The sequence below is a fragment of the Caenorhabditis remanei genome, chromosome III (genome assembly GCF_010183535.1).
Source record: "Caenorhabditis remanei strain PX506 chromosome III, whole genome shotgun sequence".
NCBI lineage: Eukaryota > Metazoa > Nematoda > Chromadorea > Rhabditida > Rhabditidae > Caenorhabditis > Caenorhabditis remanei.
This window is the reverse complement of record NC_071330.1, coordinates 14,317,887-14,423,096: the sequence shown is the minus strand read 5'-3', so window position 1 is coordinate 14,423,096 and position 105,210 is coordinate 14,317,887. Positions and strand designations below refer to the sequence as shown.

General features: G+C 38.8%; 32 protein-coding genes across 32 annotated transcripts; 12 read left to right on the top strand and 20 right to left on the bottom strand.

The window, feature by feature from the left end:
- Positions 1-2,750: 2,750 nt before the first annotated feature.
- GCK72_011347 (uncharacterized protein) lies at positions 2,751-4,518 on the bottom strand (the record flags this gene model as incomplete). Its single annotated transcript, XM_053728385.1, has 4 exons — positions 2,751-2,756; positions 2,806-2,866; positions 2,910-3,251; positions 4,349-4,518. 4 exons carry the CDS (start codon positions 4,516-4,518, stop codon positions 2,751-2,753), a joined length of 579 nt encoding a protein of 192 aa, XP_053587962.1.
- Positions 4,519-5,964: 1,446 nt separating this feature from the next.
- On the bottom strand, positions 5,965-6,499 carry GCK72_011346 (uncharacterized protein; the record flags this gene model as incomplete). Its single annotated transcript, XM_053728384.1, has 4 exons — positions 5,965-6,023; positions 6,074-6,246; positions 6,293-6,419; positions 6,481-6,499. The coding sequence occupies 4 exons, from the start codon at positions 6,497-6,499 to the stop codon at positions 5,965-5,967; spliced, it is 378 nt and encodes a 125-aa protein (XP_053587961.1).
- A 3,518-nt stretch (positions 6,500-10,017) lies between these two features.
- GCK72_011345 (uncharacterized protein) lies at positions 10,018-10,909 on the top strand (the record flags this gene model as incomplete). Its single annotated transcript, XM_053728383.1, has 6 exons — positions 10,018-10,088; positions 10,134-10,288; positions 10,343-10,453; positions 10,501-10,588; positions 10,632-10,804; positions 10,851-10,909. 6 exons carry the CDS (start codon positions 10,018-10,020, stop codon positions 10,907-10,909), a joined length of 657 nt encoding a protein of 218 aa, XP_053587960.1.
- A 4,538-nt stretch (positions 10,910-15,447) lies between these two features.
- Positions 15,448-16,253, bottom strand: GCK72_011344 (uncharacterized protein; the record flags this gene model as incomplete). The annotated part of the gene is made up of 3 exons (XM_003092554.2): positions 15,448-15,520; positions 15,564-15,853; positions 15,969-16,253. Coding segments are annotated over 3 exons (648 nt in total), but the record flags the coding sequence as incomplete, so codon positions are not given.
- Positions 16,254-16,741: 488 nt separating this feature from the next.
- On the bottom strand, positions 16,742-24,009 carry GCK72_011343 (uncharacterized protein; the record flags this gene model as incomplete). The annotated part of the gene is made up of 12 exons (XM_003092550.2): positions 16,742-16,809; positions 16,859-17,031; positions 17,075-17,162; positions 17,209-17,366; positions 17,411-17,485; positions 17,534-17,859; positions 20,746-20,814; positions 20,864-20,980; positions 21,035-21,199; positions 21,245-21,303; positions 22,694-23,079; positions 23,918-24,009. 12 exons carry the CDS (start codon positions 24,007-24,009, stop codon positions 16,742-16,744), a joined length of 1,776 nt encoding a protein of 591 aa, XP_003092598.2.
- Positions 24,010-27,225: 3,216 nt separating this feature from the next.
- GCK72_011342 (uncharacterized protein) lies at positions 27,226-27,586 on the bottom strand (the record flags this gene model as incomplete). The annotated part of the gene is made up of 3 exons (XM_003092568.2): positions 27,226-27,293; positions 27,339-27,514; positions 27,573-27,586. The coding sequence occupies 3 exons, from the start codon at positions 27,584-27,586 to the stop codon at positions 27,226-27,228; spliced, it is 258 nt and encodes an 85-aa protein (XP_003092616.2).
- Positions 27,587-27,673: 87 nt separating this feature from the next.
- Positions 27,674-28,958, bottom strand: GCK72_011341 (uncharacterized protein; the record flags this gene model as incomplete). The annotated part of the gene is made up of 2 exons (XM_053728382.1): positions 27,674-27,886; positions 28,626-28,958. 2 exons carry the CDS (start codon positions 28,956-28,958, stop codon positions 27,674-27,676), a joined length of 546 nt encoding a protein of 181 aa, XP_053587959.1.
- Positions 28,959-29,825: 867 nt separating this feature from the next.
- GCK72_011340 (uncharacterized protein) lies at positions 29,826-32,457 on the bottom strand (the record flags this gene model as incomplete). Its single annotated transcript, XM_003092560.2, has 4 exons — positions 29,826-29,979; positions 31,022-31,525; positions 32,110-32,328; positions 32,384-32,457. The coding sequence occupies 4 exons, from the start codon at positions 32,455-32,457 to the stop codon at positions 29,826-29,828; spliced, it is 951 nt and encodes a 316-aa protein (XP_003092608.2).
- Positions 32,458-35,060: 2,603 nt separating this feature from the next.
- GCK72_011339 (uncharacterized protein) lies at positions 35,061-35,910 on the bottom strand (the record flags this gene model as incomplete). Its single annotated transcript, XM_053728381.1, has 3 exons — positions 35,061-35,121; positions 35,173-35,552; positions 35,797-35,910. 3 exons carry the CDS (start codon positions 35,908-35,910, stop codon positions 35,061-35,063), a joined length of 555 nt encoding a protein of 184 aa, XP_053587958.1.
- A 3,869-nt stretch (positions 35,911-39,779) lies between these two features.
- Positions 39,780-40,845, bottom strand: GCK72_011338 (uncharacterized protein; the record flags this gene model as incomplete). The annotated part of the gene is made up of 4 exons (XM_053728380.1): positions 39,780-39,841; positions 39,889-40,055; positions 40,102-40,478; positions 40,555-40,845. The coding sequence occupies 4 exons, from the start codon at positions 40,843-40,845 to the stop codon at positions 39,780-39,782; spliced, it is 897 nt and encodes a 298-aa protein (XP_053587957.1).
- An 848-nt stretch (positions 40,846-41,693) lies between these two features.
- Positions 41,694-48,627, top strand: GCK72_011337 (uncharacterized protein; the record flags this gene model as incomplete). The annotated part of the gene is made up of 6 exons (XM_053728379.1): positions 41,694-42,023; positions 43,161-43,609; positions 46,203-46,551; positions 47,384-47,757; positions 48,336-48,505; positions 48,551-48,627. 6 exons carry the CDS (start codon positions 41,694-41,696, stop codon positions 48,625-48,627), a joined length of 1,749 nt encoding a protein of 582 aa, XP_053587956.1.
- A 1,681-nt stretch (positions 48,628-50,308) lies between these two features.
- GCK72_011336 (uncharacterized protein) lies at positions 50,309-51,315 on the bottom strand (the record flags this gene model as incomplete). Its single annotated transcript, XM_003094146.2, has 3 exons — positions 50,309-50,432; positions 50,489-51,187; positions 51,236-51,315. The coding sequence occupies 3 exons, from the start codon at positions 51,313-51,315 to the stop codon at positions 50,309-50,311; spliced, it is 903 nt and encodes a 300-aa protein (XP_003094194.2).
- Positions 51,316-52,777: 1,462 nt separating this feature from the next.
- On the bottom strand, positions 52,778-54,897 carry GCK72_011335 (uncharacterized protein; the record flags this gene model as incomplete). The annotated part of the gene is made up of 3 exons (XM_003094145.2): positions 52,778-52,860; positions 53,342-53,963; positions 54,559-54,897. 3 exons carry the CDS (start codon positions 54,895-54,897, stop codon positions 52,778-52,780), a joined length of 1,044 nt encoding a protein of 347 aa, XP_003094193.2.
- A 2,393-nt stretch (positions 54,898-57,290) lies between these two features.
- Positions 57,291-57,930, bottom strand: GCK72_011334 (uncharacterized protein; the record flags this gene model as incomplete). Its single annotated transcript, XM_003094172.2, has 2 exons — positions 57,291-57,516; positions 57,563-57,930. 2 exons carry the CDS (start codon positions 57,928-57,930, stop codon positions 57,291-57,293), a joined length of 594 nt encoding a protein of 197 aa, XP_003094220.2.
- A 4,400-nt stretch (positions 57,931-62,330) lies between these two features.
- Positions 62,331-63,445, top strand: GCK72_011333 (uncharacterized protein; the record flags this gene model as incomplete). Its single annotated transcript, XM_003094147.2, has 3 exons — positions 62,331-62,642; positions 62,694-63,178; positions 63,223-63,445. 3 exons carry the CDS (start codon positions 62,331-62,333, stop codon positions 63,443-63,445), a joined length of 1,020 nt encoding a protein of 339 aa, XP_003094195.2.
- Positions 63,446-67,111: 3,666 nt separating this feature from the next.
- Positions 67,112-67,969, bottom strand: GCK72_011332 (uncharacterized protein; the record flags this gene model as incomplete). The annotated part of the gene is made up of 3 exons (XM_003094186.2): positions 67,112-67,196; positions 67,243-67,547; positions 67,598-67,969. The coding sequence occupies 3 exons, from the start codon at positions 67,967-67,969 to the stop codon at positions 67,112-67,114; spliced, it is 762 nt and encodes a 253-aa protein (XP_003094234.2).
- Positions 67,970-68,540: 571 nt separating this feature from the next.
- On the bottom strand, positions 68,541-72,132 carry GCK72_011331 (uncharacterized protein; the record flags this gene model as incomplete). Its single annotated transcript, XM_053728378.1, has 3 exons — positions 68,541-68,719; positions 70,797-71,805; positions 71,851-72,132. 3 exons carry the CDS (start codon positions 72,130-72,132, stop codon positions 68,541-68,543), a joined length of 1,470 nt encoding a protein of 489 aa, XP_053587955.1.
- Positions 72,133-73,339: 1,207 nt separating this feature from the next.
- On the top strand, positions 73,340-74,259 carry GCK72_011330 (uncharacterized protein; the record flags this gene model as incomplete). The annotated part of the gene is made up of 3 exons (XM_003094168.2): positions 73,340-73,444; positions 73,496-73,992; positions 74,040-74,259. The coding sequence occupies 3 exons, from the start codon at positions 73,340-73,342 to the stop codon at positions 74,257-74,259; spliced, it is 822 nt and encodes a 273-aa protein (XP_003094216.2).
- Positions 74,260-75,183: 924 nt separating this feature from the next.
- On the top strand, positions 75,184-75,740 carry GCK72_011329 (uncharacterized protein; the record flags this gene model as incomplete). Its single annotated transcript, XM_003094170.2, has 2 exons — positions 75,184-75,443; positions 75,491-75,740. 2 exons carry the CDS (start codon positions 75,184-75,186, stop codon positions 75,738-75,740), a joined length of 510 nt encoding a protein of 169 aa, XP_003094218.2.
- A 1,793-nt stretch (positions 75,741-77,533) lies between these two features.
- On the top strand, positions 77,534-78,495 carry GCK72_011328 (uncharacterized protein; the record flags this gene model as incomplete). Its single annotated transcript, XM_053728377.1, has 3 exons — positions 77,534-77,683; positions 77,753-78,195; positions 78,243-78,495. The coding sequence occupies 3 exons, from the start codon at positions 77,534-77,536 to the stop codon at positions 78,493-78,495; spliced, it is 846 nt and encodes a 281-aa protein (XP_053587954.1).
- Positions 78,496-81,438: 2,943 nt separating this feature from the next.
- GCK72_011327 (uncharacterized protein) lies at positions 81,439-82,007 on the top strand (the record flags this gene model as incomplete). The annotated part of the gene is made up of 2 exons (XM_053728376.1): positions 81,439-81,704; positions 81,752-82,007. The coding sequence occupies 2 exons, from the start codon at positions 81,439-81,441 to the stop codon at positions 82,005-82,007; spliced, it is 522 nt and encodes a 173-aa protein (XP_053587953.1).
- Positions 82,008-82,658: 651 nt separating this feature from the next.
- Positions 82,659-84,097, bottom strand: GCK72_011326 (uncharacterized protein; the record flags this gene model as incomplete). Its single annotated transcript, XM_053728375.1, has 3 exons — positions 82,659-82,756; positions 82,805-83,876; positions 83,927-84,097. 3 exons carry the CDS (start codon positions 84,095-84,097, stop codon positions 82,659-82,661), a joined length of 1,341 nt encoding a protein of 446 aa, XP_053587952.1.
- A 1,177-nt stretch (positions 84,098-85,274) lies between these two features.
- On the bottom strand, positions 85,275-87,410 carry GCK72_011325 (uncharacterized protein; the record flags this gene model as incomplete). Its single annotated transcript, XM_053728374.1, has 2 exons — positions 85,275-85,880; positions 87,129-87,410. The coding sequence occupies 2 exons, from the start codon at positions 87,408-87,410 to the stop codon at positions 85,275-85,277; spliced, it is 888 nt and encodes a 295-aa protein (XP_053587951.1).
- A 988-nt stretch (positions 87,411-88,398) lies between these two features.
- On the top strand, positions 88,399-89,072 carry GCK72_011324 (uncharacterized protein; the record flags this gene model as incomplete). The annotated part of the gene is made up of 2 exons (XM_053728373.1): positions 88,399-88,769; positions 88,817-89,072. The coding sequence occupies 2 exons, from the start codon at positions 88,399-88,401 to the stop codon at positions 89,070-89,072; spliced, it is 627 nt and encodes a 208-aa protein (XP_053587950.1).
- A 600-nt stretch (positions 89,073-89,672) lies between these two features.
- On the bottom strand, positions 89,673-90,272 carry GCK72_011323 (uncharacterized protein; the record flags this gene model as incomplete). Its single annotated transcript, XM_053728372.1, has 1 exon — positions 89,673-90,272. One exon carries the CDS (start codon positions 90,270-90,272, stop codon positions 89,673-89,675), a length of 600 nt encoding a protein of 199 aa, XP_053587949.1.
- Positions 90,273-90,344: 72 nt separating this feature from the next.
- On the bottom strand, positions 90,345-90,967 carry GCK72_011322 (uncharacterized protein; the record flags this gene model as incomplete). The annotated part of the gene is made up of 2 exons (XM_053728371.1): positions 90,345-90,734; positions 90,785-90,967. The coding sequence occupies 2 exons, from the start codon at positions 90,965-90,967 to the stop codon at positions 90,345-90,347; spliced, it is 573 nt and encodes a 190-aa protein (XP_053587948.1).
- Positions 90,968-91,453: 486 nt separating this feature from the next.
- On the top strand, positions 91,454-95,897 carry GCK72_011320 (uncharacterized protein; the record flags this gene model as incomplete). The annotated part of the gene is made up of 7 exons (XM_053728369.1): positions 91,454-91,636; positions 92,406-92,433; positions 92,815-92,932; positions 92,980-93,161; positions 94,923-95,080; positions 95,131-95,624; positions 95,669-95,897. The coding sequence occupies 7 exons, from the start codon at positions 91,454-91,456 to the stop codon at positions 95,895-95,897; spliced, it is 1,392 nt and encodes a 463-aa protein (XP_053587946.1).
- GCK72_011321 (uncharacterized protein) lies at positions 93,671-94,843 on the bottom strand (the record flags this gene model as incomplete). Its single annotated transcript, XM_053728370.1, has 4 exons — positions 93,671-93,854; positions 93,934-94,091; positions 94,139-94,552; positions 94,784-94,843. The coding sequence occupies 4 exons, from the start codon at positions 94,841-94,843 to the stop codon at positions 93,671-93,673; spliced, it is 816 nt and encodes a 271-aa protein (XP_053587947.1).
- A 538-nt stretch (positions 95,898-96,435) lies between the features above and the next one.
- Positions 96,436-96,941, bottom strand: GCK72_011319 (uncharacterized protein; the record flags this gene model as incomplete). Its single annotated transcript, XM_053728368.1, has 2 exons — positions 96,436-96,649; positions 96,697-96,941. 2 exons carry the CDS (start codon positions 96,939-96,941, stop codon positions 96,436-96,438), a joined length of 459 nt encoding a protein of 152 aa, XP_053587945.1.
- A 1,569-nt stretch (positions 96,942-98,510) lies between these two features.
- GCK72_011318 (uncharacterized protein) lies at positions 98,511-100,128 on the top strand (the record flags this gene model as incomplete). Its single annotated transcript, XM_003094156.2, has 4 exons — positions 98,511-98,786; positions 98,832-99,491; positions 99,552-99,826; positions 99,873-100,128. The coding sequence occupies 4 exons, from the start codon at positions 98,511-98,513 to the stop codon at positions 100,126-100,128; spliced, it is 1,467 nt and encodes a 488-aa protein (XP_003094204.2).
- Positions 100,129-102,071: 1,943 nt separating this feature from the next.
- On the top strand, positions 102,072-103,328 carry GCK72_011317 (uncharacterized protein; the record flags this gene model as incomplete). The annotated part of the gene is made up of 3 exons (XM_053728367.1): positions 102,072-102,242; positions 102,289-103,018; positions 103,252-103,328. The coding sequence occupies 3 exons, from the start codon at positions 102,072-102,074 to the stop codon at positions 103,326-103,328; spliced, it is 978 nt and encodes a 325-aa protein (XP_053587944.1).
- Positions 103,329-103,881: 553 nt separating this feature from the next.
- GCK72_011316 (uncharacterized protein) lies at positions 103,882-104,915 on the top strand (the record flags this gene model as incomplete). The annotated part of the gene is made up of 2 exons (XM_053728366.1): positions 103,882-104,052; positions 104,277-104,915. The coding sequence occupies 2 exons, from the start codon at positions 103,882-103,884 to the stop codon at positions 104,913-104,915; spliced, it is 810 nt and encodes a 269-aa protein (XP_053587943.1).
- Positions 104,916-105,210: the final 295 nt, after the last annotated feature.

The following is a 105,210-nucleotide window of genomic DNA, read 5'->3' as shown; positions in this document are numbered from 1 at the left end:
TTTGGAAAAATTAAAGATCTTCGAAAAAATTCTATTTTTTATTTTTTCAGAAAAAAAAAAGTTTGCTTGATTTTAGCACTTAATTATCAATTCACTAATTATATTTTATTTAATCTAATTATTTAATTCGTGGCGTTCATTTGAAGCCAAAAAACTCAGAAATCCGTCAAAAACTCACCGAGTTACAGATTTTCGAAGATATACAAAAAATCTGAATTCTGACTTTTCAGAATTCACCATAACTTCCTGAATTTTCAACCTAATTCACAAAAACTTGAATTTTTGTTTTCAACTCGCCAAGGCGTTTCGAATGAGTATAATCATGCCTATGTTTGAACCAAGTAGGGTCTCACCGCAAAAGCTACAGTACCTTTTTCCCAATTTAAAGGCGCAAACCAAAGTTTTCGTGGTGGTACCCAACTTTATTCATGATTATACTCATTTGAAAGCGCTTGATGTGTTAATTCTGAAAAAAATTAAGTCACATAGAAATTGGTTGAAAACTGGCGGATAATGACGGATAGTTTGAATAATTTTCAGAAATGTTTCGAAAATCTGTAAATTTTTAATTTCCGGTCCGTTTTTGGTGGTTTTGTGCTCAACATAGATAATAGCCTCATCTATTTGAGAATATTATTACCGATTAATTAAAACCAATTCCAAAACAAGATGCGGTACCGGTCAAAAGAATTGTTGACATCCATGAAGAAAAATGACTTACAAAGTGTCAATCGATGTGACTTATAATCCCACATAACCAATTTTCGTACAAATTGTAGATGAATCCAGATCGTCATTTTTGTAGTTGACAACATTTTTGTACAATACCTCCCCGGAGAATTACAGTCGGTCAAACGTCACCACTCGGCCAAAAACGTTTTTGAAAATAGCGATTTCTGAGGTTAAAAAACAACAAAAATCTCCGGATTTATAAGTTATTTGACATGCTGAACCCGAAAAAAACGAAGCAAAAAAATATTCCCAATGTTTTGACCACCACGGGGATCGAACCCCCGACCGTTTGAGCGGTAGGAATCGTTACCTTAACCACTCGGCAAGAACAGAAATTTTTCGAAAAATCCCGATTTTGGGTGAAAAAACTCGAAAATTCTGAATTTTGAGGTTATTTGGCAATCAAATTTGTTCCAGAAACTGCTCCTCTGCATCTGCGTCTGCAACCTCTCCCCATTCTTCTTCATCGTCTTATTCTTCCTCGAACACTCTTCATTCTACGAAGTGAACACCTCCAAAAAGGCATTTTTCCTAAAACTATGCATCGTTTTCCTTCATTTGGTCTTCATGACATCCTGCTGGGCGTATTCTATCAAATTCCCGAATGAGAGGGATCAGTTGGCGGTTGCCATTGTCACAACTTATTACGCTGTCATGTTCTCCTTGTATACCGCTGAGTTTTTTGTGGTCTTGAATTTCGCAGTGACTATTGTGGAGCATCGAGCAAGTTTTTGGAATCCTAATGAGTGAGTTAACCCGGAAATTCATGATTTTCGAGTTTTTTTACCCCAAAAATTGCAATTTTTCGAAAACATTTTGATTCGGGGTTAAGGTCACGATGACTATCACTCAAAGGGTCGGGGGTTCGATTCCCGTGGTAGTCAAAACTTTTGGAATATTTTTTTGATTGTTTTGTTTGGGTTCCACATACCAATTAACCTATAAATCTGAAAATTTTGAGTTTTTTCACCCAAAAATCACTATTTTTCGAAAATTTTTGATTCTGGCCGAGTGGTTAAGGTAACAATGACTACCACTCAAACAGTCGGGGGTTCAATCCCCGCAGTGGTCAAAACTAATCGAATCTTTTTTTGCTTGTTTTTATTGTTCTACATGCCAAATAATCTATAAATCTGAAGTTTTTGAGTTTTTTGCACCCAAAAATCGCGATTTTTCGAAAATTTTTGGTTCTGGCCGAGTGGTTAAGGTAACGATGCCTATCACTCAAAGGGTCGGGGATTCGATCCCCGTGGTGGTCAAAACTTTAGGAATCTTTTTTGCTTGTTTTTTTTGGGTTCTTCATGCCAAATAACCTATAAATCTGAAATTTTTGAATTTTTTCACCTCGAAAATCGCTAAAATTAGGATGTTTTCAGCTCACCCGCCGATTCTGAAAATGAAAACCAGATTCCTCCCAACACGGCTCTTCTTGCTCCCCAAGAAATCCCAACGGAAGAGATCCCTATTATACCATCCGACTACAGTAACCTACAGTAACCACATCAACCCCAGCTACAGTACCCCCATCCCATTTCCAGGACCTCCCCCACCGGTCTCGAGTGCAACATCTGTATGCTTGCCTACACCGAAACCGTAACCCCGCGAGTGCTTATCGGTTGTGGACATACAGTATGCCAGGATTGTATCGTAAGCCTTCCGAAACCGGAAAACCGATTGGTTTGTCCGTTTTGTAGGAAGCAGACTAAGGTCCCAGGTGAGGGTTACTGTAGTTTTGATAAATATATTAACATATGTAATAAAATATGTAATTTAGGTGGCTCCGCTGCACAGCTACCAAAGAATTATACGATAATGGATTTGGTGCGCAGCAGAATAATTTGAATATTGTTTAAAATACTATAAATCATTTTTTAAGACTGGTTACTGTAGTTTATGTGGTTGGAAGCTCTCGATGTATTGATCTTGAGAAAAGTTTCATAAAAGTCATGCAGTCTTGAAAAATATTTTATTTTTACGAAACCGCCATAATCAAAACCATTTGTATAACACTTTCAACTTTACCCCTGAAAAAATATTTGTTAAGAAAACTTGAATTCCTGTCATTTAGTTTACCTGCAAAGCAGCCTGATAATCCATAACATCTGCTACAGTAAACCACGAGGGAATATTAAATCTGAAATTGTCAGTTTCTATATGCCTATTGAAATAAAATTTACCTTAAATGCACTGGTTCACGTACTACTACTATAGGTGAACTTGACTCCAATTCAGTTTCATTCACATAATCCTCTATTTCTCCCACGCATGCCGCAAAAAAGTCGACAGCACTCAGGGTGAACATTGTGTAGTAGACTTGAAAAATAAGTATCCAAAACCAGGATTCATGCTCGAATGCCTTGGAAATTCCATAAGCTAGTGTGATTATATGAGTGATTGCTCCGAAAAGTATTAGACAATGATGTTTATGGTAGATCAGCTGGAATTTCCTAATTGAAAAATGAACAGGGATGTAGAAGCAGAGAGATTGTGTTGAATATGGTAGCGTTATAGTAGAGACTCTAAAATTTTTATTTTTAAAGAATAGCATACTTGCAAACCGGACCGAAAGGGGCCGACACGGGATGGCCCGTAACTCGCTTCAAACTCAATATTATGAGCTCAAAAATATACCAAAATGTAGATCTCAGCGAGTTCTATGTCCATGACCTACTACCGGCCGGATGGCTATTTGTTAATGTGCCGCGGGCCGGGCTTGAATGGCTTTTTTGGCAATTTTCGCGTTTTTTGGCACTTTTTCCCGGCCCACGGCACATTAAAAAATAGCCATCCGGCCCGTAGTAGGTCACGGACATAGAACTCGTCGAGATCTACATTTTGGTATATTTTTGGGCTCTGTTCCAAAATCGGAGGCCCATAAAAAAATCGGAGGCCCATCAAAAAATAAGAGGCCCGTAGCAGAATCGGAGGCCCATGGCAGAATCGGAGGCCCATGGTAGATAGAGAATGTCATCGTTTATAAATGATAAAAAACTCTGAAGTAGTGCAGAAGTCTGAAAACCATGTTGTAACTACATGATGCGCATAGCTGATTTTTTTTTCATTCATTGCTAATTATAACAGATCTTTTTAAACACATTTATTTAATCAATAACATATATACAATTATTTACATGAAAAGAAATAATTCATATTATACAAGTAAAAATACAATTATATACATGAAGTTATTCAGGTGTTAAAAAAAAGAGTACTCGGTTACATCTACAAGCCCTTTTACACGAAATTGAGTACCTAATTTGAAGTCCATGCGATGAGAATAAAATTTGTTCCAGTAATCAGCTAGACGACACGCCCGAGAAAATCCACTGTTCCATCTGCCGGCACATCTCCCACCACTACGGCCACTGCGTCTACATTTACTGTCCCTCTGTCATCCACTGCAACGTCAAAAGTTACACCAACAGCCACGACACCTTCCCAAACAGCTACAATCAAACGAGGTGGACGCAGAACATCTAAAATGTCTTCTACTACCCCCTTCTCTTCTTCAACTTTGACTAAAACTACGAGAGTTAAACCTACTAAAACTCCTAGTTATACAACTAAAAAACCACAAAGTAAACTCACTACTACAACTAAGAATAGCCCTACTAACCCGCCCACAAGATCAAGACATGTTACAACAAGTCGCCCCACAACGACAAAGAAAACGAAAACATCCTCATCGGGTTTCGAATCCCCTACAACTCCGAAGTTTCCAAAACTTCCAAAGATGCCCAAGGCACCTAAAGTACAAACTGGCAAAGGCGGATAGTTGCTTCCCATTTTTTTCCTTTAACAATTATTCACATAAATATGCCACTTTCTTGGGGTAAATAAATGTGTTAAAAAAGATCTGTAATAATTAGCAATGAATGAAAAAAAAATAAAAATCAGCTATGCGCATCATGTAGTTACAACATGGTTTTCAGACTTCTGCACTACTTCAGATGCTTATAAGGGAGTTTTTCATCATTTATAAACGATGACATTCTCTATCTACCATGGGCCTCCGATTCTGCCATGGGCCTCCGATTCTGCTACGGGCCTCTTATTTTTTGATGGGCCTCCGATTCTGCCATGGGCCTCCGATTTTTTTACGGGCCTCCGATTCTGCCATGGGCCTCCGATTTTTTTATGGGCCTCCGATTTTGGAACAGAGCCTATTTTTGAGCTCATAACATTGAGTTTGAAGCGAGTTACGCGCCGGCCCGTGTCGGCCCGGTTTGCAAGTATGAAGAATAGAGCTTAAGATGTTTAGACTCACCAACCAATCCGAATTCCATATGTAGAATATCCGAATTTTTGCAACAACTCCACAAATAGTTATTGCTAGGAATCTTAAATACAAAGATTCCCTACCAACATTATCCCGTGAAGTGCATGTACAAAATATAGAAAATACCAAAATATTAGCAACAATAAACACATTGAAATAAAAGAAATTGTCACGGGAATAGTCAATTAGAATGAGGACATAGCTGGCGATAGTTGTGGTTACTGTAGTGAATAGGTTGAGGAGTTGAAGATAGTTGGTTAGAAATGGGAGAGAAAACATGTATGTATGAAGTAGCAAATAAAAAAATGAAATAAACAGGGAGCTGCAGGTGAGCAAATTATTTGTAAAATGCGCATGCCATAGATGTTTTTTGACTTGTGAGTAATGTTTGTTCAGCAGATTTCCCCCTTTTTTTGAATTTATGATCTTTACATGTACAGTAGCGCTCAGAAGGTTATCAACCTTGTCTGTTTTCCGTGGAAAATGACTAATTTTGATGGACACATTTTATTTTGTATGGGTTGAACAGAGGAAAAATAGCACATTATTTTTGTTCCTTGAAAGTTACTGTCAAAGTGAAATTGGTCAATTTCAGGAACGAATTACTTTGATGACCTATAACTTTCAAGATAGTGTCCCTACAAAAAATAATCAACTACAAAAATAATGTGAAATTTTTGCTCTGTCCAACCCATACAAAATAAAATTTGTCGGACAATCACGTGACATCGGAAAACCCAGGACTGCAGCTTTTTACTGCTTACCAATGGTTTGCTGTAAATTGGACATGACGTCATTCTAAACTTATTGCTCACTTCTAAATTTATTGCTTCGTCATCATTCTCTCTAACTGTCAATCACTTTGGTGATAAAATTTTTAATTTTTATCTATGATGTGCTAACAATTTCTAAAAACACATTCAAAAAATACATTCAAAATTCTACATAAAAATTTAATTTCCACGCGCCATTTCAATCACTGCGAAGTTCTTTGCCAAGTTTTCCACTGTCCCTGAAAGCAAACAGTTATTTTGTTAAATTTAAGTTCAAATAGTCTCTTACCATCAACACTGGTGACTTTTCTGCAGACCGGGCACGTAATATCCACTTGGTGTCCTAACAACTTCCGGGCACACTTCTCACATACAGTATGACCACATTGAGTCAAAATTCGAGGGATTACTGTATCACTGTATTCATCTGTGCAAATTGGGCATTCGGAGAGCGTAGGAAATCTGAAATTTATGGGTTATGAAGGTTATACATGGGTTTATGGCTCACTGGTTCACAGGTCGATTTTCGTTTTGTTTTTTTCGTTGTGCATCTCTAGGAACCGTATCTTCTAGCTCTTCTACCGGTGCACTAGGTTCCACATCTCTAGATACTGGAACATCGATTTTTTTAGTCTCTGAAAACTTACTTATTTACTCAGTTACAATTATGTGTCTTTTACCATCAACTACAGTCACTTGTCTGCAGACTGGACATCTAATCTTACAAGTTTTCGCCAATATTTTCCTGGCACACCCTTCGCATACAGTATGCCCACATTGCGTTAAAATTCTTGCGCTTACTGTATAAAATGAACAAATCGGACACTTTGATACTTTAGGTATTTTCGGTACTTCCGGTTCTTTTGGTTCTTTCGATACGTTAGTTAAATTCGCTCCAGTAATAAGTATTCTGAAAAAAATTTACATTGTACAGTACCGTGCAGTAAGATATGCAATTTGGCATTTTTCAGTTGAAAGTGACCAGAAGGTGTTACGGTATCTCTGACCTAGTCCCAAGAAGTAAATTATGTATAACTACGGAGCGGTGGCCTAGAATTCGACAATTTGGCCATCACACTAGCCAACCGATTACAGTGACAAACTACACTGACCATCTTACACTGACCAAATTACTCTTTTCTGGAAATTGGGTGTAACAAGACAGTCGCTGGTTTAAAATACATGAACTCGGTCGTTGTGAGATCCCATTAATTTTGAATTTTATCAAATCGACTTATTTCAGTTTAGAGCTGTCCCCTTAAAATGACCATAACTCTCTAGGGAGTGCTTGCACAAAAAAGTTGTCAACTACAAAATGAAGCACTACTTCTGTTCTCTATGGTTTATACATAATTAACTTTGTGGGACTATGTCAGTAATACCGTAAGATCATTTTCAACGGAAATAGTTAAAGCTTTAAGGCTCACTGGTTTTCTGGTTGACAATCTTTTGATTTGTCTGCTTTTGTATAGCTGGCCACCGGAACAACATCATAATGCTCTTTGCATCCTTTCCATCCAACAAGAAAGTCGATAGCACTTAGTGTAAATAGTGAATAATAGATTTGAAAAAAGATACACCCAAATGTATTTTCAAATCCTGAAGAGTGAACGATTCCAATTACCAGGAGCAAGACATGAATGATTGCTACGACAGGGTATATTATACAGTTGTTACGATAACTCATTTGGAATTTTCCAAAGGATGAGTGTATTGGGATGTAGAGGCATATCGAGATGACGTTGAAAATTGCGAAGCAGTAGTAGAATTCCTCAAAATGAACTATAATTGTGCTCAAAATGTCAACAACAGGTTTGAAATTATTCTTTTCAAATACTCCACAAAATTCTGGGTGTATCGAGTCTCAAAAAACCGAAAAACCAAACATTTTGGGATTATTGGGATTTTTGTTTGGAAAAACACAAAAACTCCGGATTTTTAGGTTTATTGACATGTAGAACCCGGAAAAAAGAAGCAAAAAAGATTCCAAAAGCTTTGACCACCACGGGGATCGAACTCCTGACCCTTCGAGCAGTAGTCGTCGTTACCTTAACCACTCGGCCAGAATCAAAAATGTTTGAAAAATCACGATTTTTGGATGAAAAAAACTCGAAAATTATGAATTTATGGGTTATTTAACACGTAGAAACAACAAAAAATGAGATAAATTACAAAATGACTCACCAACAAAACGCTATCCCATATCAAAAACACAAAAACTTTCGGCGCGATTCCACAAAATGCAATTAGTACAAATAGACACAAAACGCTATTCCTGCTTATATCTCTCCCAAACCACCATGAAGTTAGGCATAGGCACAAACTGATAAGAATAAAAACGTTCAGAACAATAAAATCTATCTGTTCATGGCGAACTGCTGTCAGGATATAGCAGACAATGGTGGTTATAATGGTGGTGAGTAGATTTATGAGTTGGAGGTAATTGGTTAGGAATGGAGGGAAGGGGCGCATTTCGAAATATGGAAAAAAGTGAAGGAAGTGACGATGAGACTCTTATCATGGAGTGTATGAAAAGCAAACATTAAGGCGGAGTGTACTTAATCAATCGGATTATAAATGTTTGAGTGCTTACACTTTTGGAAGTGGGACGTTCCGAAACTATAAGTCAGTTTTTTTTTCTGCAAAAAATTGCTTATGTTTCTATTCGCGTCTAAAAATGTCTGGTGTTGAAATGCCTCGGTTTCCAAACGTCCCAGTTTTCAAATGTCAGGTTTTTACGCATAATACTCTCTCTGCTGGTGCTTCTTTGCCGCACAAAAATTAATCCAGATTTTCAAATTTTCTTTTCAGAAATTCTTAATTCAGTAAAAATGTTCTAAATTTGACTACAATTTATCATTTTCGAAAAGTTTTGTTAAAATTAGTTTTCGACCGTTCTGTCGTATCTCTGGCGCCATTCAGTAGTAGATGTTTAAAACTAAAATCAATAAAAACCAACTGAAAACCCTGTAAACCAATTGTTATCGAGAAGAAATTTTGATAATTGAAAAACGCGTCAAAAATGTACCAGACAACAATTTTCAGTAAATTTGATTTGATTTTTGACGCTATTTGCCTCATTTCAGAGCATGGCACACCTTCAATGGTATTGATTTATCAGTGGTCCAAAGTTTGGCCTTGTTTTTCTCGAATACCAGACCTCGATGACAACAACTGAATACAGATTTGAATTCAGCGTGATTTCAGCTGTCCAATGAGATAGGTCACACCCCATAACTCTTCGGTCACTCGGTATCTTATTATAATAAGACACACGGAACATGCTCAAAATGGCTCAAAATGCTGATACTCATCTATGATGTCACAGACAAGGTCTTATCAATCCGACTAAATTTACACCACTCTGTCCACAATAAATGTTTGCTGTCCATACTCCACCACTACCACCTCTACTGATAAGAAAAACTGCTCACTTCTTCTCCACATTTTCCCTTTTTTCGAAAATGCGTTTCCCATTCCTAACCAGCTACCTCCAACTAATAAATCTATTCACCACCGTATTCACCACCACCATTGTCTTCTGTATCCTGGTAGCAAATTATTATGAAAAGGAACTGATCTTTATTATTGTTATTGGTTTATGCCTGTGCCTGATTTCTTGGCGGTTTGGTAGAGACATAAGCAAGAATAGCGTCTTTTGGAGATTCGTACTAATTTCATTATGTGGAGTTGTGGCGAAAATTTCTGTGTTTGGGATGAGGGATAGAAATTTTCTTGTAAGATTTCTAACCTGCCTTATTTTATTTATACATTTGCTTTTTTTCCAGCAATTCTACTACTGCTTTATCATTTTCAACGTCACCTCGCTATTCCTCTATATACCAACACATTCGTTCGATGGAAATGTTCCTTATCATTCCAAATGGATTAACAACTTGATTATAGTCGCCGTTTTAGTAGCTAATTGCCTGGTCCTGGTAATTCTAATTGTTCAATCGTCAGGATTAAAACATTCAGAAGGGTGTTTTTTCTTTCAAATTTATTATTCACTCTTCACATTCAGTGCTCTAGACTGTACGGATGGATGGAAAAGATTCATCAAATCTTATAAAGACCAGTAAGCCTTAAAGCATCTTTACAATGCAGGTTTTTTTTTCAAAAAACTTGTTTTTAGAACTAGGGAAAGAAGGATCAATGTCCCGGATCGACAACCAGGAAACCAGTATGCCTTAAAGCTATTTATAATTTTTACAGTGTAGATTTTTTTTCAGAATGCTTGTTACTGCAGCTAGGAGATTGATCAAGGACTATGCTCCGGTACCTAAAGATGCACCGAAAAACCAGTAATCTACACTTCTATGCATATTTTTACACTCTTTACATTTTAGAACACCTAAGTTGTCAAAATGTCCGATTTGCTCATCAGATGTAGCAACCCTCAGAATATTAACGGAATGTGGGCATACTGTATGCGAAGAGTGTGCCAGGAAAATAGTGGATAAAACGTGTAACGATAAATGTCCGGTCTGCAGACAAGTTGATGGTAAGAGACTATTTTAACTATTTGTTATGTAGATATAATAGTTTCTGTTTACAGATATCGATGAGCCAGCATCTAGAGATGTGGGGCCTAGTGCACCGGTTGAAGAACTAGAAGATAATCGACCTGAAAATCGCCCGGTCTGCAAACAAGAGACTATAGTTGATGGTAAGAGACTATTTAAAGTTTTAGTTCAACATAATAGTTGTTTTAAGAGACTGAGAAAGTTGATATCCCAGCATCTAGTGATGTGGGGCCTAGTGCACCGGTAGAAGAGCTAGAAGATCATCGACCAGAAAATCGGTAAGCCAAGCCATGCACAACCTTTATAACCAATGCATTTCAGAACACCTTTGCACTGCGAATGTCCAATTTGCACAGAAGAATACAGTGATACAGTAATCCCCAGAATTCTAACACAATGTGGACATACTGTATGTGAGGAGTGTGCAAGGAAATTGTTAGGACACCAAGGGAATATTACGTGTCCGGTCTGCAGGGAAGAAACCAATGTTGATGGTAAGAGACTATTTGAATTAGAAACAAATCAAGTGTTGGGTTTCAGGGAGAGTGGAGAACTTGCCAAAGAACTTTGCAGTGATTGAAATGGCACGAGGGAATTAAATTTTAATGCATAAATTTGAATGTATTTTTTGAATTTGTTCTTCGATATTGTTAGCATCATCATACATGAAAGTTGAAAAATCTAAATGATGACAAAAGAAATGATGACTATAAATTTAGCAATGAGCAATAATGATGGAACTTGGTACATGTGTATTTCATGAGCAGTTTGGTTTTCACACTGAACGAAAGTTCCGGTAAAATTTATGGCCAAAAATAATGATTCTTAATAATAATTTCACAGAAGAGGTTTCATCAATCCGACTGAAATTACACTTCGTCAACAATAATGTTTGCTTTCCACACTCCATCATAAACATCTCGACTGATAAGAAAAATTGTTTCTTCTAAAAGTGTAAGCAATGATTAAATAATTAAATATGCACATATCAGACAGTTTCTGTAGAATTTCAATTTCTTAAATCGCAAAAAATGCGAAATTTCAGCTGGAATTAGTCAAAAATTTAAATCCTGCGGAGTCTGGCACACCTCCGGCGCGTTTGTTCTCAATTTGACTGAAATTTCTCATTTTCGAGTAGTTTTGCAAAACTTTGTTTGGTGTACCTTTGACGCGATTCATTAGTAAAAGTTTTGTACCAAAATAGTAAAAGTCGTGAGAAGCCAGCTGAAAACCAATTTTCAATATTTCTGAGGAGGTTTTCTGCTGTTTTGGGCTCATTTTAGAGCATGGTGCACCTTGTTAGAGGTCCAAACTTTTATCTTTTTTCTCGAATACCAGACCTTGTGGGGCGAAAACTGAATATATTTTTGAATTCAGCGTGATTTCGGCTTTCCAATGAGATAGATCACATCCCGTATCTTCACACTAACTCCGCGACATTCCGTAGTAAGAACATGGGTGTCTAATTATAATGAGACACACTGAACATGCTCAAAAGGAAAATGGCTTCTAATTAAGATGTCACGGAAAGAAAAAGGTTTTATCAATATTTACAACTAAAATTACACTCTGTCTCCGGAAATGCTTGCCCTCCACACTCCATCACTACCACCTCTACTGATAAGAAAAACTGCTTACTTCCTTCACTTCTTCCATATTTCAAAATGTTGCTCTCCTTTCCATTTCTAACCAATTACATACAAATTGTGAATGCCATAGCCACCGTAATAGCTACCATTGTCTGTTACGCACAGGTATTAACTGGACATATTCACGCTAATATTAATGTGCTAGGCATTTTTATTCTAATCAGCTTGAGCTTCTTTTTAATCTCCTTTTTAATATTCAATAAGAAGGGGGACACAAGCAAGAAGTGGGTGTTGAGGAGTTTGTTAGCAATTGCATCATGTGGATTTGTGGCAAAAATTGTCATGTTTTTATTACGAGATTGTGATTTGGTGGTGAGTATTTCATTTTACAAGGCTGTTACAAGGCTAAACAAAATTTTGCAGAACCTCTATTACTGCTTCACCATTTTTAACGTCATCTCAATATGCTTCTATATCCCAGTACACTCTTCCATTGGAAAAATCCGATTCAATGAACAGCACAGTTATATATACAATTGCCGGGGAATGGTTTCTGGCACTTGAATTTTTTTTCTTGTGGGGATTTGAAAAGAATAATGCAACATTTATTTTTTAACTCTATTATTCACTCTTCTTACAAAGTGCTTTCGAGTTTTTAGCTGGAAGGAAGGGAGGCTTACAAGAAGATCATCAGTCAGAAAATCGGTAAGCCAAAGCATGCATTCGCTTCCTATAAATTAACCTATAAATTTCAGAACACCTGTGCTCTCAAAAAGCCAAATTTCCGCAGATGAATATAGTGATACTGAGACATCTCAACATCAATTCTAGATATGAAAGATATACTGAAACATGATTAATTTTTTGTGATTCTTTTTTTTGAATTTGAAGATAAACTGCTTTACGGTTTCGAAATGTCTCCGGATTTACATCTAAAAAAATAATTGTTTCTTCTAAAAGTATAAGAATAATTCAAACCGATGGATTGAGTACACTCTTTCCACACTCCATGATAAGCAACTCGTCCCTTCCTCCACTTATTTCCATATTTCGGAATGATGTGGAGAATTTGCAGAAAAACTTCACAGTAATTGAATTGCGGTCGCCTTATTGTTACATGGTATTATTTGCAGCTGTACACATAAAATTAAGAAAAAAGAGTTTCTTATCAATGGAGGAGCAGACAGGTAAAGAAAATGATGATTAATCAAACAAGAGTAAGCAATGACCATTATCAAACTGTATGCAACCCGGACATGTAACCAACCTTAAAGGGGGACTGCGGTATTCAAAAACATTGATTTTTTTTTATATAGATCGACTCAGAATTTTATAGAAAAGAGAAAAGTCTCTTGGGGCTAGGTCTGAAAATCAGTCTAAAACGAGCTATGAGCCCTCAAAGTGTCAAAAAAGGGCCCCTCGCCGTGAAAATTTACCTTATATTTCAAGGTAGAATTTTCTCGCCGTGAACGTGAAAAAATGAATATTGAGAGAATAACGCCGTGAACTCTCTTTTATCAGTATATTCTACTGTTCAAATAAGCATACTTGTCAACCGGGCCGAAACGGGCCGGCACGGGCCGGATCGTAACTCGCGTCAAAAATGAATATTATGAGCTGAAAAATATACCAAAATGTAGATCTCGACGAGTTCTATCTCCGTGGCCGACTACGGGCCGGATGGCTAGTCGTTAATGTGCCGCGGGCCGGGAAAATGTGCCAAAAAACGCGAAAATGGTCAAAAAAGCCATTCTAGCCCGGCCCGTGGCATATTAACAAATAGCCATCCGGCCCGTAGTAGGTCACGGACATAGAACTCGTCGAGATCTACATTTTGGTATATTTTTCAGCTCATAATATTCATTTTGACGCGAGTTACGCGCCGGCCCGTGTCGGCCCGTTTCGGCCCGGTTGACAAGTATGCAAATAAGGAAGTATCTCCATGATCAAGAAGTTTTTGGCTGGAATTGGCCTAAATAATCCGAGAAAACCAGATTTCTCTTTCCGAATCATTTTGGTCACTGCCACCATGTTCGATCTTCGTCTTGAACGTTTGCAGAATATACAACATTTTTTGAAATAGTTTTTCTTGAAACTCGCAACCATTAATTGACTGAAATTCTCCACATCATTCCGAAATATGGAAGAATTGGAGTGTGGAAAAAGTGTACTCAATCCATCGGTTTGAATTATTATTATACTTTTAGAAAAAAACAATTATTTTTGAGATGTACAGGGTGCGCCATAAATAGTGATATACGCAAAAAACGCTATAACTTTTTTCAAAAACATCAAAACATCTTTTCCTTTTAACAAAAATGTATTCATTCGGTACAGAACAGATTTTCAATGATGATTTTCGATCAAAAATCGATGCTAGTCGTGCACTTTTTCAGTACATTTCAATAGAAATTCTCCTCGTCGTACACCTGAAAGCAATATTTTCAAAAATTCTCAAGAAAAAATTCGAAAAATGAACATTTATGAATGCATTTCACGTTCAGACGAGGAGAATTTCTATTGAAATGTACTGAAAAAATGACGATGGGGAGCGATTTTTGGAATTTTGAGGTCTTATAACTCGCTTAAAACTGATTTTTTATATTCTTGAGAAAAAATTTGGAAAATTTTCAGACAAGAAAATTATTGAAAAAAAATTCCAGTGAAAAAAATTCCAAAATTCAAATCCGGGCCGACCGGGCCGGGCCAGCCTGGAATTTTGCAAGTAAAACAGGGACTGAAGGTGGATCTCAAGTCTCATCGAGAAATTTTCTGTTCTAACAGAATGTCCACGACTGTTTTGCAGCATTTGCTTTGGTTTTAATGTTCTGGTCGATTTTTATGGTTAGCTACTTTCATGAGTAAACACGGGGATCGGATGAGCGATTTTGTGCGTGCCTAGGAGGAACTCACGAGCTATCAACGTTCATAAAGTCCTGAGTTTTTGAACTAGAACAGTGATTTTTTGATAACACAATAAGAAAATATTTAGCTTTAATTTCATATCTCACTCAACTATTTTGGTTGAAACTTCAAAGCTATAGAGTACTTTTATCACGGTCCGGTCCAAATCAGACCTGATCCTCTATTTGCCGGAATTTGTCCAGGGCGGAGCCGAAACAAATACTATAAATATATTTTTCAAGAAGGTCTTGAATATGACAATACAATCCGTACATTTTATTTTTCAAAAGACCTGCATTTGCAGCACTCTCACCATCTTGAAACTCCCATAAAAGCTTTCCGCACTCACTGATACAGTCAATGGTAGAGGTGGCTGAAGAAAAAGTGTTGCCACCATCGTAAAAATGAAAATTACAATCTGTTACTTTGAGAACTTAAAAAACACATAAAAACTAATAACAAAACTTATATTTGGATGCGGTGGGAGTTCTGTGCAGAAACCAGAGCATACCCAAAAATACATATCACTATTTATGGCGCACCCTGTAAATCCAGATACATTTCAAAACGGTAAAGCAGTTTATCTTCGAATTCAAAAAAATAATCGCCAAAAAATTAATTATATTTCAGTTTATTTTTCATTTTCAATGTTGAAATGTCTCAGTCTGACTATATTCATCTGTAGTGGAAATTGGGCACTCTGAGAGCACAGGTGTTCTGAAATTTATAGGTGATGAAGGTTATGCATGCTTTGGTTTACCGATTTTCTGATTCATTATCTTCTAGTATGTCTCCGTTCCACTCGAAAAAACGGCTAGCACTTAGTGCAAAGATTTGGTAGTAGACTTGAAAAAATATAAGTGCAAATCTCTCTTCATATTTCCACGCCATATAAAGTTCGAGTACCAGAATTGAAAAATTACCGACTGCGATAAAAGAATATGAAATTATGTTGTTACGATAATTCATTTGGAATTTTCTACTGGAGGAGTGTATTGGGATGTAGAGGCATAACAAAAAGTGGAAAATGGCGAAGCAGTAGTAGAAAATCTGCAAAATATAGAGGAAAAAATGGAAAAAACTTCCGAAATTTTTTTTTCGAAAACCACCGAAAAAACCGAAAAAAAAAGTTTCACACAGCCCTGATCCCTATAAAATGACTCACCACCAAATCATAATCTCGTAGGAAAAACACAACAATTTTTACCGCAATTCCACATAATGCAATTAGTGCGAACGTCCACACCACGTCTTTACCAAACCACAAAAATAAGAGGCTCAAACACAGACTGATTAGAATAAAAATGTTCAGAATACTATGTATCCGTCCTGGATGGTATGAATCTAAAAGATAGCAAAAAATGGTTGTTGAAATTATGGTGAGAAGATTTAGGAATTGGAGGTAATTGGGTAGAAATGGAGGGAAACGCATTTCGAAATATGGAAGAAGTGGAAGAAGTAAGCAGTTCTTCTTATCAGTAGAGATGTTTATGATGGAGTGTGGAAAGCAAACATTTATTGTTGACGAAGTGTAATTTCAATCGAATTGATAAAACCTCTTCTGTGACATTATTATTAAAAATCATTATTTTGAGACATAAAGTTTACAGGAACTTTTGTTCAGTGTGAAAACCAAACTGCTCATGGAATCCACATGTACCACGTTCCAGAGTGAAATAATTTTGAAGGCTTCGCTGCACAGATACCCAAGAATTGTGCGATAATGAAGTTGGAAATGCTAATGAGGTTGTTCGTAAAAAAGGAAAATAGAAACATAAAGAATCCGTAAATAAAACAAAAACTATAAAACATAAGGTTAAAATCATTATTGCTCATTGCTAAAATTATAGTCATCATTTCTTTTGTCCTCATTTGTATTTTCCAACTTTCATGTATGATGTGCTAACAATATCGAAAAACGAAAAAAACAATATAAAATTACGCATTCAAATTTCCACGTGTCATTTCAATCACTGCAAAGTTCTTCGGTAAGTTCTCCACTCTTCCTGAAAGCAAACGGTTATTTTCTAAATTTAAGTTCAAATAGTCTCTTACCATCAACATTGGTTTCTTCCCTGCATACCGGACACGTAATATTCCCTTGGTGTCCTAACAACTTCCTGGCACACTCCTCACATACAGTATGTCCACATTGTGATAGAATTCTGGGGATTATTGCATCACTGTATTCTTCTGTGCAAATTTGACATTCGCAGTGCGAAGCTGTTCTGAAATTTATTGGTTATAAAGGTTGTGCATGGTTTGGCTTACCGATTTTCAGGTCTACGATCTTCTAGCTCTTCTACCGGTGCACTATGTCCCACATCCATAGATACTGGTACATAGATTCTCTTTGTCTCTGAAAACAAAACAAAAACTATTTTGTCTAACAAGTAGTCTTTTACCATCAACTATCGTGACTTTTCTGCAGACCGGACATTTAATCTTACAAGTTCTCTCTAATATTTTCCTGGCACACCCTTCGCATACAGTATGTCCACATTCCGTTAATATTCTGACTGTATCTGATGAGCAAATCGGACACTTTGACGGTTTAGCTGTCCTAAAATGTATAGAGTGTACATATAAGATGGACGAATGGCTTACCGATGATTTTCCGATGCATCTTTAGGTACCGGGACATAATCTTTGATCAATCTCCTAGCTCCAGTAACAAGCATTCTGAAAAAAATCTATACTGTAAAAGTTATGTATAAGTTTAAGGCTTACTGGTTTCCTTTGTCTGCTTGTCTATATCTGCGTACCGGAACAACATCATAATGCTCTTTGCATCCTTTCCATCCAACAAGAAAGTCGATAGCACTGAGTGTAAATAGTGAATAATAGACTTGAAAGAAAATACACCCGAATGTATTTTCAAATCCTGTAGAGTGAACGATTCCAATTACCAGAATTAGGCTATGAATAATTGCTACGACGGTATATATTATATAGTTGTTACGGTAACTCATTCGGAATTTTCCACTGGATGAGTGTAGTGGGATGTAGAGGCATAACGAGATGACGTTGAAGATGGCGAAGCAATAGTAGAATTCCTGGAACATATAAGGAAAATTAGTACTCTGAAAATGACTCACCAACAAAACGCTATCCCATATCAAAAACACAAAAACTTTAGCCGCAATTCCGCATAATGGAATTAATACAAATATGCATATCACGCTCTTCTTGCCAATGTCTCTCCAAAACCACCAAGAAACAAAGCACAAACACAGACTGATTAGAATAAAAAATTCAGAACAATAAAATCAATCTGTTCATGACGACATGCTACCAGGATATAGCAGACAATGGTGGTGATAATGGTGGTGAGTAAATTTAGGAGTTGGAGGTAATTGGTTAGGAATGGAGGGAAGGGGGTCATTTCGAAAAACGGAAAAAGTGGAGAGGAAGTGACGATGAGACTCTTATCATGGAATGTGGAAAGCAAATATTGAGGCGGAGTGTACTTAATCAATACTTTTACAAGTAAATAAAAAAGGTCTCCGGGATGTCTTGAAATCATAATGGGTTTATTCTTTATATGTAAATGTGTATTTTAATACATTTTTTCATTATTTCACGAGCGTCGAAAAACTATTATTTTTTTACAAATCTCATTTGAGCGTAATATGTATTAAAGTACATTTTTACATGATCTCATAAAGTAGTTTCTGTTGGAATGCAATTTTTGGAAAGAATCACAAAAAATTGCTCATGTTTCAGATGTCCAACGAATGTCGAAATCTCTGGTATTAAAATGCAGAAGTTCATTTTTACAATCAAAATTGACCTACAAACACAATAAAACCCATAAAAATGAAAAATCCCTAAAAACAACCTACATCATTGAAACTTAAATTTTTTGATTTTTTAAAAATTTTCAAAAAAAAATTTTGAAATGACAAAAACGATGGGAGATCATGGTTTTAGGTACAGAAACACCCAAAAAATTTATTTTCACAGTCAAAAATTCATGAAAATCTGTAATTTTTGACGTATGGAACTCTGCTCTCAGGTTTTTTGCTTGTTATCGCAATAAATCGCAATATCGCTGAATCAAACTGTACAAACTAATTTTTCAATCCAGATGTCTATACTATAGTCTGTGTTCATAACGTTTACCTCGTTTTTCACGAATACCAGGCTTCGATGGCAAAAACTAAATACAGATCTGAAGTCAACGTGTTTTCAGCTTTCTAATGATATAGGTCACGCCCCATAACTCTACGGGAACTAGGTGAGCCTCCCCCGTAAGAACATTGGTATCTAATTATAATGAGACACATTGAGCATAAGTTTCCCTAAAAAGAGGTTTTATCAATCCGACTAAATTTACACTCTGTCCACCGGAAATGTTTGCTTTCCACACTCCATCACAACTACCTCTCCTGATAAGAGGAACTGCTCACTTCTTCCATTTTCCATGTCGCCCTCTCCTCTATGTTTAACCAACAGCATACAAACTTTGAATGTCATAGTCACCGTAATTTTTACCACTTTCTGTTACGGACTGGTATATATTCATTATGCTACCGGCTATTTTTGTCTACTAAACATTATTATATTTTTGAGTTTTGTCTTGTGCTCCCTTTCTTGGTGGTTCAGTAGAGGCATATGCAAGAATATCGGTCGGTGGATATTTTTAGCAATTGCATTATGCGGAATTGTAGCTAAATGTGTTCTGTTTTCAATACGAGATAAGGATTTGGTGGTGAGTCATTTCACAAGGGGCTCACATGAAATATATTTTATGTATCAGAAAAGGGGATTTTTGTGAAAAATATGAAACATACGAAAAGAAGTTATTGGTCCTGAAAAAGTGAAAATGTGACGCCCTATAAAAAATTTAAAATCTAAAGATTTTTTTAACAAAAAAAGTTCATTGCTGTGGACTTCTTTTTTTCAGGACCAAAAAATTTGTTTTTCGTATATTTCATATATTTCCCAAAAACTACATAAAATTTGCTACAATTATGTGCATTGATGAAATTTTTTTTCGGAAAACCCCATTTTTTCAAAAATCCATGTCAGGGCTCCCTATGTTTTGCAGATTCTCTAACCTATTTTATATATTTATATATTTTTGCAGATCCTCTACTACTGTTTCACCATTTTCAACGTCATCTCGTTTTGCATGTATATCCCATATAAAATACACATTGGAAAATGCCGAACAATTTACACAACTATATATTGCTTTGGCGCAATCATTCATTTTTCGATTCTGGTACTTGGAGTTTATTTCGTGTGTGGATGGGAAAGGAATATTGTAACTACATGTTTTCAAGTCTACTACTCGTTCTTCATACTCAGTGCCATCGACTTTTTTGTGGCGTTGGTAGAAGGAAAAGGGACCAAAGATTATGACTCTGTATCTAGTCGGTCGGAGCCAAGGGATTCAACAGGAGATTGTTCACTAGAAACTCAGTGAGCCATTTATGCACAACCTTCATAACCAATTTGATTCTGAAAACTCGAACAAAATGCCACGAGATCTGAAAATGAAGATCAAGATGAAGACAGCGACCACCGATCGGAAATAAATACTCCAAGAATGTGGAGTCCTTGGATAAATAGTGATTGAAATGAAATACGGTCACCCAAATTGTTATATATTATTATTAGCAGATGTTAACATAAAATTTAAAAAAAAAGAGTTTCTTATCAATGGAGGAGCAGACAGGTAGAGAAAATGATGTTAAAGCAAAGCATTTTCTGTAACACTAACAATTAAAAAGCTATTTGCAATCCGTGCATGTAATCTTAAGTAGCCTTAAACCACCAATTACCGTAACAATCTTTTTACTAAGTGTATACAGTATACACAATAAATACTGGAAATGGAAATTAAAATTTCAGAGAAAAAACTTTATAACTAAAAAACGTTATGATATCATTGATCTCTGACAAATATAACCTCTCTGCTGTTCGTTTATTACATTATTCCATTGGAGACCATTCGGATTGTAATTTGGTCTGAGGTTATCGGTGTGGGCATCCGGCATGTACTGAAATTCATGTATTATGATTTTTTGATAAAATATTCCTTAGACTTACCGTAGTCCAGAATTCTCTATTCATGTTATTCGGCTCTCCAGATGCCCAGGAAGAATAGTCAAATGATGTTCCATCTGTCCATCGCCAATATCCATTGTAAATTAGACCGATATAGATCTTAATTACTTTTAATTAAATTAAGTCTTGTAAAACAATAAAAATAATGCTTACATCATTTGTCTGGTCCTCATTGGTGTCGTACCAAACGTCATGTCCAGTTTGTGAAATATCATGGATAAATGAATTCTCCGTGTAAGAATGAATCGATACTAATTCAGCACCGTCATTCAGACATCCACTACGGGCATTGTCGTAATTTCCTCTATCAATCACAACCTGAACATGAAAAAAAATAAACGAATCGAGTTGCAATTTGTGTACCTTGTAACATTTTTGAGTTTCCTCCAAATAGTAGTATTCCGATGGGCATGATTTTATAACTGAAATTATTACTATACTTAAAGGCGTATTGTGGTCTGTTGTGATGTTTTCATATTATAATGTATGAGTTTCGGCGAGTTCATTTTCATAGTTCAAGAATTTTTTAATTCGGTCCACAACCCGCTGAGAGCGAGCGCCGGAAAGTTTGGTAATTGAAAGGGTCGCAGAAAATTGGGGGCCGTGGCCTAGAAATTCGACTTCGAAAAAGTTGACTTTTTGAATTTTGACGGTATTTTCGATTATTTCCATATAAAACTGCAAATAATTTCCATATAAAACGGCAAATATTGATAGAGAAACACTAAAAACTATCGAAAATAACGCCAGAAATAGCAGAATACTGAAAAACAACTTTACAGAAGTAAAATTTCTAGAAAATTCTCGCTGACCAAACTTTCCGTTGGTTTTTTGAAAATTCTGCTATTTCTGGCGTTATTTTCGATAGTTTTTAGTGTTTTTCTAACAATATTTGCCGTTTTCTATCGAAATTATTGAAGAAATACAGCAAAAAATAACGAAAATACCGTCAAAATTCAAAAAATCAACTTTTTTGAAGTCGAATTTCTAGGCCACGGCCCCCAATTTTCTGCGACCCTTTCAATTACCAAACTTTCAGACGCTCGCTCTCAGCGGGTTGTGGACCGAATTAAAAAATTCTTGAACTATGAAAATGAACTCGCCAATTATTTGATTTATGACGTTTCTTTTAAGCCAAAAAACCCAGAAATCCGTCGAAAACTCACCGAGTTACAGATTTTCAAAAGAATACAAAAAAACTAATATCCCAAAAAAAATTCTGAAAAAAAATGTAGTGAACGCTATTAATTGAGCTATGTAGGCTATGCGCCTTTAAAATCTCTGTGAGACTCTGAAAAGTAGAGAAACCTGGTAAATGGTCGGATCCTAATCATGATTATACTCATTCAAACCGTCTTGACACGCTGATTTCAAAAAATTTAAGTTTGGCTCATTAACGACAAAGGGCGATTCTGGAAAGTAGTCATGGTTGAATTCATAGTTGTACGGAATGAGATTTTTAATTTTCCGAAATCAGGAACCCGGAACTGGAATAAAAATTTTTTTATCCGGAACCCGGAATGCGGAATGAATAGAAAACTCACAATTCCGGATTTCCTGAATCCGGAATTTCGAAGGATTTGCTAAATTTGCAAGACAAAATCAATTTTCCTAGTGTTTTTAATGATAAATATAGAACTCGCCAAGATCTACAGTTTGGTATATTTTTCAGATCATAATATTGCGATTTCAACGATTTATCTATAATTTTTGGTCAAAAAATACCGTTTTTTTTTCAATTTTTTCGTCAGTTTCATCTACTTCAAACTTAAAAACCTGTTATTTTTGCACTTTTTCTCGAAAAATACTCACTCGACGGAGGACAAGTAACTGCAACCTCGCCAGGTGGATATTCACAGATGAATGGTGCATAATTGATACAACTTGCAGTTCTCCATTTAGAAGTTGCAGCTGAGAACTGCATGCAAGCAGTTGTCTCAAGAGAACTTGGTTCACCAGATTGCCAGTATTGCCAATCAAATGGAGTACCATCAGACCAGTTCCAATCAGTAACATTTTGAGAAGTAGACTTGGCACCAAGCCAGATGATTCCGTTCGGTGATATATACTGTTGCGCTTGTTTTGCAAGGTAGTTGTTGTCGATAATATTGTGAACTGATGCTAAGTGACCATTCGACACGGTGCAAATCGACTCAGCGGTTTGGAAATCAACGGAAGCATTGTAGAAGGTGAAACATCTGTAGGAAATGCATAAAAATTATAAACCGATAAAATCATACCCGATTTATCAGTAAAACAACAAATTTTTGAGCTGAAAAATCAAAAAATGTAAAGTTTCGTTAGTTTTTAATAATAATTCTGTGAAGACCGTCAAAATATCGCTTTTGAGCTCAAAAAAGCAATGAAAACTCGTCGAAAATTGAGAAATTTAGCCGAAAAAAGTATCAGAGAAGCGGGGCTAGTTTTTCTCAGTTTTTGGGTTTCTAGGCCACCGATCACTCGTTTTTATCGAAATGTCTTGTCATAACTGTTAAAATCGGATTTAAAAGTTCTAAAACGTCAAAAAAAGTAAATAATTATCCTAAAAATGACAAAAATTCAATTTGGGACTAACTTTCCACCAGTTTTCGTGTTTCTAGGCCAGCAAATTTCAATTTTTTGGAAAATTATTGACATATTCAAATTCAGGACGTTGAGACGCTTCGAATGGCTATATTCATGCCTATATTTGAGTTAAATTGGGTCCCACCACGAAAACTACAGCACCTCCTCTCTGCATTTTCGTGGTGAGACCCAACTTTATCGAAATCTAGGCATGGTTATAGTCTTTGAAAGCTCTTAACGCGCTGAATTCAAAAATATGACTTTAATGGGATCTCACAGCAGAACAAACCAGGTTACGGTAGGTTAAGTAATTTTAAAATATTCGAAAAGTTTCGAAAATCTGTAACTTTTTCAATTTTCAAGCTTCAGACCCGATTGTTTGTGCAAAAACAGCAGATTTATCTGATCTAATCGGGAAAAAGGGCCAGTCATTTCCTTTATTGTATTTCAGTAAAAAGTAATCCAACTTACACATTTTTATCAGAATTATAAACTGATCCCAGTTCACATTGAGCGTTCACAATAACTGGTACAATAAGTATTAGAAGCAAAGAATAATGCATCTTTGATAAACATTAATTATTGTCACAAGGACGCATTTTATACACAAAACATCTTATCTATGTACACATTTCGAACCAGCGACCAAACTTTGATTAATTGCGTCAATTGAAACGGAACTAACATCCTCTCTAACTCGATTAAATGAGAATTAAATAATTCTATGATTTCGTCAGCAAATTCGTAGAAAAGGCTTAACATTTTTTAGAGACTTATAATTGTTTATTATTCGTTCCGTTGTTTATCAAAATTTCTTCCTTCTCACTCTTTCATTTTCAATAAATGTGGAGTCGGAGCAATTTATAACGACAAAAAGGAGAAAAAAAGAGTTTCTTATCAGTGAAGGAGCAGACAGGTAGAGAAAATAATGATAATGCAAACAAACTGTGAAGAATGAGCAATGATTATTTATTTCAGCACTTTCTGTAACACTTAAGGATTTGGTCCGGTCGAGACCGCCGACCGCCGACCGACCACCGACCGAGGCCCGCATCTATGCGTGAAGTGTTTGCGTATTTTTCGGCGGAAGTTCAACTTTTTTTTTCACGAATTTCAGAATTATTAGATGTCAAAACATGATTTACTATTGAAATGTCCCTATGTCTCTCCTGTAAATTAATTTTTCAAAATGACAAGTTTTACCGATTTGAATACAGAATTACTGTAGGTGGGAAATTTTCGAGATTTGAACCCTAAAAATGACAAAAAAATCCAACGAGGGATTTACTTTCCACCACTTTTCGTGTTTCTAGGCCACCGAATCTCAGTTTTCCGGAAAATTATTGATATATTCAAATTCAGGATGTTGAGACGCTTCGAATGACTATGATCATGCCTATATTTGGGTCAAATTGGGTCCCACCACGAAAACTACAGCACCTCCTCTCTGCATTTTCGTGGTGAGACCCAACTTTATCCAAATCTAGGCATGATTATACTCGTTTGAAAGGGTTCAACGCGTTAAATTCAAAAATATGACTTTCATGGGATCTCACTTCGGAACAGACCAGTTTACGGTAGGTTAAGTGATTTTCAGATATTCGAAAAGTTTCGAAAATCTGTAACTTTGTGAGTCGGTTGTTCTTGGTTTGGTGCTCAAAATGTGGAAAATAATTGGGAGAATCTTCAAAAAATATATAAATTTTGTTGATTTTCACAAGACTGGGTGAGAAAAAATCGCAAAAATAACTCGAATCCAGATAATATCTTTACTAATAATATTCAGCAGATCCGTTTGTCTGTCCGTTTGTCGCCGACTCTAGCGCCTTCTGTACTGAACCGTTTTCAATGAAATTTACACAGATCGATTGGAAATTTGTCCCGGATGATGCCCGTCTATTTTTTTAGTTAAAATAGTTCGAAAATAGGTCACTACGTGAAAAAACGTGGTTTTCAAGCCTTTCATTGCCTTTCATTTTCGAAATAGGGAAATAGGAGTTCACGGGAAAAATAGTTGAAGAAACTTTTCATTCTTCAAATGAATTCATTTCTTCAAATTTTCATAATGTTTTGAAAGGTTTGTACTACAAATCTTAGGTCAGATCTATTCTGCAAACGTTGACCTGTTTTTTGCTTGCTATAAACAGTTGGATGTGGACGAGACGAGTCAGATGTTGAAGTGCAGGTTAGATAATATTCAACCAATCTGTTGTTTATCTGCTAATAGTAAGGAATCTGACTACTTTCAGATGGTGTTTTTCATTCACTCGACATTTTGAGAAAATTCCAGAAAATTCCTTACGTACTTTTGTCAGCTTTTGTGAAACGGTTTTAGGTACAAATGGGGGGATCAAAAAATAGCACAAATAAGGTGGTTTTTTTAAACTTTTAAACTTAGAAATATAAGGAGCCATTACCGACGAACAGTCAAAAATTCAGGAAGCAGAACTTTTTGGATAAAACCATACTAAACAATCTTGAATCCGTCAAGAAGTGATGCGTGTTTGACCTCCTTTAACCTAAAATGTCGGGAAAACTGATTTTCTTTCTGAGTCTGTTGTCTTCCGACACAGAGGAAACTACATTTTACGAATCAATGAGCTTCAAAATTTTGCTACCTGAAGAGATGTCCAAAAAGAATATGTGAGAAAATAGATATGTTATTACAGAAAGTTTTTTGATGTGATGCCTCGCAGTTCAGATGGCTCCCAAAAAAATTCCACAACACGAAAATCGAATTTTCTCTCAAAACCTATTAGAGTATGTCCAGGACTATTAGAAACTGTCAAAAAATGATGCGTGTTCGACCTAGAACAAATTAAACGTGACATTTTTCTGAAAAAAGCAAAACGTTTTTTTTTTCAGTTTTTTGAGAAAACTACACAATTGGGTGAAAGGAAAGTGTGCTCATCGAATTCTACGTACTCGATTACATAGGGGTAAAAAGTTTTCATTTTGTTTTAGCGTTCTGAGATCCCAGGGCAGTCCACCAAACATTTCAATAACCTCCCCATGACGTCCCAAGAGAAGAAAATGAAAACTCCGCCCACGTTCATTGCGGTCCCTACTTGAAGTGCATTTTTTGAAGACGTGAATAGAATAGCGAAAAAACATAGTAGACCAAATTTCAGCAAAATGGTTTTGGTAAAGGTTTCATAGTCTCAAGCCAAAAAAGACAGTGAAAAACACCCAGAAGCCTACTAGGAGTATTCTGAATGAAAGAATACTACTCAACAAGTGATGGTGATTTGTGAATAAGGAAGTCGAAACTTAAAATGGATATTTGAAAGATCACTCGCATCTTGAAGAGAGAATTTAACTGTTCGCTACCGGAACAGGCTGCTTAGTTAACAGAGTTGAGCGGAATGTGGTTTTTGAAATGCCAGAATGCGGAAGGCAGAATATGAAGTCGATTTTGTTTTTATTTTGTTGTGAAAAGCTTTTTGGAAAAACCGATAGCTTCGGTGCAAAAAAACTCAGTAAATTCGAGTAAGCGAACTAATTTTTCAAGCTGATATTCTCTAAGCAGAGGAAAAAATTCTTAAAATGACGGAAAGCGAAAATAGGAAAATTGTTGGCGGAAAGAAGAAAGTGGAAGGCGGAAAGACCACGATGGACTAAAACATTTGTGAAGCGCCGCAGGCGCTGTAACACCCAGAAGGGTGGTGTAGAGAAGGAGGTTGAGCAGCCGTTAGGCTGCGTTAACCGACTGGTATTATAATATTCACATTTTTAATGTTCGTTTTATTTAACTCTTGAATTTCAAAAAAAAACACAAATTATGCTTCCTCATTGCCACGTGCCATCTGCAACACGGTGAAGTTTTTCGGAAGACTCTCCACTGTCCCTGAAACCATTCTTTTTTCAAAAAATACTCAAATTCTCGTCTCACCATTAACGACAGTCTCTTGTCTGCAAATCGGGCAAGTGATCTTGCTGTTCTCGTCATCCAGCAGGTTTCCAGCACACACCTCGCATACAGTATGCCCGCATTGAGTCAAAATCCGGGGGATTACGGTATCACTGTATTCCTGGGAGCAGATTTCGCATTCTGATGCGGAGAGTGGTCTGGAAATTCTTTATTTTTTCTGTCATTTTTATGTAAATTTTAAGAAATAAAAGTTACCGTAAGACTTCCATACTCTTTGGAATCTTCTGGAACCTCTTAACCCCTCCAATCAACACAACGAAGAAGTCGATGAGACTGAGAGTTGAGAATGATGAGTATTAGGCTTGGAAAAAGATGATCCCATAGTTGTATTTATAGTCCAATGCGATGGTTATAGCAAGTGCCAGAGTGAGCAAGTGGAAAATTGCTCCAAGGAAGAATATTCCGGTATGGGGACGGTAGGTGACTTGGAACTTTCCAATGGCTGTATGGGCGGACGTGTAGAAGCAGAGAATGATGATGTTGAATACGGTGAAATGGTAGTAGAGATTCTGGAAATGTTTGGGATTTAGGCAAACTCGCTCTATTGATAAAATTTTTTTTTTTTTTCATTTTTTTATTCATTTTTATACTCATTCGGAAACTCTTGTTGTGTTTATTTCAAAAAATAGTATTTAATAGAAATTGAATGAAAATTGGCAAAGATATATCAGTTTAAATACATTTCAGATATTCGAAAATTTTCGAAAATCTGTTACTTTTTGAATTATGAATCGTTTTAGGTGGTTTAGGGCCATCAAACTTAGATAATAGCTTTGTCTATTTGAAAAACAATACACACTCAATTTCCAGACAAAATCACAGCTGAAAAACGCAGAATTCTTGAAACACCCAAAAAAAATCAATTCACCTAATTAACCCGCTAAAAATACTACCGACAATTAGTTCTATTTCAAACAAGAAAATACAGTGTGCCTATCGATGTGACTTATTGTCCCATAATATCACATTTCTAGGATACTGTAGATTGAACCTAGAACTCCACTTTTGTAGTTGAACACTTTTCTGTGCGTCCGATCCCTAGATAGTTACAGATGTTTCAAGCGGAGTTATGGGAAAATTTATCATATTCTATCATGTGAAGTAGAAATGCGCCAAAGGTGAGCCAGACCCTTTTATTTTACAATTTTAGCCAATTTCAGACAATCTCAGACAATCTTAGCCAATCTAAAATGTAGCCTACCTAGGTTTATTATTTTAATTCTTACCCCAAAATAATAGACCACTCACCAACAAATCCTTCTCCTCCCCGATGAAAAACACCCAAACTTTTGCGACCACTCCGATTAAGGTAACCATCGCGAAGCATCCCATCAAACTACGTCTAGCCAATTTCAGGCATACCACATGTCTGTCGTTAGTGCCTGCTGATTTGACCAACTTCCCAATAATAAAGAAAGTGCCGAAGATAAATGAAATGACGAGAATAAAAATGTTGAGTCGGATGAAATAGTCACGTGGATAGTAAATCGGGACGAGGGTATAGCAGGTTACGGTAGTGGCTAGGGTGGTGATTAGGTTAAGGATTTGGAAGTAGTTGGTCAGGAATGGCGGCGTCGCCATTTTTTTTTGACAACTGAGTACAAAGGGAAAGGGAGGCAGCTGGAAGTGAAATGAAGGCCCCCGTGAAAGAGGAGAGTTTCTTATCAATGGAGATTTAGACAGTTTATTGAAAAAGCTAATGGAAAAATGTTTTGTTTTGTGGTTTTGAGATGAGCAATAGGAAAAAAAGAGATGATGGGAAAATGGGGAAAGATATGAAAGCTTTTTGGGAGAGAACAGTTTCGAAATAGAAAAAGGGGAAGGAGGAATTTCGGGAAATTGTGAATGTATTTTAAAATTGGTATGAAAATAAAGAAACTGCTATTTAATTACACAAAAATTCACGTCTTGTCACTAGGGCTGTTACTTGCGGCAATCGCCGGCAAGCCGGCGCCGCTTTTTTCACGTTAATTGCATGAAAAGCAAGTTCATTTCCAAAACTTGCTTCCATCGCCGGTTTTCATTTCTAAACCGGCGACAAACGCCGCTTTTTTGAGTAGAAAATATACTGAAAATGAATAAAAATGATAAAAACCGGCGTTACACGCCGGTTTTTAAAATTGTACTTGCCGCAATCGCCGGTTTCATTTCCGGCGATTGTCGCCCACGCCGGAAATAAAACCGGCGATTGTCGCCCACGCCGGAAATGAAACCGGCGATTGCCGCCGTAAAACGCCTGTTTTAACAGCCCTACTTGTCACAAAAAAAACCAACAATTTTCCGGTCAAAAAATGGTCGAGGCGAGCTAGCAGGCGGAGAAGACAAAGTCATATTTTTGAAATCAGCGAGACCTTTCAAACGAGTATAATCATGCTTAGATTTCTGGAGAAAATAGGAAAATTCCAGACAACAATTTATTCAAAAATTTGAATTTTAAATTATAAAAAATCAAACAATCTGTAACCCGGTTACATCAGGATGTCGATCATGCCAAACTACAAAAATTAACATTTTTTGTTTCTTCAGCACTGTCGCCAGTAGTCCGTCGTTTCGTACACAGTCCTTTCCGTTTTCGCAGTCTAAGGCTTCCGTCTCGTTGAATCTGAAATTAAAGTTAATAACGAAAACTACAGTAACCCGGGGGGTTAAAGGCGCATGGAGGGATAAAATATGTAAAATATCAGATTAGTTCAAAGCTAGTCATCAGAGTTGCGCGCAAGTGATTTTTTCTAAAACGGAAGTAGGAAGTCGGAAGTCGGAAGTAAAATTTTGAAAACGGAAATCGAAAGTCGGAAGCCGGAAGTCGGAAGTCGGAAGTCGATTTTTTCGCAAAGATTCAAAAACTACTAGAAAAAGTTCCTAAAATTCGCGAAAATCAGTGGAAAATTAGTTTTTGGCTGAAGAAAAGCCTATTTTCTGCCGGAAGTCGGAAGTGAAAAACAGCCCGGAAGTCGGAAGTAAAATTTTGAAAACGGAAGTCGGAAGCCGGAAGTCGGAAGTCGGAATTCCGCGCAACTCTGCTAGTCATGATTATACTCATTTGAAAGGCCTTGTCCTAGTGAATTCAAAATTCAAAAAGTTTCGAAAATCCATAATTTTTTTCATTTTTTGAGTTCCGAGCAGATGTTTGATAAAAATGTTCAAAATCACTCGAATTAACTCAGAAAAATATTTTCACCCAGTTCATGCACGAAAAACTACAGTAACCCGGAGGTTAAAGGCGCATGGAGGGGTAAAATATTAGATTAGTCCAAACCTAGTCATGATTAAACTCATTTGAAAGGTCTTGTCCTCCTGAGTTCAAAACTTAAGGTTTTATAAAAATCGGAGCAAAACAAAAATGGTTACTGTAGTTTAAAGATTTTTAAAGATTTTTTGAAAAGTTTCGAAAATCCATAACTTTTTTAATTTCTGGTTTTCTGAGCAGATTTTTGTTACAAAATGTTTAAAATCACTCGAATTAACTCAGAAGTATATATCCTCCCAGTTCATGCACAAAAAACTACAGTAATCTCGAAATAACTCAGAAAAATAGTTACCGGCAAATTTGAGCCAAACTCTCGCCCTTCGGTCACTATTTTTTATTGTTATTTCAAATTTTCAATTTATGTATTGTATTCTTTGAAAACTTTTGAAAAACTTACGGATAATATCTGCTCCTCATCTCGGGATCCCATTTCATCAGTTTCTGTCTCTTCAAATTAAATCGATTCCTTGGTAGATCAACAACCATAGCCAGTTGACGAAACTCCGTATCCGTCGAGTTAAACCATCTCCTTATAAACGCCTCGAAATCTTTCATTTGCAAAATGTGACAGTTTTTCAGAAAAATACAGGAACATTTCAGTCCGAATAGAATATCTCTTGTTATCCACTCCCCGCCCATCACTAATTCCTTTGATTGGAAAATTTCCGGGTCGCATTGGAAAGTAGAGTGCATTGGAGCATTTATTTCGAACCTCTCGGCAATTCGAAAATTCTCTATTAAAAATTTCAGTTTTCCGTTGTCGATTGTTGTGAGTCCTGTGATTGAGACTCTTAATGTCTTGCATTTGAATAGATACATCAAATAGGCGAGACCCAGATTTAATTCTTCGTGGATATGGGAGACGGTGGTGTAGGATTGGATAGAGTTGTTCGGGTTTCGCCTGGAAACTAATCTAGTATTTAAAACAATCAATTTTTGGGGAAAACTTAATAAAGTGATGGGCTCTCCGGGTCTTATTACTAGTGTTTTGATATTCGGGAGTAGTGTAGCAGGAGGGGGTACTGTAGAAGGGACGATATACTCTTTGCAGTTTGTCGTGTCCTACTGTAACTAAGTTACTCACCCAGTTAAGTGACTATTATTGTACCTTTCTTACTGTAACCATAATCCTCTATTTCTACCGTACTTCACAGCATCTTTCCGATCGGTTTCTGTCTTACTGTACGCTTCCTCCTACAGTACTCTTGAGTACTGTAACTAAGTCACTTATCACACAGTCAGTTGACTACTGTTCACACTGTAACCTCTTTCTTGCTACAGTACCCCCTTCTTACTTTGTAGCTCTTAATTATTGTGGTAAATGTATCTTATTTTCTGCAAACATCGTCATATATTAAGAACCCACAGGGAATCTTCTAGAATAGACTGACCGTGCCTCAGCCATATTTCCATTGAGATTCAAAAAAACAGGTTCTCAATAATTATAACCCATGTTTCAACTAAATTAATAATTATCCAACCCACCAAAACATGAATTCCCATCCTTTAATCCACTTCTTTATTCCTGGTACGGAAAACGGCAAATTGAACGTCCATTTTCCATTCTCCACACCTCCTCGGCGTACGATAGTCACAACGGTTCGATAGCCCGCAGAGTCACACTCCACACCGAATCGAATGACAGATGTACGCGTACGACGGATCAGGTTGAGCAGTTTTCGCGACGTAAACGATAGGAATAGTCTGGAAATTAATTAAATAAATGAATAAATAAATATATTTTGGGGACGTGACTCACAAATCCAACGAATCCATATTTTTCAGACAGCATTCTAGACATAGTATTGGTAGTTTGAACAGAGTGAAAACCATTGAGGAGGGGGGCGGATAGAGAGTGAGGGGCACCGATATTATTGAGTGGAGAGGGTGCGATGCGGTTGCGTAGCGGTCGGAGGGACGAAGGGGATTAGTGGGTGAAGGGGACGATAATTAGAGGAGGGGAGTGTCATTAGATATGGAAGGTGGGGAAGAGGATTAGAGGGGTACTGTAGATGGGGGGGGGGGGGATCTGGGATACCTACCACAGTTGCATGGAAATGAAAATTTCTTATCCGGAAGTCGAAATTTGAAAGTGGAAAGAAGGAATTTCTCACAGCGTTGCTACCCACTTAGAAGGCGTAGAACTTTATCAGTTTATCTCTGAGACCCAAACACTTTATATTTTTAGAATAAGCTCGTTGAGAGCTTTGAGTCAAGAAACACCGAAAAAATATGTACTAAAAACTCACAAAGTTACGGATTTTTGAAAACTTCCGTAAATCTTTTTTTTTGTTACGAAATTTTCTCTATCAGTTTTCATCAAAAATTAGAAATTTTGGCAGTTTTGAAATTTGAAAAACGTAGCCTTCAAACGTATAGAAGTATAATTAGGGACGGTCTGACAAAGTTAGTATGATAGAAATCTAGGCATCAGAGTTGCGCGGAAGTGATTTTTTCTAAAACGGAAGTCGGAAGTAAAATTTTGAAAACGGAAATCGGAAGTAGGAAGTCGGAAGTAAAATTTTGAAAACGGAAGACGGAAGTCGGAAGTCGGAAGTCGATTTTTTCGCAAAGATTCAAAAACTCCTAGAAAAAGTTCCTAAAATTTGCGAAAATCAGTGGAAAATTATTTTTGGCTGAAGAAAAGCCTATTTTCTGTCCTTTTACACAATTTTTCCTTGTATTTCTGCAAAATATACTTTTTGGAAATTCTACAATTATGGAATGACGGAAGTCGGAAGTAAACATCCGAAAACGGAAGACGGAAGTCGGAAGTCGAAAGTAAAAATTTTAAAACGGAAGTCGGAAGCCGGAAGTCGGAATTCCGCGCAACTCTGCTAGGCATGATTATACTCGTTCGATAGCTCTCAACGCTCTGAATTCAAAAATATGACATTCATGGGATCTTACAACGAAACAGACCAGGTTACGGCAGGTTAAGTGATTTTCAGATATTCGAATAGTTTCGAAAATCACTTTTTATTCTCCGCTCAAATTTGATTATTTTTTGGATTAAAATGTGCGGAATTTGTTGATTATTCTGAGAAAAACACCCAGGTATAACCACAGGGGTTTTCGTAGTGGGACCCAAAAATTGTAAAATTTCTGAAAATGTTCCAGATCTTGGCATGATTACACTTTTCTGAAAGCTCTCAACAAACTGATTTCAAAAATTCAAGTTATTTGGGTCTCTAAATAAGTTATACCCAAGTGAGAAGGTGTCAATTCCAGACCCCTCATCGACAGTACCCCTCTAATCCGAATTCCGTCCCTTTCTAATAATTACTAATTTCTAATCTTCCTAGACACTGCACTCCTCTAATATTTCAGATACAAAAATTAGGTAGTCAACGGGAAATACTCTTGGCTGCGATTTTCTACAAGTTCAAACTATATACACGTTGGATTCAAATTTGTCATTTTTCAATTCCAACATTAGTAATATTTTGCTATTTTCCAAGTTCGCGTGTTGTTGATGTACACCAAAGAACATTTTCAATAATTTGTTTACCAGTAAAATTTTCCTTAAATTTTGTCAAATTTTTGAAAGGCCGAGGGACTACTCAGAATCTTATTTCTCGGTGACACCAATAACCAGAGTCATGTATTTCGAAAAAACTGGAGAAATCTGAAGCCGAAATTTTAGAAATTTTAGGAAATAGAATTGTAAAGGATTTAGTTTTTGTAGGTCAAAATACATTATAAGTACAGATTAGGAAGATTTTCTGTTTTCTGCTCAGGGACGTTTTGCAACTTGACATTTCCATACCATGACATTTCGAAACCATAACATTTAATGAAAATTGAGGCATGCATAAATAATTAGTAGAATAAAATGGGTTTCCAGCAGATTCTTATCGTGATGATTGCAACCAGGGATGTGCGGAATTGAAAATTTCGGAAATTCCGTTTTAAGCCGATTTATGCCAGTTTTTCGCATTTTTTGTAGATTTTTGACTCGCGTCTTTTCGAAATCAATTTTACTAAAAAAAATGTTTACTATTTTAAGATAAATAATGAATTCTGAATTTCGCGCCAAAATTTTCGAGCGGAGCGCGGTTCGTTTTATTACTCACTCCCAGACCCCGTGGCGCACCCTAAACGTGATTTTCCTCTCTCCCCTCTCCAGACGGTGACAAAATCCTTGCACTTTTCCACTTTTCGAAATCCCAAAAGTTCAGAGTCTCTCGAATCTTCTATACACCAGGTTCATTAGCAGTGATCATTCACTTTCTCTCCCAATTATCATCTTCTGACCGGATGTTGAAACAAACTGTGAGAAAAACGCTGTTTGTTTATTTATTATGAGTTTATTTCAAAAATGAACAACAAATTATATAAGAAAAATAAGCTGATTTAACTTTTCCGGTAACAAATATCTATAGATAAACACAAAACTGACATCTGGAGTAAGAGAACCATAAACTGCTTCATATTTAGTATTCATATCCAAGATCAACTTCTTCGTTCAACGGACCTCCAGTCATGATATCGACTCTGTAAAACCATTCATTACTAATTATCTAATTATACATCCATAAAACATACCCATTCGACAAATTGGCAGCTCGATTGCTTACTGCTTCAGTATTGACATAATAGACTGAACTTCTTCCCGGATCCATTAAAGTTTGTCTGTCACCAATCAGGAATTGATATTTATAGAAAAGATAGAGATCCAAATTGACAAGGAATAGGTAAAATATGTTGACTTGGAAGAACGTCTTTTTTGCAGAATACACTTCTGGGGAAGTGGAGTCGAATAGGTAGGGTCCAACATAGAAAACAAAGATATGAAGGAAGATGCAGGAGAACACTTCTTTTAAATTTTTGAGGTAGAATATTTTGATGACGTTGGATTGGTTGATGAAGTAAAGAAGACAGATGAGGATGGCAAAGTTTGTGCAAGACAGGAAAGCAATTGTATGCTGGGAATAAAAGACATTTTAGAACCATTTCATAACTTACCTTCATAGTAGTTATAAAAATACATCCCCCGATAAAGAGAAAGACCAAGAAGATAAGCGTAAATTTATAGCAGTTGATCATGCAGGTCCTGTTCCTCTCGAACCGATTTTTGGAGCACTGTTTTGTTTTACACGCGGCCACAAAAAAAACTCCAGTCATAAAAAATACTAAAACCGTCCAGACTGCCATATGAAACCCAGTTACCTTCAATTCATGTTTTGAAGGATCTGATTCTTCTGCAGCGTAGAAGAAAATTGGGAATGAGAGACCGATTAGAAATAGTGGAAGAGCCGAGGAGTAGCAGGGAACGTGGAACATTCTCGAAAATTTCAAACTTTCAATGGATTGAGCCAACTGAGTCGAGTAAAAGTGGAAAAAGGGGGCGAGCCTGACCACCTCTAACACCCAGGAGGGTCAGACTAATGAATGTCAGGAGTGAGAGATATTTCACTCAAAAACAAGAAGAAGATGATGATAATTGGGAGAGAAAATGAATGATCACTGCTAATGAACCTGGTGTATAGAAGATTCGAGAGACTCTGAACTTTTGGGATTTCGAAAAGTGGAAAAGTGCAAGGATTTTGTCACCGTCTGGAGGTGGAGAAAGGAAATTGAATTGAAATGCAAAAGTTTTTAGAAAGCGGGGGTAACCTGGCAAAGGAAAGGGGAGAACTAGAAAATTAGAAAAGTTAGAAAATAAAGATGCGCTAAAAATGCACAAATTTGTCAAACTTGAAAAAAATGGAAGTGGGGGGGGGGGGGGAGTTTAGGGGTTATTAGGGCTAAATATGCCCAGAAAATCGCGAAAAATGGCCCAAAAAATAAAACAGCAGTCAACCTTTGAATCTGAGGACATCCGGAAACACAGATCGACACAATTTGGTCAAACTGGACATCCGGACACGCAGACAAACATTCGGACATCCGACACTTCAAAAAGGTCTATCTGTGTGTCTGTCCGGATGTCCGGATGTCCGTTTCACTCATTTCACGTCATTTTTTCAGGTTTTTTGTTGCAAACATCAAAATTTTGCAGACATCCGGACACGTCTGTCTATCAGTGGGGGCCCCTGAGATGAGAGATTGAAAAAAGTGCATATATTTTGATTGGAGAAGCTTAGAAGTACATTTTTGAAGACGGGAACAAAACGTATTGAGTTTGATCCAAGAGAATTAGAAGACATTAGTTGAAATCAGTCCGAGACGCGTTTTACGTGACCTCCGGATAACGATCTGCCCTATATTTTATGTGCATATTACAAAAAAAATATTTAGTTTAATAGTTTTAATTCGTCTCAATTCCACTTCGGACAGTTCTGATCAGGGTGGATCCTATTTGGGTTCTTATTCGCCCATTATCACCTTGTTAAGATCAAACTTTCTGTTCCAAAAAGCAATTGAAAAATGTACTTTCAAGTTTTCTCATCAAAAATATATGCACTTTTTCATATTCTCTCATCCCCCGATACCCCAAAAGATGTGTGCTGATTAGTGTCATGCAAAAGTAATCAGATGTCTGGAAAAGCGGCAACAAAAGTGCAAAATGTGTACTTTTAACCTAAATTTGAGTTAAAAGTGCAGGTTTTCTAGGGGCATAAGATAGATAGTGAATTTTTTACTAATGGCTGGAAATAAAGAGTTTCCTAGAAGTTTCCATTTGCCTGAGTCAAAAAGTTTTTTGAACATATTTTGAACACATTCCCCGTTTCGTTTTCATTCCCCGTTTCGTTTTCATTCCCCGTTTCGTTTTCATTCATGGGAGGTCGTTCGAGCATTTGTTAGCAAAACGTAAGGAATCAAACGGGCAACGAAATGGGACTGGATGATTGGAATATAGAATAGTTGGTCGATGAAGCCGCTAGACGTATCGCAGAAGGAATGGTGAAAGCTATGGAAAAGGCGTGTCGTGAAAACCCCCGATTTCGCGAACAAGTCCTACAACACGAACGGATGAGAATAGCTGAACTAAGAGAGCAAGTCAAGGATAATGTGAGTGAGCAGATAGAAGAATGGGTTGAAAAGCGGGCAAAGGCAGAACAGAAAAGAAAGCAGAAGCTAAAACAACGCAAACAACAACGGGAAATTCGGAAGAAGAAAACTAAGAGACATAGACGCAGGACATGGATAATTTTCCGAGAGTTCGTTATGATATTTCCCTGTCAAATGGTAGCTCTTGAACTGTTGGGGATCAAGTTTAAGAGTTACGAAGATGCTAATTTATCTCCAATCATCCTCGAAGAAGCATTTGTTCCAAGAAATAAGAAAAAGAAAAAGTTGAATTAGTCCTACGAATACAAGAAACTGGAACACGGACAAATTGAACTCATGCATATTGGTATCAATCACGTACCCTTGCGGACGTAATAAATTATTATTATTAATTATTATTTATTGGATAGTGTGTTATTTAACCAAGGATTGTAACATTGATTTATAATAGGATATATCGATATTTAATATTTAAACGACGATGTCATTTGACCAAGGTTCCCCATTTCATATATGATTTACATACGACCTAAAATATTGTATTAAAGATAAAAATACTCTAATTTCCATACCAGTCTGCGCCACTTCCGGTAACAACAGGGAAATCAGATATTGGTCTGAAAATGCTAGAAATCTTAGTCTCTTAAATTATTCCATAACCCTACGTTCTCACAATTCCATCTGTTGCGCCCTCATCATCTGACGAATCTCTCACAAACCAGACATCAATATGATCCTCGTAACTATATTCGTTGAGTTTCACTCTGAAATACCCCATCCAAACCATATATAAATCCAGATTAGATTGCCATAAAATAAAAAGGAATAGAGCCATGTGGAGTCGTTTGAATGATAGTAAATCACTAGTTGATATTTTATTAATGATAAGAAAGATCAGGAGATGAGAAATAAAAATAACCCTACACGCTTTCTGGTGTCTATTATAGTATACCATAGTGACATTTGTTCTTGGCATATTGAGCATGACAATGACTAAGATTGTGTTGATTCCGACAACGAGAACTGCTTAAATTGTCTGAATTCCTTATCATTAAAACGTTTTATTTAAATTTACTCACCTGATTATCCACAAGTCCACAGAGAACCAAATTAATAACAGTAATACCCGAAACCAACCCATAACAAAACTTCAACGTCCGCTTATTTTCCGCAAACCCTTGATCCTTTTCAATAACTTTGTAGTGAGCCCAAACACTGAGCAGTAACACGAAAATAATATAGAACAATAAGAACTTAACAAACTTCCACCACTCTTTCCATGTCTCGGGAGCTAGAAATGATCCAACAAGAAGAACCGAGGTAAACCAGATGGTTATTGGGATGTGCCAATGGCCGGAGAGGGTATATGTGAAAAACGGGAAGAGATTCATTTTCTGAATTTAGAAAAGTGAAGTGGTAATGAATCACATAAAGGAAAAGTGGGCGGAGCCTGCATGTCTCTGCTTGTCGATTCCTCTTTCAAGTCCAAAAGCACATTGTTAGACATCTCATTACTAATTACTTATGCGGGACACTAATCAGCGGACGCCTCCTGAGACCTCGGAGATGAAAGAATCAGAATAAGCTAAGACATTGCACGTAGGCTCATCCGTAAGATTTAGAAACGAGCATACTTGTCAACCGGGCCGGCTCGTAACTCGCGTCAAAATGAATATTATTAGCTCAAAAATATACCAAAACGTAGATCTCGACGAGTTCTATGTCCGTGACCTACTCCGGGCCGGATTTCTATTCGATAATGTGCCGCGGGCCGGGAAAAAGTGCCAAAAAACGCGAAAATGGCCAAAAAAGCCATTCTAGCCCGGCCCGCGGCATATTAACGAATAGAAATCCGGCCCGTAGTAGGTCACAGTTATAGAACTCGTTGAGATCTACATTTTGGTATATTTTTCAGCTCATAATATTCATTTTGACGCGAGTTACGAGCCGGCCTGTGTCGGCCCGGTTGACAAGTATGGAAACGAGGAAGTGGGAAATGATTTTGTCCGAGAGGAGTACACGGAGGATGCGCGGAAAAACTCTGAGTATATTTTGAGTCAGGAAAACTAGAGATTGAGCAATGTTTACAATATATTTATATGATCTTAACCGATATTCGCGAGTTTCAGCCGGTCTTAATCTGTAAGACACAAAAATTTATTCAAAATTAAAATAAGTAAGCTTCAAAAGTTAGTTTCTTAGTTTTCCATAGCCATCAAATCCGTGATCACATAATTTCTTGGTAACATCTTTCCGGTTCCTGAAAACATTTCAAGTTTTTCAGTTACAGATATTTTGTAGAACTACCATAAACCAGTGTAATTCTGTTACAAACTGGACAGCGTAGATGTCGTTGATTGTTCACCGCGAGCAATTCATCCGCACAATCCTCACAAATCGTATGCCCACATTCCTTCAAAACTCGTGGGATCAGGATGTCAGTATACTCCGATGTGCAGTCATCGCATTTGAATCTTTCAAAAAATACTGGATAACTCCCGTATTTTTAGAATAACTTACTTCGGAATCGGTCTAGGTGGTTGTCTTTGACGTGCAGGAGTTGGTTGGACTACTGTAGGTGCCGGGTTACGGTCTCCACTAGAATTCACCTGTTCCCAGTTGCCTATCAACAACATACCCACCGCTGCCGTTCCAACCAGGCTTAATGGTGTAAAACATAATTGAATAAAAGTGTTGACCGTCGCGTCGTAAAAATTCCAATTAGAAATTCCGTATCTGATCAGAAACGGCAGCGGGATCAGGTTGCAAATTAAAAATATATTGAAAAAATAGTTATCAACATCAACAAATTTGATATTGTAGTTGGATGACTCGATTATATGATCCAAGCCGCCAAGCAAGGCAAGTGGGTATACTATAGTGAGGTACCAGAGCATCTGAAATTAAGTTTAGCGGAATGTGGTTTTTGAAACTGCGGAATTCCGCTCAACTCTCCTGAATATTATCTCTTACCTGCGGAGGTATTTCCCAGATAAAAACTGCAATACGAGGAGTGAACCCAGTGACTGTTAAACCAACACATGCAAATATGAAACTCCAAAGTTTCAGTTTCGGAGTAGTGGCTCTCAGTGCAAGTGCCGAGCACATTCTTGGAATGAGCCACCAGGAAAAAAGAATAGCCAGTGCGGTGCCCCAATTGGCTATAGATATCGGAGCAAACAGGAGACAAATAGCGCCGGCGAAGAGGCCCCATGTGGCAAAAATTTTACAGGCTGAGAGTAACTCGTCGTCGTTTTCACCCATTTCTGAAAATGATGTAGGAATAATAATTTGAATTTGAACAAATCACAAAATGAGGCGGATAAAAATCAATATGGGGTACTGTCACACTCGTTTTGTGTATGTGTGTGTGTGTCGTCATCGTAACTGGACATCTCTAGTCCCCCGTCAAGGGTTTTACTGTCCTCCGGGAAGGACAAGGCGTCTGAGCAAATAGAGGAGTTGAGGAAGAAAGGCGTGATGAGACACAGGGTATTAGACAGGGTATCCATATGAAACATCCACGCTCTAGGAAAATATCGCGAAATGAAACTCCTTCTTTTTCTTCAAATTGAACGATTTTTAACCAGAATCATTGATATTAAACTAAAAATTACAAATTTTTGGTGATTTTTGACTAAAATTTCAGTGTTTTTCATCAAAAATCGGTCTGAATCCGTTTAGAATCAATGAAAAGCTCTTGAGGACTAGATTTTTCTAAAGTTGAGTTTCTAGACCACCAGAATGGGAACAAATCGTCTTTAGCTGTTTTAATGAGAAGATTTAGCATAAAACATCAAAAAATGAATAGTTTTAAACAGTTTTTTGATGGAAATGCCTAAATTTTAGGGAATACCTTTCAAAAAATCTTCAATCAATTCATATCATAAATCTCAATTGTCTTATCTATAGTCACCGCTTTTTATCTTCATCCTTTGCTAATTATCTCCTCAATTATCCTTTCTATTTGTTTCCCATCGTTCATCTCCCCCAGACCGCCCATCTGCCACGTCATCAATCAACGTCTTGTCACATTCTTACACCAGCTGCCACACAACGTCTTCATCTTTTTCTTGTCTCCAACACCCTCCACATCATTCATTTCTCCACCAATGCCAACCAACGAACCCCCAAAGTCATCCCTAGAAGTGATTATAAAAAGTACTATAAACCTGAATATCTATGGTTTATTCGGTGAATGTCTCGTGCTTATGGGATTCCTCAGTCTATTATTCATTCCAATCACGTTCTCCTATTGGATAACTATTATAGTGGGAGCTGGGGTCAGTGCTCTCATTGATACGCCAATCAAAAGTTTTTGGGTGCCTAGCTACCCACAGGAGCAGAAAATCAGAAATTATAAGATAGGATATGTCGTGTTGGCAGTGGTTGGCCTGATTCCACGTGTCGCCGTTTTGTATTGCGGAGGAGTTTGTCCACAGGTAAGTATCCTACATACAGTACAAAGACAAAAAGGTATCAACTTTGGCTGTTTTCAATGGAAAATAACCAACTTTGAGAGTGTGTCGTAGTAATTCTGAATGTCACACTATGAAAATGTTTATTGAATCATATAGATCAAAAGTAGAGTTCCATTTTTGTAGTTGACAACTTTTTAGTACGAGCATTCCCTAGAGAGTTATGGTCATTTTAAGACGACAGCTCAAAAATCGCACTAATTTGCACTGAAATTGGTCGATTTGAGGGATAAATTAGAGATATGTAACTTGCTAGGGAGCGTTTGTATAAAAAAGTTGTCAGCTACAAAAATGAAGATCTACTTTTGATCTGTATAATTCATTAAAAATCTACTTGATGGGTCAATCAAAATTACTATGACACACTGTCAAAGTTGGTCATTTTCTACTAAAAACAGCCAAAGTTGATACCTTTTTGTCCGGTACTGTATGTATCCTTGCGACCAGAGATATGTACCGAAAGGAAAATAGGAAATTTCCGAAACTTTTTGAAACTTTTCAGAACTTTGTTTCCGTCGGAAATATTTCAACTTTTCGTTTCGGAACATCTTTGCTTCCGAAATTTCCGAAACCCCAAATATTTCGTGCCGGTGGCTGACCGCTTGCTCAAAGTTCGGCCCGGGGACGAGGTGTGGGTCACGTTGCGACTACCGTACTTTTAAAACGTTTTTAAGGGTAAAGTACGGTAGAGAAAAAAGTTTCCGAAGTTTTTAGTTTCGGACATCCCTGGTTCCTGCCAAAAGTTTATAAATTTAGCTAGTTCCAGTAGAAAGTACCCAACTTTGAGACCCCTGATTGCCCTACAAAGAAAACTTTGCATTGACTATACAGATCAAGAGTAAAACTTCATTTTTGTAGTTGATCATTTTTTGTAGGGATATTGAAAGTTACAGGTTGTCAAAGTTAAATGTTCCAAAATTTTGTGTCGATTTCATGGTCAACTACAAAAATTATGTGCTATTTTTGCTCAAGCCATAAAAAAATAGTCGGGCAATCAGGTTACTACAAAACACGCTAGGCATTTTTCCACCAAAAAAAGCTTAAATTTGTAAATTTTTGACCATTTTTGAAATCCTGAAACTATCCACTATCTTATTCCAGATCCTTTGGTACACCCTCATTTTGTCTAGCTTCATTATTAAACAAGTTTTCGCCTACTTGATCTTCCCTGCATCACTCTTCTATAAACCGGATCTCAAGGAGTCTCATATTCTAATTTCCATATCTACCATTGCCCATTACATTCTTCTAATTCTAAGTATCCAATATGGAATGGTCAATTGGAGTTTGTACGACATGATTTCCAATATAATAATTCAATTGTTTTTGGCACCGGTCTGCTGGGAAGCCATGACAGCTTGCATTCTGTTGATGAGTGGAAAAATTAGGACACGGACCCAGACACAGAAAAAAGCTACAGTACCCCAAGCACCACCAGCACCACCAATAATCCCGCCGACACCAAGACGATCCCAACGAATTCTTAGTCGACAACAAGTCGGAACACCAGCGCCACCCCCGCCACCGCCACCTCCTCCAACTATTCCAACGTAAGTGGGTCAATTCAAATTCGACTGATTTTGATGATTTTTCGACCAAAAATTGGCAATCTTTTGCAGATTTTCACGTTGAACCCTATAAGAATTATGTTTTTACAAATCCCGTCAAAAACAACACTTTTTGAGCATTTTCGCAATTACTGGCGCGTCTTTGACGCATTTTTAATAATATGCAGACTTGTTCATATTTGGCCGGTTTTGATGGAATTTCTACCAAAAATTGAGGAATTTTACGTATTTTTACGTTGAATTTTAAAAAACAATGTCTTCTTAAAAAAAATTCCGTCAAAAACATCATTTTTGAACATTTTCGCAATTACTGGAGCGCCTTTGCCGTGTTTTTGGAAATAGGGAGACCTGTTCGAATTCGACCGATTTTGATGGTTTTTCGGCCAAAAATTAGCGATTTTTACAGGTTTTTAGGTTAACTTTTAGAAAATAAAGTTATTAATAAAAAAATCCCCACAAAAACATCGCTTTTAGTGTATTTTGCCAATTACTAGCGCGTTTTTGACGCGTTTTTGAAAATAAGCAAATTTTGTCAAATTTGACCAAACAGTTGCGATTTTTACATATTTTTAGGTTGAATCCTAAAAAACGATGTTTTCACAAAAGATTCCGTCAAAACCATCGCTTTCAGAGCATTTCTCCAATTCCTGGCGCGCCTTTGACGCGTTTTTGAAAATAGGCAGAACTGTTTGAATTCGGCCGATTTTGATGGTTTTTTGACCAAAAATTGACGAATTTTACTGATTTTTACATTAAATCTGTTGAAAACCAAGTTTTTAATATGAATCCCGTCAAAAACATAGTTTTAGTGCTGTTTGCCAAAAACTGGCGCGCCTTTGACGCAAAAATGACCAAAAATGTTCAAATTTGTCCAATTTTGATGGTTTTTTGACCAAAAAATAAGCAATTTTGACAGATTTTTACGCTGAACACTATAAAAATAAGTTTTTACTGAAAATTATCCTACTTTTTGCAGTTTCGATTGTCAAATCTGTGGTTTCGAGTACTCCAACACCTTGTTTCCTAGAATGATTAAAGAATGTGGACACACGATTTGTGAGAAATGTGCCAATCATTTTCTAAGGGCGACTAGATTTACTCATTTGTTCTGCCCGTTTTGTAAAAAGGCGACAGTGGTGAATGGTTGGTTTTTTTTGGTAGTGAAATATTACCTTGATTTTTCTATAATTTCCAGGGCGAGCTTCTTGGTTGCCGAAGAATTTGACAATTGTGAAGTTGATGAACAATTAAAAAAATGTGAGGAGTTAATTTGTTATTTTGTTTGTTGTATTATCACGGCACGCTTCTTACAACGGCGCTCTACCGAAGCCGAAGAAAATTGTGTGCGAAAGTGAGAGACTCAGAGAAAAAGAGGCATTTTTCAAGGCCATTTCGGTGAAGCGCAGTCGTAAGAACTGTGCACAGCTAATGATTTGTGTTTTTTGTAATCTTTTTGTTATAAACTAAAGTTTTTTGTTATGAAATAAGTTGCATGATTTCCTCCTCAAATTTTGTCCCCTATGTTTTTGAAATTATAAAATTTTTATAAAATTTTTTAGAAATGTTGTTTACCAATAAGCACGCACGAGTTCTGTCACTAATCCTATAATTAAGAGCACACTGCTCACCTTTCTCTTGAGAGAGGGGGATTGGAAGCTTCGACAATGATGATGTGGAGGTTTCTTAGTACTAGAGAAAGAAAATATAGGTTAAACACAATGATGATTCTGCAAATGACTCCTGTAACTGAAAATATGCGTAGAAATAACAAAAAAAAATCATATTTTCAACGCATAAACTCAAGAAATCTATTAAAATTATGAAAATAGCATTTTCAGCAACAAAAATAATCTCATGATGAAAATAAGATATTTTACAGCTGAACATTGCTTTAAATTCCTGAAAATGCTATCCAAACCGATTTTTTTCCGCTTTTAAACCAAACCCGGTGTTTTTTCTTTTCAAAACTTGCAAAAAATGACAAAAAACCCCAAACGACGGTTTAAAACCGAGACTTTTCGAAAATAAGACATTTCAGTACCAAAACATAGTGTGGAAGGAAACAACTAGCTAAAATTTCCAGCAATTTTTGTTAGGACTGGCTCCAGGACGTTTCAAAATTAGACGTTTTGAAACCAGACGTTTTGAAACCATGAAATTCCGACATTGATTTTGTCAGTGTACATTAATTTGGTCATTGTACCTTAATTTGGTCACTGTAACTATTCATTTTACAGTTTTTTCATGTTTAGTGTTTGAATGTGATGGTTTCGAAATTTTTTTAAACCAGACGTTTCGAAACCATGGCGACTTCTAATTTCCACCTGCAAACTCCGCCCTCTACCCAATCCTCAAAATCGAAACGCGCTGACGTCACCCCAGACTTCTCAACTCATCTAGAGCTCCTACTAGAGCTCAGAAGATAGTCGACAGAGAAAAAAAGTGGGCGGAGCCTATTTTCTCATGACAACACTTATAATTATCAGAGTGTGCATGTTAATCAACAAAGTTCGTTTTCACTTTTTTTCACTTTTTTGGCAATTTTTTCCATAATTTTTCACATTCTTATTTCCAGTGCCACCACCATGATGCTGCCCAACTACATCTCGTGCTTCACGACGCCCCTCCAACTTCTCAACGTCATCGTCACCACCGTCGTCTCCACAATTCTCACCGTGTTGCTCATCCTCAACTGGTACCCCGAGCACACTGGTATCGTGTCGTGCTCAATGGGCATCTACATTGGGTGTACTGTACTCGCAGGGATTGGCGTACGGTGTGTCAGCTGGTTTCTGGATTGGAAGTTCAAGGAGTCAGGGGAATTGGGAAAGTGCCGGAGGAGTTTGATGATTTGGACGGGCGGTGTGTCGTTGATTGGCTCGGGGAATTTGGTGGTGGTGTATCTGATGGATATGACTTTTTTGGTGAGTACGGGGACTTGTAGTACTGGTGGAATTTGTGAAATTCATATTTTGGAGGATTTGCAATATTTATGAAAGATCAACCTGTACCTAGGACCGTTTTAGGCAGGTTAACAGCATTTTTTGAGTTTTTTGGTTTTAAATCGTCCAGAAGCCAACAAAAATGACTGAAAATTGGGCTGTTTTTTGTCTTCCACACTATTTTTGCTACTGAAATGTCTTATTTTTTAAACTTCTTGGTTTTAGAAACGCCCTATATCATTTTTTGCCGATTCTGCTAAAAAAAACACCGGATTTTATTCCAATAAGAAAGAATTGAGTAAAAATGCTAGGAATTTGCTAAAATTCCGCTCTACCAGCTGTAAAATATCCTATTTTCATCATGAAATAAATGTTTTTTGCTGAAAATCCAATTTTTATAATTTTTAAAGGTTTTCTGAGATTTTGTGTTGAAAATAGTGTTTTTTTTAAATGTTTGAGTATATTTTTGGTTACAGGTGCCTTTTTTAGAATCACTAACATGTTTCTACCTGTAAAGCATTCCATTTATATAAATTTGGAATAGAAATTTTGAAGTCGAAATCTTGAAAATGCCAAAAATGACACACTGGGACGTTTCGAAACTCAGACATTTGGAAACCGAGAAATTTCAGAATTAACATGATCTCACTGCTGAATTTGGTTTTAGGTTTCAAAACCAGACGTTTTGAAACTGACATTTCAACACCCAAAGTTTAAAAAGTCACTGAAATATGAATTGTAACACAGATCAAATTAAGGTACAGTCTCCAAAATGGTTACAGTGACCATAATTTAAAAAATAAACGTGTTCCAGCGCTACCTGTTTATCCAATTCACCACCTGCTTCTCCAGCCTCATCCTCTCTCTCGCCATCATCCACGAGGTGCCCGCCGCCACCATCCCAGCCATGGACAACTCGATTTCCCTGTTCCTTACGTTCTCTCTCAACGCAACATTCTTAGTCTTAGGATTCTTCCTTCCTTCTGGATTCCATCCAAACAATATCAGTTTCTATCACACATTGTACCATATCTACCACTTCATTTTTGTCACCGGGAGTATTCTAGACTTTTCGCTGGTTTTACAAGATGAATTTCGTTTGGGGACTAATCCAGTTAAGGTGGAGCAAGTGGAGATGAAGGATGTGGTGGAGGAGGAGCCAATCAGTATGCGAGAAGCCATGACAGTGTGAGTTGGGGACACCATAGTACCGTACCGAGCTGTGCGAAAGTACCGACGGAAATGGCATACTGTAGGTGGGACAGATTACGGTATCCTGCACAGGATACCATACTTCAGTACTAGGCGCACATTATCTTTAGACAGTAACGGCACTGGATGGCATATGGTATGCTGGACAGATTACCGTACCCTAGTGCTATTCCTTCAAGGCGTACAGTACCTTACGTTAGCTACAAGGCCCACGGTAGTTGAACAACGAACAGCTTACTGTAGCATTTACAAAGTTTTGTACTACGGTAACTGAAAACATTCTGCTCTAGCTGAGATGGATTACAGTAGACAAGCTGTAGCTAAGCACTAATACATCGGCTAGACAGCATACTGTATGCTTGACGGCATACTGTAGCCTGAACAGAACACCGTACCCTAGTACTAGAGCCTTACGCTAGCTACAAAGCCTACTGTAGTTGAATAACGTAGCATGCTGTAGTCTCGAAGGGTTACAGTACCTGGGTACTGTAGCCTTTCAGCTTTGCTATCGTACTACCGTGCTACCATTTATTCCCATAATTTCCCATTTCCAGCGCCGTGTGCAAAGTGTGCGACACGAAACTTCCCAACGCCAAACAAATCTGCAAAATCAAACGACAATGCGAGCATACTGTATGCGTAGAATGCTCCAATAAGCTGGATGAGAAAAAGAGTAGAGCCGAGTGGGTGTGTCCTTACTGCAAACTCATATCGATTGTTAATGGTACGGATAAAATACTGCGAAAAAAATAGAAAAATTTGTTTTCAGGAGATAATAGTCGGCGGAAGAAAGACGCAGCGAGGAAGAAGATTCGTGAAGCAAAGGAATCTGCAAAAAAGTTTTAAGTTCTGGATGGATTACTGTAGCAAGAACCTGATTTCATTATAATATTTAATATTTTTACCTTATGAATGTATAATCCAGACCCACATCTTCATTTCATTTTTGCAGGTACAGTAAGACAGGTACAGTAAGCTCACAAAGTTTCAAGTTATTGCAATGTTACAGTACGCAATCCGCTTAGGTACTGTAAGCCTTCAAGATTACAGTATGCTACAGTATGATAAATTGCTAAACTACAGTAGGCACCGTTTGCAACGCAAGGTACTGTACACATAGTACTTGGCTACAGTAACCTGTCTAGTTTACAGTATATCGTCAAGCATACAGTGTTAGTGCTCACCTACAGATTATTTACAGTAACCCATCTCAGCTACAGTAGGATGTAGTCAGTTAGCGTATACATCTTTTGTACAAGAGTTTGTCAAGATTACAGTATGCTTCCGGTTAACAGTCTTAGCTACTAGCTACAGTAATGGATCTACCCACGAAGAAAACTTGTACCATTTAATGCAATTTAATTCTATTCACGAATGCAATTTGATGCATTTTTTGCATTTTTCTGCCATAAAAATGCATTATTTTGCGTTCGTGGGTAGGAAAGATTTCTTCGTGGGTAGGTCCATAAGCCACTAAGGCTACAGTAATCTACTCAGTCAACAGTTTCAATGATTCTATATCTAAATTATTTATCAAGTTCTGTGGTTTTTTAAAATCTCAAAAACCAAAACATTTTCGAGAGCGCCTAATTATAGGTATACATTAAACCTTATGCATAAACAAAGTGCCCACGCAAATAATTCATTCGAATAAAAAAAATTTAGTTCAAAATAACAAAAAATTATCAGACATCAGACATGAAAATTTGGCTCCGCTTTTTCTCCCTCTCCATCATCAAGAATCAATTTGTGTTGTTGCGTGACGGAATTAGTGTGGTAATACTTAAATATCTCGATGACGTGACAGAAGGATTCGGCTAATAAGATTATGTGTGCACATCTGTGGGAAAATGAGTTGTAAAATTACAATTTTAATTAAATTGTGCATAAAACAAGACGATATATGTTATTTTGTAGTTTCACTTTTTATACATTCCGCACTGCGGCAGGTACAGTAAACTTTCTACAATATGGTACAATATGGTACGGCAGGCAAAGAAGATTTGGTAACTTGCAAACTTTTTAGGTACCGTATACCAGCAATATGTACATAGTAACCCAATCCCGTCCCTGATACATTAAGACGTACAGTAAACGATCGTGTTTCCAATATGTATGTAATAATTAAAGTCTTACATACATACTGTACCTTAGAAGGATAGCTACAATAAGATGTCTCAAAAATTTAATTAGAAACCGTGCCGAAACGGTTCTAGGACATTTCAAAGACAAAATTTTCGTTTTAAAGTGTCTAAAAAAAGAAAAATCTTCAGAAATTTGCCCGTAAAGCACGGTTGGTTACTTATAATGCCTTAGTACAGTACACCATATCAACTACTGTACGATATCTATCCACAGTACACCGGATATCTATAGTTTGTTCATAAGCTACAGTATCCCAAATAGATTACGACTTTATAGTGAACCAGGTCACCACCTTATGACGAATGTTTATAAATTTGTAAAGAACAAATATAATAATAATAATTTATAATAATTTAAAATAAAACTTGTTAAACCAAATAAATCACAATTCAAAATCCGTCGTCAAATTCACCAAATTATTACTCTCGGTGTAAAGCACAGCCGCTCGGATTCCAGTTGTCTCCTGTTGTATCATATAGCAACGACCATTTGGAATATCGAGTCTTCTGCAAAAAAAATCTTACAGTATACCAAAAAATGATAAAAAATAAATAAAACTCACTTTCCATAATGCTTGATTTTATTCAGCGGTGTTGCTTTCAACTGTTTGAACATTGGCGAAAAGTTCCGTTCTTCTTTCATATGTATCTTTGCAACTTCCACTCGAGACTCTTTAATCCATTGTTTGAAAAACATGAGATAATCCGAATAACTCAACTGACAATTTTCCATGTATAACTCCTTGCAATTAATAAATAAATTAGTCAAATAATATCGTGTCACCCATTCTGCACGGACCAGTTTAAGCGTGTCGAATTGGAAGGGTTTCGCAGAAACTGGCAATCGAAATTTCTTCGTTGGGTCGGAAAGGATTTCCAGATTCTTCGCTACTCGAGAGAGCTCTATCATTTCCTGGTAATACTCGTTTGCTCTCTTGTGTAGATTCACAACTATCGAGTCGATGTTCAAGTTTAAACTTTGGAAAAGTTTAACCGCTCTAGGTGCCAACGTGGGTTTTTCAACGACGAGTAGCACTTTGCAAATCTTGAAAAGAGCCGCATATATCGAAATCTCTTTTGTGATAATCCCAAAATTGTATTCGCTGAGAAGTTTCATACAAATCCCGTAGTTCCGGTGTTCACGACAACGCGCCTCCAAGATAAACGGACATGCGAATTTGGCAGTTAGGATAAAATTACGTCGGGACAGAAACATTTTGATGAATCGATGAGCTCTTCGAGATGTATGCGATATTTTGAATCTGAAAAGAATTTTTTTTTAATTTGTTACAAAAAAACGGATAACTTACATTTCCAGCAAGTCCATCGTGTCGAAAACTGCCTTCATGGCTAACCAGGGTAGTCTAAGCAGAGGTAAAAGAGTAGCCATTAGAGTCGTGTGAACTGAAAAAAGAAAAATAAGAAAAAAATAAGAAAAAATAAGAAAAAAAAGGGAAAAAATCGATAAAAAGGGAGACTGTGGGGTGTAGGGTAGTGGTAATGAAAGGTATTTGTGCTAAATCTCACATAAGATCAGGTCAAGGATAACTATTTGCGCGCGATTACCTAAAATCAATAAATAGGTGTCGCATTCGTCCTCTTCGACGTGACCACAGACGATGGGGCAAATAATGTATTGATTGTGAAGATGATGACGTCACGATGGTCCCTGAGAAATTGTTTGTCACGGAGTGGCTCGTTAGTGACGGTAGCCTTCGGGACTACAGTATGCTACAGTATGATATTCCAGTTAGTTCTTCAACTACTGTAAGCCTTGTAGCTGCTGTTTGCAGCGGAAAGTACTGTACACCTTGAATGAATATTACTAGGGTACGAAATCCTGTCTAGGCTACAGTATGCCATCCAGGAAATGAATTTATGTAACTCGCGGACTATGTTGTCAAAGATCATTGAGAAGTGACAAAAACCCATTCTAGGCCCGCCCGCGATACATTAACCCAAACTGCAGTGGCCAAGTTACAGTGACAAACAGGATAGAGGGGAGTGCGCTGTCGTTAATTTACCGCCGCAACCGGGCTAGAATAGCTTATTTGGCCATTTTCGCGTTTTTTGGAACTTTATCCCGGCGCGCGGCTTATTAACGGCGAGCCATTCAGCACGTAGCAGGTCACAGACATAGATCTCACTGAGATCTGTATACGATTGGGTAGATTTTTTACGGTTAAATAAAACGTAAAGCGTCAGCAAATAGGCAAACTTCATCGTAGACTTACAGAACACCTGTATCTTTAAAAATGTTCTATCCAGACTACAGTAACCCAAACTGCGGTATCCCGTCTAGAATACATTAAGACGTCTAGCGGTACAGTAAACCGTCGAGTTTCCAATATCTAAAGTTATAGACGTACTAGAACATACAGAATGGCAGGACACCAGCTAGATACGGTAAGACGCCTAGTAAGACGTCCAACTACAGTAAGATGTCTAGATACAGTACAACATCTAGATACAATATGCTAAGGAATTACTACAGTAGTATGCCACACCGTGAGGTTTGCTAGAAAACTACAGTACACCGTTTAAATATCATTTGCTTATTGGCTACATTATCCTCTAACTTAATGTGTGTGTTCATTCAACATTAGTCCCCCCCCCCAATCCCACATTTTCCAGAAAACGCAAAAAGTTCTATCCCCTGTTTACTACAATCCACTTTTTCCGTGGTTTGTGCCCTTTTCATAGAAATTCTCCGTAAATTCAATACTCCCTCGTTTTAAATCCCCTTTGAGAGAGAGAGAGCGCGTTAATTATATGCTCACTCAGTTTTTTGAAAAAAACAATTCGTCATAAAAAATATGTAGTTTTATCAGAAAAGGAAAATGGAAAACAAATTAGCAATTCTCTGAAGTCGTCGGCTTGTCGCCACCTGCCAACTGCTTCCTTGCCTCATCCTTCTCACGTTGGGGGCCGTTTCCTGAAAATTACTTTTTTATAGAATTTTTACCCAAACTATGTACAGTGACAAAGTTACACTGACAAAAATTGGTCAGTGTAGTTTTGTCACTGTATTTTTGGCACTGTATTGTACTAGAGATTTATCTTCATATTAGGATATCTATCATGTCAATTACCGTAATTTTTGGAACCCCGGGTTCGGGTTACGGTAGTAAAGTAGGTCCTAAAAGGAATAGGCCATGTATTTATGTTTTGTCAGTGTACGTTTGTCAGTGTAACTTCTTTGTCAGTGTACGTATGTCACTGTATTAATGTCAGTGTACTTATGTCAATGTACTTTGGGTTAATGTACAGCGGGTTCGGATAGAATGTTTTTTTGTCATTTTCGTGTTTTTAGACACTTTTCACCGGCCCGCGGTACATTAACCCAAACTACAATGACCAAGTTACACTGACAAAGTGGTCACTGAAACTAGGTCGCTGTATTTTTGCTTCCTTACCATTAACAACGGCGAGCAACTTGCAATACGGGCACTGCCAGGACGCCGTATTCTTATCCTTGTCAGATGATATCTTTTTCGAGCAGCTCAGACAGATCACATGGTCACATTGGCGTTTTATGAAGCAGACTTGAGAGGTGTTCTGGAGTTGGGCATGGCAGATTTTGCAAGATTCTGAAGATCCTGAAGTACTCGGTTGCTCCTGTTGTGGCTCTGGCTCCGCTCTCGCTGGCTCCGCTCTGGCCGGCACCTGTCTCGGCGTGCGTCTTGGTGTCTCATCGTCCGTATCCACATGCATATCATAGAACGTCAACGGAGCGCCGCCCTCCTTATTTCCCATACCAAAGTTTGCAGTGTACACCAACTGGAAATCTACCATACTCCCGCCATAGACATAAACATAATAGACATGATAGATGACCGGGTACCAGGTGAATCGAGGAGTCAGGACGTAGAAGGAGATGACGAAGACGATGAAGACACAGATGTGGATGAGGAAATGGTGGACGACGACGTCGGTGTGAAGGGAGAGACGGATGTTGCACATTGGGATGCCGTAGATCATGCAGAGCGAGTGGAGAAGGGTGAAGAAGCTGGTGAGAAATTGGGTGGAGATGAAGAGCTGGAAAGAAATCGCAAAGTTTTGAAACGGTGGGATTTTTTCGGTCCCGCCCTTATTTTGGACATCTGGACACCTTGGATACACATATAGAGAGTGAAACATCTTAATTTTGGTCAGAAATTCCAGATTCTAGACACTTTTTGGGCTAAAAAATCTTGGAACAGACAGATCGCGATGTTTTGACATCTGGGCACCAAAAAATTTCCATTTTTTACTGAAAAGAATGTCCGTTTTCAGCCGGAAATTTTGGATTTGAACTGAAAAAGTCTGAATTTTCACCTAAAGATTTTAAAACCAAGACATTTCAAAACTCTGATACCAGGAGTCGGTCCTCGAGCTCTCATTACCTAATGTCCCAATGTTTCATTAATTTCGAAATGTCAGTTTGAGACGGGATACATTTTTTCACAAAATCGGACAAATAGTTTAGTAATGAAACGTTTTGTGCTGAAATGACGGCGACACGGAATTCCGCAACTTGGTCATTTTCGGTTGGGGCTATGGCTCTTTCCGCCGTTTAGTTTCAAAGCGATGGCGATTTTTAAGAATGGTCCAACAAATGAACGGCTATGACCCTCAGATTCCTCTAATCTACCGGAACATTCATATCCATTGCATATACCACCACCAAATGAATCGTGCCAATCACCGAAATCCCGCCAGTCCAAATCATCATATTCCTCCGCGTCTTTCCATACTCCCCAAGCTCTCGATACTTCCGATCCAGACACCATCTTAAATTCCGGACAGTCAATCCGACGGGCGCCGCGGCGAATATCCCAATCAGCATCACGATAATCAACCGCCAGGTGTGCTCCGGATAGACATCGTTAGCGATGAAATAGCCCATGGTGAAGAGAAGACACGCGGTGACGAACACGTTGAGCAGTTGGAGGCGCGTCGTGTTGCAATGGATGAAGTACGGTAGATTCATCCTAAAAATCTCATCATAATTCAATAAATAAATAAAGCAAACAAAAAAAATAAGTTGTGAAAAGAGCGAGAAGTGAAAGAAGCGGAGTGATAATTATAAGTTTTGTCAGGAGCCCCCTTCTGCTCTGATTGTCTGGCGTCTCTTATCACTAAACGAGGAGTAAGGCGGGTAGAGGAAGGCTGGGGTGTCGTCAGCGCGTCAGATCGATTGAATTTTTTCAACTTGAGACTGACAAGAGAGAGAGAATGAGGCGCTGGTGCACTTTCGACGCAATTTGAGGAATTCTGTCTGGGGCACCTGAGGCGCATTTGAGAGAAAGGGGATATGAACTTGAAGTGGCTGGCGTACATTGAACGCGTAAAACGTTGTTCTGCGCATTTTTGAACGGGTATTACCGTTTTTAAGTCATTTTTTGGAAAATTTGGTTGAAAAGCCGCTCAGAAATAACAATTTTTTAAACTGAAAACAGGAAACACTGTTTCGAAACTTTTCGGGACTAATTTCATATTTTTCAGATTTTTCCTAGAAAACTTACAAAGAGTAACATGTATGGTGATTTAAACACTTTTACTCTGATATTTTCAAAAATTCCAAAAAAAATTGCTTGAAAAATGGATTTCGGCAAGTCTTTGCTTTCCACTCCGCCACCTCTGGGGCTCCAACTTTCTCTCTCTCTCTCTCTCTCTCTCTCTCTCTCTCTCTCTCTCTCTCTCTTTCTTTCTCTCTCTTAATTATAGGATTAGTGTCCAACTCGAGCCGGAAGAATAAAAACTTCAAAAACTAATTCTTAATTCCTCTCAGAAATCGTAAAAATTTGAAAAATGGGGGCTAGAATAATATGAATATCATCTCCAAATCAAAATTCTTGAGATTACAAATGTCATTCCATTCAAAAGTACATATTAGTAGTACATAGTACTGAATGACAAAAACTTGCACTTTTAATGTGAATCGAGATAGAATCCGTAGAAAAAGGTTAGGTGTACTTTTAAGGAAGGGAAGCTGAAAGAAAAGAAACTTAAAGTGATGACGTTAAAGACGACGTAAAAACATATGGTGTCAATGAGTTGCGTAGTGTAGGGCGATGATGATAATTTATTGGTCTGGGAGCCCTTATTAATGACGGTAAACAAATGTAAAAAAAATTGTGAAAAATTGCTTGGAAACACTCAAATTTGCTGTATATTTTCTGAAAACCCGTCCAAATTGTTTGAACCAGAGTTGCGCGGAATTCCGACTTCCGACTTCCGTTTTCAAAATTTTACTTCCGACCTCCGACTTCCGACTTCTGTTTTGGATGTTTACTTCCGACTTCCGTCGTTCCATAATTGTGGAATTTACGAAAAGTATATTTTGCAGAAATGCAAGGAAAAAAGGTAAAAAAGGACAGAAAATAGGCTTTTCTTCAGCCAAAAACTATTTTCCACTGATTTTCGCAAATTTTATGAACTTTTTCTGGGAATTTTTGAATCTTTGCGAAAAAATCTACTTCCGACTTCCGACTTCCGGCTTCCGACTTCCGACTTCCGGGCGTTTTTCACTTCCGACTTCCGACTTCCGACTTCCGTTTTTAAAATTTTACTTCCGACTTCCGCCTTCCGACTTCCGTTTTAGAAAAAATCACTTCCGCGCAACTCTGGTTTGAACTATTAAAACACTGCAAAAAATTTAGAAAATGCTTATAAAATCCAAAGGTTATCGACTAAGTTTGATAGTGAATTTTGGACCTGGTTGTCCGATAAATTTTAATTTGTATGGACTGAACAAAACAAAACAGCTTATCGGTTTTGTAGTTTACATTTTTTTATTTCTTGAAATCGAATATTCTCGATGTGGTTCTAACATATTTTTAGGGTTTTGCGAGAATTTTCTGCACTTTTTCGTTTTCTGAAATTATTTGAAACAGTTTCAGTTTCATCGTTGTGTGTTTTCAAGTGTTTGAAGCTTTTTCTATAAAAACTTTTACATTTTTCACAATTTCGGGGTTTCTGAGCATTTTTGAAGCTGTCAATTACCAATTTGTTGGCTTTTTTCATAGTTTCGCGCGCTTCTAATGCTTTTTCGAAGCAATTTTCACCTATTTTGGCACGTTTTAGGTAATTTTTAGCTGTTAGTAGCCAATTTGACCTGTTTTTGCAAAGTTTACAAAATTTTGAACCAATTTTAAATGTTTCAAGAGCAATTTTAACGTTTTAAAAAGAATTTCCACCAGTTGTTCAATTTCTCCAAACCTTCAAACTCAAGTTTCGTAGTTAATTCATAGTTTCAGTGTTTTTACCTACTCACGTTTGCTAGAATGCGTTAAACTGCTTCAAACCTGTAAATATTGTCCGAAACTTATCAAAATAACTTAACAACTTTATTATTCCAATTCAAACAGAAAACCACCCGTCTCAAATGCCCATAATCTCCATCAACGCATAGTTCTTCGGCAGCTCCACATCCTCCTCATCCAGCAGAGTGACCTTCCGACAGAATGGACAATCCGCACACTCAAAGTCGTTCTCTTTGAGTAGTTGGTGTGCGCACACCTCACAAACAGTGTGTCCACATTTTGCAAGAATTCTGGGCGTTCTCGTAGTGCCGTTGTATCCGTGGTAGCAGATTTTGCAGTCGAATCTGGAAAAGAAATTGGGTACGGTAATTGAGTGGTGATTGAAAAAACCTTGAAAAATTTTCATTGTTGTTTTTCATCATCGGTGGAGCTCTTAGGGGCTCCAGGTCTAGTCGCTCCAGCTCCCAAGCATCTGGAGGCAGCCTCTTGTCCTCTCGAAGTCCAAATGGGTGTCTCATACCGAAAATGTTCATAAAATTCCAGTCGTTTTCAGCGTCCACGGCAGGTTGATCGTCGTCTAGTAGTAGGTGTTCAATGTAATTCAGACGGGCGCCTGGGGACATTGGCTCAATAGGGATTGGCTCGTTATTTTGAAGAGGATTCCGGGTGGGTGGTTCCGTGAATTCGTCCTGCCAATCATCGAGGGTTTCAGAGCAGGTATCAGGAGCCGGGGGCGCGGAATTTTCGGGTGGTGACATTATTTATATTGATTTTTTTTGGCGGGAAGAGACCGAATACGAATACGATGGGTAGTGAGTAGGGTTAGGCAGGTCTGTGAGGGGGCCTTAGAGATGGAGAGCAAATAGATGCAGTAGGCGATGATGATGTCGTGGCAGATAGACAGAATTAGGTGGGTCGGGGGAGATAAAGGGAGGCCTTAGACACCTCAGACCCTCGAATATTTGTGGAAGGCCTTTTCTTCTGTTGGTGGACCTTTATAAAACAATTGGAAATATTGAACATAGGCAGTATGTACATATAACAAAATTTCATTTGGGTAGCCATTTTAATATATTTTCGCATACCTACCCGGATTACAAGTATACTGTTTTGTCAGCGTACTTTTGTCTTTTCACCTTAAATAGACGCTCCTTTCAAAGACATAGAACTCGCTGAGATCTACAGTTTGGTATATTTTTCAGCTGATAAAACTCATTTTAAAGCGAGTTTGCAGTTTTGTCAGTGTATTTTTGTCAGTGAACTTTTGTCAGTGTACTTTTGTCAGTGTATTTATGTCAGTGTATTCAATCTTCCGATTTTTTTGCATTTTAGGTTTTGAAACCAACAATGAATTAGTTAGTATAGCAATAAATAGTTATTTAACAGTAATTACTTCATTACAAAAACTTTAACATGTTAAAAAGTTCTCAAAAATTTCAAAAAAATTAATGATGAAAAAAAAAACAGAAAAATGTTGAGAACAGATTCGAAAATTAGATAAAGGTTGTTTAACCCAATGTTATTTGTTCCGATTTTTTATTGACTTTCTTTTACAGTAGTCTTCTTAGCATCGTTACTGCTCTTTTCTGGTTGCTCGGAGCTCGCTGATGGTTCTCCTCCCACCATTACCTTCGCCAGACACTCCTTACAATACCAATCGCCTTCTGGTGCCACTGCGATTCCAACACACTCGAAATGAAACCATTGGATGGGACATTTCGGATCCTCACAAAATATGAACATCTCGTCGGGTTTTTCCTAAAATTTTTCATGAGTTCATATGTTTCCCAAAAAGCCCACAAAATTCCATACATTTTGAGTTAAAAATCATCTTTAAAGCTTGAAAATCAACAGAGTTATAGATTTTCGAAATTTTTCTGGTGTAACTCACTCTAGACGCAAAATAGCAACATTTTCTAGTCTTACGGTATGCGCCTTTAAACTCCGGGTTACTGTAGTTTTCGTGGTGGGACACTACTAGGGCATGATTATACTTATTTAAAAGGTCTTGAAACGCATATTCAGAAACTGGAAACAATTTTTAATTTCGTGCAAAACTGGCCAAGTTACAGTTATTTGAAATTTTGGAGATTTTCGAAATGTTTCGAAAATCCATAACTTTTCGATTTTTTGAGATAATCAAGTGATTTTTTAACCAAAAAATGTAGAATTTAATGAAAAAGACGTGAGAAATACCTTGACCGACAATAAGGTCCCACCACGATGACTACAGTAACCCGATGCCCAAAAAACCACTTACTTCTCTACAATAACACCAAACTTGCTCTTCCGACTCGTTGTATCTCTCTTGGAAATTCTTAACTCCTTCCTGAAACTGAACCTTCACGTTTTCAAGAGTTTCCAGGACACTTTTTGCGATTTCGACTTTCTTAGTTGACCAGCTTTCAGCTATCTCGAGTTCTTTCTGAAAAGCTTTTAGTTTTACATGGGATATGGTAACATCATAGATTACTGTACCTCAATATAACTGCAAACAGATGTTTTATCAGCATCACTCATTTCACTATAAAATTGGACAAATTCCACTTTTGTCGCTTCAATTTCCGCCATCTTCTCGCTTGTCTTCTTATCGAGCTCGCCAATTTTCTCCATTTCTTTTCTTATTTTCAAGGGAACCTCCACATGAATCCTTTTCAGAACTCCTGTGATCACCTTGATGTCTTTTTTGAGTTTCTCGTAGTGAGGGTCCATCTGGAATCAGAAGGTGGATATGATTATATTCATTCGAAAGGTCTTAAAATGCAAATTTAGAAACTGGAAAAAAATTTTGAAATCGGAGCAAAACTGAGCAAGTTACGGTTAATTGAAATTTTGGAGATTTTCAAAATGTTTCGAATTTTGACTAGTTTTGGAGGACTCGGTCTCCCTTCGTCTTTTTTCCGAAATGTTTCGAAAATCTGTATTTTTCAAAATAACAGCATTATAAACTTGTTAAGACGCTTTGAATGAGGAGTATAATCATGGCTAGTCTTACGGTAAGCGCCTTTAAACTCCGGGTTACTGTGGTTTTCGTGGTGGGACCCTACTAGGGCTTGATATACTTATTTGAAAGGTCTTAAAAGGCAAATTCAGAAACTGGAAAAAAATTTTTAATTTTTTTTAATTTTGAAATTGGAGCAAAACTGAGCAAGTTACGGTTAATTGAAATTTTGGAGATTTTCGAAATGTTAAAAGAAAATCTATAACTTTTTGATTTTTCAAGATAATCAAGTGATTTTTAACTAAAATATGTAAGATTTTATGAAAAAAAAGAAAAAAATACTTAGACTAAGGTCCCACCACGAAAACTACAGTAATCCGATGCTCACAGTAATTATACTCATTTGAAAGCTGTTGATATGATAAATTTAAAAATAATAAAATCATAAATTTGGTTTTGATCTACGTGAGATCAAAGCCAAATAATAGTCGATTGAATTTTTTTGAATGGTTGGAATCAATAAGATAGAATCGTCTAGGAAGGAGAGAGAGAGCGCAAATAAAAGTGTCGATGTGGTGTGTGTGTGTGTGTGTGTGTGCTAAAAGAAAAAGATGAATTACCACCTGATGACGTGTCAGAAAATGTGACAGAAGGTCTCTGGGAATTGTGGGATTAATTGTGGGACGTTGTGGCTGAACGCGGAAGTCGCAGTACGATTATTAGTATTCCAGACTTGAAATTCGAAATGTTTTAAGTTTCACCTAAAATAGACGCTTGTACCGCGAGCCCCCTTTCAAAGACATAGAACTCGCTGAGATCTACATTTTGGTATATTTTTCAGCTCATAAAACTCATTTGAAGCGAGTTCAGATGTTTGTTGTTTTGTCAGTGTATTTTTGTCAGTGTAACTTTGTCAGTGTAACTTTGTCAGTGTACCTATGTCAGTGCACTGATGTCAGTGTTTGTAGGGCCGGATTCGTTTCCGAATGAACTTTTTGGGGTTAGCTACGAATTCGACAAAACGAGGATTTCACTTCTTTAATCAGAATTTACCAATCTCTGCGGGGGGCGAGTTACGAATTGGTGCATGGAGCTGTGAGACGTAAACTGTAGAGCAGAACACATTGCGGAGCTATGACTCGGTCCCCAGCAGGAATTAGCTGTTTCTGATTTCCGATTTGGAACTCGCGAGGTGAACATTGTACATACCAGAGTTGCGCGGAAGTGATTTTTTCTAAAACGGAAGTCGAAAGTCGGAAGTCGGAAGTCGGAAGTCGGAAGTAAAATTTGTAATCCGGAAGTCGGAAGTCGGAAGTCGGAAGTCGGAAGTAGATTTTTTCGCAAAGATTCAAAAACTCCTAGAAAAAGTTCATAAAATTCGCGAAAATCAGTGAAAAATTAGTTTTTGGCTGAAGAAAAGCTAATTTTCTGTCTTTTTAGACCATTTTTCCTTCTATTTTTGCGAGATTTACTTTTCCGAAATCCCACAATTATGGAATGACGGAAGTCGGAAGTAAACATCCGAAAACGGAAGTCGGAAGTCGGAAGTCGGAAGTAAAATTTTGAAAACGGAAGTCGGAAGTCGGAAGTCGGAAGTAAAATTTTCAAAACGGGAGTCGGAAGTCGGAAGTGAAAAACAGCCCGGAAGTCGGAAGACGGAAGTCGGAATTCCGCGCAACTCTGGTACATACATAAATGAGATTATATCAAACAGAGATCTCTAGTATAATTGATTTTTTTGGGATTCTACGAGATTCTGAGCTTCTGAAAGTGTAAACGTCGTGAGGGGTAGAGTTCAGAATCAATCGTTTACAGCCAATCCAGTTCCGCTGATCTTCCGATTCTTCCGATCTTCCAATCTTTTGCTCCTGGCTACCTGGTTGCAAGGTGTCTCCTGGCAAGCCTTTAGGGCGCAAAAATTAATAAGTGGCAATGATGACGTGGCAGGTGAACGAGATTTGGTAGAGAGGACCAGTAAATTAGTAGGATAATGAGTTATGAGGGATTGGTCCGCAAGTCCAATGATAACGATCAACTTCTGTGTGGGGAGAAAATAGTGGGAGATGACGTAATAAGAGATGAGGGAACGAGAGTGTAGAGAACGGTAGCTTATCTCAAAAATCTTACAGTGCCTCCTGCCCTAGACCCCTAGGAAAATACTATCATTTTACCTCGTCACATTACCCCTTATTATCTCTCATATTCTCTTCTTTTTCTATGATCCCAATCGAATACGTTCGTCCTCTCATTGTTTGGAGTTTTATAGCCGATCAGGGTTTCAAACAATTTCCATCGAGATACAATGCGGAAGAATATATGGAAGACTACCTAGTTTTTCAAGCGATCTGGTTTTTTTGTTGCTGTTTGCCTGTTCTTCCATTTTTTGTATTTATCAGTTTATTCGGTCTACTTTTCGAACTTGATAAGGCTAAACTGCATAAATTTGAGTTGCTGATTGGGAATGGAGCAGCTGTGCTGTGTCCAATTGTGTCCACCTATTTGATGCGCTCGTCGAAAGTTGATGAGATGGTTAGTTTTCAACAAAAAATAAATTTCTATAAAACAATAATATTTTTTCAGCAAATTTACTTCAATCAATTCGCATTGCTCGGCTCTGCTCTTATCCTCTTTTATCTTCCATATCTCCGCTCATCCATTTATCGCCTACCACCACCGTTCCAAAAGATACATAAACTGTTTTTAGTGACTCACGGAGCTATGATATGTTATGTTTTGAAAAACCATAAAACAGGAATTTGTTTTATGAAAGCTGTAATGTGGATATTGTCATTTGTGGCGGTCCATGAGTTTTGGAATATTTATTGGAGCGATTTGAGAGTGAGGCGGGAGAATGAGGAGCCACCTGTAATGAATAATCCGATTAATACAATAATTACCGATTTTTGGTCTCCGTGGGGAGATCCAGAAGCCGACGGCGATATTCCAGACGTGGAGCAAGAACCAGAAATTCAAGATAATGGCCAAAATAGTGCTCAATATAATCGTCCAGTTCCCAAAGCTCCACCCACTCAGGATACTCAGAACCCGGTTAGGCGGCAGCCAAGGTATTTCCCCTCCACTTACAGTAACCCATAAGTCCTTTTTTCAGACTTGCCTGCAATATATGCTGGGAGGACTACAGTAAGACAAGAATCCCCAGAGTATTCAAGGAATGTGGACACTCAATTTGTGATGAGTGTGCTGGCCGACTGCAGAAAGTCAAGAATGATATTTTACATGTGATTTGTCCTACCTGTAAGAGAATCACACATGGCTCCGAGTTACCAAAGAATTATGCGCTGATTGAATTGATGGAGATGTTGGAGCACTGATTTATGTATATGAGTGAAGAAAATGTTGCAATTTAATTTTTTGTATGAATTTTCATTTCATTGGAAAAGTGATAAATGTTGTTTGTTCGCATTCACATCTTGGGATTCAGGTCGGAAAGGGTGTTGTGGAGCTACTGTATTTTTGTAGTTTTTTCGAAAGTTTGAAAGCTATTTATGTCTCACCACAATAACTACAGTAATTAGCACGCAAGGTACTGTTTTCGCGTCGAGACCCAACTACTCCAAACCCAGTCACGCTTATACTTTTCTAAACCGCCTGCAGGTTTCGAATATAGAAGTTTAATGGGTCCTGAGACGGAATTAAGTGAGTTACGGTAGCACAATTGGCTCTCACCGCGAAAACTACAGTAACCCGTTGGCAATTTTCAGATATTCGAAAAGTATCGAAAATACATAACTCTGTTGATTTTCAAGATTTTGAGGATTTTGAAGATTTTGAAGATTTTGAGGTGACTTATAGCTCAAAATGTGTAGAATCCTGTGGGCTTTTTGGGAAAAATAAAAACTGTGAATCCGGGGAAACACTGAGTTGATGTTGGGGAGCAGAGTTGCGCGGAATTCCGACTTCCGACTTCCGGGCTGTTTTTCACTTCCGACTTCCGGAAAAGAAAAACCACTTCCGACTTCCGTTTTGAAAACTTTACTTCCGACTTCCGACTTCCGAGTTCCGTTTTCGGATGCTTACTTTCGACTTCCGTCATTCCATAATTGTGGAATTTCCGGAAAGTATATTTTGCAGAAATACAGGAAAAATGGTCTAAAAGGACAGAAAATAGGCTTTTCTTTAGCCAAAAACTAATTTTCCACTGATTTCCGCCAATTTTATGATGTTTTTCTAAGAGTTTTTGAATCTTTGCGAAAAAATCTACTTCCGACTTCCGACTTCCAACTTCCGACTTCCGACTTCCGGGCGTTTTTTCACTTCCGACTTCCGTCTTCCGACTTCCGTTTTCAAAAATTTACTTCCGACTTCCGATTTCCGACTTCCGTTTTCAAAATTCACTTCGGACTTCCGACTTCCGTTTTAGTAAAAATCACTTCCGACTTCCGACTTCCGTTTTAGAAAAAATCACTTCCGCGCAACTCTGTTGGGGAGGGAAAAAAGAGGGGTGGGGGGTGAAGATGAAGGTCAAAATGTCTCTATCCATCTGCGTCTCATCTGTGGTGGTGTTAATGACAAATAATTTCGAAAGTTCACATTATGAAAAGAATGAAACAAGAATATATGAAATCTAGTGAAGACGCAGATGGGAAGAGACAGTGTGACCTCCACTCCATCGCTCCTCTCCACAACCAACTCACAATTCATTTCAACACAAAGAGACGGGCGAACGGAATGCCCGTCTCCCGCAGTATTCTTTGATTTTTTTCTGAATTCTAAATTTTGCGATGGAGCTTGTGGGAGAAGGTAAGTTAAAATCAAAAACTGCCTATTTTTAGACCCCAAAACTCCAAATCTATAACCACTCAAAAACAACTGATTTATTGGTTAGGTGACATGAGGAACACGAAAAAAAAACAAGCAAAAACAGATTCACCACCACGGGGATTGAACTCCTGACCGTTTGAGCGATAGGCACCTTTACCTTAACAACTCGGCCAGAACCAAAAATTTTCGAAAATTGTTATTTTTGGGTGAAAAAACTCAAAAAATCCAGATTTATAGGTTATTTGTCATGTAAAACCCGAAAAAAACAAGCAAAAAAAGATTCAAAAAGTTTTGACCACTGTGGGGATCGAACCCCCGACCTTTTGAACCGTACCTTAACCACTCGGCCAGAACCAAACATTTTCGAAAAATTGTGATTTTTGGGTGAAAAAACATGAAAATGACTGATTTTTTGAATTCTAAACAATTTTTTCGCATGTTTTGGAGCTTGTGAAAGTGAGTACCCATCTGAAATGGCTTAAAAGTAAAAAATTGTGAAATTCTGAGTGGTAAAGGTAAATTTGAGTTTCAATTGTGAGTTTGAATTGCCGAATAACGATTTTTATCAGTTTTCATTTTAATATCTTTGTCACCACCTTTCAAGTTTCATAATCCGGCTAGAATGCGTAGTCTATAGGAGGTTTAGAGAGAGCAAGTAGAAAAGACTTATCATTTTTGTGGGAGTTTTCTCCAAACTGATATGTTCTAAAATGCTGTATGTTTCAGGAAGAGATTGGTGGCAGTTTCCAGACAATGTGGGATCTTGGTAACATTCTGTTCGTCTCGGCCTCATCTACGCATTCTGATGGAAGAATTGCCAAGTTCGAAGATCGAATCAATTTGAAAGCTGTAGAGAAATAGTTATTGGAACCTGGGAGGAGTCGTATATTACGAGCAATATTCCAAATTTCATGGCCACTGTGCGACCGTTGTCAGGTTTCGGGATGTAAGTTATAATCATTATGGGAAAAAATGGACTTAATTGGTAGTTGGATATAAGATAGATGTTCATAAAATCTTTCAGAATAAAAACGGATTAGCTTTTTCTTCTAAAAATAATTGTTTTTCCAGAAAGCCAGTGATATGTACCTGTACCAAATCTCCACCGCTAACGTCCGAGGAAAACTATATTTTGCGATATACTACAGGGAAGATTGGTTCATAGCATTATATATCTCTATCATAACGCTCTTTAATTGTATTATTCTTCTCAGTTTATTTCTGTTTACTAAACTTGGTTACTTGGTTCTGAATTCGAAATAAGCGCGGTGTTACCACTTTGTTCAAGAATCGGAGGGTCTCTGGGAAGGCCAGATGGTCTAAGAGATGGTGATGTGGCAGAAGACGTACAGGTGTTGCTCAGTGTGTGCGGAGTAGGCGACATAGAGCTATTGACGTATGTAGTTGGAAACGGATTGGGTTCTGGGAAAGCCAGATGGTCTTGGAGATGGCAATAGTGGATTACAGTTTGATGACGTAGAAGAAGGCGTGGAGGCACTGTATGAGGAATAGGCAAAGGGCGACGTGGCTAAACACGGAAGACGTTGTAGAAAACATCGCAATCTCCTGGCTAATCTGGGTAAAGTGCCAAAAATATGAACAGAAATCGTCAAAAGTCGTCAAAAAATGACATCGGCGGAACAGTTGCCGATCCGTATTATATCACAGACATAGAACTCGCTGAGATCTACATTTTGGTATATTTTTTAGTTCATAATATTCATTTTGAAGCGAGTTGTGACCGGATCCGGATGACAAGTATGCAGTTTTGTCAGTGTAACTTTGTCAGTGTAAGTTTGTCAGTGTACTTTTGTCAGTGTAACTTTTTGACAGTGTATTTATGTCGCTGTACTTATGTGAGTGTATTTATGTCAATGTATCAGTGTCAGTGCAACTTCGTCAGTGTATTTATTCACATTCTTGCATAATTTTGCTGCCGGGCTAGAACGGCTTTATAACATCCGAACCTTCTATCTCAAATTCCCGAGTTCTATCTCAAACTCCCGACTAAGGGTGATGACGACGTGGCTGGGGCTCTGGGAAGACCAAATGGTCAGAGAGATGGTGATGTGCCCCTTAAGGATTGGTGACGTAACAGAAGATGTGGAGGGAATGATGACGTGGGAATTGATGGATAGTTCTTCAGAAAACCACATTTATTAAATAAGATACAAAAATAGAACAGAGCATTAGACAGAATTAAAAAAAAAACGCAATTAATCGATCACAGCTTCCACATCCTCCTCCTCGATACCATCCTCCTCGGTACCGTACTCCACATCGATCTTCTCATTTTCGTCGCTAAAATTCAAAATGTTATGGGTTACGGTACCTCAATTCTCATTACCTGTAGCATTGACCAAATCGTCTCACTACTTCTCCAGTCCATGCCATATAAAACACCACACCAGCGAACCAGGTGAACACGCAAGTCGCCAAAAACATCTTATCAAAACAGTTGATTTCTTCTTGTTTGGTGTAAATGGTGTCCATTGTGACAATTTTGAATGTAGCGATACCAAGAAGGATTGACAGAATTGCAGATTTGACGTAAGAGATGTCTTCGATTTTGTGCCATCTGAGATTGATGCAGATAACACAAAAAATGTCAAACGAGATGTGCATGAAAAAGTGTTGGCAGAGGTACATAATCTGAAAATCCTTAAAAATTATTTGTTTTCTCTTTTTGGCAGCTTATATACCTCAGCATCGATGTCTACAAATCCCAACATAAAAATAGCCACAGCTCCATTAAAAATAGCCGCCCCCGATTGAAGAATCAAGTCCTTCCTATAGATATCCTCAACTTCCAGACTGAACATAATATCACGGATCGCTTTAAAGATTATCATAACCGTGTGGAAGAAAAAGACATGGCAGAACACGAATAAGCAGAAATAGTAGCAAACGGTAAGTTCCTCACGGAGTTCCTGATCCATATTGAAGTTTTCAAGGAGATAGGCGCAACCAATAGCTCCTAGAAAAGTGGTGGTGCAGCAGAATATGAAGATAATGATTTCTAGCATGGATATAGGTTCATTTCTATTTTCAGGAACCTCTTTTTTGGGATCCATTTGGGCAAGGAAACGGTCGGAAACCTAGTGACGTTGAGAAAAACACAATGGGGGACTGAAGGAGTGAACGGGGGTGGGTGGAGAAGAGGGGAGAGGAAGACCTGAGACCATCTGTCATTTGCCACGTCATCAGATTGCAATCGTCATTCATTGGTTGAGAGAAAGGGGGGCCACTATTTGAATAGTTGGGGTCTAGTAGTCGTGAGGACTCGGGAGTTTGAGATAGAAGGTTCGGATGTTATGAAGCCGTTCTAGCCCGGCAGCAAAATTATGCAAGAATGTGAATAAATACACTGTCAAAAAGTTACACTGTCAAAAGTTACACTGACAAAAGTACACTGACATAAGTACACTGACAAAGTTACACTGACAAAACTGCATACTTGTCATCCGGTCACAAATCGCTTCAAAATGAATATTATGAACTAAAAAATATACCAAAATGTAGATCTCAGCGAGTTCTATGTCTGTGATATAATACGGATCGGCTACTGTTCCGCGGGCCTCGCTAATGTGTCATTTTCGACTACTTTTGACGATTTCTGTACATATTTTAGGCACTATACCCAGGTTAGCCAGGAGATTTCGTCTCACAGGCCTTCTGGCTTTCCCAGAACCCATTTTTCTCATCCACGTCTTTCGCCATAAAAGCTAGATCTCCAAGACCATCTGGCCTTCCCAGAACGTCACTGGACTGCATAAGGCAATGAATGACACGGCACTGTTCCGTAAGCCTCGGGAGTACTTGTTCTGAAACTAAAACCATGAAAACTGAAATAAGAGGCTTGCCGAACCGGTGCGGTGATTATTCAATTCCAAATAACCACGGTACTATTCTGCAATTCTTGAGCAAATGTTAGGAGGTTCCAGCAAGTAAGTCTTGGCAAAAAATTTAAACCACACTGTACTTACCACTCTGGTTTCAAATATCTCAATCCACCACCGTTATTTTCGAGACGTGCAGGACAGTACCCATGTCATTTTCCTGTCATTTCCAATGACTATGGCGTTGTTCCGCAAGTCCCGGCTTCTGGTTAACAAGATGTTGGACGAGAGAATAGAATATTAGTATAGAAAATAAGCATATACAGTTTCTTGATACTCAAAATGCACAATTTCTACTATTCTGAGGTAAGAAAGTTTGCGTAGGGTTTTCCGAATGATAATGGGCACCGTGAGAAGTTTTCACAGGTTTAATTAGACCAGATAGTTAAACAAGTATGAGTTTAACGACTGAGATACATGCTTGCGTATTTATTGGCTGATATTCTAAAAACGATACAGTATCCCTAGTAACAGTACCCCCGAAATTATGGAGTCATAGGTAGCTCTTCGTTAGTATCTCTATTTCTACAGTAACCCACCGTCCTAAAACATTTGAAACAGCTCTGCAAAATGTACAACCAAATTACTTCATTCAAAAGAAATAAGATAATAAGATATCATATAAGAAGATAACATTAGGGTGAAATATTTGAAACATGGGATACATTATCACAATGGATTTCCGCGGCAAATCGGGCATCTTCGAATACACCGAGCACAAACTACGTGGCTACAATGAAAGGTTCTCGTCGTATTTAGACACATGACGCAGATGAGTCTGGAAAAAAGTTGTTATGGTTACTGTAGCCCACTTAGATATCTGCACCTTTTTATGCCGGTCACGAATTCAAAATCGTCAAAAAAATCATTGTCTTTCAAGGTGTTCGGCAATCGGAAAATCAATAGAAACGTGGCAGTGGGAAGGCTAAGGACTGCGTGAGGAGAGGAAGATCGATCTCAGATGGGAATGGGAGGCAGTCTATGAGAATACATAGAGATGGAAGTGATAATCGGGAGAAGAAGTGGCTGAGGGAAGACGGATTACCTGATGACGTGGAAACTCTTTAGGGTCAGCTGCAAATTGAGACTACGAAGACTTCCTTTTTGTAATCAGAATCCACGAAATCCTGATGGAGACTGTGTTATGGATCAATACGGTAGAGCAGAGCACATTGCAGAGCCCCAGCAGGATTTAGCAGATTTTGATTGCCGATTTAGAATTCGAGGGGTGGAAATGGTACATAGATCTCTAGTATAGCTTATTTTTTGGGATCCTACTAGATTTTGAGCTTCTGAAAGTCATAACGTCGTGAGGGTGGAGTTGAGAATCAATATTCTACCTCCGATCCTCTGAGTGTATAGAAAGGATATAATTATACCAGCCTGTCTCCCCCGCCTTCGGCGGTTGAGCCGGCTGGTCCCTCTTCATTCACGTAGTCATTGACTTTCGAATGTGCCCGCATGGCCGAGTGGTCTAAAGCGGCTGTTGCTGACCAAAGCACGCCAGTTCGGTTTTGCCCACTGGCTCAGTTTCTCTTCTCTTTCCAAAACCGCTGCGGACAGTGCCTCAGACAAACAGACAAACACCACTTGTCTTTTATATATAAGAATGATAGGGGAAGGGGCGGAGCCAAGGGCTTATTGCAGATTTGTCGAGATTTGTGAGGATGGAATGGGAGAATGATGGGTATGAAATACCATTCTGAAAAACAAAGTTTTCAGCTTTAGAAATGTGTCAAGACGGTACAGTAACCTACAATCCTAAATCACTTGAAGCAGCTTGCTCAAAACACAATGTTCAATCAATTTACTTTATTTTACAAAATGCAAATAATAAGAAAACACTGATAAAATAATCAGAACATCATTTTATTAACGACAAATCGGGCATCTTCCAACACGCCGCACACAAACCAAGTGGTTACAAGAAAAGGTTCTAGTTGTATCGAAACACCTGATGCAGATGAGTTTGGAAAAATATATTAAGGTTACTGTAGCCCACTTAGATTTCTACACCTTTTTATGCCGGTCACATATTCAAGATCGTCAAAAAAATCATGGTCTTTCAAGATGTTCGGCAATCCAAAGAGCTCGTTTCTCTGGTCTCGATGTCTGCGTTTCTCCTCCATCCTTTTGAGTGCATTCCGGATTTCGAAAGGGGACGCTGCATTTTTGAAGCGTTGGATCAGTAGTTCAAAACATCTCTGGTTTTTTTCTTCGATGTATTGTCCCCTCGACCACCAAGCAGCCTGAATTCTTGCTCCCAAATTTTCCTCCTCCTGATTGCCATTCTCTTCTGCTCTCGGTTCTGCACCACGGTTTTGGTTCTTGTAACGGTCCTTCTCGCACCAGAGAAAGTTGGCCAAGAACTCGATCGGGTACTCTGGACGGGCCCTTGCGAGAGCTTTAAGTCCTTGATGAAGAATCGGTACGACAGTAGACTCGAGATATTGTGCAGTCTGAATGCCAGTCTGTTTTCCTGTGGTAAGAACGATTGGTGGAACAACTGGGTTCTCGGTAGCCTCTGGATCAGTTCCTGGAGCAGCGGCACGATTTCTAGCAAGATCCGTCATCACTCCACAAATCAATCTCTCCCTTTTATCTAGTTGATCCCTGATGTTGAAGTTAGCTTGAATTCTTGTTTTTCCCTCTTCTTCTTGATTGTCAGGCACTTCTGTTCTCGGTTCTGCTCTTGCTTCTGGTCGATCTCGGGTGTTGGTAAAGGCGGCAGGAGCAACAGGAGCCGGCTCAGGTCTCTGGCTTGTCAAAATCTCATAGATGTGCATAGAGCTCGCTAAAGAGAGTATCCATGCAAAAACTTGGAGCCAATTTCCCATATCCATAGCAGTAAATATTACGTAAAAATGAGCAACGACGAGATAAATTCGAGTTTCGGTGAATTCCGAATAGCGTGGAGTGGGCATACGTGTATCAGCATGAAGTGTGATACACAAAAAGGAATATATACTCCCAGAATAGATTAACGCGTTGAGTTGAAGCGAGGACACAGTCTGAAAAAGATAAATTTAGTACTGTAGCTCAAAAGCAGAACTTACCTTTTTATCGTATCCCGAATAATACAGTAAATATCTGGATCTCATCGCCCATAGAATCACTGCCATGTATCCAATCAGCAACTCATTTCTAGACCGTTTTACCTCATTGACTTTCAGAATTTGATGAAGATAACGGATCAATTCAAGACATGTACCGACTAAGGTGATCATGGCGATGTATCCGGTGTATTGGAGACTATTCTGATTCGTTTTAGGTATCAATAGACTGTGTAATATTGTTGAGGCAAAGAATATTAGGGGAACGATTTTGCGGGTGATCATAGCCAGACGAGGAGGCAGAATGAAGGAAAGGACTGGACAGTCTATAGCAGATGAAGGTGTGTTTTGGCGGGAAGAACTGCAAATGGACCAGTAGAAGAGATAATGGAGGGCTTGGTGGAAGACAGTGGAGAGCAAATAGAGAGGCGGACGTCGTGGCAGTTTAGGAGAATCAATAGAAATGTGGCAGAGGGAAGACTAAGGACTACGTGAGGAGAGAAAAGATCGATCTCAGATGGAACCAGAGGAAAAATGTGAGGCCGTCAAATAGAGCAAATAAAGATTGGAGTGAGAATCGGGAAAACAAGTGGCTGAGGATGACGTGGAAAGGCCGATTCTAGAGATTCGTTGGTTTGAGAAGTGGCGAACGACAACTTGGGCCGTCTAGGACAACAAATAGAAATGATGACGTGGCAGGTGTAAATTAGGAGCATTGTAGGTGGTGAGGGATAGGTCTGGGTGGGAGACAATGTGGGGAGAAAATAATGGGAGATGACGTGAACAGTAATAAGCAGACTTGCAAGATTCCGGGCCGGCCCGCCGGCCCGGCCCGGCCCGGCCCGGTTTTGGCCCGGCCCGGATTTGAATTTTTGAACTTTTTTCACTACAATTTTTTGTCCAAAAATTTATTTTCTGAAAATGTTTCATATTTTTCCTCAAGTATATTTTTCAAAAACCTTCGAAACCTACAAAAAATTGTTTTTAAGAAATATTTTTCAAAAAAAATCGGGAAATTTTCGAAAAAAAAATTTGAATTTTTTTCAGTACTGAACTTCCGGGCCGACCGGGCCGGGCCGGGCCGGGCCGGGCCCTGGAAATTTTCATTCCGGCCCGGCCCGGCCCGGCCCGTTGCAAGTCTGGTAATAAGAGGAGAGAAAAAGAGCGTATAGAAGACGGTAACTTATATATAAGGGGGACAGATGTGGAAAAGTAGATGAGGCGGGAAGCCCCCTGGGAAAGTTCTGTCATTTCTGTTCACGTCGTCACTATCCCTTATTCACTCACATACTCACTCCCGTCTTCTATGATTCTCATCAAATACTTTCATCCTTTCCTTGTCTGGGGTATTGCAGCCTATCTGGTAATCAACAAATTCCAACCAAGAAACTACACTAAAGCTCTCGAACAATTTGTTATAATACAAATGTACACAACCTGTTTGCCAGCTTTTGCCTTCCATTTTGTTATATTTTACCGCAGTCAAGTTTCTATGGATAAACAGACTACAAATAAGTTTTTGATTGGGAAGGGAACAGCTGTGTTGTGTCCAATTGTGTCCACCTTTTTGATGGGTTTATTGAAAATTGATGAGAAGGTAAGTTTTTAATGACAAAAAATGATTTGTATAGTACAAGAACATTTTCAGATTATGCACCACATACAATTCACCCTACTTGGCTTTGCTCTTGTCTTCTTTTACTCTCCAAATATCTTCTTCTCATCCCTCTATCACCTACCAGCACCGTTGCAGAAGATACACAAACGTTTTCTAGTGACCCACGGAGCCATGATATTTTTTTTAATTCGAAACTATAAAGCAGAGACCGCCGAGATTTGTTTTATGCAAGCTGTTATGTGGATTTGGTCATTTGTGGCGATCCATGAGTTTTCGAGTGTTTATGGGATTGATTTGAGATCGAGGGAGGATTTTTTGAATTGGGATTACGAAGAGGAGCAAGACACTCCCGCTCCTGGGGCCGACCACAATTTTCCAGTCGTGGAACAAGAAATCCAAAATGATGGTCGAAACAAAGAAGAGCAAGATCCACTACACGATAGTTTTCGCCTCATGAATATCCCAAGGTATCTAGAAGCACTACTCGAACGTCTTTGGAATATGAAGCAGCTCAAGAAGACCTCAAGGTAACCATATAAACTACAGTAACCCATAACCCATACCCAATTTTCAGCGGATATGAATGCAAAATCTGTCTTCTCGACTACAGTACCACCAGGATTCCGAAAATTCTCAGCAAGTGTGGACACACGATTTGTGAGAAGTGTGCTGGTCAATTGTTGAAAGATGGTACTAGCATTAGATGCCCATTCTGTCGGGAGAGTACTGTAGTGCAAGGCACCGTGCAGCAGATGCCAAAGAACTACGAGTTGATGGAAGTTATTGAGATTTAAGAGGGAATCATACATTATTCTGAATTATTTTTCGTTTTTTTGTGAAATTTTTATTTTTGAATTGCAAGAACTGGAATAAATGATTAAATATGTTTCACTTCAACAACGTTAGGTGCTTCGAAACGCGTTACATTCTCATCTCAGGAATCTAGCGCTATATTCTAAGCAATATCAAAATAACAGATGATGTGACAGATGTGTGTGTGTGTATTGGCAGGGGTAACCAGGGAAGATTCCGATAGAGAGTAGATCAGGGGAACAGATGTGGATAGTAGACAGACAGATCTTCGCGAGAAGCCCCCTGGGAAAATTCTGTCATTTCTGTTTACGTCGTCCCTCATACTACCCCTTATTCACTCTCATACTCACTCCCGTCTTCTATGATTCCCATCAAATACGTTTATCCTCTCTTTGTCTGGGGTATTGCAGCTTATCTGGTAAGCAACAAACTCCAACCAAGACACTACATTGAAGCTCTCGAACAACTTGCGTTAATGTCATTTCACACAATCTGTTTGCCAGATGTTGCCTTTCTTTTGGTTATGTTTTCCTCCAGTAGTCAAGTTTCTATGGATAAACGGAAGAAAAATGAGTTTTTGATTTTGAAGGGAACAGTTGTGTTGTGTCCAATTGTGTCCACTGTTTTGATGGGTTTATTGAAAATTGATGAGAAGGTAAGTCTTTAATGGCAAAAAATTATTTGTATAGTACAATAACATTTTCAGACACATACAATTCACCCTACTTGGTTTCGCTCTTGTCTTCTTTTACTCTCCAAATATCTTCTTCTCATCCCTCTATCACCTACCAGCACCGTTCCAAAAGATACACAAACGTTTTCTAGTGACTCACGGAACTATGATATTTTTATTGATTCAAAACTATACAGCAGAGACCGGCGGGATTTATTTTATGCAAGCTGTAATGTGGATTTGGTCATTTGTGGCGATCCATGAGTTTTCGAGTGTTTATTGGATTGATTTGAGATTCAAGGGGGACTATCTGAATAATGATTTTGAAGAGGAGCAGGACACTCCCGGTGCAGAAGCCGATTACGATTTTCCAATCGTGGAGCAAGAGCAGGAACCAGAAATCCAAGATGACGGTCAAAATGAAGAGGATCACAATTTAGAAGCACTACTCGAACGTCTTTGGAATATGAAGCAGTTCAAGAAGACCTCAAGGTAACTATATAAACTACAGTAACCCATAACCCATACCCAATTTTCAGCGGATTTGAATGCAAAATCTGTCTTGTCGAGTACAGTACCACCAGGATTCCGAGAATGCTCAGAGGGTGCGGACACACGATTTGTGAGGTGTGCGCTGGTCAATTGTTGAAAGATGGTACTAGATTCACTACATACAACATAGCCAGTAGGTCCATTAGATGCCCATTCTGTCGGAAGATTACTGTAGTGCAAGGCACCGTGCAGCAGATGCCAAAAAACTACGATTTGATGGAAGTTATTGGGATTTAATATGAATTATTTTTATTTTTTGTAAAACTGTTGTTTTTGAACTGGCTGTTTTGAATTGACAAAACTGGAATAAAGTATTAAAGATGTTTTACTTCAACAACTTTAGGTTTTCAGCTCGTGTGGGTTACTGTGGCGGGTGTATTAGTTAACGTTATGATAGTTCATGTTTCATCTGGAGCTCTCTCACTCCTCTCGTCTTGAACTTTTGGCCAAAAAATTTTTGTTGAAAATTCTATAAATGTCCTATATTTTGAGAATAGAATCACTCCCAACCGATTGCTATTCAGAAAGTTACAGATTTTCGAAATGTTAGGAAAACATTGAGCTACCGTAACTCATTCAATTTCGTCTCAGGACCCGTTAAACTTATATATTCGGAATCAGCGCTTTGAGACGGTTCACAACTATATTAATACCCCCAGGTTCGGAGTGGTTGGGTCTCGACGCGAAAGTTACAGTGCCTTGGGTCCGGATTACTGTAGTTATTGTGGTGCGACCTAAATCGCTTCAAACCTAGTACAGTAGCTCCACAACACCTTTCCCGACCTGACTCCCAAAATATAAAAGCAAGCAACATTTTTTAACGTTTATCATTTATTTCAAAAATTATTTGTCAGTGTTCCAACTACTCCATCAATTCACACAGCGCATAATTCTTTGGTAACTCGGAGCTGATCGTACGTGTGATTCTGTTACAGGTAGGACAGACGGGTCACGTCAGCAAGATCGTCGAGAAAATCTTGGTCTTTCCAGGTGTTCGGCAATCCAAAGAGCTCATTTCTATAGTCTCGATGTCTACGTTTCTCCTCCATCTTTTTGATAGCATTCCGCATTCTGAAGGGAGCCGCATCATTTTTGAAGAAATGGATTTGATGAATACAGCGGATAAATTCCAGACATAAATCTGCTACGGCTACCGTCACGGTATATACTAAAATTGTGTAGATGAGATATAGGTGACCCCTCAAACTTCCAATTTTCGGTATCACTAGATCGCGTAATATTGTTGAGGCAACGTATATAAGAGGAACGATTTTGCGGTGGATCATTGCCAGACAAGGAGGCAGAATGAAGGAAAGGACTGGGAGAGTCTACAGCAGGTGAAGGTGTGTGTCGGGCGGGAAAACCTGCAAATGGACCAGTAATTTGAGGAAGGAGGGATTGGTCAGTGTGGCACTCCGTGGAGAGCAAATAGAGAGGCGGACAACGGACTATCAGGAGAAAAGTGACAGAGGGAAGAATAAGGATTGTGTGGAGAGAAAGACCGACAGATGAAATCAGAGAATGAAAGGGGGCAGTCAAATAGAGCAAATAAATATTGGAGTGAGAATCGGGAGAAGACGTTGCTAAGGGAAGACGGATGACGTGGAAAGGCCGACTCTAGGGATTCGTTGGCTTGAGTAGTGACGGACGACAACCTAGGATAGCAAATAGAAATGATGACGTGGCAGGTGTAAATTCGATAGATAATGACTGGTGAGGGATAGGTCTGGGTGGGAGACAATGTAGGGAGAAAATAGATGACATGGCAAATAATGAGAGTAGAGGGAAGGAGAGTATAGAAGACGGTAGCGTATCTCAAAAAATCTTTGACCGCTGGGAGAATTCTGTCATTTCTGTTCACGTCGTCCCTCACAGTACCCCTTATTCACTCTCATTCCTCTCCCGCTTCTATGATCCCCATCAAATATGTTTGTCCTTTCCTTGTCTGGGGTTTTGCAGCTTATCTGGTAATCAACAAATTCCAACCAAGACATTACAAAGAAGCTCTCGAACACTTTGCTTTAATACAAATGCTAACCAGTTTGCCTGCTGTTGCCTTCCTTTTGGTTGTCTTTTCCTCCAGTCCAATTTCGGTGGGATTTCTGATTGGAAAGGGAACTGCTGTGCTGTGTCCAATTGTGTCCACCTGTTTGATGCCGTTATTGAAAGTTGATGAGAAGGTAAGTTTTTAATGACAAAAAATGAATTGTACAGTACAATAACGTTTTCAAATTATGCACCACATACAGTTCACCCTACTTGGCTTTGCTCTTGTCTTCTTTTACTCTCCAAATATCTGTTTCTCATCCTTCTACCACCTACCAGCACCGTTCCAGAAGATACACAAACGTTTTCTAGTGACTCACGGAGCTATGATATTTTTATTGATAAAAAACTATAGAGCAGAGACCGCCGGGATTTGTTTTATGCAAGCTGTAATGTGGCTTTTGTCATTTGTGGCGATCCATGAGTTTTCGAGTGTTTATTGGGCTGATTTGAGATTGAGGGAGGATTTTTTGAATTTTGATTACGAAGAGGAGCAGGACATTCCCGGTGCAGAAGCCGATTACGATTTTCCAGTCGTGGAGCAAGAACCGGAAATCCAAAATGATGGTCAAAATATAGAGGATCACAATTTAGAAGCACCACACGAACTTCTTCGAAATATGGAGCAGCTCATAAAGACCCCAAGGTAATCATATAAACTACAGTAACCTATAACCCATCACCAATTTTCAGCGGATGTGAATGCAAAATCTGTCTTGTTGAGTACAGTACCACCAGGATTCCGAGAATGCTCAGCGGGTGCGGACACACGATTTGTGAGAAGTGCGCTGGTCAATTGTTGAAAAATGGTAGTACATCATTCATTACATTCTACAAAGCCAGTAGGTCCATTAGATGCCCATTCTGTCGGGAGGGTACTGTAGTGAGAGGCAGCGTGCAGCAGATGCCAAAGAACTATGAGTTGATGAAAGTTATTGGGATTTGAATTATTTTTATTTTTTGTAAAACTGTTGTTTTTGAACTGACTGTTTTGAATTGACAAAACTGGAATAAATGATTAAAGATGTTTCACTTCAACAACTTTAGGTTTTCAGCTCGTGTGGGTTACTGTGGCGGGTGTATTAGTTAACGTTATGATAATTCATGTTTCATCTGGAGCTCTCTCACTCCTCTCGTCTTGAACTTTTGGCAAAAAATTTTTCGTTGAAAATTCTATAAATTTCCTATATTTTGAGAATAGAATCACTCCCAACCGATTGATATTCAGAAAGTTACAGATTTTCGAAATGTTTTTTTCTTAACTTTGAACTACAGTAACTCACTCAATTTTGTCTCAGAACCTATTGCGATTACCTCAACAAACACCTAGAGAATTGCACAGAATACCTCAGCAACTGGAACACCGGATATAACGACTATATAAGGGAACGTCTGTACCCATTCAGTGTATCTTTTCTTCGTATTGAATCACTTGTCTGCCGCCCGCTAATGCCGTCCCTTTTTTCGCAACCAATTCCCCGTATCAATAGCAATAAACATTAGGTAAGAATGAGTAACGACGAGATGAATTCGGGTATGGGTGTATTCCAAAGGTGGTGGTGTGGGAATACGTGGATTAGCATTAAGTGTGATACACAGGAAGGAATATATACTGCCAGCATAGATTAACGCGTTGAGTTGTAGCCAGAACACAGTCTGAAAAGGGTATCGTTAGTATTATACTGTAGCTTATAAGCAGAACTTAATTCTTCATCGTATCCGGAATAATGCAGTAAATATCTGGATCTCATCGCCCATAGGATTACTGCCATGTATCCAATCAGTAACTCATTTCTAGACCGTTTTGCCTCGTTGACATTCCAAATTTGATGAAGATAACGGATCCCTTCTAGACATAAACCCGCGACGGGGACCGTCACGGAATACATGAGAACTGTGTAGATGAGATATAGGGGGACATGAACATTTTCACTTTCAGGTATGAATAGATTGTGTAGTATTGTTGAGGCAGCGTATAATAGAGGAACGATTTTGTGGGGGATCATCGCCAGACAATGAGGCAGGATTAAGGTACAGTCTACACTGCTCGACATAAGTATACGGCCACTTCGTTTTTCAATTTTTTTTCATAAATGAGGAAATCTTCTGCGAAATCTCCAATGCAGAAAAACACTGCTCCGTATGCACAAAATTATGCGATAGAAAAAATTAGATCCGTTTCCGTATTTTTCGAAAAAATTGATTTTTTGTGAAAAACAGCTTTTTTCGACGCGACATAAGTATACGGCCAGTACCTGAAAAATGGCGTAGAAGTCCAAACAAGTGTGAAATCAGCGAGAATCATATTTATAGTTCAAAGATGATTGTTTTGATGCACTTTCTTGGATTTCAAGTGCAGAAAATAAAAAAATTTTGAGCACAACTGGAAGAAAAATGCATTAAAGCTTGCAGCGCATTTATCAAGTTACTATCACCCTGATATTTTCTGTTAGCAATGAGAAAACTACAGAATTTATCTGGAATTATGTTTTGAACCAGTTTTAAAAACTTCCATCGCTCAATGAAATAGGCATTTGTGGCCTTTAATTACTATTTGGGATTTTTATGAACAATTATTCCATATCTTACCGGGAAAAAACTAGCTTACTCGGGGTCTGGAGGGGCGTCATTGAGAGAAACTAGCTGCCAACACAAACGGATAACTGACAAGAGAAGCTCGAGCAAAAAAAGAGTCTTGAAAGGTTAAAACATTATTGCAAGGCAAGAAAACAATGTCGTAGTAGTAGTTTCAAACTTATTGTTGCGGCAAAATTATTGTTATTCGGTTTTTGAATCCAGGACTCAGTTTTCGAATTTACATTCCATTTCCTTCTCAAAAAATTCATCCTTAATACAGCAAATAGCAGATGAAGGTGTGTTTCGGGCGGGACGATCTGCAAATCCAGTAAGAGAAATAATGGAGGGCTTGGTGGGAGACAGTGGAGAGCAAATAGAGAGGCGGACGTTGTGGCAGTTTAGGAGAATCAATAGAAACGTGGCAGAGGGAAGACTAAGGCCGCGTGAGGACCGATCTCATAGGGTTGAGGCAGTCAAATAGAGAGTTGAGAAGTGGCAAACGACAATGTGGGCCGTCTAGGACAGCAAATAGAAATGATGACGTGGCAGGTGTAAATAGGAGATAACGAGTAATGATGAGGGATTGATCTGGGTGGGAGATAATGTGGGGAGAAAATAGTGAGAGATGACGTGGCAAATAATGAGAGTAGAGGGAAGGAGAGTATAGAAGACGGTAGCGTATCTCAAAAAATCTTTGACCCCTGGGAGAATTCTGTCATTTCTGTTCACGTCGTCCCTCACATTACCCCTTATTTACTCACATTCTGCCATTTCCTCATGATTCCCATCAAATACGCTTGTCCTTTCCTTGTCTGGGGTTTTGCAGCTTATCTGGTAATCAGCAAACTCCAACCAAGACATTACACTGAAGCTTTCGTACAACTTATGTTAATGTTATTGCTCACAATCGGTTTGCCATATATTGCTTTCCTTTTTGTTATCGTTTCATCCTTTCAAGTTTCGGTAAATAAACGGATTAAAAATGTGTTTTTGATTGGGAAGGGAACAGCTGTGGTGTGTCCAATTGTGTCCACCTGTTTGATGCCGTCATTGAAAGTTGATGAGAAGGTAAGTTTTTAATGAAAAAAAAAAGATTTGTATAGTACAATAACATTTTCAGATTATGCACCACATACAATTCGCCCTACTTGGCTTTGCTCTTGTCTTCTTTTACTTTCCATATCTCCTCTCATCCCGCTTTCACCTGCCAGCACCGTTCCAAAAGATACACAAACGTTTTCTAGTGACCTACGGAGCAATGATATATTTTTTGATAAAAAACTATAGAGCAGAGACCGCCGTGATTTATTTTATGCAAGCTGTAATGTGGCTTTTGTCATTTGTGGCGATCCATGAGTTTTCGAGTGTTTATTGGATTGATTCGAGATTGATTAGGGACTCTCCGAATGGGGATTACGTAGAGGAGCAGGACATTCCCGGTGCAGAAGCCGATTACGACTTTTCAGTCGAGGAGCAAGAACCAGAAATCCAAGATGATGATGAAAATGAAGAGGAGCACAATTTAGAAGCACCACACGAACGTCTTCGAAATATGGAGCAGCTCAAGAAGACCCCAAGGTAAACATATAAACTACAGTAACCCATAACCCATACCCAATTTTCAGCGGATGTGAATGCAAAATCTGTTTTGTTGAGTACAGTACCACCAGGATTCCGAGAATTCTCAGGGAGTGTGGACACACGGTTTGTGAGAAGTGCGCTGGTCAATTGTTGGAAAGTGGTACTAGTACATCATTCATTACATTCTACAAAGCCAGTACGTCCATTAGATGCCCATTCTGTCGGGAGGGTACTGTAGTGAGAGGCAGCGTGCAGCAGATGCCAAAGAACTATGAGTTGATGGAAGTTATTGGGATTTGAATTATTTTTATTTTTTGTAAAACTGTTGTTTTTGAACTGACTGTTTTGAATTGACAAAACTGGAATAAATGATTAAATTTCACTTGAACAACTTTAGGTTTTTAATTAAAGTTATGATAGTTCATGTTTCATCTGGAGCTCTCTCAATCCTCTCGTCTTGAACTTTTGGCAAAAATAACCACGAAATCCTGATAGAGACCGAGTTAAGTGTCGGTACAGTAGAGCAGAGCACATTGCAGAGCTACAACCCCAACAGCATTTAGCAGATTCTGATTGCCGATTTGGAATTCGAGGGGTGGAAATGGAACATAGATCTGTAGTATAGCTAATTTTTTGGGATTCTACAAGATTTTGAGCTTCTGAAAGCGTCGTCTGAGTTGGAAATCAGAATCTATATTCTGCCTCTGATCGTCTGAGTGCACAGAAAATTTAGGTTCATATAGGGGAAGGCTTATTGCTGATTTGTATCGATTTGTGGGGATGGAATAGGAGAATGATGGGTATGAAATACCTTTCTGAAAAACAGAGACTTCAGCTCTAGAAATGTGACAGGGCGGAACAGAAACAGCTCTTATCTTGCTTAAACCACAATGTTCGACCAATTTACTTTTTTTAAACAATGCAAATAATAAGAAAACATTGATAAAATCATCAGAACATCACTTTATTAACGGCAAATCGGGCATATTCGAATACACCGAGCACCAACAATGTGGTTACAATGAAAGGTTCTAGTTGTATCGAAACACCTGATGCAGATGAGTTTGGAAAAATATATTAAGGTTACTGAAACCCACTTAGATTTCTGCACCTTTTTATGCCGGTCACATATTCAAGATCGTCAAAAAAATCATGGTCTTTCAAGATGTTCGGCAATCCAAAGAGCTCGTTTCTCTGGTCTCGATGTCTGCGTTTCTCCTCCATCCTTTTGAGTGCATTCCGGATTTCGAAAGGGGACGCTGCATTTTTGAAGCGTTGGATCAGTAGTTCAAAACATCTCTGGTTTTTTTCTTCGATGGATTGTCCCCTCGGCCACCAAGCAGCCTGAATTCTTGCTCCCAACTTTTCCTCGTCCTCCTGATTGTCAGGAACTTCTGCTCTCTCTTCTGGTCGTTTTCGGATGTTGGTAGTGGCGGCAGGAGCAGCTGGAGCAGGTTCAGGTCTCTGGCTCATTAAAATCTTGTCATGCTCTTCTGCTATCGGTTCTGCACGGTTTTGGTTTTTGTAATGGTCCCTCTCGCGCCAGAGAAAATTGGCCAAAAACTCGATCGGGTACTCTGGACGGGTCTTTGCAAGAGCTCTAAGTCCTTGCAGAAGAATCGGTACGACAGTAGTCTCGAGATATTTTCTAGTGGTAAGAACGTTTGGTGGAACAGCTGGGTTCTCGGAAGCCTCTGGATCAGTTGCTGGAGCGGCGGCACGATTTCTAGCAAGATCTGTCATCATTTCACGAACCAATATCTCCCTTTCATCTAGTTGATCTCGGATGCTGGAGACAGCTTGAATTCTTACTTTTCCCTTTTCTTCCTGATTGTCAGGCACTTCTGCTCTTGCTTCTGGTCGATCTCGAATGTTGGTAATGGCGGCAGGAGCAACAGGAGCAGGCTCAGGCCTCTGGCTCGTCAAAATCTCATGGATGTGAATAGAGCTCGCCAGAGAGATTATCCATGAAAAAACTTGGAGCCAGTTCCCGATATCCATAGCAGTAAATATTACGTAAAAATGGGCAACGACGAGATAAATACGGGTTTCGGTGAATTCCGAATAGCGTGGAGTGGGCATACGTGGATTAGCATGAAGTGTGATACGCAGGAAGAAATATATACTGCCAGCATAGATTAGCGCGTTGAGTTGAAGCCAGAACACATTCTGAAAAAGGTATCGTTAGTATTATACTGTAGCTTATAAGCAGAACTTACCTTTTTATCGTATCCCGAATAATACAGTAAATATCTGGATCTCATTGCCCATAGAATCACTGTCATGTATCCAATCAGCAACTCATTTCTACGCTGTTTTACCTCATTGACTTTCAGAATTTGATGAAGATAACGGATCAATTCAAGACATGTACCGACTAAGGTGATCATGGCGATGTATCCGGTGTATTGGAGAGCATTCTGTTCCGTTTCAGGTATCAATAGATTGTGTAATATTGTTGAGGCAAAAAATATTAGGGGAACGATTTTGCGGGGAATCATAGCGACTCGTACGGAATATGAGGATTGCCGAGGAGACAGAATGAAGGAAAGGACTAAAGAGTGTTGGACAGCAAATATCAAATGAAGGTGTGTCTCGGGCGGGACGATCTGCCAATGGACCAGTGAGAGAGAAAATGAGGGATTGGTCAGTGTGGGAGACAGTGGAGAGCAAATAGAGAGGCGGACGTCGTGGCAGTTTAGGAGAATCAATAGAAACGTGGCAGAGGGAAGTCTAATGACCGCGTGAGGAGAGTAAAATCGATCTCAGATGATTGTGGGAGGCAGTCAAACAGAGCAAATAGAGATGGAAGTGAGAATTGGGAGAAGAAGTGGCTGAGGGAATTCTGATTCTCGGGACGGGTTGGCTTTCGAATGAACTCGTTGGGATCAGCTACAAATTGAGATTCTAGATTCCATTTCTGTAATCAGAATTTATCAATTCCTGCTGGGGACCGAGTTAAGGGTCGGTACGGTAGAGAAGAGCACATTTTAGAGCCCCAGCAGAAATTAGCGGATTCCGATTGCGTATTTTGAATTCGAGGGGTGGAAATGGTACAAAGATCTCTAGTATAGCTGATTTCCTAGGAATATTTTAGATTTTGAGCTTCTGAAAGTCTAAACGTCGTGAGGGTGGAGTTCAGAATCAATATTCTGCCTCCAATCCTCTGAGTGCACTGGATGTTTAGGTTTATATAGGGAAAGGGGCGGAGCCAAGGGTTTATTGCAGATTTGTCGAGATTTGTGTGGATGGAATGGGAGAACGATGGGGTATGAATTACCAATTTGAAAAACAGAGATTTCAGCTTTAGAAATGTGGCCGGTACAGTAACCCACGACCTTAAACCACTTGAAGCAGCTTGCTCAAACCACAATGTTCAACAAATTTACTTTATTTTATAAAATGCAAATAATAAGAAAACATTGATAAAATCATCAGAACATCACTTTATTAACGGCAAATCGGGCATCTTCCAACACACCGCACACAAACCAAATGGCTACAAGAGAAGGTTCTAGTTGTATCAAAACACCTGATACAGATGAGTCTGGAAAAAAGATATTATGGTTACAGTAGCCCCACTTCTAGATTAATGTACCCTGTTATGCCGGTCACGTTTTCAAGATCGTCGAAAAAATCAGTGTCATCAAAAAAGTTCGGCAATCCGAGGAGCTCGTTTTTCTGGTCTCGATGTCTGCGTTTTTCTTCCATCTTGTTGACTGCATTCCGGATTTTGAATGGGGCTGCAAAGTTTTTGAAGCGCCCGATCAGTAGGTCAAAACATATATGGTTTTTTTCTTCGATGGATTGTCCGATCGGATACCAAGCAGCTTGAATTCTTGTTCCAAAATTTTCTTCCTCTTCGTGATTGTCAGGTACTTCTGCTCTCGGTTCTGCTCTCGCTTCTGGTTGATCTCGGATGTTAATAGTGGCGGCAGGAGCAGCAGGAGCAGGTTCAGGTCTCTGGCTCACCAAAATCTTGTAGATGTGCTGAGAGCTCATAAAAGAGAGTATCCATGAGCATAATTGAATCCGATTCCCCGTATCAATAGCGGCAGATACCAAGTAAAAATGAGGAATAGCCAGAAGAATTTGGGTCTCGGTAAAAACCAGGAGACGTGAGAGAATACTTTGGCGTGGAGTACTTACAGTAGCGATCATAGGTGAGTACACCTGCATACTTTCATATGTATCTCAGCTGAAATAAGTCCGTTTTGCACAAACTTTTTTTTCAAAGATAGCTGAAACATTCAGCAATACGAACATCAGTTTTTTGAAATAAGTCCAATTCTGATTTTTTTGATAATCGATTTTTCCTGATCGTGATTTGAAAATTCGAAAAAAAACTTTTTATTTTTCTCTTGGAGTTATTGAGTTTTTAATGTCAAAATGTTGCAAAGCACTCAAATAAACAAAAAATTATGTTAAATCAGCATTCTACTTTCTGAGCATCGTGCCACAGCTCCAGAAGTCAAAAGTAGTGACCTTGGGAAAATCTTCATAACTCATCAAAAAATGCTTCAAATCTGTCAAAACATGTACCAAAAGATGTGTCTTGAGCTTTTCTACAAACGAACATCAAAAAGTTACATTTTTAGAAAAAATAATTTTCCTAATTTTTTTCACTCAAATATTTCTTATTCCCATTTTTTATCCTAATTTTCGATATTTTCTGACTATAAAACGAACACAACTCTCACAAACTGGATACAAAGTGTTTTTCCACACATGATCAAACACATTTCTGCATTCTCTCTTTGTTTTACAGCCAGAAAATATCGAAAATTAGGATAAAAAATGGGAATAAGAAATATTTGAGTGAAAAAAATTAGGAAAATTATTTTTTCTAAAAATGTAACTTTTTGATGTTCGTTTGTAGAAAAGCTCAAGACACATCTTTTGGTACATGTTTTGACAGATTTGGAGCATTTTTTGATGAGTTATGATGATTTTCCCGAAGGCACTAATTTTGAATTCTGGAGCTGTGGCACGATGCTCAGAAAGTAGAATGCTGATTTAACATAATTTTTTGTTTATTTGAGTGCTTTGCAACATTTTGACATTAAAAACTCAATAACTCCAAGAGAAAAATAAAAAGTTTTTTTTCGAGTTTTCAAATCACGATCAGGAAAAATCGATTATCAAAAAAATCAGAATTGGACTTATTTCAAAACACTGATTTTCGTATTGCTGAATGTTTCAGCTATCTTTGAAAAAAAAGGTTGTGCAAAACGGACTTATTTCAGCTGAGATACATATGAAAGTATGCAGGTGTACTCACCTATGATCGCTACTGTATACTATGAGGTATGAACCACAGGAAGGAATATATACTGGCAGCATAGATTAGCGCGTTGAGTTGATGAGAGGACACAGTCTGAACGGGCATCTCTAGTACTGCAGCTCATAAACAGAGCTTACCTTTTCATCGTATCCCGAATAACACTGTAAATATCTGGATCTCATCGCCCATAGAATCACTGCCATGTATCCAATCAGCAACTCATTTCTAGACCATCGGACCTCGTTGACCTTCAGAATTCGTTGAACATAACGGATCAATTCAAGACATGTACCAACTAAGGTGATCATGGCGATGTATTCGGTGTATTGGAGACCATTCTGATCCGTTTCAGGTTTCAATAGATTGTGTAATATTGTTGAGGCAAAGAATATTAGGGGAACGATTTTGCGGGTGATCATTGCCAGACGAGGAGGCAGAATGAAGGAAAGGACAAGATAGTCTATAGCAGATGAAGGTGTGTCTCGGGCGGGAAGACCTGCAAAAGGACCAGTAGAAAAAATAATGGAAAGATTGGTCAGATGAGAGTGAGGATCGGGAGAAGAAGTGGCTGAAGGAAGATGGAGACGTGGAAAGGCCGATTCTAGGGATTCGTTGGCTTGAGTAGTGACGGACGACAACCTAGGATAGCAAATAGAAATGGTGACGTGGCAGGTGTATTTGGTCGGGGTGAGAAACAATGTGGGGAGAAAATGATGGGAGATGACGTGGACAGTAATAAGAGGAGTGGGAAAGAGCGTATAGAAGACGGTAACCTATATATAAAAGGGACAGATGTGGACAAGTAGATGAGGCGGGAAGACCCCTGGAAAAATTCTGTCATTTCTGTTTACGTCGTCGCTCATACTACCCCTTATTCACTCTCATACTCACTCCCGTCTTCTATGATCCCCATCAAATACGTTTATCCTCCCCTTGTTTGGAGTTTTGCAGCTTATCTGGTATTCTGCAAACTCCAACCAAGGCATTACGAAGAAACTTTTGAACTACTTATATTAATGCCTTTGCAAACAATCTTTTTGCCAGTTGCATTCTTTGGAGAAATCCGTCTCTTCGGTCTACTTTTCGAAATTGATAAGGCTAAACTGCATAAAATTGAGTTGCTGATTGGGAATGGTGTAACTATACTGTGTCAAATTGTGTCCACCTTTTTGATGGGTTTGTTGAAAATTGATGAGAAGGTAAGTCTTTAATGACCAAAAAATGATTTGTAGAGTATAATAACACTTTCAGATTATGCACTACATACAATTCACCCTACTTGGCTTTGCTCTTGTGTTCTTTTACTCTCCGATTATCTTTTTCTCTTCCCTCTATCACCTACCAGCACCGTTCCAAAAGATACACAAACGTTTTCTAGTGACCCATGGTGCTATGATATTTTTTTTGATGCGAAACTATAAAGCAGAGACCGCCGGGATATGGTTTATGCAAGCTGTAATGTGGATATGGTCATTTGTGGCGATCAATGAGTTTTGGAATATTTATTGGAGTGATTTGAGATTGAGGGAGGATATTTTGAATAGGGATTACGAAGAGGAGCAAGACACTCCCGCTCCTGGGGCCGACCACGATTTTCCAGTCCGTTCCTGGGGCCGACCACGATTTTCACAACAAGAACCGGAAATCCAAAATGATAGTCGAAACACAGAAGAGCAAGATCCATTACACAAAAGTTTTCGCCTCAGGAATATCCCAAGGTATCTAGAAGCACTACTCGAACGTCTTTGGAACATGAAGCCGTTCAAGAAGACCCCAAGGTAACCATATAAACTACAGTAACCCATAACCCATAGCCAATTTTCAGCGGATGTGAATGCAAAATCTGTTTTGTTGAGTACAGTACCACCAGGCTTCCGAGAATGCTCAGCGGGTGTGGACACACGATTTGTGAGCAGTGCGCTGGTCAATTGTTGAAAAGTGGTACTAGTACATCATTTATTACATTCTACATAGCCAGTAGGTCCATTAGATGCCCATTTTGTCGGGAGAATACTGTAGTGCAAGGCACCGTGCAGCAGATGCCAAAGAACTATGAGTTGATGGAAGTAATTGGAATTTGAATTATTTTTTGTTTTTTGTAAAATGTTTATTTATTAATTGAATGTTTTGAATTGATACAACTGGAATAAATGATTAAAGATGTTTTACTTCAACAACTTTAGGTTTTCAGCTCGTGTAGGTTACAGTACCGGCTAAAAGTTAACGATGTGTAAATCCATGTTCCATCTGGAGCTCCGTCGCTACTCTCGTCTTGAACATTGAGCTACCGTAACTCACTCAATATCGTCTCAGGACCCGTTAAACTTGAATATTCGGAATCATCGCTTTGAGACGGACGGTTCACAACTATATTAATACCCCCAGGTTCGGAGTGGTTGGGTCTCGACGCGAAAGCTACAGTGCCTTGGGTCCGGATTACTGTAATTATTGTGGTGCGACCTAAATCGCTTCAAACCTAGTACAGTAGCTCCACAACACCTCTACCGACCTGAACTCCAAAATATAAAAGCAAGCAACATTTTTTAACGTTTATCATTTATTTCAATACAATATCATGAAAATTCAGAATAAAAATTATTTGTCAGTGCTCCAACTACTCCATCAATTCAATCAGCGCATAATTCTTTTGTAACTCGGAGCGAGTCGTAAATGTCATTTTCCTACAGGTAGGACAGACGGGTCACGTCAGCAAAATCGTAGAGAAAATCTTGGTCTTTCCAGGTGTTCGGCAATCCAAAGAGCTCATTTCTATGGTCCCGATGTCTACGTTTCTCCTCCATCTTTTTGATAGCATTCCGCATTATGAAGGGAACCGCATCATTTTTGAAGAACTGGATTAACAAATCCAAACATAATTCGGTTTTTTCTCGAATGCCTTGTCCCCTCGGATACCAAGCCGCTTGAATTTTTGCTGCGAAGATTTCCCCCTCTGACATCATCGCTTCATTGCAATGGGGAGAAAAAAAATGGTCCATGGAATGTTCATCTCGGTTCTGGTTTTCCGCGTTGTAAATATCCTTGTGAAGCAAGAGGAAGTCGGCCAAGACCTCTATGGGGTTCTCTGGAGGATACTTGGCGAGAATTTCGAGTCCTTTTAGAAGAATTTGTACGACAGTTGAGTCAAGATATAGGCTGGTTGGAACGGCGGTATGAGTGCCAGTCTGGTGTCCGGCGCTGGTGTTTGGTGGAACAGCTGAGTTCTCGGTACTCTCTGATTTAGTTGCTGGAGCGGCGTCACGATTTCTAGCTAAATCCCTCATCACTCCACAAATCAATCTCTCCCTCTTGTCTAGTCGATCTCGGATGTTGGGGGTAGCTTGAATTCCTGCTCCTCAATTTCCCTCTTCTTCCTGATTGTCAGGCACTTCTGCTCTCGTTTCTGCGCGATTTTCGCCAAGAGCCCTCTCATCTAGTCGATCTTGGATGTTGGGTGTAGTGGAAGGAGCAACAGGAGCAGGCTCAGGTCTCTGGCTTGTCAAAATCTCATAAATGTGCATAGAGCTTGCCAAAGAGATTATCCATGCAAGTACTTGAAGCCAATTTTCCGTACCAATAGCTGTAAACATTACGTAATAATGAGCAACGACGAGATAAATTTGGGTTTGGGTGTATTCCAAGGGAGGGGGAGTGGGAATACGTGGATCAGCATGAAGTATGATACACAGGAAGGAATATATACTCCCAGCATAGATTAACGCGTTGAGTTGTAGCCAGAACACATTCTGAAAAGGGTCTCGTTAGTATTATACTGCAGCTTATAAGCAGAACTTACCTTTTTATCGTATCCCGAATAAAACAGTAAATATCTGGATCTCATCGCCCATAGGATCACTGCCATGTATCCAATCAGTAACTCATTCTTACACCGTTTTACCTCATTGCCTTTCAGAATTCGATGAACATAACGGATCCCTTCAAGACATAAACCCGCGACGGAGACCGTCACGGTATACATGAGAACTGTGTAGATGAGATATAAGGGGACATGAAAACTTTCACTTTCAGGTATGAATAGCTTTTGTAATATTGTTGAGGCAGCGTATAATAGGGGAACGATTTTGCGGGGGATCATTGCTAGACAAGTCTAATTGAAACCTATAAGATTGATCCTCACGCAGTTCTTTTTTTCCCTCTGCCACTTTTCCCCTGATTCTCCTGCTGCCACGTCGTCAGCCTCTCTATTTGCTCTCCACTGTCTCCCACACTCCTTATTATCTCTCCCCCCAAATTAGTGGTCCAATTTGCAGGTCTTCCCGCCCGAGACACACATTCATCTGCTATAGACTGTCCAGTCCTTTCCTTCATTCTGCCTCCTTGTCTAGCAATGATCCCCCGCAAAATCGTTCCCCTATTATACGCTGCCTCAACAATATTACAAAAGCTATTCATACCTGAAAGTGAAAGTTTTCATGTCCCCTTATATCTCATCTACACAGTTCTCATGTATACCGTGACGGTCTCCGTCGCGGGTTTATGTCTTGAAGGGATCCGTTATGTTCATCGAATTCTGAAAGGCAATGAGGTAAAACGGTGTAAGAATGAGTTACTGATTGGATACATGGCAGTGATCCTATGGGCGATGAGATCCAGATATTTACTGTTTTATTCGGGATACGATAAAAAGGTAAGTTCTCATTTTCAGATTATGCACAACATACAATTCACCCTACTTGGCTTTGCTCTTGTCTTCTTTTACTCTCCAAATATCTTTTTCTCACAAGGGAACCTTTTAAGTGGTACCTAATGCCATCAAAAACGACCTATACAGGGTGAAAGAGCATGTTTGAAAACCTATAAATCAACTTTCAAAAGTTGCTTACGTGACCTGTAAGTGGCTGAAATCTCGACCTGAAAATCGACCAATTTTACCATTGATTTATTGTATCTCCTACCACGTTTATAAAGACTTCGGCGGCAGTATAAAAACGTGTTCGAGTGGCGCAGGTGGTTAGAGCCTAGGAGGAGAACAATTTTGCGCTGGTTCGATCCCCTCTACTGTTTTTTTGTTTGATTTGTTTTTTTTTCCTTTTTTCAATGTTTTTTTTTGGCAGTTAAATATCATTATAGTTTTTCGGATTCCACCTCGCGGCACCTGCCAACCGGCAGATCTTTCTTAAAATCAACAGTTAAAAGGGACTCTGAAAAGAATCACGTTGATGGTGGAATCCGAAAAACTATAATGATATTTAACTGCCAAAAAAAAACATTGAAAAAAGGAAAAAAAACAAATCAAACAAAAAAAACAGTAGAGGGGATCGAACCAGCGCAAAATTGTTCTCCTCCTAGGCTCTAACCACCTGCGCCACTCGAACACGTTTTTATACTGCCGCCGAAGTCTTTATAAACGTGGTAGGAGATACAATAAATCAATGGTAAAATTGGTCGATTTTCAGGTCGAGATTTCAGCCACTTACAGGTCACGTAAGCAACTTTTGAAAGTTGATTTATAGGTTTTCAAACATGCTCTTTCACCCTGTATAGGTCGTTTTCGCTGGCGTTAACTCCCACTTAAAAGGTTCCCTTGTCAGACCTTTATCACCTACCAGCACCGTTACAGAAGATACACAAACGTTTTCTAGTGACCCACGGTGCTATGATATTTTTATTGATAAAAAACTATAGAGCAGAGACCGCCGGGATATGGTTTATGCAAGCTGCAATGTGGATTTGGTCATTTGTGGCGATCCATGAGTTTTCGAGTGTTTATAGGAGTGATTTGAGATTGAGGGGGAACTCTCCGAATAGGGATTACGAAGAGGAGCAGGACATTCCCGGTGCAGAAGCCGATTTTTTTTTTTCCAGTCGTGGAGCAAGAGCAAGAACCTGAAATCCAAGATGATGGTCAAAATGAAGAGGATCACAGTTTAGAAGCACCACACGAACTTCTTCGAAATATGGAGCAGCTCATGAAGACCCCAAGGTAACCACATAAACTACAATAACCCATAACCCATACCAAATTTTCAGCGGATATGAATGCAAAATCTGTCTTGTTGAGTATAGTACCACCAGGATTCCGAGAATGCTCAGTGCGTGCGGACACACGGTTTGTGAGAAGTGCGCTGGTCAATTGTTGGAACATAGTGTTAGTAGAGCAGTGTCATTCTCCATGTCCATGTGGATTATCCAATGCCCATTCTGTCGTGAGGGTACTGTAGTGAGAGGCGCCGGGATCATTTATTTATCTGAATTTTTTGTAAATTTTTTGTTTTGTTTTGGGAATTGATACCACTGGAATAAATGATTAATGTTGTTTCAGTTTAACAACTATCGGTTTTTAGGCTCGTGTGGGTTACAGTACCTGGTATAAGAGAACATTTTGAAAATCCATGTGTCATCTGAACCCCAACCGATCGATATTTAGAGAATTACAGATTTTCGAATTGTTTTGAAAACATTGAACTACCGTAACTCACTCAATTTTGTCTCAGGACCAATTAAATTACTGCACTTATCGTGGTGGATTACTGTAGTTATCATGGTGGAATCGCTTCAACCCTTCAAAGGGTACAGTAGCTAGCTTCACAGCACCTATCCCAACCTGAATCCCAAGCTGTGAATGCAAACAATATTTCTTTAAAACATTTATCAAAAATTTCAAAAGCAAATTCATACACAAAATTATTTGGAAAAATTGTTGTGTAAATCAGTGCTCCAACTACTCCATCAATTCAATCAGCGCATAATTCTTTGGCAACTTGGAGCGAGTAGTAAATGTCTTTTTCCTACATGTAGGACAATTCACAATAAAATAGTTGCGATCGACTCTCTGCAATTGACCAACACACACATCACAAATAGAGTGTCCACATTCCTTGAGGATTCTGGGAACTCTAGTCTTACTGTAGTCCTCCAAGCATATATTGCATTCTAGTCAGAAAAATATGAACTTATGGGTTACTGTAACTGGAGAAGAATTACCTGAGTTGCTGTCTAACCGGATTCTGAGTATCCTGAGTGGGTGGAGCTTCAGGAGCAACTGGGAGCCGGGCAACGACATCTTGAGTATCTGGTTCGGGAACTGGATTTCTTGCAACTGGACGATTGTTTTGGGCACCAACAATTCCTTGTTGCCTTATCTTTGTTCCCATAACCTCCTTCTATCAAATCCAATCAAATTAATGACCCTCCATGTATCATCAATTCTATCCAAAATGATCATTGTTTGCTCAAGCGGCATTCTCGGATCGTCTTGTATCATTTGGATGTCTCTACGAATTTCTTCTCGTAACTCATTAATTCTCAGGTCCGCATTAACCTCCTCTGCATCCGCAACCTCTTCAATATTGTTTTCCTGAGGGGCGATTTCAACTGCTTGTGGACCATCACGAGCTTCTGGAGCTCTCTGATTCCTCGCATCCATGTCTTGGTCATCTTGAATGTTTCGAATGAAACTAATAATTTCGAACGCCGAGATAATGCACATTACAGTACATGCCGGGAGCAAGTAAGCATATTTGGTCGGCCCAATCAACAGATAGAGTAGGAAAGTCAAAGCAACGTGCAGAAAGGCGGCAGTCTTGCTGGTTATCCTCGGATTCTGAAGTTAACTAAGAGGGTGGTGAGGGGGAATACAACGGAGATCAATAAGAGCAGACGATTGGGGAGGAAATGGAGAATAAAAGAATAACAGATGACGTGAGTGCCTCCAGCCTTATTTACCGTAACTAGGAAGAGGACAGATGTGGCAGGTAGATAAGGCGGGAAGACTCCTGGGGAAACTGTCATTTCCTAACCTCACTACCCCTTATTCACTCTCACCCCCTCTCACATCTCTTTGATCCCCATCAAATACGTTTGTCCTCTCCTTGTTTGGAGTTTTGTAGTTCATCTGGTAATCGACAAACTCCAACCAACACAAGCCTTCGAAAAACTTGTTCTTATATTATGTTTCACAATCTTTTTGCCAGTTTATGCATTCTTTGGAGAAATCCTTCTCTGCGGTCTAGTTTTCGAAATTGATAAGGCTAAACTGCATAAAATTGAGTTGCTGATTGGGAATGGAGTAGCTATACTGTGTCCAATTGTGCCCACCTTTTTGATGCGCTCATTGAAAATTGATGAGAAGGTAGGTTTTTAACAACAAAAAATGAATTTCTATAAAATGAATATTTCCAGGAAATGTACCTCACGCAATTCATCCTGCTCGGCTCTGCTCTTGTCTTCTTTTACCTTCCATATCTCCGCTCATCCCACTATAACCTACCAACACCGTTCCGAAAGATACACAAACTGCTTCTAGTGACTCACGGAGCTATTATATATTTTTTGGTGGAAAATCAAAAAGCTGATGGGATTTGTTTTATGCAAGCTGTAATGTGGCTTTTGTCATTTGTCGGGATCCATGAGTTTTGGAGTATTTATAGGACTGATTTGAGATTATGTCAAAATTTTGCCAAAGATAATTATCCAATTCTAGTTATTGATTACAATGGAAAGTTGCATGTTGCGGAGCGCCTTGTAGATCTGAAAGATCGACCGACTCAGGGTACTCAGAATTTTATTGATCGTCTATTCGCCAGAACTTCCGCTTCCACACCTGCCCGGCTCCCAGTCGCTCCTGAAGCTCCACCAGCGCAGGATACTCAGAATCTGGTAAGACAGCAACTCAGGTAATTCCTCTCTAGTTACAGTAACCCATAAGTTCTTTTTTCAGACTAGAATGCAATATATGCTTGGAGGACTACAGTAAGACAAGAGTTCCCAGAATCCTCAAGGAATGTGGACACTCGATTTGTGATGTGTGTGTTGGTCGGCTGCAGAACATCGTGGATAACTTTTTATTTGTGATTTGTCCGACCTGTCAGAGAAGCACATATACGATTGGGTCCGAGTTACCAAAGAATTATGCGCTAATTGAATTGATGGAGAAGTTGGGGCACTGATTTACACAACATTTGTTCCGAATAATTGTTTGTATGAATTTCTATTCAATAAATGATTCTATAAAAGTACACTTTGGGATTCAGGTCGGCAAAAGTGTTGTGGAGCTACTGTACGTTTGTAATTTTCTTAAATAACTTGAAGGTCCCACCACGATACCTACAGTAATCCGGACGCAAGGTACTGTAGTTTTCGCGTCGAGACCCAACCAAACCAAACCTAGTGATATTTCTACTTTTCTGAACCGTCTGATTTCGAATATACAAGTTTAATGGGTCATGACACTAAATTGAGTGAGTTACGCTAAAAAAGTCAGTACTTTTTGAATATCAATCGGTAGGGAGGGATTTCAGGCTTTAAATATAGGAAATTTATAGAATTTTCTATGAAAAATAGGGTTTGGTGAGATTTCACATAGATTTTTATGACGTGAACCCGCTACAGTAACCCACACAAACTGAAAACCTAAAGTAAAACATTTTTAATGATTTATTCCTGTTGCAACAATTCAAAACAATCAATTCAAAAATTAAACTTTTATCATCCAATCCTCTGCATTAACGCATAGTTCCTTGGCAGCTCTCGCACACTACCGTATACCATAGTGACCGATCGACAGAATGGACAATGAATGAAACCATCACCAATAGCCAACAACGTTCCCGCACACTCCTCACAAATCGAGTGTCCACATCTGAGAACGACGGGGAAACAAGTGGTACTGTAGCCATTGGTACAAACGATGCAGTCGGTGCTGAAAAAGAATGGGGTTACTGTAGTTAGGTTACTGTAGTCTCTTACGCGTCTTGTTCAAAGATGGGAGGATTTCTGGCCATGTTCCGAAGACGTTCGTGTAGTGCATCTAGATTGTGCTCCTCTTCGTTTTGACCATCATTCTGCACTTCTGGTTCCTCCTCCACGTCGTCTGGAAAATCGTCGTCTGCTTCTGGAGTGGGGGCTTCTGGAACGGGGGGTTCCTCCTCGTCCTCTTCGTGATTCTCTTCGTAATCCTCTTCGTAATTCCATGGACATGGAGATAAACTCATGGTTATTATTGTATTAATATGATTATTGATGACAGGTGGTTCCACATTCTCTCTTCTTACTCTCAATTCACTCCAAAAAATATTCCAAAACTCATGGATCCCCACAAATGACAAAATCCACATTACAGTTTGCATGAAACAAGTCCCATCAGCTTTTTGTTTCATCACTAAAGAATATATCATAGCTCCGTGAGTCACTAGAAGCAGTTTGTGTATCTTATGGAATGGTGCTGGTAGTTGATAGTGGGAAGAGCGGTGATATGGAAGGTAAAAGAAGACAAGAGTAGAGCTAAGCAAGAAAAATTGTATAAAGTACATTTCCTGGAAACAATCATATTATAGAAATTTATATATTGTACTAAAAACTAACCTTCTCATCAACTTTCAAATAGCTGGACAAAATTGGACACAGTATAGCTACTCCATTCCCAATCAGCAACTCAATTTTATGCAGTTTGGCCTCATTAATTTCGAAAAGTGAACAGCAAAAACAGATAACTCCATAGAATGCATAAGCTGCCAAAAAAATTATGAAAAATAATATACCTATAGGTTGTTCAGGAGTTTGTTTCGGTAGGAGTTTGTTGAAAATGTGATGAGCTGCATAACTCCAAACAAGGAGAGGACAAACGTATTTGATGGGGATCATTTGAGAGTGAATGAAGGGTACTGTGACGACGTGAACAGAAATGCCAAAATTTTCCCAGGGGGTCTTCCCGCCTCATCTACCGGCCACATCTGTCTTCTTGCTAGTTACGGTAACTAAGACAAAAAGCGCAGTACTCATCTGAGGGTGAGTACTGCGCTCCACTGGAGTTGGAGGCAAATTCAAATTTCATAAATTTTTTTCAATTCGCTGTTTTGTTGTGCCATTTTGATACACAGCTTAATTGACCAGTCGATTTATGTCGTTTTTTCGCATTTTTGGTAAATTTTGAACTGTCGCGTTTTTTTAAGATCAATTCTGTTGAAATGTGATTAAATTTTTTGCGGATTTCAGCGGATTGCTATTAGCACTCATTCTCAGACTCCTGTGGCTACCGTTCTCTATACTCATCTTCCCTCTGCTCTTATTATTACCCACGTCATCCATTATTCCCACTACTGTCTCCTCACATTGTCTCCACTTATTATCCTCCAAATATACAGGTCCTCCCTGCCAAATCTCGTTCATCTACCACGTCACCATTCCTTCTTACTGTCCTAGACGGCCCAAATTGTCGTCCGTCATTTCTCATGCCAACGAATCCCCAGAATCAGATTTCCCACGTCATCCGTCTTCCCTCACCCACTTTTTTTCCCGATTCTCACTCACATCTCTATTTTCTCTCTTTGACTGTCCCTGATTCCATCTGAGATCGATCTTCCTCTCCTCACGCGGTCATTAGTCTTTCCTCTGCACTATTCCCCTGATTCTCCGTTGTCCTCCTCTCAATTTGCTCTCCCACTCTGACCAATTCCTTCATTATCTCTCCCTCCGAAATTACTGGTCCAATTTGCAGGTCTTCTTGCCCAAAATACACCTTCATCTGCCATAGACTTCCCTTCATTATGCCTCCTTGCCTGACAATGATCACCCGCAAAATCGTTCCACTAATATTCTTTGCCTCAGCAATATTAAACCATCTATTACCTGAAAGTGGAACTTGGAAAACAATTCTCGGATACACAGCGACGGTCGCTATAGTAGGTTCACTTCTTGAATTAAGCAGTTTTTTTCATCAAATTCTGAAATTCGATGAGGTAAAACGGCATAGAAATGAGTTGCTGATTGGATACATGGCAGTGATTCTATGGGCGATGAGATCAAGATATTTACTGTATTATTCGGGATACAATAAAAAGGTAAGTTCTGCTTATAAGCTACAGTACTAACGATACCCCTTTCAGACTGTGTCCAGCCTTCAACTCATTGCGTTAATTTATGCTGTCAGTATATATTCCTTCCTGTGGTTCATCCCTCATGGTACTCCACATCGAAACACTCCACATTCCTCGGAATTCACCAAAACCCAGATACTTCTCGTCATTGCTCATATTTACCTAGTGTCTGCCGCTATTGATGTGTTTAATTGGCTTCAAGTTTTTGCATGGATGCTTTCTTTTGCGAGCTCTCAACACCTCTATAAGATTTTGGTTAGCCAGAGCCCTGAGCCTATTCCTGATAATACCCGACAAGATGAGAGGGATCTTGTTAGAAATCGTGCAAAAGCAAAAGCAGAAATGCCTGACAATCGGGAGGAGGAGGCCCACTCCCTCATGATCCTCATCAAATACGTTTGTCCTCTCCTTGTTTGGAGTTTTCTAGCTTATCTGGTAATCGACAAACTCCAACCAGCATACTACACTGATGCTCTCGTACTTTTTATTTTCATATTATATTCTACAATCCTTTTGTCAGTTCTTGCATCTTCTGGAGTTATCCTTGTCCTCAGTGACTTTTCGAAGGCTACACGAATTAAATTTGAGTTGCTGATTGGGAATGGAGCAGCTGTGATGTGTCCAATCGTGTCCACGTTTTTGATGAGTTCATTGAAAGTTGATGAGAAGGTAAGTTTTTAACAACAAAAAATAAATTTCAATGTACACATAGTAGAAGATCATTTTCAGGGAATACTCTTCCCGCAATTCATCATGCTTGGCTCTGCTTTTGTCTTCTTTTACCTACCATATCTCCGCTCATCCCTCTACCAACTACCAGCACCATTCCAAAAGATACACAAAGTTTTTCTAGTGACTCACGGAGCTATGATATTTTTATTGATAAAAAACTATACAGCAGAGACATCCGTGATTTGTTTGATGCAAGCTGTAATGTGGATTTTGTCATTTGTGGGAATCCATGAGTATTGGAATATTTATTGGAGTGATTTGATAGTTCCAAGGTAACCATAAAAGTACAGTAGCCCATAATCCATACACAATTTTCAGCGGATATGAATGCACAATCTGTCTTGTTGAGTACAGTACCACCAGGACTCCGAGAATGCTCACAGGGTGTGGGCACACGATTTGTGAGGAGTGCGCTGGTCAATTGTTGGAAAGAGGTACTAGTAAACCATTCAATGCATACTACATAGCCAGTAGGTCCATTAGATGCCCATTCTGTCGGGAGAATACAGTACTACAAGGTACCGTGCAGCAGATGCCAAAGAACTATGCGTTGATGGAAATTATTGGGATTTGAATTTTTAAAAATCTTTTTTTGTAAAATTTTATTTTTGAATTGATACAATTGACAGTAATAAATTATTAATGATATTTCACTTCAACAACTTTAACTGTTTCAAAACACGTTTTCCGCTCGTTTTCCGGTTACTGTAGCAGGTATATAAGTTAACGTCATTGACGTCTTCCTGGACGGAGTCCCTACAGGCTAATATTTCGAAAGTTACAGATTTTCGAAATGTTTCGAAAACATTGAACTACCGTAACACTCAATTTTGTTTCAGGACCCATATAACCAGAATCAACTCTTCGCAACGGTCCAGAAAAGTATAAACATCACTAGATTTGAAGTGGTTGGGTCTTGACGCGAATATCAGTGTGCCTTAAGTCCGGATTACTGTATTTATTGTGTTTGCTTCAAACCTAGCCATTTTCTACATCGTTCCCGACCTGAATTCCAAGGTGTGAATGCAAACAATATTTCCTTAACACATTTATCAATATTTAAAAGCAATTTCTTGCAAAAAATTATTTGGAAAAATTGTTGTGCAAATCAGTGCTCCAACATCTCCATCAATTCAATAAGAGCATAATTCTTTGGTAACTTAAAGCTGTTTGTATGTGTGATTCTGTTACAGGTAGGACAAACCACATGTGAAAAGTTGCGATTGAGTTTCTGCAGTCGGCCAGCACACGCATCACAAATAGAGTGTCCACATTCCTTAAAAACTCTGGGGATTCTAGTCTTACTGTAGTCCACGTAGCATATATTGCATTCCAGTCTGTTCAAAATGCACTTATGGTTTACGGTAACTGAAGGGGAATCACCTTGGGTGCCGCCTAACCGTGTTCTGGGTATTCTGAGCACCAATTATCAGATTAATGACCACGCATCTATCATCAACTTTATCCTAAATTATTCATCATCTGATTCTCTAATGTGAACTGAGAGGGTGCTGGGGGGAACACAACGAAGATCAATTAGGGCATACGATTAGATGATGTGACAGATGTTGTGTCTGTGTGTTTTTGCGGGCGGTGTCCTGGGAAGATGGAGAGTAGATCTTAAGGAAGACAGGACCGTAAAATTTTAGGGGGTGGAAAGGCAACATTTGAATTTCTTGGACTTTATATAGTAATCGATTGTCAAGTTATGTATGTTTTTTAAGATGAAATTAGATTGCTTAGGCGACGTCAAAAAGTCAGTAATAACTTGGTTTTGGCTCTGTGAAAACTTTTCCGGCATTTTCAGTCTACCAAAATTATCATATCATAACTTCCGATGAAGCATGCATCATCTCTCATCAAGTGGCTGGCTTGGATTTTCGGTAAAGGCTTTTTTGTGCCTTTATTGTGACGTCATCTCCCACTATTTTCTCCCCACTTTGTCTCTGACCAATCCCTCACCACCTACTATCCTCCTAATTTACACCTGCCACGTCATCATTTCTATTTGCTGTCCTAGAAGGCCTACGTCGTCGTCCGTCACTTCTCAAGCCAACGAATCCGCCTTTCCACGTCACCCATTTTCCCTCAGCCACTTCTTCTCCCGATTCTTACTCCCATCTTTATTTACTCTCTTTCACTGCCCTGATTCCACCTGAGATCGATCTTCCTCTCCTCACGCAGTCTTTAGTCCCCCCCTCTGTCACGATTCCCCTGATTATCCCACACTTCTACGTCGTCCGCCTCTCTATTTGCTCTCCACACACTTATTATTATCTCTCCGCCCAAATTACTGGTACATTTGCAGGTCTTCCCGCCCGAAATACAACTTCATCTGCTATAGACTGTCTCGTCCTTGCCTTCATTCTGCCTCCTTGTCTGACTATGATCACCCGCCAAATCGGTGGACTAATATTCTTTGCTTCCGCAATATTATTAAACCATCTATTGATACCTAAAAGTGGAAGTTTGAATGGTCTTCAAATTCTCATCCACATAATTCTCATATACACCGCGATGGTCACCTTAGTGGGTTCATGTCTTGAATTGATCCGTTATATTCATCGAATTCGGAAAGTCGATGAGGTAAAACTGTGTAGAAATATGTTGCTGATTGGATATGTGGCAGTGATCCTAATAGCGATGAGATCCAAATATTTACAGTGTGATTCGGGATACGATGAAAAGGTAAGCCCTGATTACTTATCTACAGTGCTAACGATATCCCTTTTAGACTGTGTCCAGACTTCAATTCAACGCGCTAATCTATGCTGGTTGCATGTATTTGTTTTTATGGCTCGCACCTCATGATGGTCAAAATACTCCACGTCTCTCGGAATTTACCACAATCAATTTTATTCTCATCGTTGCTCATAATTATGTAGTGTCTGCCGCTATTGATATCGAGAATTGGCTTCAAGTACTTGGATGGATACTTTCTTTTGCGAGCTCTATGATCATTTTTGAGGTTTTGGTGAGCCAGAACCCTGAGCCTGCTCCTACTGCTCCGGACACTACCGCCAACATTCGAGATCGCTTGAATGAGAGGGAAAGAATGATCCGGGAAGTGAGAAGAGATCTTGCTAGAAATCGCGCGAGAACAGAAGTACCTGCCAATCAGGAGGAGGAGGAAAACTTCAGAGCGAACATTCTAGCTGCTTGGTATCCGATTGGACAAAGTCTCCGCGCAGACAATCAGAGATGCTTTGACCTACTGATCCACCGCTACAAAAATAGTGCGGCCCCATTCAACATCCGGAATGCAGTAAACAAAATGGAGGAGAAACGCAGACATCGAGACCAGAAGAACGAACTCTTTGGATTTCCGAACACTTTGCAAGACGATGATTTTTTCGACGATCTCGCTGACGTCCTGAGTTCACTCGGCGTGAAAGGGTACAGTAATCCAGAAGCTAGAGTTATCATAACACCTTTTTCCCAACACGCTTGCACCATGTGTTATGGTAGGACGAGATTTTTTACTTGTGGCCACATTATTTGTTTTCGGTGTATTGGAAGATGCCGGATTGCCGGATGCCGCGGAAATGATAAATGAAGTAATGTATCTCCAATATTTTACCCTATAAATGTTTTCTTATTTTCTAAATGTTGTCTTTTTACTTAAATTATGTTAAATAAAGTAAATTGGTTGAGCATTGTGTTTTGAGCAAGATTATAGTTGTTTCAAGTGGTTTAGGACCGTGGGTTACTGTAAGGATAGTGTTGGATCCTGGTCAGATCTTATCCGAGTCAGAAGGAGTGCTGCTACCGTAATTTTTAGGTGAAATGCTGGATTTCATTTTGATTGTTCGATTTTCGGGCAATTTTTGTGGTTTTGGGAAATGTAATCTGACAAAATTCAAATGTCCCCTTTGCTCTCTACCCGAATGTTCCCAGGTTACACACACACACACACACACACACACACACACACACACACACACACACACACACATCTGCCGCTATCTGTCACATCATCTGTTATTTTTCTCTTTATTTGCTCTCCATTGTCTCTCACTGACCAATTTCTTCATTATCTCCCCTCCACAATTACTGGCCCATTTGCAGGTCTTCCTGTCCAAAACACTTTGTCATCCTCTATTTGCTGTCATAGACTGCCCAGTCCTTCCATTCATTCTGTCTCCTCGGCAACCTTCCTACTGGTTTAATTAATTTATTCTCATAGTCTCTACGAGTCGCTATGATCACCCGCAAAATCGTTTTCCTAATATTCTTTGCATCAGCGATATCACACTATTTATTGGTACCTGAAAGTGAATGTCTGAATGATCTCCAATACGTGAACATAATTCTGGGGTACACCGCGATGGTCACCCTAGTGGGTTCATGTCTTGAATTGATTCGTTATATTCATCGAATTCTGAAAGTCAACGAGGTAAAACGGCGTAGAAATGAGTTGCTGGTTGGATACGCGGCAGTGATAATATTAGCGATGAGATCCAGATATTTACAGTATTATTCAGGATTCGATGAAGAGGTAAGCCCTGATTACTTATCTACTAGAGTTGTACGGAATGCGATTTTTCACTTTCCGGAATCCAGAATCCGGAACCGGAATCAAAATTTCGAAATGCGGAATCCGGTATCCGGAACCGGAACCGGAATGTCAAAAAAAAACCCCGGAATTCCGGAATCCGGAATTTCCGGAATCCGGATTCCGGACAACTATGTTATCTACAGTGCTAACGATGCCCCTTTCAGACTGTGTCTAGGCTTCAACTCAACGCGTTAATCTATGCTGGCAGTATATATTCTTTCCTGTGGTTCATACCTCATGATAGTCCGCGTCAAAATACTCAACGTCTCTCGGAATTTACCAAAACCCATTTTATTCTCATCGTTGCTCATATTTATATAGTGTCTGCCGCTATTGATATCGAGAATTGGCTTCAAGCACTTGCATGGATATTTTCGTTTGAGAGCTTTCAACACATCTATGAGATTTTAATGAGCCAGAGCCCAGATCCTGCTCCTGTTGTTCCTGACACTACCCCCAATTTCCGATACCGACTAGATGCGAAGGATCTTGCTAGAAATCGTGCCGAGCCGAGAGCAGAAGAGCCAAAAAATCGGGAGGAGGAAAACTTCGGAGCAAGAATTCAAGCTGCTTGGTATCCGATGGGACAATGCATTGGAGAAGACAATCAGAGATATTTTGACTTACTGATCCAACGTTTCAAAAATAATGCGACCCTTTCCAAAATCAGGAATGCAGTCAACAAGATGGAGGAGAAAAGCAGACATCGGAACCAGAGAAACGAGCTCCTTGGATTGCCTAACACCTGGAAAGATAAACATTTTCTTGACGATCTCGCTGGAGTGATGGCTTCAATAAAGTGATTCTTATTATTTGAATTGTGTTAAATGAAGTGAATTCGTTGAACATTGTGTTTTGACCAATAACAATCTCCTCAGAGACGTGAAGAACAGACCTTGGTCATTTTTGTTTCGGAACAGGAATATACCAAATTACCAATGACCACCGTACTGTTCAACTAGTCTCTACAGAGAAATATGTAGAAATCGACAGTAGGAATAAACTGAATAGAAGAATTTTCGATATCATTCTGTAAAAATGATTCTGTGTATATAGGAAGAGAAACCGACATTATGCAAATTTTTATTTTATTTTTAT